The following is a 144,179-nucleotide window of genomic DNA, read 5'->3' as shown; positions in this document are numbered from 1 at the left end:
AGTTCTTGTGTGGACCTCGATTGAATTTGTTTTTCTCTAAAATCATGTACTAATCTAGAAGCAAGTTTTGAGTCTACAAATCACCCCTTCCATAAAGTATTTTGCATTTATTTCACGAAGTATATAGTGACCTATCATTAGGCATCATTTTTAATGATTTATCACCAGTAACTTAATTTGTTTCTCCTTTAATTATGTTTAGAGCAAAAAGTAAGAAACCACTTGAGTTATACCCTTAATTTGAGTCATTGTGGTTGTAAGCCTCTGAAATTTTGGAAAATTTTTACTATGGAGTTTGTACACTCTAGTTTGCAAATTTAAAGAAAAAGTTAATTGAAGCAATGCCATATGCTCAAATTTCAGTGTTTTATTCAAATACTGAAGGTTTGTATTTAAAAAAAAAAAAAAGACCTGATGTGACTGATGCAGAAATTGCAACACAGATGAGGAATATTATCAACACAGAAATCCAACACATTGGCTTAGAGGCCCCGTGATGGGTGACAAGGAAACTGATATTAAACATGGAAAGGAAGCGATTCAGTTTATTCAATGGTGAAATAATTATTAACAGGTCCCCCGTCATAAGTTAGAAGGCAGATTATGTTGATGTAGGGGAGGAGGCTGGAAAATAGAATGTTAGTAGCATGTGCTATGTGTTACGGGATAGACTCTATAAGACCTTAAAAGAAAGATAATTTCAAGAAGAATAAAACATTTCCAAGTTAAGAGAAGAAAGTGGAGTTAAAAAAACCCAACAATATCCCCATGCCAAACACTGAGCTATAAAATTGAAAATTTTACAAAATTCTGCTTGGAGACAAGAACCAAAACACCGTTTGCCCTTTTATTCATTTCTTAAACTCTTTGAATGGCGTATAGCCATTTGGACAAAATGGCTCTGGAGAAAGAGAAAAAGGCTATGCCTCTCCCATGAAAGCTTCACAGACCAAAGCACCTGTAATTATTTTCAGAGCGTGAGAGTAAGAGCTGTGGGGATGGTGAAGGAGAGAATGTAGGGAAATAGAACAAATTTAAGAAGTATATCCATAAAAGAACAGAATGTAGCTGTTGGCACATGAAGCTGACTGGAATCAAATAGATGAGAAGCCAAGTGTTTTAGGGAGTCATTCTGCCAAAAGGAGCACCAGCCTAAACTAAAAGATTGTGACTTTCCTGGAAAAAAGCCAGTGTCAGGTCTTCAATTTTTTTACAGGCAGAAACCAGTTCAGTTCTCAAGGAAGATCTAGTCCATAATATTCAACTCTTTTATTTAAGAACTCTTTATTTTGGGGCGCCTGGGTGGCTCAGTCGGTTGAACGTCCGGCTTCAGCTCAGGTCATGATCTCACGGTATGTGGGTTCGAGCCCCGCGTCGGGCTCTGTTGCTGACAGCTCAGAGCCTGGAGGCTGCTTTCCGATTCTGTGTCTCCCTCTCTTTCTGCCCCTCCCCTGCTCATGCTCTGTCTCTCTGCCTCTCTTTCAAAAATAAATAAAAACATTAAAAAAAAGAACTCTTTATTTAAAGAACATAAGAAAGGAAAACCCTCCTGAAACAATGAACTGAGGGCCACTCTTTCTAGGGAACAGAATTGAGCTTCATCAAAAAAGCACTTCTATTCCCCAAAGTGTGAGGCCCTCACCAATGTCTGCTGAAAAGGATATTGGAATTGACATTACTATTACATGTCTCCCACTCTTTTTTCTGTGTGTGAGTGCTTATTGTGACCACCTTGAACCGTTTATCCATTGTAAATTGTGTCTTTGAGATAGATCACTTGTCTTCTTGTTTATTATTCTCAAGAGAATCCTCACAGGGAACAATCCAGAGATTACCATTCATCATCCTTAACAAAGGGATATTAAGAGATCCTGGACATTAAACTTGATGCTATGGCTAGTTGAAACTTTTAGATTGTCTTTCCTGGACAAAAGTGAGAGGAATTTTTGCTTGGAAGTTAGAGTGAACTGAATATCTGGTCAACAAAAGAGGAAACCCTGGTGGTTATTAATACTGCACACAGATACCCTACCTTCCTCACCTCGCCACACAGCAGGATTGAAATTCCAGGCAGTTAAAACTAATCGTTTACAAAGATGCGATCAATTCCCATCTGTGTATACCTGGTTTCAGATTTTTTTTTAAACGCTCATATGTAATAATGCCTTCTGTGATAAAGCCTGTTTCTGTGAGTCACCTTTTTACTTTCCTTCAAATGGTGAAACCTTCAGGGTTCATCTGTGACCCTAAACTCAAGCTACCTGCTCTCTGAGTGATCTTTTTTAATTTTGTGGCCTCAGCTATCAACTGCACTTTGGATGAATATTAAATTCCAGTCTAGATTTCTCTACTGAATTTAAAGCTCAAATACCCAATACCTAATAGGTCATTATTGCTACAAATTGAATTGATGGTTTCTATCACTGAAAATATAGTTGTCTTCTTAAATTTATCTTCTCACAGATAGTCACCGAAAGTCAAAAACTATGGAATATTCCTAGATTTTTTTCTCTGTATCTAATTGCTTACCAAATCATGCTATTACAGAATAGATACTTTAGTATCTCCAGTTAATGTGTAAAGTATGAGTCCTATCCTATTCCAGTTGAACTGTTTGGGTTAATATCACTTTTTAATTTTCATTCTGACTGAATGCATTAAAGTGTTATCTTAAGGGAAAGCCACGCCTGCCTTAAACTGAACTGAAGAGATATGTCTTCTCTGTTTCTGCCATTACTTACTTCACTACCTCATGGCCTTGACATCCACTGAAGTCTCAGACCCAAAGAATTCAGAATATTATTTGAGAGAGAAAAGGAACATCGGTGATTATGATAAATATAATAATTCTGTAACAGAGGTTTACACCAAGTAATACTGGAAAAAGATATTTGGAAACCACCCCACTTGGGGAAATCAGGAAACCCTTTTAAGACTATTGTATTATGCTACTTTTCATTCATTTTACAGATATTTATGATGTGACTCCTCAATGACAACTCAGGCAACTCTGCTGTAGACTGGAATATAACTATGGAAAGGATCATACAGCACCCCTTTTGAATTCACTGAAGCAATAGGTGGGAAATAATGGTGTAGGGTACAATGTTGGAAAAAAAAAACACCATCATTCTCTAGAAGAGTAACAAGACTGAATTGCAAGGTACCTATTGGAAACTGTGGAACATAAATCTGGAAGCATAAATGTTAGACTAGCTTGTAAAAGACCTTTTATACTTTGCCATACTTTTGGACCCTTCTCCTTGTAACAACAGAAACCCTAGGAAAGACAACCACCTTCCAGAGAAGGTGTTACCTGAGTTGGTAACTGAATCTCCCCTGTGTTCCAACCCTCAGGAGCAAACAAGTGTCTTTGGTTCAGTTTAGATCGCAGTGGCTTTCCCTTAAGATAATATTTTAATGTGAAAATTAAACAGTGAAATTAACCCAAAAACTCAACTAAAATAAGGCAGGAGTCAGACTTTACACAGATCAAATTGTGCCTTAGTCAGGAGTGCTCAGAACATAGAAATAAGTAGAAAATGGGAAGGAATCAAGAGAGTAGAGCAAGAAAACATAACACTGTTTTAATGTTGGATTTTTTTATAGATAGAATAATCCTTTTATAATTTTTTACATGTCAGTTTTCCCAAATGCACATGTATTATTTTTTAATCAGGAGTAATAAAGATACTAATGAATGTGTTAGTGACCCTCAATGGGCTTTCTGGGAAAACAAGATGAAAAAGAAATCATTTCTTTGTATTTTACATATCTTAGGAAACAAATAGTCATATTAGAGAAAAATATATGTGCTTGTGGCCTTTAGCCCTCTCTATTGAATCATGAATTACTCACTGGAATAATGCCAGTGGTTGTTCAAATATTCAAATATGATGGGCTATTTGTCATGTTTCACTATTTTTTGTTAAATTAGGAGACTTCTAACAACCAATGGGCAGAGAAAGTTGAAATGAAGAAACAAGCCAAGAAAATGCTAATATTGAATCCACATGATCTTTTAAAAATTGAGAATGTAACAAAACATTTCTCTTCAAGTCGCTTTTGTTAGGAAAGAAGAAAAAGAAAGGAAGAAAGAAAGAAAGAAAGGAAGGAAGGAAGGAAGGAAGAAAGAAAGAAAAGAAAGAAAGAAAAAGAAAAGGAAAGAAAAGAAGGAGAGGGAGGGAGAAAGGGAGAGATAAAGAGAAAGAGAGAAGAGCTTATAACTATTCAGTAAATATAGTGAGTCTATACATACACTTTAAATAAATAATCACTATTCTTTGGCAATCATTTCCCTTGTACAGACAAAAGGAAAATTATAAAAGTTTAAATGTACAGATATTTTAAGTCATTCAAATTGGCTGTTTGCTATAACAAAGCCAAGCTAATTGGCTGATTTTTTGATACTTCAATTTTAACTGTATTCCAAAATACAGTTTTTGTAACACAAAAACCTGCACTTGGCTGGTTATAGCAGCTTTAATTATAATTGCGATTATAATATAATATAATAATGTGAATAGACAAATAAATTGTGATACACCCAGACATTGGAATATTATTCAGTGCTAAAGGTATACGAGCTATCAAGCCATGACAAGACATAGAGAACACCTAAATGCATATTACTACGTGAAAGAAGCCAACCTGAAAATAGTTACATAGTGTATGACTTCAACTATATGACATTCTGGAAAAGGCAAAACTATGGACACAGTGAGAGGATACAGGTTGCCAGTAGCTGGGAAGGAGGAGGATGGACAGGAAGAGCACAGATGATTTGTAGGGTGAAATACTCCATAGGACAACATAATGATGGTCACGTGTCATTATACATTTGTCAAAACCCATTGAAAGTGCAACACCAAAAGTGAGCTGCAATTTAAACTTATGGACTTTGGTGATGATGATATGTCAGTGTAGGTTCATCAGTTGCAAAAAAATGTACCATCTGGTGGTGGATAGTGGTGGTGGAGAGGATCTACCCATGTGGGGGCAGGGAGTGTATGGGGTATCTTTGCACCTCCCCCTCACTTTTGCTGTGAACCTAAAACCTCTTAAAAAATAAGTTTTAATTAAAAACCTGTAACTGCATTGGGGCACCTGGGTGGTTCAGTCGGTTAAGCCTCCAACTCTTGGTTTCGGTTCAAGTCATGCTCTCACGGTTCATGGATTCAGCTCCATATTGGGCTCTGTGCTGACAACAGAGTGCCTGCTTGGGCTTCTCTCTCTTCCTCTCTCTCTTTCTCTCTCTGCCCCTCCCATGTGTGCTCTTTCTCTCCCCACTCCTCTCTCTCAAAAATAAAATTTAATTTTTTTAAATAGAAAAATAAAAACATAAAGAGCTTCAACTACATTGAGCTCAAGTACTTTTTCTGAAGTCTTTTAATGCATTCTCATGTTAGTAGTACAAATAAAATACTCAACAACATCTCAAAGTCTTTAAATATATTTTAAAATTTTATTTTTTTTGAGGATGAATAAAATTTGGATCACTTCTTATTGAAGATTATTTTATACCCTAGACCTGGAAAAAAAAACACAACAGAAAGCAAAATAAAACTTGAGGTATACTTTAATCATACCTGTGATACCTTAATGAATATGAGACAATAGTAAGCTGTAAGTCATAGACCTCCTTGCAAGTACTGCACAGGTCCTTAGCATCTAGGAGAGCAAAGCAAAATTTAGCACAGTTACAGATTTCAAGCTCAGCATTATGTTTAAGAATTATCCTTTTTTGACACTAGGCTGAAGAAACTAGGTAGAGAAAGTCTCCAAGGAACAGCCCTTATTCAGCCTGTGACAAGCAGGGAGAAAAACGTTATATATGTATGTTTGTATTTGCCCACACTTTGTAGTTCAGATCTAATTTTACCTGATGTGCCCCAAGATGTAAAAGCAAGCAAACAAAATACACACACACACACACATGCCTGTGCGTGTGCGCGCACGCACACACACACAGACACAAAAATAAGAGAGAAAAGAGCCAAAGGATAGCATATCATGCAATCCTTCATATGTTTGTTCTTTACATTCTTTGTTTTCACTTACACCCTGGTGTCTTTTCAATTTTCCAGATAACAAAATAAGGCTTTTAAATTCTTCTTTTGTAAAGTATAAATGTTCTGTTTCTATTGCTTCCTTTTGCCTCTGTCTCAAGAGACAGCCACAGAGATAGAAATATGAGTTTTTCATCTTTGACTCTTCCTTCCTTCCAAAGAAAATGTTCACGAAGAAAACGTAAGATGAAAAATTCTCCTTATCCATAGTAGCACTGAATAATGATCTCCTGCTAACTCACTGTAGAATAATATGCTAAACTTTATTTTATATATCTATGTAATACATTTATTCATTTATCTTTTATATGTGATGTGTATTTTTAAAATGTGATTAGCAATAATTACTCATATCTAGATTAATCACAAAAGCAATTATGAAACCAATATTCCTGTGAGCACATACACACACACACACACACACATTTGTTTGTTTGGAGCTTCAACTATGAGCACAGTGGCTATCATTCCTGATGACCATGTCTTCCTTCCTTATCTGATTGAAAAGGGAACAGCAAGGATTTGCCTAATTTGTTGGCATCCGTGGTATCCTAGTTGCTAAAGGTGAAAACATTCAGTAAATTCATTATTTTGTTTCTGATTTGTTTTTACTTTTGTTTTTTATTTCACTGACCATAGTGATTTAATCAAATAAATTTGAAACTCACTGCTTATATCGCTAGCATGTTAATCAATAAAATTGGATAACTGATAAAAAATGCCAACAAATGTTGCCTGCTGCTTCTCACTGAGATATGTGTTGCCATGTCACTGTAACCTTCATTTCATTGCCTCTTGTTCCCCACTTACTGCAGGACCTAACCTGCTATGTCCAGCATCTGGGGATTTAACAAAGTCTTAAATTCACTCCTAAGAAAGTACATTTACTTGTCACCTGTTCACAGAGTGCTCTCTCTCATACATGTGCATCCTCCTGGTTTCAGTTTTGTTCGGTTATTATTCTGAGGAGAGGGGAACACTTTCTTTTTCATCTGGTCTGCCCAGGATTCTGAAAGCTATGCTGCTTTCCTCTACACTATTTCTAAATTCCAGTGACAACTGTTTTCTCAGGTCTTACTGGTGGATTCAACTGTGGGTTCAGAGACAAATCTGAGTGCTAGATAAACTATATTATATTTAAAATTACTCCTTTTTGGGCACCGATGTGGCTCAGTCGGTTGAGAGCATCCACCTCTTGATTTCGGCTCTGATCATGATCTCATAGCTCAGGAGATCGAGCCTGCGTTGGGCTTTGTGCTGAGTGTGGAAGTTGCTTAAGGGTCTGTCTCTCTCCCTCTGCCCCTCCCCTGCTGCATATGAACTCTCTCTCTCTCTCTCTCTCTGTCTCTCTCTCTCTCTCTCAAATGAAATGAAATAAAATAAAACAATATAATAAAATAATTTTTTAAAAAGTAGAAAAAAATAAAAATAAAATAATTACTCCTCTTTGATGAACCTACTTCTGCTATTCTGCTAGGTTTTCTAACTTACCTCTTTCTCTTAGGAAGACTTTTCTTTCAGGGAGAGAAATACCAAAATACTTCTAGTTAGTTTATTCCATAAATTCTCAAGATATGAATACATACTTTGAATTTGCTTTGGTGGACACAGATGGGATTCTCTACTACATACAGCTGAGGTGTGAGATTTCTTAAATAAGGATGATGGTCATTTTTTCAAATAAATATATGGTAATTTACTCTCTTCACGTATGTACTCTTTCCTTTGGGAAATGTAGCCTCCCTCCTGAGTATAACCAGAATTGACTGGCTTTGCCTTATTATGTTCTACCTGCATTTTGTCTTTATTTACGTTATCTCACTTATATTTAACTTATTTTCTCTGATAGCATTGTATATAATTTAAAGCTTTAAATATAATCCTAGCAAATAAACAGAAGAATGACGAAACAAAATCCTTAATTAATTTAGATAAGTCACATAATAAATAGCTCAATTTACAAACAGACAGTGTGTTGTTATTAATAAGTAGAATATAATTAAAATATGACAATATTATTGTTTGGGATATAAACTTCAATATATAAACATCTCTCATTATATGATTAAGTTTAGCAGCAATGTGTCAGTAAATGTTTAATAACTGAATTTTAACAGGATAAAAAGCCCTGGTTTATAACATTTGCCTATTTCCATGGTGTAAATACTTCCGCAGTGACTAATTTCAAACTTCCAGTAGGAAGCCACTGAACATGAAGTTGGGACAAAATGTACCAAATCAACTCTCTCACTAGCTGGTACAAGCTGGCGTGAGCCTGATGCAGAACACTGTTGTTTGTTTTTTACATATCCTATAGTACAATTTCTGTTTCTAGGCTAATGTATTTTTAATTTTGAAGTAAAATGCTGTATATTTATGGACTAGTGTTATATAATAGCCTTAAAATGTCAATCATTAGGAGCCTGCAGCTGCAGATAATAACAATCCTCTATCCTGGACATCAAAGATAAATATTTCTGTAAGAATAATAAGGAAAAATAATGGGAAGAAAACCTCTGTGAGTACCATAATGCATATCATGATGGAAACACATGGGCAGGGAGATTCTTTAGAAATCCAAATATTTTTCTTAACACATTTAAGAATGGCCTAGATAAAAATTACATTCCTTGGAAAGAATTTAATACTGAACTCAGTTCACTTTACAAGAAAAAATATTTACACTATGTTTGCTAAAATATTAAAAACTTCATTGTTCATCAAATTCTGGCTTTGACTTTTGAAAAATATACATATTTCAATTTTATGATTCAAGTGCAATCTTTCAAATATTTCTGTCAGAAAATCTATAATATATGAGATAAAACAATAAACTATAAACTTTTGTTTCATAGCCCACTCACACTTGCTTCCCTCAAAGAGTCTATTGTATAAGATATACTTGCATGGGATGTAAGGAATCAAAGAAAGACACCCCCAAAATAATGCTGATTCTGTGGCTCCATGATAGGATCATAGTTTCTCAGGCTTAGAAAAGGTCTCAAATTTAATTTATTATATCTCTTCATTCATATTTAAATAAGTTTAACAAAATATCCCTAGTTTAAAACCCTTTGTTGACTGGCAACTTATTCTGTCTTTGGACAATTTTGAATGTCATAAATGTCTCACATACAATAAATAAAATAGGTTTCCATGTATTGTCTTCTTTTTGTTGTGAAGTTTATCCAATGGAGCGACATAAAACAGTGTTCTTCGTCTACATCCTCCAAATACTGACAATAGCTTAATGTTTAGTCTCACCTCATCCATCCAAACCTCCTTCTTCAGCCATTGGTCACAAAAGATAGATTTGTATTCGTTCGATATCCTGATTACTTTTCTCTGAGTACTTTTCAATTTTTCATATTATTTTTATTTTTATTTTTTAAAGTTTATTTATTTATTTTTGAGAGAAAGAGAGAGTGAGAGCAAGCAGGAAGGGGCAGAGAGAGACGGAGAGAGACAGAATCCCAAGCAGGCTCCACGTTACTAGTGCAGAGCCCAACAGGGTCTCGAACCCATGAGCTGTGAGAGCATGACCAGAGCCAAAATAAAGAGTCAGATGCTTAACCAACAGAGCCACCCTGGCCCCCCTTTGGTATTATTTTTAATAACTTATTCCCAGACAGAAAGTAATTTTCCAGATGTAATCCTGCCACTATAGATTTGAAAAGGACATATATATATATATATATATATATATATATATATTTATTATGACAAGTTCTAGCGATTCTACTTCAGGAAACTAATAGTGTGCAAAGCATATTTTAAGCCCTCATCATGCAAATACACACACAAACACACACCACATAGAAATTTATATTTGTGTTTCTTTGTGTCTAGGATAGCATGCACACCACACTCTTTTCTCTTGCAATTGAGACTTTCTAACAATAAAAATGGCCATAGTATCAAACCAAAGAGACAGTGGAAACTAGATACAGGGGAAAAAAAAAAAGAAGAATAAAGGGTTCTTTCCCTTGGATTACTCTGTTTTTTCAATAATACTTTCTCAAATTTGAATCTTCCAAGAGCCTTCCAAAGAAGGCCAAACATTTTAAGTGGTTACTATTATACTCATAATTTCCTTTATGCAAGAAAGTAAACAAGTTGATGACTTCACCTCCTCTATCCTAGTTAGCAATTCTTCTGCTTGCTGCTTATTTGGATATATGAAACTATTTTTGAGGGGCTGTCTGTAGTTAGAGATTGTAAAACAGACGTACACAAAATTCTGGCCATTGGTGTCACAGCATATAATATATTTCAAAAAACAGAATAATGTTATCGCCCTCTTTCCCTCTTTTTCTTCCCTCTCCATGGCTCTGATCCTGAGAGGTCAGCTAGGTGATGTGTGATCAAAGGGGCAAAGTCCTGCTTCTCTCTCTTTCCTGCATTTCTCCCGTGGGATCTTTACCATTACACCCTTGCTCTCCATATTTCTGTATTCTGTTTTCTCTTTAGCCAAGAGTATATCACCTCTACATATCCAGCTTCAACACAATTTAAGTCAGACAAATACTATAATATTTCTCTTACGTGTGGGTGTGAGTGTGCTTAAGAAAATATGGCTGTCCCGTTAATAAGGTTATGTGGGAGATAATTTAAGAACCTTTGAAGGTAACAGTTGGGAATAACCTATATACTTTCTTCTACTTGACGATTTCTGCTTAATATATGGGCAATATAAGGGTGAGTTTTTCAGTAGGTAAATTAATAATACATGGCGATACCTAAATTGCAGGATTTGCTAATTATTGCTATAAGATCTCAAATTTCCAACACAAATTCCAGTGGCTTTGATTACATTACAAACCCAGGATTTCCTGATTGAAAAGTGACCCTATGTCATTGACCTATTACTTGTAGCTAAAAGAAAGAGGTCATGGACTATAACTTTTCCTTCCACACATCCTGGAAATGTTTGCTTGTTCTTCCTGCCAATTCTCAGACAAAATTTCACCAAAATATTCCTACACAATTTATACCATGATTTTTAAAATCGTACAAGAGTTGACTGTAGTGTTATTCAATATATTGGTGACACTCTATATAATGATGGAAATAAAGATGTAAAGGTCAAAGTATATTTTGATCTGTGTTTCTGGCACAATTAATAGTGCCAACTTTTTTTTAGTTTAAAAATTTTAAATCTAGAATTTTTCTTCATATTCTATTACTCTGTTGCAGTCCTGGTCAGCCAGTTCTCTGCACTGACCCTGGATAGATATCCTTTGAAAACTGGGAGGTTCAAAGAGAGGGTCAAAGACTAGAATTTCAAAAGGACGTCAGAGAAATGGCATGCTTCTAAGTAGTGTTGAATCTCACGCTTGCATTTCTCCCGACCCTTTATGCCAGTTTTTTATTCCTTGACTATTGATCCAGTCTCCTTTCTTTCTTCTCTATTTCTCTTACCTACTATCCAGCCATATTGATTACAAGTGTAAGTTTCAATCCATTTCTTTTCCACATTTCTGGGGTTGACATTTCTCACTGTGTTCCATGCTAAGCTTCCTACTGCCTGTATTTTCTGCCACAGGACACTTCTCTCATCTGCACAAAAGCCAGTCATCTGTTCTTATTTAAGGGGGCCCAGAAGGGAATACTTGGGAATGACCGCAGAAAGGAGCAGAAAACGTCCTGTGACTATCCTGCATATTGTTGTGACACACAGTCATAATATACATCTTGCTCATGTTTTGACTTTGTTCTTATTTCAACATCTTTACAAAAATGTTAAGATCAATTAAAAGCAAGAGGGAAGAAGTGAGACCATTAGGATAAATCCTATGTGACAGTAATCTTCAACTTTGAATTATTTTATAGGTAAAAATTCAACAACAATCATTGAAAGAATACCTAGAATGTCAGTTGAGTGTTTCACTGTACGGTGTTGTTTGGGGACTTTATATCATTTAATATATATGAGCCTAAACAGCCTTTGGCTAGAAAAGAAATTAAGAGTGAAAAATGGTATTTGTAAACTGAAAAAAAAAGAATATCCCTTCTTTATTTTCAGGGAAACACTGGGAAAAAATGTGTACTATGGATTACTCTCTGCTTAATATTTTTTTCTAACATGATCTTTTACCTCAGTTATATAATGTGGTAATTTTTGCTAAAGTGATTCAACTGTTGAAATGTGCAGTCTGGGGGCTTGTTTTTCTTTAAACAGCCTTATGTAGGCAATAGAATTACCTTTACCATCTCCTTACTAGTTTGAAACCTTAAAAAAAAAAAGGAAAGGAAAAGAAAAGAAATTTTAAGCCATAATGGTAAAATGTGGTAAGGAAACCAAAGCAAAAAGCCAAATGAGGTGTAACATGTGCCGAAAATATAATATTCATTGAGCCAATGCAACTCAAGCAGACCATAATAACCTGTTGGGGTTAGAAAAGTTCATGCCAAAAACGGATGATTTCCCTAGAGCCAATCAAAATGATGGAAACATTGGTGCAAAATCACAGCTGAGCAGGTTTAGTCCTCTCTTCACTAGCTACAGATGGCATGTAATTTAGGAATGCCCATTTGGTGAAATTTACCAGTTCCTCTAGAGATCACACATATGGGTTTGCATTTAAAAAGCAATTGCACCACGAATAGCTTTTTAAACAACAGATGTAAGTATTGACAGTAAAAGGATGTCCAAAAAGCAAAGTATGTCCACATAAGAAAAAAAGAGAGCTTATGTTATACTTTACAGCACTTTAAACTTTAGTTTGGAAAAACTGAAAGTGGCCTTTTAACATAAAAAAAAAGCACAGAAAATAATTATGAAATCAATGCATACAATGTTTGCCAAGCCATGAATTAGATATGAGATTCTGTCTTGACACTATGTTACTTTATGGTGCTTTACTTTTTTTCCTCCTTCATATATTACAATCCACTCTTAAATCCCCAAAGATTGCACAAGTACCTTAGAGGAATTTGAAATCTGAGTCAATCTGAGCTCTCTGCTCTCCCCACACTATTTTATTGTTGCTGTTGTATGTTTGTTCGTTTGCTTGTTTTACAGGAAGTTTACAAAGAATCTGTGAAAACTCATTGTCATTTAAATGAATTCATTTATAATATAAATATAAATGAATTTAAAATAAATGAAGGAACGAACGTGTGTAAGCATACAAAAAGGAGGATATTTGCATTTGCAGATGTGTGCACCAGTTAGTAAAGGATGTTAGTTATAAGTTGTAAGGTTTCCAATTGCCTGTCCTTTATTGCTTCCTTTATTTTTTTTTTTTTTTTTTTTTTTTTTTTTTTTACGTTTATTTATTTTTGGGACAGAGAGAGACAGAGCATGAACGGGGGAGGGGCAGAGAGAGAGGGAGACACAGAATCGGAAGCAGGCTCCAGGCTCTGAGCCATCAGCTCAGAGTCTGACGCGGGGCTCGAACTCACGGACCGCGAGATCGTGACCTGGCTGAAGTCGGACGCCTAACCGACTGCGCCACCCAGGCGCCCCTTATTGCTTCCTTTAAAGAAAGAAATTAATTGTGTGAAATTGCCTTGCTGGTAAAGTGATACCAGATTGCAATAGCAGCATTGACCTAATCTAGCAGCAAAACAGGCAATCACATCCTCAGTGAACACTCATAGAAATATTTGATTTCCGGAGTGTGCAGGACCAAAGTTTCCCTGGAGAAACACTCACATAATTTCCATTCTTGTATTCAAAGGTGGTTCTGTGGTGGATTTCTCCTGTATACTGCAAGCTTTCTTTGTTTTTATTGAAGGATAAGCCTTTGTACCTCACAGTACAATCCCATATGGAAGGGAGCTATAATTAAAAGGTTAGGTTTGGACATCAGGCTTTTGACACTGATTGTTTCTTGATTGAATAAAATATGATGTTACTCCTTCTCTCATTCTCTCATGCAATGATGCACTGGAATACTAATAGCTATGCAGATGATGACATTAACAGGGAGATTTCATTTTTCGGGCTGCTTCATGACTCGCTTTAGGTGAAAAATTGCAGAAGATTGGATTGGTTTGTTTGGAGGTGCAAAGATGGGCGATTGGTACTATCCCAGCAAGCAAAGGAAAATGAAATTGATTGTACAAAGGGATGAAGGATTCAGAGTAGTACTCAATTATTTATGACACCCTCAAATGGGTGTAGTGAGGATGCTGAATGGGTCCATAAAGTACATATGCAAATAAGAGAACTGTCGTCATCATGCCTTCATATTCAAGTTCATCTTCAGTAGTGAACACTTACAAAGAAACCACAACATTACCTAAACTGTATTAAATATGCATATTAAATTAATTCAAGTGTTTTCTTATTTGGCAAAACAGACTATGTTAGAAGTATAAATGCTTGTATATATTATACACATGACCATCAACTAATTATTATATTCCCACAGTGTGCTAACTGCTACTGTGTAATTAGATAACAATTCTGATTTTAGAAATTTACAATCTGGAAAAAACAAAGAAACTAAAGGAGACTTTCACTTTAAATTTTTTTTCATGTTTATTTATTTTTGGGAGAGAGAGAGACAGAGCATGAGCGAGGGAGGGGCAGAGAGAGAGGGAGACACAGGATCGGAAGCAGGCTCCAAGCTCTGAGCTGTCTCAGATGCAGGGCTAGAACTAAGGAGCTGTGAGATCATGGCCCGGGCCAAAGTCTGGCGCTAAACAGACTGAGCAACCCAGTCGCCCCAGGAGACTTTCACTTTAAATGCAAAATCATCCATTGCTTTCATTAGATGTGAAATAGTTCATGCACAATGTCCTGCACAGATGAATGTACATTAAAATCAGTTTTGAAGGAAGAAAGACAAACTGATAATTCCAGGTATATAAAAAGCTCCAAAGGTAAAACACAGCAACTAATGGCCTGAATAATTGGAGAGAGGAAGAATCCAGGGCATAGGTATAATAGAGTTGTTATATTGTGCTGGAAAGGGCATTGTGGAATATTTGAAGATCGGATTTTTCCCGTGCTTCTGATTACTCTGGGTTCTATCCATTGCTTAGAGGCAGGCTGTCAAGGTAGACCATATACATTTTCTGACTTTAGACTTAAAAAATTGCACTTCAGATGTAGAAAAAGAGTAGGAAAGAGGCAGAACAAATATTTGCTACCGATCCTCTACCCCTTCCCACACACACGTAAGACACATCTAGGCCATTTGAAAATCATTTCAAATAAAAGAGAATTTGAAGGGAAAGTAAAATCACATAGGCAGGTGCTGGGGAGTGTCCCTGAGAAGAGATCATGTCACCACCCACGCGTGGAGAAGGGACACCCATGGCACAGGAGGATACAGTGGGCGCAGCACAGCCTCATGGGATCTCCCTGCTCCTTGATGGGGAACAAGAAGAGCCCTCTCTTTTGTGGCTGAATGTTTCCTAAACTAGCAGACTGTCCTTTTGGCTGAGATAAAGAAACCATCAAGTGCCCAGACATCTACTCCTCAGGTCAGATACATATCCCAGAATGGAGACCACTTCCTAGAGACAGGCTCAGAAGGTGCGGGGCTGTTGTTGATCAAATTCATCCTGAAACAACTCGAGAAACTCTCAAGCAGTTGAAATTATCCTGAATGAGTGACATTAATTTTTTTCATTACCAGATGTAATGGCTAACTATAAAAATTTACTTGAGTTGGAGGGAAAAAAGATTTTTGCACATCTAAGTGCACGAATGGAGAATTTATACATACTGTATAAATTAATCAGTAAATGAGGATTTTAAGAAAGAGCTGCGATTCCTATTTAAGATTTTTTGTGGAGATAAAATGTACATAAGACAATTAGTGAGAACAATCGATGGGGGTAGAGAAGTAGGTACTGAAGTGATACAATCCACTAGTTCTGTGGCCACCTGGAGGAGAGAATATTAGTGAATATCGGAGAGGTCACAAATGACTTCCTGGAAATTCTGAAAATATGGATCTAATCTGAGAGACTATTTGAGGACAGAAGAGACAGAAAAAAAATAACAGAGAAATTAAATTATAATCACCACGAGGAAAAGAGCCCTGCCTTCTCGTTGTAAACGAGAGTACTGTCGATACTCATCTGAGATGTAGTAGACACTCAATATGGAATTACTGATTGATGATAAATATGATCATTTTAAATTTCTAAATACATGAGATTGACCCAGGGTTTCTCAGTGTGTGTGCTATGGACATTTTGGACCAGATAATTATTTGTTGTGTGCAGATGTCCTGGGTATTGTAGCATATTTAGCATTATCTCTGGCTTCTAGCCACTAGATGCAAGTAACAACCCCTTTCCTCACATCACCACAATCCAAAAATGTTATTACCAAGTGTCCCTTGAGAGGCAAAATTGTCCCCCATTGAGAACTGCGACATTGGCCTGACCATGCCCAGACAAGGAAATGAGGAAATGAGGTATGATAAGTAGGGTAACTGAATGTATTTTCATAGATACAGGCTTACATGTTTTATTTGACTGGGTCACTGCTTTGTGTTCTTCATGTTGCACCATACATTGAGTTCATTGTCTCGTTGAACATTGTATTAAGTACTGTATAGTAATTATTTAAGCTCTGAAATAGATATCACTAACTTTATTTTGTAGACAATGAATTGCCAAAAGTCACACAGTTAAGGCTCGAACCCAAATCTTTCTGACTCAAAAGCCATATTCACATTAGGCTATACTATTTTTCCACGGTCCTATATGCCTTTGGTATAGTCAGATTCTTAGATAATATATTTATACACATAAGTATGGACATCTATAGAGAGATAGGTGATACAGACATTCATATATACATACATAAATATATTTGCTCCCCATGTCTTATGATATAGAAAACACTGATTACTTTGAAAAGGAGATTATCTGGAATGAGATGTGTATTTCAATTATTACCTGAGCCGTATTAATCTTGCTTTATTCAATTTGAGTACAGTGTTGACTAACATTTCAATTAGTTCCAGTTTGCTTGATTTCACACCCCATAAAAGTTAATGCTGGCTGTGTCTACACAGGCAAAGTGGAGATGAAGTGATTATTGCAAAACGGTAAGTGGTAAACACACATTCTGTTATTGAAAAAAGGTAGCCTGATAATCCTGAGCTCTTCAGATTTGCTTTCTACATTCCGGACATAATATTAAAAGACAGAGAAATGTTAATGGACCATATACAAACTTTATTACGTATTATACTTATTTCAGCGAAAGAAAAGAGGATAAACTGAAGAGTATTTCCGATCGTACCTACTTCCCGAGTATTTCTGACCCTACTTTACTACTAATTTTAAAGGACCACCACAGCTCTGAATCTCAATTTCAAATGCAAAATACAGTGATTGCAAGGAATAAAAATTTTTGGAAGTCTCCCCTGAACTGTGAACTCCTGTTATCCAAAATCTCCATGAAGCAAGGTGGCTACCAACTCCTCTGGTTACTTTAGAGACTGCCACCAAGGTCCTCAGGACTCCAAGGTCTGACAGATTTAATCTTCTGATGAGGAGTGACAACAATCTCCTCTTTTGTGTATATGACACACTGGTCCATCACAGTAGAAAGTAGCAAAATGGCACTGGCCATGGCAACTCTCCAACTTGAGTTCAGAGGGCTCAGTTATGCTGCCTGTGGGTTCTTCTCAATTCTCCACTTTTGTTCCTTCAAGCAGAGAATCTGATCGGAGTCTGTTCCAAATCCAAACGTGGCCATCTTATTTATCATTTCTCCTTTTTGTGGCCTGTTAGTCTAACCTGGTTATCATAAAGCTAATCCTTTATTGCCTCTCCTTCCATAAAGGTGCTAAAACAGTGGTTCAGAATGTGACGTCCTCAGTTTCACTGGTTAGATTCAAATTGTGCTTTCACCCTTACTATTTATATATCCTTGAGCAAGTTATAGAAGCTCTAAACTATTTTAAAGCTTATTTTATTCGTATCATTTTATTCATTGATGCAGTTAAGGTAATAATCATACATAACTACATAGGAATATTATAAGGAATAAATAGCTGAAAAATCATAAAGCACTTAAAACAGTGCCCAATACACGGTAAACCTTTACTTAGCATTTACTGTTTTATATCATAATATTAGAGAAATAGAATGTTTAGAAAAGAGATGCAGGACAGCTAGAGGGTTAGGAGGACAAACATTCTTATTACAAGAATATTAGGCCTTAAGCACATGCATCACATGTCTATTCTTCCTATTCCAACAAATATGTTTGTGCAAAACCATTTTATAAACTTTAAATGCTATACAAGTTTATTCAAAAATACCAATTATTTTCAATTCCCTGGAAAGCGTTAACACCTAATGTTCATTTTTAAGTCACCACTTTAGTGGCATAAATAGACCCCCTTCATAGTGTTCCAAATTCCTTTAAAAGATCTATATTTTTTAGGGAAAGTGAATAATATAGGTATTTTGTTAATCATAAACTGTTTTTATTTACCAGGTTGTTGTCTTACTCAATGCACTGTTTCGCTAAGATCCAGTTTTGAAGGAGAAATTACAGCCCTTTTTGCCTTTGTCTGAAAGTTCCCAAGGTTACTGGTTTCTATAAAGAAAAAGGAGAAATGTTGTTTATTCATGAAATAAATACAAGAGGAACCTTCATAATGCATGGGAATTCAGGTACTGTGTTGGTAACTCCAAGTCATGGCTCGCTGATATTGTTTGATGACCCTTGTTTCTCATCTCCAGCCTCAATGTCTCCTCTTTTTCCTCCCACTTCAAATCCTAAAATTTTTGAAATAGAAAAAATTTCAAATAATAGTATATGAAACACCACGTCCTTATATTTACTGATTAACTTTTTACATTGTTTCACTAATATCTATCTATCTATCTACTATCTATCATCCCTATCTTGAATCTTTCAAAAATAGTCAACATCTTAACATTTAATTCTAAATATACATGAAATCCAAAACATAATCACATTGAATTTGATTATTATGTCTTTTTGGCCTCTCTGTGACAGAAATCCTCACTAAAATTTTTTTTGCAGGGTATTGAATTTTAAAAAGACCAAGCCAGTTACCTTTAAATATCCCACATGCTGAATTTATCTATTTTTTTTTTATGGCTTCATTGAATCTGTTTTTATATCCCTGGCATTTTCTGTAAAGTGAGTGTTAGTCTTGAGATCTTATTTTAAATCCAAATAAAGAATTCGGGTAAGAATATATCATACATAATTCTGGACTCTTTATATTATATTTATCAGGAGGCACATGACATCAGATTGTTTCACTAAGTGATGTTAAGTTTGATCACTTCTTTAAGGTTGTGACCAGAGGATCACTATTGAGAAGATATTTTTCTCCTTTGCAAGTAGCAACTAATCTGAAAGATGGCGTTTTTCATTGTAGAAATATATTTTATTTTTATTGTTTAAATTAAAGTTTGTATTTATTTTGAGAGACAAGAGAGTGCAAGCACAGGGAGGGGCAGAGAGAGAGGGAGAATCCCAAGCAGTCTCTGTGTGGTCAGCACAGAGCTCAATGCAAGGCTCAAACCCACAAAACAGTGAGATCGTGACCTGAGCCAAAATCAAGAGTCAGATGCTTAACCAACTGAGCTACCCAGGTGCCCCGTAGAAGTATCTTTTAATGATTCTTGCTTGAATAAATCATTTCATTGCAAATTGTAGAATTCCTTTAACTTTATCATTTCTTCTCTATCTGTTGGTGTTCTTCTGTAGATACATGTTTCCCTGATACCTTGGGGGTAAACTAGTTACTCATTAAAATTAAAAAAAAAATTAAAAATATGGGAATGGGTAAATGCTTAATTCTTTTAACATAATTACTGATTTTCAAAGCTAGTGTGATAGTTACACCTCTAATAGTAGCTATTTTTTTCTTTCTCTTTCTTTTTTTTTTTTTTTTTTTCGTATCACTATGGTCTCATGGACTTCATTTACGCAATATGTTACACTAATTACTGGAATCCATGATTCTTTTCAAAAGTTAAATTGTCCTGAAGTTGGTCAAGAGGAACGACTTCACATGGATCTAAATCCTTCATCAAGAAGCCCTGATTCCTTCAGGTAGGAATGGTTTTTTGAAACTAAGATCTAGGATCTAGCGATCTCAGTGCATCAAGTATAGCATAGCATCCAAACTCTTTCAGTTCTTAGAGTTAAGAAAAAAAATTTTTTTCCATTTGGACTATAGAATTAATGGCTTACATGTTAAAAAAAATTGTAAAAGCATTGGTATTGCATTAAATTTAGTATTAACTTGGTAGAATGGAAATTTTTGTGAAACTGAGTTGCCCCATCAAAGAACATGGTATATTCTTTCCAGTTGGTTCAAGTCTTCTTTTATGTCTTTCAAAAGTATTTCTAGTACTCCAAGTATTTTTATATCTTTTAGAAATATTATAAGTATTCCAAGTATTTTTTCCTCCTAGAGTTTTCCTACATTTCTTAGTTTATTTTGAAGTATTCTATCCTTTTTTTTACATTTACAAATGAGTTCTCCTGTTATGTCTCCCAATTTTCATTTATTTTATGCATATTTACTAAATGATTTTATTTTGTATATTAATTTTGTTTTTGTTTTTGTTTTAATTTTTTAAAAGTTTATTCATTTTTGAAAGACAGAGAGAGACAGAGCACAAATGGGGGGGGGGTGGGGGGGGGGGGCACAGAATCTGAAGCAGGCTCCAGGCTCTGAGCTGTCCAGGCTCTGAGCCCCGACGTGGGGCTCAAACTCACAAACCAGGAGATCATGACCTGAACCGAAGTTGGACTCTCAACCGATAGAGCCACCCAGGCTCCCCCTGTTTTTGTTTTTTTAATGTTTTCTTTTATCTTTTAGTATCTCTAGGTTAGGTATTATGCCCTCTGCAAACACAAACAATTTACCTTTTCCCTTGTAATTCTTATATGTCTAGACGATTATTTTTATGATTGCATTTGATCATACATCAAATATAATTTTAAGTAGGAATGGACATACCGGGTTTCTGTTTTGTTGACTTTAGTAGGAAAACTCCCATGGCTCAATTTTAGATTATTAAGTATTCTCCATCCATCATATGAACGTTTTAAAAGTAGGAATGGATACTAAATTTTGTTGAATATATTTGCAGTTCTTAAGGAGTTGATACTGCTTATTCTCCTGTATCCATTATGAAAGTAGATTATATTGTGAGGTGCCTGGATGGCTCAGTCGGTTAAGTGTCGGACTCTCGATTTTGGCTCAGGTCATGATCTCATGGTCTTGAGATCGAGCCCCGCGTCTGGCTCCATGCTGAGTGTAGAGCCTGCTTGGGGTTCTCTCTCCTCTGCAACTCTCTTGCTTGCATGTGTGTACACGTGGTCTCTCTCCCAAAATAAATAAGGAAACATTTTAAACAAAAAAAGATTATATTACAGGATCTCCTAATGTTGAATCATCCTCACAATCCTTGAATAAAAACCACTTTAGTGTTTTTTAGTCATTACATCTTATCTTATTGCTTCTCAAGATTTTCTTTGGAATTTCTTTATATGGATATTTATGAGTAAAACTGTAGCCATTTGGGGGTGGGGATTTAGTGATAGGTTTTAATTAGATACTTTTTCAATGTTTCAGAAAATGTTAAATAGCATTCAGAAGTGTAAAGTTTTGTATAATTTAAATAGCAATGGGAAATTTGATGTTATTTTTCCATCTAAATCTGCTGCTATTTTGGGGATGGTGGCACTCTGATAACATTCTCTACTTCATTATTGAAAATTGGTCTGTTTAAACTGTCTCTACTGGGCTAAATTTAATAATTCAACATGGAATTCAAAAGTAACATGTTGAAAACTCTTCCTACCCATGACCTAATCCTGTCTCTCTTTATTTTCCCCACTGTAGAAAATACAGCAGTCTACTGTTATTCACTAAAAACCTGAAAATTATCTTTGAATCTTTTTGTCTTCTTTGTTTCATGATTTTCTCTTCCTTTCACCCACCTGCCAATCAGTTATATGTTCATAATAGATTTCAAATCTGTCTATGTCTCTCAGTCTATCCAACATTCCTCTAATCTGGGTTATGATCACTTCTCTCATGGATCTCCAGTAGCCTATAGAGCAATGTCTCTATTTATATTCTCAATGCCAAATAAATCATTCACCTCATAAAAGAATGATCTTTTTATAATTTTAATTAAATTAAATTAAAATCATTTTTTAGAATTTGGTCTGGTTACTGTTTCGAAGACTATGTCTTTTATTAGTTGCCTCCTTGCTCACTAACTTCCATTCATTAATTTATTTTTTCTAACTTAGCCAATCTTGTTCTCACCTCAAAAGAAACATTCTTGTCCTGGATTATGTGTTAGCTTTTCTTTCTCTTTCCTTTGATTATAGCTCAAATACTGCCTTCTCTGAGAGGCCTGACTTCATCAGTTGTCTAATATAGTAACCCCATCCCCCAAATTACTCTTCATTACATCACCCATTTTATTATCTTCATGGCCTATATCACCATCTGAAAGTATCTTCACTGTTTACTTGATTATTTAACCTGGGGCATGTTACAATGTAAACTGCATAAAGAAGGGTTTTGTCTGTGTTGTTCACAGTTTTATCCCAGAGACTTAAAACAGTGTCTGACAATTAGTAGGTTTAATGTAAACAGTGATGGAATAAATGCATGACCTTCTGAATGAAGAAATCTCCACAATTGTATAAAGAGTTGAAAAACTGAAATGAGGAAGGGCCAAAACAGGGGCCTACAAGAAACAAGAGTAGAGCACAATTGTTCCTCAGAATTTTCTGCCTAATTAGTATTTTAATTGTAGGCAAGTGAACCCTGAGACTCTTTATGAATTATGTCATATTCTCTCTGTGAGTTTGTTTAGTTTTTAAAAATTAAGAAAAATAATATTATTACATAGTGAATCTCAAATATATTGGTTCTGCTTGTTTGTTTTTAGTCCAAATGATGGGCCTGGTGAAATAAATACAGAGAGTTATTCATGTTGTTCAATATATACATAAATAATTCAAACTCAATATTTTTAAACTAACTCTGTAAAAGAGAAACAAAATTTTAAACGTGTAAGACAAAGAGAGAGCAAGGCAACATCTAAAATTCTGTCTCATAATTGAGATCTAAAGGCACCAAGCCAAAAATGACAAAGGTTATCATTTTGATAGCACACAAATATTTGGTAGAAACCCTCACGCAATGTAACACAATGCACTAGTTTGGTATAAATATTTTTTTTTCCCTAAAATATTCCCTTAGGGACGACCAGATCTGTTGTTCAAACACTGCCACCCACATCCATATGTATCATCTTTCCTGCCAATGTTTTTCAGTTAGTTTGCTTTGTTTTGTTGTTTTGCTTTTGGCCACCATGTAGACCCTAAACAACCAATGTATGTACATACATATATATCATGAGATATATATATGGCACATGTGATAGAACTTCAGAAAACGTATTTGCAATCAAAGTATATTATCAAATGCTTGCCATACTCAGAACATTTGAATTCATTGCTGGTTACAAAGTTTCTTAGCGATGTGAAATAAGACCTTCTAGAATCTAGATAATTAATACAAATAACACATTTGGAAACATACCAAATTATCACTTCCTTTTGAAGGCAATCGCTGATTTTCCTTGGGAAAAATATCTGTCTTCTTGGAATAACTCTTTTACTCTGGTTTTAGCACATTGTTTTGGCAGTTTATTAAAACTCCAAGTGGGAGTCGTACAGATTAGTCTAAATATCTTTTTTGCTTTAACACCAGATTTCTGTTAAAAAAGAACCGATCATTACATTTATTCTTCATCATTTGATTGTGAGGCTGCTGTAAGCCAAAAATAGTCATCACTTGTATAATATATAGTAATTGAGAGCAACAGTAAATTACATTTTAAGGGCTCATCAAGGTGAGAATGAGACACTTCAATGCCACTTCTTGCTTCCTTGTTAGGAACTTTGCCAAAATGGAGAAATTTAAAGATTTGTTAAGCAATGCCTTATCTCATTGACCTTTTTCATTTGGGAGACTATCGTGTCACCGAAACTCATTGCCATGTGGTGGAAATTCCCTGGATGGCAATGGTTAGCTTTTTACAAATGAGTTGTGTATAAGGGCATAAACTCTACTTCCATTTATAAAATCAATTACTAATGTTGGACCATGTGTTTCATTATGTTTCTATGGCACATCCTTTTGCCATTTCAAAATCGAATGCATATATTCTGGAGGAAAAAAAAAATATGAGGCCCAAGATAAGGAGAACAAAAAGAATTTGGACTAAAAAGTCTTAGGATAATAAATAAGCACAGTAAAAAAATCTTTCTATAGTAGAAGTTTCTCTTAATCAGGGCCCATATGTTCTCTGCGATATGCAGATATATCCTTGAGTGTCAGAATATTCTCTACCAGAGCTTTCAAAGTGTATGTTTTCATTTCTTAAATCATAAAAATTTTAGTCATTTAGTTAAGACCTATACCACACTATATTGCAGTAAGCTAAAGAGAAACGAATAGAGACAATTAATAGGTAAATAAAGCATTCATTGCAAAAGACATCAGGGCATGTGTACTAATGAATGTTTTACAATAGTTCTAGAAGAGGAAAGTGGTAGGAGATTTGTGTCGTTATAAGATGCACAGTAGTTTAGCAATGCCTAACTTGAAACCCCCTGCAGTCAGTCCCTAAACAGAGCATTGTGTCATATTCTTATTCACGTTTCAAATGGCAGTTTAGTTTCAACGAAACACAATCATTCACCGTCTTAAATTAATTGTGGTTAACTTGAGTTTTATTTGATTTGCACTCCTGTTTGGATATAATTTCTAGATTTGCTCTTTTTTATTCAGTCAAGAACTTTCAACGTATGAAATTCATACCTAGTTTTGCGTTGATTCTTGGACACAATTAACTAACGCAATGATGCAAATAATTTGTTGACAACTGACGACTTTTAGGTATGTTCTACTTTAAGGAAGTAGAGATATTGCAAGGAAATATTGAGAAAACTTCCTCTACAATGTACTTGCCAAAAACTCATTCAATAGGCTGGTACGTTTTGACAGCATTCAATCATTATAGTGTAAAGTTTCCTACTAATATAATTTTGTAACCAAGTCACAATCTTTCAGTCATCCTGGTTTCGTATGTACTCCTTCCCTTTTCGAGAATTCCCTTCTTAACACCAATTTCTCTATCCCTCCATTTATTTACTGACTTCTACTTAAATTTTAAAACAGCTAGGTAGTTACTTTCCGTGGCAACTCTTTCGATGAAGACGTTTGGGAGAATCAACTTGTACATGCCTTGGACACAAAATTAACTCAGATTACATTTCCTAGTCTGGTCCTCAACTGTCCCAAACCTAACTACTAGTAAACAAATTGGTCCTGAGCATTGATAATATTGTGGTACAACATTTGCATTAGTTGGCATTCACTAGCGAACAAATGGGACAGAGACAGATGATGGAGAGATGATAGATACATAGCTATCACATGGAATTTACACATAAAATTGAATATCGCACCCCTTCGTACATCATTCAAAATAAAAATATTATGAACACAAAACGTATTTGTGAGGAGATCCAATAATTATTTTATTCTCCTCATAATCAATTTCACCCTTTAAAAAATATCAAACATAAAAATCACTTTAAAACTTTACTTTTAAACCCCTTTTTACTGTGTTCTTAACATAATCTAGTTACTGGGAGATCCAGCATCGAATGGACCATTCACACCTTCAACTGATCTCCCAAATGTGGATTCAGTATATTCTCAGGAATTTAATATTAAATTATGAACTGCATGTCAAATTTAGTTATTATTTCCTGAGATCTCTGAAAGATGAAAGAGTGATGAAAACTGAACAGGGATAGTTTCCCGAGAAAAAGCTTAAGCCAAGAAACTGAAATGGGATAAAGAAGACAACAAAAGTCTAACTTTTAATGAGATTATAGTATATGAGCTTTCTAGTAAATGACCCTGACGTTACCAAAGTATTCAGTAGAGTTTATTGGTGATATTTAAATGTGCAATAACACACAGTCTGTTTTTGTCAGGTAAGGTGTGGGAGCTCTGATAATTACTTGTGACACAACCCCTTCTTCCCCTCTCCCAGGGTTCAGCAAGGTTTTTCTGTTGGCAGAGATAAGAGCGTTGTAAGAATTAAAGGGGAATCTTTCCAGGGGATTAGTTTTCTCAGGTGGTCATTTTTAAATTTTTTAAACTTGAGATTCGCCTTACAGGCATATATACATTGAGGCATTTATTTTTTTAAGAATAATTTGATCTTAAATTAAAAGAACTATTTTTATTGAGTAGAAGTATTATTAAAATATGTGTATCTCTTAAACCTAAATATTTTACATTTTCAGAAGATTTTTTTACACTTGATATCCTTTACAAAGTACTATTGAAAGTGCATGGTGATAGTCAGGTTCCGTTTGGATTAAGGAATCTTCCACCAACTTTTCATTTTTATTTCAAGTGAGTCAGATATAAATTGTTTCAATGTGGTCTATTACCAAGATTTCTTCTTGTGGAATCCTAAGAGTTCAGGTATATCAAAAATAAGAAATTTCTCATGGAAGTTTTGCTGTTTCTGGATAAGACTGTAAGAATATTTGACTTTTCTTTGAAAAACAATGGGATAAGGCATTAGGTTTCAGGATTTGGGGAAAATCAGAAATTAAATTGCTTTTTCCAGATGAGATACTGATATATTTTTTTTTAAATAATGTTGACTTTGCCAGTGGAAATTTAACTTGATCCTATGTCGTTGCTTTATTAGGCATTTATTTTTTTAAAAAATTAATGTTTATTTATTTTTGAGAGAGAGAGACAGAGTGCAGAGGGAGAGGCAGAGAGAGAGGGAGACGCAGAATCCGAAGCAGGCTCCAGGCTCTGATCTGTCAGCACAGAGCTCAATGCAGAGCTTGAACCCAGGAACTTTCAGATTAGACACAAGCCCAAGTAGGAGGCTCCACCGGCTGAGCCACCCAGGCGCCCCTTATTAGGCATTTAAAACTCTTTTAATGAGCTTTGAGAGAAGAGGAAGCTAAACACTTGCAATTCGTTTCTTTGAGTTTTCTCTCCCTTAGCATTATTTCTACCTATTTAAAAATTACCGTATTGGCCTCTGAGAAAAGTTATGAAGCTCTTTCTTTAGAGTTATTAAAAAAAAAAAAAAACTAAAGAATGATTCCTTTTTCTTCTGTTAAATCGCCTCTTCCTTAAGTGTTTTTACCCTCCCCCTTTTCAATTCAAAGCAAGCCTTTTCAAGTTCCTCTCACATTTGCCACCTCATTCAGTTGTGATCCCCTTGGAATTCTCAGGTGCTAGGTTTCCTGGGTCGCAGTATGCTACGCAAAGCTGAAATCCCGTAGAATCAAATATTCACATCGTACTTTCACTGGAACACACCCATAAAATGATTTGGGGAATAATCTGAGAAAAGGTCAATTCATTATTTTGAATCAGAAATAGCTGCAGTGGTGATACATATTTTTTCTGAAATTTCAATCAAATATTTTCTGCCTGTCGATTTAACAACACGACAACAACCACCACCACTGCAGAGTTTTTAACAACCATCTGAGTTACATAACAAGCCTCAATCACACCAGGTGGTATTGACTGATGTATTTAATAATGTAATGAAGATGCCAACCATGACAGAATTGGTTAGTTTGATATTAGGGCAAAATGCCATTTCTTCCACAAAGTTGTCTAATAAAAAATATTGCTTACAATGTGATGAGACCTGTCAAGGAAATTTATGGTATGCAAAATTCATAAGCTCTCAAGTATTTCTTTGGAGTTTGGCAGTGCGGGCAGTCTGTAGTGTGCTCTCTGTTTGTGTAAGAAACAAACAAATTGAACGCAGGGTGAGCTGGCTAGTAAGCTGTCCACATTACAGTTGATTAATTGGAAATATTTCATGTTCTGTATCCATCTTTTATCTAGAATGTTCTTCGTTGGAGAGTTCTATATTTCACATTCAATTTTTATGTTCACTTGCAAGTTTCTCCCATCCCACAATTCAAAGAGAGTCTGTTGAAGGGGAAATTAGAGGCTGTGATTCAGAATTCAGTGAGTCTAGTCTCTGCAGAAACTTGGCAGAGGATAGAATCAGTTCTTGGGATGCCAAATTTAGTGGCCCTGGGCCAGGTGCTAATTTTGAATGCATGGCACACATCACTTTGTGTCTCGATTAAGCCATGTCTGTGAATCCCATGCAAGCCCAGCAACAGATTTTACGCAACGCATGTATTAACGTTCAGCACATCTTAGATTTAATTCTGGCTTTAAACATGTGGCAGAAATGACTTCTTTTACATTATAAATTCCACCTCTTTGAAAACAATTAATAAAGAATGTTAATTGACTTTTTTGTCCACGATTATTTTAAATTTAATAATATCAGTTTTGGTCATTTCTTATAAGGGCGTGTTCAGGAAGAAAAAGCGAATCATACATAAATACAAAAATATGGTAGCAATAGCATAGGATTATCTTCTCTCTCCACTTACTTGCTTCTTCAGTATATATTAGATCATGAATTTGGATTTGTTCGTTAAGCTCATTCAGAAGTCTTAGAGAAGACTAATAAAAATTATGGCGCAAAGAAAACTAAATGTCAATGTATAAAACTAGATTCAAAGCTTTTATTTTATTATCAATATTTTTACTTTATTTGAATCACACCGCTATTTTATCACCTGGCTACCTGACCAGAATGTTTCCCTTTGTTTTCTACACAGGGAAGCTAAAACTTTCAGTGTAGGTGAACCTGCAGAAACACCATCCTTTGCATAAAAGTTTGTCTGGTATTGTTCTCCTCTGAAATCATTGTAAGTGTATGTAAATATATATGAATGCTGTCTATATAACATGTATACATATGTATATATGAACATATATGTTATATGTACAACATTCATATATATGTTTTTAAAATCAAACATTTTTTTAATTTTTTAATCTTTATTTATTTAAAATTTTTTTTAACGTTTATTTATTTTTGAGACAGAGAGAGACAGAGCATGAACAGGGTAGGGGCAAAGAGAGAGGGAGACACAGAATCTGAAACAGGCTCCAGGCTCTGAGCTGTCAGCACAGAGCCCGACGCGGGGCTCGAACTCACGGACCGTGATATCATGACCTGGGCTGAAGTCGGACGCACAACAGACCAAGCCACCCAGGCGCCCCTAATCTTTATTTATTTTAAAGAGACACGTGGGAAGGGGCTGAGAGAGAGAAGGATAGAGACACCGAAGTGGGCTCCCGTCCACATCCATGCTGTTAGCACAGAGCCTGGTGAGGCGCTGGAACTCACAAACCCGGAGATCATGACCTGAGCCAAGTCAGATGCTTAACTGACTGAGCCACCCAGGCATCCCAAACATTTTTTTTTTTTTACAGTTACTAACGTAGGTGTTTTTTTCATGGGTGTTGGAGCACTGATAGAGGATAGATGCACTGTCTTAATGTGCTGACCTTGAACTGTGCCAACTTGCTCTGTTTTCAGCCCAGATTAAAAAGACCAGGATGAATCAGATACAGCTGGCTCTGTGACGTAGAATAAAACGTAAAGTTCTTGTAAATCTATTGTGTGAGAGATGTACACAAGATGTACACATCTATACTAATATATATATATATATATATATATATATTTTATGTCACTCAATATATGAGAAATCCCTACCTTTTGTTCTGGAGTTGGTGGGGGGGAGGAATCCATTAGTTAAATGATGGATTGTGTTCTTTTTTTTTTTTCTCTACTGCGTTTGATTTTGTTTCTGTGCTCCTTTTTAGTGTGTTTTATGCAACTCTGCGTCTTTAGTCACCATTGGATACTTAGAAGAGAAAGGAGAGGAAAAGGCAAGGACTAAATTAGAAACTCCTTTTGAATTGTTGGCTTTTATTCTAGCCATCTTCTTCTGAGTCAGAAAGAATGTTACTTTTTTTTTGGAATTAAGAGGGAAAAAAAAGATCTCAATGTAAATTATAACGTTATTTTACAACACGCTTGCATTAGCCTAAGGGAAACACAAATTGAAACAGAAGAAACTTTTGAAGCACAGTATGAAAAAAACAAATCTTATTTCCATCCCACACTGGTTTGACTGGGAGTGGATCTGGTCTAAATTGTGGGTACCATGGTCATATATAATGGAGATGAGATTGGGGCGTCCTGACATGTCTTAATTTATTTATTCTACCAGTGTAATGCTAGCCACCTCCTGTTTTTATTATACCAATTTAATGCCAGCCATTTCCTGTTTTCATTAGACCATTGTAATGCTAGCCTCCCACTGTTCTCATTAGTGCAGGACTGTGTAATGGCAGCCACCTCATGTTTTCATTATAAGAGAGCTGTATGGTGCCAGCTGCCACTTGTTTAACTTTACTGAGAAGCATTTGACCATGGACTACATACTTCTGAAAGCTCATAGCAAACAAGGTAAAGGAGTCCAGGGTTCTGGTGGAGTAGTGGTGAGTGGTTAAGTGGCTTGTTTGCTATTCATGTGCGAGAAATATGGTCGCCTGTAATGGCGGGGAAACTACAATAAACAGGAAACCCTTGAACTGCTTTGTTATTGCTGTTGTTGTGTTTTGTTTTAGAATGATTCGTCTGACAAAGACCTTCAGGAAGATTTTCAGACTCTATTGTGGTTATGCGTGGGTGGACTTATAGTACCAGGAAGAGTCCATTGCAACAATGGGCGGCATTCATTGAGAGTTTATTTACTATGTGTCCAAAGTGCTTCTAAGCTTTCTATGTAACATCTCATTTATTTCTTTACAATTGTATCATTGATTCCCATTTTACAGATGGAGAAACTGAAATATATAGTGGTTACATAATTCAGGCACTGGCAAATACCCTCTGGAAAGGGCCAGAGAGTAAAGATTTTCTGTTTTGTGGGACATACAGTGTATTCCTAACCACACAACTCTGCTGTTGTACTGCAAAACAGCCATAGACGATACGGAAATGAATTAGTGTGCCTGGCTTCCAATAAATCTTTATTTACAAAACTAAGCTGGAGGGATGGATTTGGCTCAAAGGCTATTGTTTGCCCACTCCTGATATAAGGTCACGTAGCTAGAGTCATGGAAGAGAGTTATGGCTCTAATTGAGGCAGTTCACCTGCTCAGCCTTTGACTTTAACTACCATCCTCTATTCCTTTCTGTACATTTGTAACTGGAAATAGTTCCATTTTCACTCATCTGGGAACCTTTATTATGCAATGATTAAAGTTTTCAAAGAGAAAAACGACTTTGCTTAATTACATGCTTTAAAATCTTTTTTTTTTCTGTTTTATTCTTCATATGTTCATTGTTTTCTCCCTAACGCTTTTATTTATGAAGCTCTTAAGGATTCTTCTGAATAATAACATCAATATGAAATTTATTATGGAAAATAAAAGGAGTCTTTTCCTACAGATTAAAAAAATAAGCTATTGAATATATTTTGGCCTACATTTTTCTCTTTATGTAAAAATGTTATGGAATAATTTCTTTTTTAAACCCGGCACTTTGTCACCCTCAGATTGCTGTATTATTAACGTTACCAAATAGGGTAATTGACAGATGTGTATAGTTTGCTGAAATGATTAAAAGCTGTTGAGAATTGTAACCTGTCAGTGTTCCCTGGGAAACAAAGTCCTATCCATCTGTTAGGGGACTCTCTAAATGACTGTAATGAGTCACCTTTAAAATGGCAGCTGTCACCCTAGGATATGAACCTTGAAGCATGAAAAAAAGAATATATTTATATACATAAAGATGCGTGTGCTTCAATGAGGAAAGGAAAATATATTCCCAAATTTCAGGCTCTGGATCACAGAAGGGGGTCAGAAGGCAGTGCTTTGTTATATTAGGCTGTGGTGTAAGTTTGCATCCCCTGTGTGTCTGAGGCCAATATAAGTCAAACAACCAGGAGCATTGTCGAAGTGTGGAAAGACATTCCACGTCTGCATGTAACTCCTCACTTGTCTTTAACATTTCTCAAAATGAATATAGCCTCACAATGAACTCTGTATGGTTCAGTGTCACCTGTGGAAATTACCTTTATTGAACTGCAGCAGCAAAGACCCAGAGAGAGAAGACTGAAACAGAAAGCCAGTACACTAGCTGTGAGGTTAGAAAATATCAGGATTTCTCATGTCCTCTTCTGGCTGCTGGGTTCAGTGTTGCCAAGCAAGGGTGGATGAGTGAGACGGTTCTTATATTCATTCTCTCCTTTAACTGTTTCTATTTTATCTCTTGGTTTTGGTGTTTTATCTAAAATAGGGCAGGTGGAGTTATAACATTTGCTGTGAAATAAAATGCAAATTCCACTATGCAAATAGACCATTAGGAAGTAAATTAGCTTGAACAGTAGTGGTATTTCAGCAATTATATTGCTTTTTAATATGGAGAGATTCCAGCATAAATAAAACACAGCAAGTTTGTATATGAGCTGAGTCGGTGACTGAGTCTCCACTGGAAGGAAGTCTCCTGGGTGGTGGGGGGCGGGGGGTGTGGTTGTGGTTTTCTGTTCTGTCTTTCGAGTGGTTTCCAGCACGTTCCTGGTCCATTGGTAGCGCCAGCATTCACTACAGTGTATAATAACTGTATTTTTTTTAATTTTAATGTTTATTTATTTATATTGAGGGAGAGAGAGAGTGAGGGAGAGGCAGAGAGAGAGAGAGAGAGAGAGAGAATCCTAAGTAGGCTTTGGGCTGTCAGAGCAGAGCTGGATGCAGGGCTCAATCTCACAAACCTTGAGGTCATGACCTGAGCTGAAATCAAGAGTTGGACGCTTAACCAACTGAGACACCCAGACACCCCAATAACCTTATTTTTCAACACACGTAAGGCACATCTAGGCAAGTTATACCAAATAATATCTCAAATGTGGATTGGCTATGGTAATTACTATTTACATTAATTGGCCTGTCAATGTGCAGACTTTCAACTTTGCCACTGGAGTTCCTGTCACCCTTTCAACACATTATCATTATTATTTTTAAACCAGAGTCATTTCAAGTTCAAATTCATAAAATGTGCATTGGAACCGCCCACCTTGCATTACAGATGGGTAAAACAGAATGTGTCAAGAGAAATAAAACTTTTAAGGAACCATTTGCTCTAACCTTCCCCTCACCTCATTTAGAAAGTCAGTCTGACATTTTTTGGCATTCCGCATATTACTTTGAAAGAATTAAAATCAGTATTTATGGTAGGAAGATGCCTAAGAGATCAATAGAGACATTCATTCTACAGCATCCAAGCATATTTATGGTCACCCAGCTTCTAGAACCCTGCCATCCCTTGATCTGCCACCCCCTCCCATCATCACCTTTTCTAGTACCAGGCTCCCCCAAACTCCCAGTGCCGTGATAGAAGATTCTACATACACATTAAGGACAGGTGACTTGAGGCTAGAGGATACGTTGATCATGCCAATGGACCTGTAAGGCAACAGTAGACTAGACCCTCAAGATGGTCCCAGAGGCAGACTCTTTCTCTCCCTTCCCAGCTAGGGGATTTTGTTTTGCCTGTCCTTCTTAGGAAATCAGCTTCAGGCTGCTTCAGGAGGAGTAAAGTAAACAGCTATCCCAAGAAACACCTTTCCTTTCACTCCATGGAAATTCTCCCAATATATGTGTTATTGGTATTGATTAGAATCTGAGATCATTCTTTCTTCTGCAAAAAGACACCACCGCTGCCACCCTCCAGAGCAGACTAGACCCGCAAAAAGTTGAACGTAAGTGCTTATGCTAAGTAATTCAGAAGGCTTTCTAGGATTTTCCTTAAAACTATGGGAGAAGACTTGTCAATCCATTTAGTTTTCAGTACCCATTATCCAAAGCCTAATGTTGTTCACTCCTCTTTTCTTAACTGCATCCTTTCTCTCTAAGGCAGGAGTTCTCAACCTGGGCATTACTGTCATTTTTTATGGGGTAAATCTTTGCTGTGGAAGTCTGTAATGTGCAAAACAGGATATTGGTGGCTGGTAAGCAACCATAGCAACCCTACTCCCTTACCTCCTGACAACCCAAACCGTATCTAGATATTGCCAAATGTCCATGGGAGACAAAACTGCCCCCCGTTGGGAAGCACTAATCTAAGTCATGATTTCCTATTTCAGTGTCTAAATAATCAATAATTATAAACTCCTCTACTGATATGCATAGAACATTATGGAAGCAATAAGATAGGATACTTAGATCAGCCCTGGGGGTTCCTGGGACAACAGACGTAGACAAAAATTCTTAGGAATAGAATTATTCTGCCTCACAGCATTCATACTGCAGATAACCAGGAGATGCCTGGAGAATTTGGACATGTGAAAAAAACACTTTTCCGGGGGATGATATCACCCATGCTCTTAATCTTCGTCTTTCTCTTCTGACTCTTTTTGCCTCCCAAACCTTCAAACATGATTACAGATTTCAAAGGAAGAATTATTTCTGGGAAGTTGGAAATATACACATAAATACTCTGCTGAGGGCTTGAAGCTGAGAATTGCAAGATTCAGCAAAGTTGGCATTGCCGCTAAATAGTTGGATGTGCCCCAAGAACAAGGTGCTATTAGGCAGCATCTTATAAAGAATGGATCACCAGGCAGCAGCAAGCTGTCCCAGTGTTATTTTCCTAAATTCGCTTTCTACTTGGCAGGCCTTTCACAGAACTCTCCCAGCTGGTGAACCTAATTCAGGTGGCTTCGAGCCTCTTCTTCCTTGGACTAGGCATTCACGTGGCATCTCCTAAACTCAGCATTCACTACAATTCTCAGTGCGACCTAACCCACCTTCCCAACACTTCTAACTTTCTAATCAGAAAATCCAGACTTTATTTATGTGTGTTTTTGCACACACTGCAACGAATGGATTTTCCTGTACACCTCCACTGCCAAAAGCCGTTCCCACCTTAAATGCTCAATTCAGAGTTTGCATTTTTTTAAATTTTTTTAATGTTTATTTATTTTTGAGAGAGAGAGAGAGAGAGAGAGAGAGAGAGAGAGGAGCAGAGAGAGACAGAGTTACAGAATCTGAAGCAAGCCCCAGGCTTTGAGCTGTCAGCAGAGAGCCCATCACGGGGCTTGAACTCACGAGATCATGACCTGAGCTGAAGTCGGATGTGCAACCAACTGAGCCACCCAGGTGCCCCTTAAATGCTCAATTCAAATGCTGTTCTCTCCAAGAAGCTTCTCCGATTCCTTCCCCTGACCTCACTCGTTTACCAACTAAAATCTGTATTTGTGTAAATATCTTCATTTCTTAGTATATCTTAAATTCCATAGAGACAGAGACTATCCTTTGTTAATATCTGTATGCTTGATTGTATTCGAAAACACAATACGTGCTCCGCAAATCAGTGTTGAATTGAATTGGGATGTCACATTCTAAGGCAGAAAATCACCAGAGAAGCCACATTTGACCAATTCATTTATTTCCTTTCCTCCTCTTGGACATTGAACAGAAAGTAAATTCTAGTACTTATCCAAAATGAAAGAAATGATGAAATATGTATAATAGTTAAATATCAGAGGTAAGTGGGGAATAAATGTAGATTGAGAAATCATAGGCATATAATCTCAGAGGTAACGGTCTTTTCTTATCTTCAGTCAAAGCCAAACATTTCACATGAGATGTTAAAATGAGGATTTCATAACGTATAGGAATTAATAATAATAGCATAAGATTATTCACTTTCTATCTCTTTTTCAACCTTTCAATGAAATAGCTTGGCAGTCTTGCATAAAGATTTTAAGTAAGATTCTGCATCCTGTTCATACTTCTGTTATATTTTAGTATGCATTTTGCATTTTGTCAATTTTAACATTCCATGTAGGTTACACCTAAAAAATATTATCAGTTTTCTTATAGGTTAATAAAAGCAGCTTGGACACATTCTACTTGAAGTAGTTATTGGGGGAGACATCACTACCTCCATAATTGGTCCATAGCCATGGAGATGTATATATATACATTTAATGGAAAACAGATGAAAAAGACTAAATAATAGATTGAGAGAAAATTACGAAATTATGATGAAAATAAGCGAACAATCACATGTAAGACAGCAGATTAATATTGAATGTTTGATACTACAAATATAGACAAAAATCTAATTTTAAAAAGGAGAGGATGAAAGCTTAACAATGTTATCTCAAAGCAAACTATTACCTTAAAGATGTAGTCTCTCAACTGCAATGCAAGAAAGAATAGTATGAAATGTGTTTTAATAATGCTAAAGAGGTAATACCGAGATATTCAGCAGATCAATAAAACCAATGAATATTACATCCCATGTATTTGAATTTAGATTTTCAAAACGTAAAATAGCTGATTAGAGGTAAAGGGAAGTTAAAATTTATTTCTCTAGGCATGTGGGTGGCTCAGTCGGTTGAGCATCTGACTTCAGCTCAGGTCATGATCTCATGGCTCCTGAGTTTGAGCCCCACATTGGGCTCTCTGCTCTCAACAGTCTGTTTTGGATCTTCTGTCCCTCTCTTTCTCTCCCCTTCCCCTGCTTTCTCTCTCTCTTTCTCTCTCTCAAATAATAAACATTAAAAAATAAAATAAATAAAATAAGAATTTATTTCTGGACCTCTTGAGAATAAAGTTGGTTTTCTGTAAATTGTAAAGAGAGATATGAAACATTTTGATAAGATAATCCAGGCAGAATCAGAACAACTTCACTTTCGATTAACCAGCCTGAAAATGACTCCTTTAGGAATTGCCATCTCACTTTTTCATCTGGTCATTGAAGAAACCAATGATACAATATTCTATCGAATGTGGATGCGGCAAGTCATAAATAAAAAAAAATATGTGTCCATCGCTTTGCCATATTGTTACCGCTTAAATTCCTTCTCACCTTTGTTTTGTGATACTGGCTTTTGAAGTTAGTTGACTCTGATACCTTCATATATGCATATTAATCCATATTCGTGGGTGTTGTATTAAAAATGTCACATCAAGATTACTAGTTTATGGAATTATTTATAAGAAACCAATAAGTAATCTTATTGGCTTAACATATACAAAACTTCATGATACAAAGGAATGCAGTAAAGCCTCTATGATTGTTTCTAGGTGAGACTACCAAGTTCGAGAAAAATTAATATTGCATATTTCTCCAGAATATTTTGGAGAACATACCACCAATGTTATGAAACCTTTTTACAGACAGTAACAAAAACTTGAGAGCAATATTAAGAGAGGCATGATTTCTATGATATCTTTTTGGTTTTTTTGGAGACTATAATCCCTATTCCCTACTTTTCAAATTATTTAATACTATTATGAACTATTAACATAGACACTATCTAAATTATATGACTGCCAATTTAAAGGAGAAGGCATATTGCCGGCATAATTTAATCTTTTCAGACAATAACCTTAAGATACTAAAGAGGAAAGATGTTAGATAGGGCAGGATTGCAGCATGCACAAAATCTGGAACAGCAGAATTGTACTTTTGGTTTCAGTGTGGGTTTAAGCCTCTGAGCGAATTGCCATTGGATAAGTCCTTTTACCATTCTGAGTTACAGAATCCTTAGTTCCTTAATGTCCTATAGATTTGTGAAAGTGCTCTGTGAATTGGAAACAGAATTTTTCAGTATTAATTTAGGCTTGTGTAATTATTCTTTTATTTGCCTTGCCCGATCCTGTAAACCCTTAGGAAAGCGAGTGTGATTTTCACATAAGTAGTGCTGAATACCAATATTTTAAACAAAATATAATGATAATCTGTATAAGGTAAACAATGAGAGTTCCAAACTTGGTTTTGTTTGTTTTTAGCAATCTTTGAAAATATTATGGAATAATTTGACTGAGTAACATAACTTCAGGAAGTGGATTTTAAAATATAAGTCATAATCACAATTTAGTTGATAAAAATGCTATAGGTAATGTAATATGTATAAGAAAAAAAAGGGAGCGAATGTTTGAGGAAGGAAAGTTTGAGGGAAACATTCCTCTCAAAGTGAAATCTTTTACTTGTAAGACAAAAAGGGGAATACATATCTTGACCGAATGAGTGAGAAGTCAACTTCTATGATACGAAATTTGTAAAACGTCACTGAAATCTTCCCTTTTTTAATTAGTCCTTGTAAGATACTTATTACCACTTAAAGTAGTTTTAATAAATGAAGTTTTTTTTCAAATGTTATTTATTTATTTTGAGAGAGAGAGAGGGAGCAGAAGGGGCAAAGAGAGAGTGAGAGAGAATCCCAAGCAGCCTCTGCACTCAGCACAGAGCCCAATGTGGGGCTTGAACCCACAAACTGCGAGATCATGACCAGAGCCAAAACCAAGAGTAGGATGCTTAACTGTCTGAGCCACCCAGGCGCCCCTAAAGTTACTTTTTGATAACTCTCTGAAGTATTTGATTATTCTCTCTGAAACAGTAAAAGAAGCTGCACCCTCTTTTGAGAATACTGAGAATATAATCCCTAATGTCCAATGGGATATTCAGTACTATTCGTGTCTAAAATTAACAGAAAAGAATTGGTGAACCATGTGCAAGCATCTCCCAAAGCATGTAATAAAGAGTTTGAGGATGGTCCATTAACTCGCTGATCAATTTCTGTGTGCTATATTGATGCTATAGTGACCTTTAAGAATTCATTCTCTTTATATCCTACAAAGCATTGTTCTCAACAATTGTCAAATAATTGTATTTTGTGGGCACATTTACTTTAAAAAGCATAACAGTTTGAGGACTTGACACTTTAGCGGCATGGAAGAAGCCTATAATATGTGCCCCATTCCTGACTCTCTTCTAATTGCGGCATATAGCCAGACGGGATTCTTCATCTGAATGACTCTGGTCCCTCAACCCTGGTTAGATTGGTGAGTCAATTGACAGGTTGCTCTCCGCTCACACTTGAAAGCAACGAACGGCATGGTAGGCGTAGGGATTCTGTTATTTGTTAAAAGAGAAATGATTGTCATTATGAAAAGGTAATGTCAAGGCAACATAAGGTCAATTCCTATGGTAGTCTATGCCACTTAGGCACAAAGTACAAGTACCCTGAAGGCAACATATTGTAATTGGCTTCGTTCTTTGTAACTTAGGGTCCTTGTATAACACTTCAGTGGTGCTCAATGAAAGAAACAGAGAATTCAACAAATAAATGAGCAAAGGAAAGAATAGGTAAGCCATTTAGTCTATCCCAATAAGCCTAAAACCATACAGATCTGAGATGTGGACAAGCTGTGCACCCTTCTTGATATGTATTATGCTGTCAGAAGAAAATTAAAAGAAAAATCCAATTGGGCAGATTATTGTGTTTTTCTTTTTAATTTAGGAGATGTCATTCACGGAGAATGAGACGGTAGAAATAAGGGATATGTGGAGAAACTAGGGAGAAATGCAAACAACTACATCCAAGTTATAAAGAGCAAGGTGCATTAGAACTTACCCATCTGTTTTAACTCACAAGACTGTGACCCAGGGGCCACTCCTTCGTTTACTGTCTGCTTCTGGGGCATAGTAGCCCAGCGCAGACACACTGTAGGAACTCAGTCGATGTTTGTTGAATGAGTAGAAAGAGAGGCTTCTTATTTTACAATGCCATGGTAAGTATATATTGGCTTTAAAATGCTATTTATAAGTATGTGTTTTCACCCATCATGTGAGATTATGAGATGGTTTTTAAAAGGGACTTTTTCCGAAATCCTTTCGGTTCTTGCCCCAAATTAATTTCAAACCAACTGTAAAAATTAGAAGCCACAAGCATCTAGGCTATGACTCTGTGGTAACCATCTGACTAGCCAAAGTAGCAAAGTTATCTGAAAGACGGTTAACCCATTCCTGTTGAGAACCCAGTGAGATTACTGTCAAAGAGATTGTTCAAAAATCTTATTTTACCGGCAAATAACTGGCAAAAACAGTTGTGATACCACAGTTGCTTTCCAAAATAATCACGATCAGTGTCCCTGTGGTACACAGTGTATAACACATCACCTCTGTGTTAATGAATTCAAGGGAAGGCAACATCGCTATTAGTAATAGCTTTTTATTCGGAGTCCTCATTTTCCAGATAGGTCACATTAAACACAGCCATTAAACAATAGCGTTGAGATAAATCCATACAATGTATGCTGCTTTTGTTGTTGTTGTCCTTGTTCACCAATCGCTTGGTGCAGCTAAGAACCTTATGGAGTGATGGGGCTGATGAATGGGAATAGCCAACCTGCAAAACACTGGGGCCAGGAAAGTCAGACTTTAATCAGGTCTCATTCAATTATGTTTCAAATCAACACATCTTGATAGCCAAAACTCTCATTTGAATTAATGCTGTGATAAATGCTGTCTGTTGTCAAAAGAATATAATTAGACAATAATGAGTGGGCATATATTATGCCAGACCTCAGTCTACTTGTTGACCTCAGCAACTTCTACTCCATTAGGCAACAAACAGCTTTTAACCTAGTTCTAATAAAGCATACTGCTCTATTACTACATGACTTTTTTTCTGGTGTCATTTTTTAAATTGAGCACTGCCTAAATCCTTTAAAGGGAAGTCATGTTTTACAAAATCTCAGGAAAATGAAACAGAGTCAATTTCCCAACTAGGAATTCAATTAATTCATGGAGTAGTGAGCCAATCTTTGTATATTGACTGCAATAAGGATAAGTATGTAAGGTTAAGAAGTAATATGAAAGCATTCTTTAAAATTGCATGATATGTCTCTTTAATGTTTACTTTGGTATAGGTATAACTAACACTGATTCTCACTACTTTGAACTTTGATGAAAAGATCTTTTATCATTAACATTTAATGAAAAGGTTGTTTCGTTACTGATTTTTTTTAGTTCATCGGTAAACAATTTTTAGAACTTTTTGACTTTCTTACAAAAATTTCTATAAATTCTTAGTCTGTGCTTCACTTCAGTTATTTAAGGACCTAAAAGACAAAGTATTATCAAATTATTCTTTTTGTATGTGTGGGATTTTTTTGAGGGGTTGGTATTTGGAGGATGTGAATTAAGACAATTTTTCCACATTCTGAATTATGCTGAAACCCCTTGAAACATCACTGTTGGATCATGCATCACCCCTTAAAGCAAGTGGCTCTATAGCGGGGTGATTTTGGCATCTCATTGACTTCCTTGGAAGCCGAGCACCAGAGGTCTGTGATAAAGGCAGCCGCCAGCCAAATGAATAAAGGTGAGATTCCCTCAACTCAACTATAAGAGCTTAGAGTCCTGACTGCTGAAATTACCACCAACTTGTAAATAAATAATCACTACTAAATACAGATAATGTGTTAAACAGCTAACACTAGTAAATCACTGGTGACAGAGAGCCTAAAGGTAAATCCCTCACACATTGGCACAACCAATTCTTAAAATCTTATAGTGTTTTAATGTCTTCAGACATATAATAAATTGAACAACTGGTTACTCAGCGTTAAGAATGTTTTAAAAATAAACCCTACTCTCTTGGTTGATCTCATTTACATACTGCCTTAGATTGAACTACGCGGCTATCTGTCTAGTAAGAGAGAAGCGACACTTGGTAAGACTAAATGGAAATTAGTTTTCCATCAAATTTCAGCTATCAAGCTAAATCAACCTGTAGTCTCCTGGCAAAAAATAACATCATATAACAGAGACAACACATTTCAGATACATAAATTGTCCAAAATATAGAGAGTCGATTAGGTTTCACATGTACAAGATCCCTTCTTTGCTAATTTAAACATTTATGAATAATAAAAACCAAGAGTAGAGCTTTGGAAAGGCTGTTACTAGGAACCAAATCCAGTTCTCGAGAGAATAAGGCTGATGGGAGTTGTCCGCTCTTCCCTTTCACAGCGGCTTTGCAAACGAGGTACAGTCTAAAATCTTGACGGCATTTGATGGAAATATTTTCAGTTGAATTTTTTGAGGTTTAAAATTACAAAACTTAATTCAGTTCATTGTTTTTGCTTTTGTTTTTGTTTTTAATATAATGGTTTTATGACATTTATGCTGTTTCTACACTGGCTTGGTGGCCAGAAAAGAAGGCACAGAATTCTCCACCAGTTTGCAAATAATGCATTTTTCTGCTCCAGTGCACAAACAGCCTTTATTTAACTCAGCACCACATTTTGTAAGGTATGGGCTGGAAACTGTTTGTCATGAAGCTGTAAAATGCCAAAAATTTTCGACGCTGAAGGAAAATGTCAATCAAGGCATTTTCCCATCTGCTGCTACTTCTGCAAGTGCTAATTTTGTTTTTCCCAATTCCTGAAATTTGAGGTTTCCTAGCCTCATATGGAAGTAAGTTTGAAACTTGCTAAATGTCACAAGAAAAGGTGTAACCAAAGGAAGGAATAGAAGGTGTATTGTTCTCGAAGGACGCCAATAAAAGGAGGCAGAAAAGTACTGAGAAAAAGGAAAAAACCATTTTGCTAAGACCCAGACCTCTTGAAAAACACTACACAATGCAAGTAACCTTTGCTGGTACCACACATGCATTAAAGCATTTTTCATGGTTTTGAAGTATAGTGGGAACACACATCTTGAACCACGTAAGATACTTTTGAGAACCAATCAACGTTATGATATCTACATAGGCAGAAGCTGTATGTTATTGGAAAAACGTGAACAAGTTTCAGGTATTGGTACACATGTAATTCTTGTGACTTAGCGGGACTTTAATAAAAGCTTCTACAAGGACTTGCACGTAACCATGACTGACGGATGTAGTTTTTGACCTTTCAGTTAGCTCCATCAGCTCACTCAAACACATTTTGAACAGATTATGTACTGTAGTACTTGGTAGACTATACATTAAACAAGAGACTTTGCTCTGAGGCACTGCTTCCCACATTCCATGGGGAAAAGGAAGCAGGAAAAAACAAAACTCATAGAGTTCGACAGCTACCGAGGCAACACTTGCCATTTACAATATAAGCCCAAATATTTTTGCAACACAACTATATATTAATTTAATAAAATACACAATATAGCTCTTATACACTCAACAATTTGGCTCATATGCACTGAATCTGCAATAAATCAATAAAAATATGTCATTTGATGTAAACACATTGAATCTTCTTACATTTGCACATTTAAATGGTCATGTGATTTGTGATGTCTAAGACATTTTCACTTTCCTGAGCTATTTTAGTGTCCAGAAACGAATGAAATATATTGATCGTGTTCATTTCCTCCGAATATTATCATTCAATATTAACTATTCTTCAGGTCAAATTTAAAACATATCCATCATTATTTATATGTTTGTTGGACACTAAAATGCTGAAGAGGCATTTTAAGCTTTTAAAAAATTTCTTCTCCTTTAATGACGTGAATTAGTCTATGTGTGTGCAGGACAAAATGGACTATATCTTTTTACATTTAACTTTTATACGACATGAAGTGTCTTACAAATGACCAAGTTTTTTTTTTTTTTTAAATTTTTTTTGACTGAAGATATGGAATGTCCTTTGTGTTTATATGTGTGGCAGGTAACTTTGTACAGAAATGTTTACCACAAATATGTGTTAATGTTTGGGGTAGCTTGGACTACTGCAAGGTCTTTTCGGGACTTTAAGTAGAAGCCTGTGATGACGGCTAGAAATCCACCACAGATCACAAATTATGACCCTGCTTTGTATGGGGTTTATAGGTAAACAGTTAAGTCAGCATAAATCACGGAGGACAGTCTCAGAGTGATCAGAAATACTTCAACTCTCACGCTGCATACCTTCCTAACAGATTGTCAAAAGGTAACTCGCCTCCTCATCCTCCTTTGTCTTCTTTCCTTTTTCTTCTCTCATTTTCTTTTCTCTTTCGGCATCATTAATTCCGTCCTAATATAAGTTTGGTCAAAACAAAACCATTGTTATCTCTGAAAAAGAAACAGCAGTGAAAAGAACATACTTGTGGGCACTTCAGATGTTCACTAAAAGCCTTAAAGCAGCATTGGTCTTTCTTCGTCCCTGTGAAATGGGTTGTCACCAGGAGGGATCATTTTTAAATTAACAGAAGACACAAGAAAATGCCAATGCTTTTTTTTTCTTTTTTCCCTCACTTTCTCACAGCCACAGGGTCATTTCCCCGGCAGTCCTGCAAAAGCTTATCAATCTCTCTCACGACTTCCTCTGCATCCACCGATTCTCTGCCCAGATCCCTGTTGGGGTGGTCAAGCTGTTCAAGAACAGCACCCATCTCGCTGGAATCCCGGCTGGCTCTAGAATGCACATCTGCAAAGACCCTTGCCATCTGATCGGGAGCCATGAATGGAGGGTCTCTCGGTTGCTTACTGGGTGACAGATACTGACTGTCAGTGGGCAAGTACTGGCTGCTTGCTTCGGCCAGGCCTCCTGGTTTCGCTTCGCAACCATCCAGAGAGCCTTTTGTTGAGGTGCAAGGCTCGATGCATGCCTTCGTTGGGCTGCTTGATGCTGAGGGGACCTCTTGGAGGAGAGGGCTCAGGGCACGTTTGGCTTTTAAATAAGGTTTAACATTGGCAATGAGAATAGTGTGCTCTCGCTTGTCTTTTCCAAATGTACAAAAAGTCTTTTTCCCGGTGGGATTCACAGTTTCGTAAGTCTCAGTCTCAACATTAGCTTCAACTGTGGGTACAAAGAGATTTGTGCGGTAATCTGCATTTTCAGCCTGATTGGCTGCAGGGAACTGTGGCATCCAACACCTGTCAGAATGACCAAGCACTCGGCATTCATCTGTGCAATTAACGCACTCTTCTGGTTCTGCAAAACAAAAGAGAAAACAGCAAATCCAATCATTAGGGTTGCTTTTAAATTTCTACTGAGGCTGCGATCAGCTCTCAGTGGGCTTGTTTGACCTCTGGTCTCTTAATTAAAAAGGAAAAGAAAACAATAATTAAAACATTTCAGGATGGTTGCATAAACCTGCTGGTTGAGACAATGGTTTTATTTAAGTCTATTCTCTAGATATTAATGAATTCCCATAGCCTGGGAAGAAGTAAAAAGTGGCCATTGGAGAATCATTCTCAGTGGAATAGAACATCACTGTAAACTAACCTCCTGGAGATATCAGTTAGTCTTTGTTCTGTATAACCCATCCTGGAAACAGTGAACTTCAAAAAGGATTACCAGGATTAATTTTTCAAATCAAATAATGGGGCAAAAACTAGATCACATACTTCCATAACAAGCCCTAAGCTGCTTTTTTTTTTCATGTTTTATCCCTATTTTGCTTGTAATTGTTATTTTGGTGACAGTCATGAAATAAAAGGTTTCCTTTAAAAGCCTACCTTTCCTACTGAGAGGAGCAAATGGAATTTTCTATCAGAATATGTTATGAATAAACTTGTCAAAAAGTGCACATTCCTATTTTATTAGATATGGGTATGGATCATGCAATCAGTTTTCTTCACTTCAGCTTTTTTTTTTTTTTTTTTTTTTTTGGTGTAAGTAGGTGAAAATGGGTTTAGTCAACAGAGTTCAGATGAATGACAACTCATGATTTCCTGTTTTCCACAATAATGTCTTCTGTGAAAATGTTTGCTTCTCTCTTTTGCCAATAGGCATACAGAGAATCTAAATAAAGCAGTCTTTAATGATCTCTCTTTCAAAGATGCTGAACAGAAAATATGAAAGAAAATTCCTTCATAATGACGATAGCTGCATAATTCCACTGCCCCAATATTTTGAACTATAACTGAACTACCTCTTCCCAGTTGTCACTTTCATCTACAAATGATTGTTTCCCCTTATATTTAATGGTTCTTTTTAAATCAAGGACCTTTTTTTTTTTTTTCCAGGAGAGGATATTTACACTTCACCTCTGTGTGATGGGACTAGAATTCCCCACACATTTAGCAACCCTTGGGGCAGCCATTTAATTGATGTGAGAGGATCTCTACAAATTCATAGTGTCCTGTGCAAGGGAAAAAAGGCCACATGGAAGATACTTAAAATAGAAAGCACCATATTTAATAGCCCTGATACATTTATACAGTTACTGTTCAAAGTCATATGTAAAATCTGGGTTCATATTTAAAACATATAAATAATTCCTTATCTAAAAAAGAAAACATAAACTACAACTTGATTTATCTCAAAAGGTTTTAGGATAAAATAATTTCTTATGAGATTATTTTTTTTCTCGAAAGAAGTTAGAATAGTGTCTTGAGAGAATGAAAATATTGTGGTTTTTCATAACATGTGTCATTCATATTGGTGAAATGTTAAAAATGTATTCAGGTAGCTTGCCTGTATTTTAATTTTGTCGTGTTTTCAAAAATATATTTCCATATGAATGAATGAAATATATTAATTTTATTATGTAATGCAGGCAAGAATAGTGAACTCAAGTACTCATACCTATAGACTCAAATACTATCTGTTTCTTGGAAGATTGTTAGACGGACACAAACAGCAGCAGAAAAATCTAGCATTATACATTTTCTAGGAAGCCTTCCTGTATGGATTTAAAGTCAAACAGAAATTTGAAAACAAATGGATATTAGAAAATTTTCATATCAGGTATCTGTTTTCTCTACCTATTCTGCATGGGAATCATAAAAATCACCTCTACATCTGTGTCTGTCTGTGTTAGAAAGAAAATACGTATGACTTCATTCAACCAATTTTGTCCTCCACAAATATAGTAGAATACTGTCTATTTCATTAGATAATATTTTTGTAGCTTTTAGAGCCATGACTTCTAAAAAATTCATTTACAACCAATGCACTCTCTTCGAAATATGCTAACATAGTTTTATATTCCAATATTGACTGGCCTTCAATATCAGCAATTTGGATGGCCTAGCACTGAATAAATTCAATATGAATTTAAAAAGGGAGTAAAAGAGAATAATGCAGATGTATGAAAGTATAAATCGACCTTGAATTTGAAACCATCAACATGAAATGATTGTTTGCACTTCACAGCTGAAAAATCTGCAGCTTTTTACTTCACTCCTTCATGTCCCAACCTAAGGAGCAAATTCTAAGTATTGATCATGATACATTATAAGCTGTTCACCTTCTGATTAGACTGTAATTTTGATCACAGCGGTTCCCAGACAGTGAAGAAAATCTAATGGACACTTTTGTACAAGCAGCAGAAACCATGAGCAAAAAGTGAACTATAATTGCCAAGGGTCAAATAAGAAAGAATTTATGAGAAAGTGAAATTATTTCTGAAGGAACATAAATAAATAGATGAATAGGTAGGTACAAAGAAAGAGACACAGGTAGTATATAACGAATGACCACATAGACATAGAAAGTAGACAAAATGAAAAACAAAGAAGAAAAAAGGAGAGAAGAAGGAAAGAAAGCTAAGTGGAGGGAGAGAGATGGGAGGGAAGAGGAGCTGTACGGGAGGATTCCGGTCATGTATACCTTCTCCTATGTATTTTTAAGATCCCCTCAGTACACTAAGTATTCTTATTATAAAATAATAGTGTGGGGCATTTTCTCAAGACCTAGAGCTACAAAGGTAAATAATGAAACTTCTGCCTGTACCATAGGGAAAATGGAACCCAGAATAGATATGTCAAATTATATACAACAGAACTGAAAAAGAAGCAAATTATATAGACAGCCACTATTTGCATAGATTAGATATTTGTATCAGAAACCAAACTCAGAGACCCTGGGTAGAAGTAAAAGTAATTGATCCTAGTCCAAGATTCACTTTTTTTCTTTTGGACTCATGTGAGATTACAAAGAAATTATTTACCCTCATTTAATGATTTCCTCAATATAACATGATTACCCTTTCACAAATGCACCGTTGGCCAAGAAAGATATCATAATCCAAATGGTGTGCAGATGAGAAACTGACAGATAAGCATGCTTATATTACAAACAGAAAACTATTCTGAAGTCCAACAGCTGGAACTCTGGGCAATTCTGCCTGCAGGGAAGGTTTACAGTGTCACATTTTTAAAATGTATGATTCCTTGAAGGATCATGTGACAACCTGATAAATTTAAGCACTTGTTTAGTATTAAGAATTATTTTCTACGCTCTTATAGACACATCTGAGTATTACACAAGCTCTCAAAAAGAGGAATCTAAACATAGTCATCTTAATTATTTTAATTTTCCATCTTAATTTATATATTTTTGCAAAAGATATAAAGTCACACAAATGATTATAGTACTTGCAATGCAGCTGCACAACAAGCCACACACACACACACACACACACACACGTAGAGATCTTTGTGTGTGTGTGTGTGTGTGTTAAATTTGACCTTTCTCCAGGATATAGTCCAAACAAAATTTTTTTTTTTAATTTTTTTTTTTCTTCAACGTTTTTATTTATTTTTGGGACAGACAGAGACAGAGCATGAACGGGGGAGGGGCAGAGAGAGAGGGAGACACAGAATCGGAAACAGGCTCCAGGCTCCGAGCCGTCAGCCCAGAGCCCGACGCGGGGCTCGAACTCGCGGACCGCGAGATCGTGACCTGGCCGAAGTCGGACGCTTAACCGACTGCGCCACCCAGGCGCCCCTAAACAAAATTTTAAAACGGAAATGTATAGCCAATGTATTTCTGAAAATTTACTAGCAGTTATTGCCATAAGAGAAATACAGATGAAAAAATGAAATGCACAGAAATGTTCCATATTCATAATTTAGGAGATAACATACATACATATAAAACACACATATATATGTACACATTTTTATATAAAGCATTACATGTATAATGTACATAGGTAGGTATAAATCAATCTCCAATAACATTTTAATCTTTCCCTTGGCCTACAACTATTGGTGCAAAATCCGTGATTGGATCAACAACTTGACTACCTCTGATTTTAGAACTTTATATAATTCAAATTGATTTAGACATAAAGATGTCTGAAATCTGCATATTCATATTGGCTGACATGTCTGAAAGCTTTCTTTTTAACCTAGACTAAGCAGTTTAATAACTTAATCTTAGCGATAGTAGGCAAGCAACCGTTTGGTGCGAAAATACACCTTCAAAGGAGCTGTCATTGTGGAAGTTACATCCTGCAAGGAAAAAAAAAATATTTAGGTAAAACATCAAACTACCTGCCCTTAAATTATTGGGTTTTAGCTGCCTTCCATAAAGCTTTCCATAACTTCATGTTTACAACGTGATTTAAACATTGTGATGTCACTTTATCAATAGGGGTGCAGAGCCATCTCAAGGATAGGTAAAAGGTACCAAACATTACTATGTATAAGATTATAATTTGAAGCCAAAGCACTATTTAAACCAGTAGGAACTAATAAAGATTAAGGGCGCATTCGCTAAACATGATTATTTTGGGAAGAGTCAGGGGAAACCAATCCTTGCGTATCATGACTTGGTGGTGTTCATTACTAAGGGAACGTGTCAAGAAGCCAGCCCCCATAAAATTTCCTACTCCGGAGTACATCTACCCCTTTATTCTAGTCTCTCTCACTCTCAGGCCGGAATTTATCAGAAACCAGAATCAAGCTTACCTTCCCTGTCTTCAAAGCACTATATCACACTACCCAAAGAGAGGTGCTTGGCAACTGATTTGTAACTACTTAGGGAAATATTAGAAAACATAAAAGGATTTCCTCCCCTCAGTTTCCATGTGACTGCTGCCTCCAGAGCCCAAATACTTGTATGAAAACATGCATATAATTTCTAGCATAAGAATTTCAGATATGCTTCAGATTTAATTTTTTTTTTTAGATTTAATTTTTTGTAATGAAGAAATAAAGGTGTCACAGAAATCCGAAAACCAAACTCCACAAGTCAGGGAGTCGATGAGGAAGTTCTAAAATGCTGTGGCCATGGGGGAAGGGCATGTGAGAGAGTTTTCTCTGCTTTTTGACTGTCAATAAAAGGGCTTTATTTCTGCTTTGTAAACAGCTTTAAATAGGAATAGCTTTCTTCCCTTAGAGTGGTGGTTTCTAGCAGCATCTTAAAATTAGAGTTGTTTCCAAGTAGACAACTCTATAAATGGAAGTCCATTTTTTATTTGTTCTCGTTTTTCTTTTTTATTTCTAATTTACCTTCTTTCACCAACGTAAGCTTTCATAACACCTAATTAGCTGTCTGGAAAAGCAGAGAGCAGGGACCCATCTCTATTTATGGCTGGCACTGGTGTTTGGGAGATTAACTCTACGGAATCTAGGAAGCCATCACAGATTATCTACCAGGAAACAATGACAAACCAAGACCTTTGACTGGCAGTTTCTGTGTATCAGTTTCCTACTGAAAGGTTTTGCTGTTATGAGAACAGCTTGTTTTCGCTGTCTTTTTCTGTTCTTCAGCACACACACTCAATTTCGCACATGCACACACACTTCCTTATGAGTGCAACAAATTCCAATTTAATCCAAATATATTCTAACGTATCAGATAAAAAGTATCAATGCTAAAATAGAAAGCTCATCAGAATACAGTCCAACAAATCTGTGATTAAATTTTCCTTTCAGTGAGTTGACATAATTCACAAGATCCTGTGAACTGACACTTTGCTAACATAAACAATTCTTTCTTTTTTTGGCGGTTGATGATTATTCACTTACTTTCCTTTACCATCCTATAAACCCCTTACACTTGTTATCATGATGGGGTGAATCATTCTGTATAAATGGCACCTTATCTATATCCATTCAAATTATTTCCATTTATGATTTCTATGTCCCATTAACTAGCCGATTAATTAAAAATAAACCTTCTGATTTCAGTCTATCTGACTACGAGAGGGGTAAAATTTCACTCTCGATATTATTGCTAGAGACAGTGTTGGAAACTTGTCTCAAAACTTTTTTTTTCTGTGTCAGGTAAGAAAGAAAAAGAATATATTACAATTTTATCACACACTTTTTTTTTCTGCCAGTGTTCACATGACTGCCAGGCTTAATTTTAGCACAATTTTTTAATAAGGTTGGTACATTCTTGTGCAGGGAAGACAAGGAAGGAGTTAGGGAAAATGTGGCATCAGAGAACCAACCACTAAGATCACTGAGTGATCTTTCATCTACCGCATTGTATTTGCTGTGTTTCTTGTGCACGGGGATCTAATGTTTTACTGATCAAGGAACTAACACACAAATACACCTGTGGGATGTGCTGTTGCTTCTTTTTTTTGTTTTGTCTTGTTTTTATTTTTTTTAACATCTATGTATGATTTTGAGACAGAGAGAGGCAGCTTCTTTTGTTTTGTTCATGTCAACAGGACCATGAATCGTGTTATGTACGCTGATATGCTCATTTCGTGAGGATGTCTGTTTACACATTGGCAGTGACACCATGAATAAACTGCAGGTTACAAGTCCAGAAACTTGCATTTTGTCCTAACAACTGGCCATCAGGAAGCAGAATTTGGACACACAGTTCACGTAATAAAAACACTGAGAGAGAAACGCATATATTTTTAGGTTGATCCACTGCCAATCAGGCTTCCAGGTTTTCCTTCAGTTGTGAAATGCCATTCTAGCTGCTTTTGATAGGTGGAAAGCACATTTTGAAGTGGAAGTTATTATAATACTATCAAGTAGTCAAACCATGGCAGCTTTGAAGCAGCAATCCTCCAGCGTGCACCTGCATTGCACAATGCTTCCGAATGTACTGCCACGGCTGCATTCAGACACCAGAAACCACTGGCCTATATCATAGTCAACCGAATCCAATTGCAGCTGGGTATGTGGGGCACTGGGAGCATTTGCACATACTATTCAGTGCACCTGCATGCCTTCAGGGATGGTTTTAAGTGTTTGTGACCCTTTGGACAGAACAATATATCTACCAGAGTGAATTTTCTGGCATATATATTGACCACATATAGTAATGCTCTAAGATGAAGAAAACTTAAATTAAACGGAAACTTAAAGAATGAGAGCCAAAGGATATAAGGAAATCTGATATGGAAGTAGCAAGAATATCTTATAAGTGAGAATCTAAACCATGCATTGGGAACCTATAGCACAAATATAATTGTGTCCCATAGTGCACTGCCCTGAGATTAACGTTCATATTTTAGCTGTCCCCCGCCCCTCCCCAATCTGTAGTGCAGCCATCATCACCTGGGGCAGCAGCAGATGCTTAAAGTGAAGGCACAGATAAATGGGGCCATCTCTTTCTTTCTTTGCTCCTTTTCTTTTTTATTTTTTTTTCAACGTTTATTTATTTTTGGGACAGAGAGAGACAGAGCATGAACGGGGGAGGGGCAGAGAGAGAGAGGGAGACACAGAATTGGAAACAGGCTCCAGGCTCTGAGCCATCAGCCCAGAGCCTGACGCGGGGCTCGAACTCCCGGACCGCGAGATCGTGACCTGGCTGAAGTCGGATGCTTAACCGACTGCGCCACCCAGGCGCCCTGTCTTTGCTCCTTTTCTTAATGTTTATTTATTTTTAAGAGAGAGAGAGAGCACAAATGGGGGAGGGACAGAGAGAGAGGGAGACAGAGGATCCCAAGCAGCCTCTGCACTGACAGCAAAGAGCCCAACATGGGGCATGAACTCACGAACTCTGAGGTCATGACCTGAGCCGAAGCCCCAAAAGTTTGCACGCTTAACCCACTGAGCCACTCAGACGCCCCAGGCCATCTCTTTCTTAACTGGTATGTTGATAAGAACTGGCTCTGAAACTTGATACTATACTAATGAAACAAAGTTTGCATTTTGTGTGTGTGTGTGTGTGTGTGTGTGTGAGTGAGGGACTCTGACAGAGCTACTCAAAGAGAAACAATACAACTCAAATGCACCATGAGAGTAATAACAGCTCAAATTCAGTGACAGCATTAGATATGTACAGTTCGGTGGTTAGTTTGAAGAAGCTATACTCAAGAATTCACAAGGTAAGAACGAATCAAACACAAACTTTGTGCTTAGGCATTGGAGGTTTTCAAGCAAAGTCATCTTGAATAGAATGTTGTAGAACAGTAATGTATCAAGTAAAAGTTTGTCATAAACAAACCTATGTGTATCCACTTCTAAAATTCTCCAGTCTGTAAGAATTTATCTCTTCACTAAGGCATTTCCACTCTGACTGGAAACTAGAAACTAGGTTTAAAATCAGGTAGGGCAAATAACTCCTGATCAATGACATTTTGAACTATGTTACATGAGTGTCAAGCAACAGAAATACAGAGAAAAGTGTTGACTACAATATTGTGAAAGGCTTTGTACTAGTCATAGTGCATGATCTAAAATTCAAAGGATGATGAGTTTCAACAAAAAGTAGAGAGCAGGAAGAGGATGATCCGGGTGAAAGGGTTAGAAAGTGAAACAGTAACCACACAGGACTGTGCATTTCACAAGATAGTAAAAGACCACTTTAGGAGTCAAAGTACATATGTGGCAATACCAAAAAATAAATTATTAATGTACAGAACATTGACTAGGATTTAAAAGAGAATAGAAAGGCTCTGAATAATAATAATAATAAATAATGAAGCAGACAATGAGACCTCAAATTATAGGTATTTGAATGTCCTATGTCTCAGAAGATTTTTAAAATATGTGCTTGATCAAAAAGGTATTAGACAGCACTTATTAACATACAAAACTGAGATGAGCCACAGGGCAAGCAGCATTCAAATCAGCATTATTTCTGGAAACAGATATATAGAGTTTTGGTCCCCACCAGGATATCTCCAGCAGAGCACAATAGGACATGACATGATTCACTGGCATAGTCATTCAGACCCCATTGTGACCCCATTCTGCTAACATCTCATCCTACTCCTTATAAACTAGAGAAAGTCTTAATGCATGTTGACTCAACTGGTATTTTATATTAATAGGATAAATCCTGTATTTTATAATTCTGCATTAGAAAAATATTTCTTCGTCTTACATCTAGATTATCCGTCTTCACTCTTTCTCTAATTTGCTATTATTATTACCCAACCATAAGATTGCATATGAGCACATCTGAAAGATTAAAGGATTCTTTGAGAACGCCAGAAGAGGAAAGGTTTGGAAGAAAGAAGATCTGTTTGGTGTCTAGGAGAGAGGTAATAAATAATTTTACAAGGTAAGGAGAATGGCCACAAATAAGGTAGATGAGGAATCTCACAAACTTTTCAAAGTTGGTTCCGGATATGAAGAATAAATTTCTACAGGAAATTCCTGAAAATGTCCAAGATAAGCATTCCTGTTTAGGATGAAGATAATGCCACATTTTTCCACTGAATTATATATACCAGCATTGCTTCATAACTCATTATTTTTTAATCCATTTGCCTCAATGAGATCCTTACACACCTTGAGGATCAAGGTACCGATACTGTGTTCCATTCTTTCATTCTTTCATGCTCTATTCCTTGAGCACGCAGAACACATTCAATATTTACACCTGAAAGCTGCCATTGATGTAAAAGAAGAGTAAATTAAAAAGGCATCTAATACTATTGGTAATCTACAATAGAAGAGACTATTCCTTATAATTTACTTATTTCAAAATCATTCAAACTAGAATTTAAATAAAAAATTGAAACAAACAAACAAACAAAAAACCTCCTCATTAATTTATGAGGTTGTGAGGTTAGCTTTCAGAATGATCCCAGGACCTAAACAATGTTATGCAAAATGGCTCTCTTTCACTGTGAATTATACAGGATTTAAAGTTCCATGAGATCTGGGGCACCTGGCTGGCTCAGTCAGTGGAGAACGTGACTCTTGATCTCAGGGTCATGACTTCAAGCCTCACTTTGGCCCTAGAGCTTACTTAAAAAAAATGAAGTAACATCATATCTGTCTGTTAGATACCATGCTTATATAAAAATCTAAAGTTCTCTATTTATTATTGATAACCTATAGAGTTCCATATTATTATTTATTTATTATAATTTAAAATAAGATAAATAAATCTGCCTGGGATATATATGTAAACACAGAGGTCAGAATATTTCCCCTTAGGGTTTTTTTTAGATCAGTGACACCTTTATTGAAATTAAAGTCTAGATTTAAATAATCACCTCTTTATACTTTTAAATTAAAGAAAACAGCAAGTATCCTGAAAATCCACACCTCAGCATCTATAGTTTTTTTTTTTTTCCTTCACTCCTGGGTTTCTCCTTTTGTCCTTTTTTGATTCTACTTCATTGTTGTGTAAAACGTGCCAGTTTCTCTGTTTTAGTTTAAGTTAGCTGCGTCTATATCTTGTACTTTATCTGATGCTATCATCACATGTGAATTCATTAATAAGTCCCTGTAATTTTAGAGTCTTGAAAGGGTTAATGCAACTTCCAAAAAGAACCTGATTTATATACGGTGATAAACCTAGCTCTGGCATGAAATAGTGAAAGACGTTTGGTTTACAAGGACAAATTTAAAATTATAACAACTTAAACACTACTCCGAATTTCAGGCCCAAGACTATTTAAATATGCTACTATTCTTCATCTTTAAAGAGGATGTTTTCTTATGCTTTTATTGCCTCTGTTAGCTAACCCCATCTCACATAATGACACCATTTTTGATGACATGGATGAATACATCCAAAATTCAAGGCATCCTCCCAGCAAAGTGCTAATCCTGTAAGGAAGGTCAATGAAAACATGCCTGTTAAGCTGAACTCCTTGCAAGAAGCAAGGAAGATAGTCTCATGAGCATTTTTCTCTCAGGCTTGCTATCTGATTTCTATTGGGATATATATCTGTGTACCAGTTCAAATCCCGTTGTTCATCTCATTTCTAGCGCTTTGTTTTCAATTGCTAGAGACAAGTACACAGAGCTGGGTGTCATTTTTAACATTCTCAGAAAACAGAGTTAATTCAGATGCAACTAATCCTCTCTAGCTTATTATTTAGTGATCAACACCTGCCAACAGGATTTGGGAGTCCCAAAAGATAAATTTTTTAAGAAAGATTTTTGTGTTTTCATATTTTCAATAACATTCTAGTCTCTGAAATCTTTTCATAAAATTCATAGGGCTCTACTCCAGAGATAGATCCAAAGTTTCGATTCACTTACCTTAAATTAGTTGGACACGGTTCCAAAAGAGCAGATCAGTTCAGGACTTTTTAAAAACATAATGTTTTTAAAGAAAGACGCAATACAAAATGTATTTATGGACATATATGAATGGGAAATATATGTGAAACTATACTTCTCTATAAATGATTCCTACAAATATTGCTTATATTACAACTTAAAAGTGAACCAAAGGTAAATGTTCTTGATGTGCATGCATACACACACACATATGATAATAAATATGTATTTTTCAGCAAAAATGCCTTCTGTGAAATGAAGTTTGTCGGAAAGTACTATTCAGATTGATAGTGTCCCAAAGGTAACTTTAGATTAATACACCGAGGGGCGCCTGGGTGGCTCAGTTGGATTAGCATCTGACTCTTGGTTTCAGCTCAGGTCATGATCTTGCGGTTAGTGAACTCAAGTCCCTCATGCTCCGTGCTGACAGTGCAGAGCCTGCTTGGGATTCTCTCTCTCTCTCTCTCTCTCTGTCTGCCCCGCCCCTGCTCATGCTCTTTCTCAAAAATAAATAAAATTAAAAAATTAAAAAAAAAGAGTAATATAACAATAGTTTGAACCGAAACAATTTGGCCTTGATTTTATTAAAACAACTCCTACTACCAAGCTGCTCATGTTACCACAATTATTGCTACTATATTATAGATAGTTTTAAAATACATAAAGAGTAGGAAAGGAAAGAGAACTAACAATTTAAATAAAGCCTGTTCTTGGAATTACTTCTCTGAAACCATTCTGTTCTTATTACCTTTAGTGTGCTGTAAGTTTATTGGAAGCTGATGTTTTTTTATCCTGTATGATTGGGTCATCCCAAGAATGAAAATTTAAGCAAAATCAATACACTCAATACTATGTTCTAGAGTAAATATACAAAAGTGTTTCTTGTAATGGATTTTACCGGCAATGACAAGCCATTTTTCTGTAACAGCTTTAATATTTTGTAATCATTAAAGCACACTGAAGCAATGGAGAAATTGGGAAAAGAGGTCTGGAAATTCATATATTGTAAGATAGGAGATGTGTCCCTCTATATCACCCTGCTATGTAATCAAACCGAGAGTCAAAAGCTATTGGAGAAGGCTATCCTTGAATCACAGCAAAGATAAAAATGTATTTTTAAAGGATATGAAGGCTTATCCATCCATAATGCAGTATTAACATCAAAAGGTGTCTACAGTGATGTTTTAAATACTTTCTTATCTTGGAGAGTACTTTCTATGATTTAATTGATAATTAGTCATACCTGGAGCAAAGAACAGATGATAAAAGTGAAGTGTAGTCCCCATGAGTAATATTAACGGGGAAATAAATATAAATATATGAAAACTTATTTTATTTTCAGACTTGCAATCTAAATCTAATCTAATTGGAAATTCATATTGATATCACAAGGAGAATTCATTGAATTCATTGAGACAGTCTTTTTTAAATTCAGGCATGCTATATTTGATTTCCCCCCCTAAGAATATGTATGCTCAATTTCAGAAGAAGTGATCCTTTGTGTAGCCAAAGCTATTTTTGAGAAGCTGCCTAACAACTTCCATGGTCATTCCTGAAAAAGGTTATACAGTCGTCCTCCCTTTCCCATACAGATACGGTCCGAGACCCCCAGTGGATGCCACGAATAGCACCAAGTCCTATATACACTATGTTATTTCCTATACATTCATACCTACAATAAAGTTTATTTTTAAAAAGGTTTATTTTATAAATTAGGTACACTAAGAGATTAACAATATCTAATAGTAATATAATGCAATTATAACAATATACTGTAATAAAAATTGTATTGAATGTACCCTTCTTGCAATAATGTGAAGTGATAGAATACCTATATGATTAGATGAAGTGAGGTGAATGATGTAGGCACTATGACATGACATAGGCTACTATTGACCATCTGATGAGATGTCAGAGGAGGGTCATCTGTTTCTGGACCATGAGGTTCACTTCAGGTAACTGAAACCATGGAAAATAAAACTATGGATAAGGGGACTGCTATAATCTGAACTACTCAGCCTCGTGTTCAAAACCCTCTGTAATCTGCCCCAAATAAATTATTTAGGCAGTTCTGTCATTAAAAAAACAAAAAACAAAAACAATAAACTTAGATTCTAACAAGTAGAATTTGTATACTTTCTGTTCCAGCAAATATTTCCGTAATCTTTAGGAAAATGGTAGCAATCATCTAACTGAACCCTAAAATTCCTTTAGAAGGCTGTAATTATTACCTAGGTCAATTGGAGGATGTGGAACGTGCTAGTGGACATATACTTGGGATCACAATGTGTCTGCTCAAAAGAGAGAACAACTTGAATTTGAGAAAGTGTCACTTTAACCTTAAATTTTTAGGTGACTTGATGGTTATGTTCCTTGATCTAAAATTATCTAATATTAAAACCCAAGGTGTAATGCAAAATGGAATGAAATATAACTATTTGATCTGGCAAATTTCTAATAAAATATGTATTTGTGTTTCTTCATTGAATGGATAAAAAACATGCATGATCACAACAGAAAATTACCTAGTTAATTATTATTGTAAATAAGGTCACTGTGGTAAGTATTGCAAAATAGAAAACTTATTAAGTTAGAAGTACTTGGCAAATGAAACTTCTTATCTATTGGGAATGATGCTTTTACGATTAAAAACATATATATCTGCACATAATTCTGCATAAAATTCCAATATAAATGATTCATTGTAAGATTAACCATTTATTTTAAAAGGTCATAGCCTAACATATATAACTCATTGATCTACTTATTATCCATAAACATAAAGGTTGTATCTATACGAACCATATAGTTGAGAGATAACAGTGATTTCAACAAAAAGCTAAAGTTATTATGATTATTTTACAACACACGCATGCATGAAATTATTATATTACATATACTCATTCTAGTACTTTAAAAATCAAAGAAATATATATGTACAAAAATAAGAAAATATTATATTCAATGAGCTCCAGTAACAGAGTTTTAAATTGAAGACTTTTATTGTAGCATATATGTTGATGGAAAATATTCATAAGCTTCACTATCTTAATATTTTAAGTGAAGGCAATATACGTTTCAAAATGACAGCTTCCAATACATCAGGTAACTATCAACAAAGGAATACAACTAAAAAGGCATGCATTCATTTCCTTATATAAGCACCCTTTGTACACATGATGAAAAAATACATTCCCATACAAAATGGAAATGAATGGAAGGAGCCTTGCCTAAGGACAAAAATCCTCTGGAACTATTTAATGGAAATAAAATAAAGACCCAACCCGCCTTACAACAGCTTTTGGGTTTCCTGATGCTCAGTGATAGCTCCCAGAGGGCCCAGTGTTTCAAGTTAATAGACAGTCATGGTGAAGCACAGATGTGCACATGCACACACATGTACATTCACCAGAAGCATGCATGTGCACATGAGCAGAGTGTCAGTGTCAGATTAAGAGAGAGATTTTTAGGGACACATAAAATAATGTGCAGACATTTACATTCTAAAGGCCAAAATGCTTTTTTTTTTTGCTATAAATTTTACCCTTAAATTTAATTCTTCCATTGAAGTTGAAAATAAGAATTGATAAATAAAACTCTTTTTCCCAATCGATTATAATTTAGTAAGTGTGAAATCACAACTATTTAAGGATGACAAGGATGATTTTATATAGATGTGTCAGTATATGTGTATGTACATGCACTCATGCTGTCAAACTTTCCACCTTACTCCCCCAAATTGGAAATAAGTAAAAATTTCCTCACTGCAACACTGTTTGAGGCCTTTTCTTGTATTTTCTCTCCAATTTCCATTCATTTCCATCTAGAAATAATGCAACCTCTTCTCTTTTCTTGGCTTGAGTAAAGCAACACAAATAAATATAACAGTAATAGATTACTGTAACATACATGTGTATTTTTCAACCACAGCCACAACTTGATATATTAATTTTCTCCACTGGCTTGTTTCCCTCGTGTAGAGATTAAACTACTGAGAAACCAATGAAATCTCTCAAAAGCATTCAAATGACTCAGACTTGGACTATATACAACCCAGAGTTAGAAGAATATCATGAAATGAGCTAAAATTTCACCTGAGATATATACTTCTTTCTGTCTTTCACTTAATCCATCCAGTTATTTCAAATTTCAATGTGTTTTCCTAGATTGTGTGAGTCACATGTAGAGCATACTTCCAAATTAAAACATATTGACAAAATTTATCGAGTTTAGGGGATTTTAATTTTGAGCTTCACTAGCTGTTGCAATTGACATGAACTTGGTTCCGCCCTGCCTTTAGGAATCTGTATTAGGGTGATGTGTACCGATTTTACAAAGTAATGTGTAAAGAAGCCTTTAATATATTTCCATAAAATAACACATCTAATTTGGAATGTAATTGCCTGTCCAAAGTGAAAGAAGAATTTGTGGACCCAATTTCTCAGGTGAAACAGTTTCTTCTTCAGAACTCAACAGTGATGTACCTTGCTCTATACCAACAACTAACATTCAAGGAAAATAACCAATCCCCTTCTCCTATATCAGCCCTCTATTCCACCAATTTCTTCCTTAGCATTTCCATTTCCCTAGCACTAACTCTGAAGTGAAATTTGTACAAGTGGTGATTTTTTACATTAAGCAATTAAGAATTGGACCACTTACACTCATTTAAGAACTATAAATGTGAAAAAAAAACCAAACCCTGATATAAATGAATATGTAGATTCTCTTTTCAACCCTTAACCTTACACAGCTTTTCCTGAAATATTGGAAGTAGCGATGCAAATAAAATAGAATAAATTACTTATTTACTATTCTATTTTCCTTTAAAGGAATAAAGTCTACACATTCTGAATTTATGTGTGGATAGTCTTATGAGTGTCATCATGTAACAAGTAAAATTCGGATCACAGAGAAGAAAGCCAGCAGATGAAGAAATTGCTCACCTGGAGGAAGTAGGTCAACAGACTGAAGTCTAGTTGTGATGGTGTGTAGGGTGAGGATAGCAAAGGAAAGCAAAGTCGGGAATGCTTGAAAAATAAAATATTTTTAGTTAACAAATAGAAAAACCAAATGGGAAAAAAGGGCCAATTGAATCATGAATCCTTCTCTATTGATTGAAATTTCTATATTAAAATCCTTTAGATTGATCATTCCCTAACAGATACGGTCATTTGTATTTCCCCAGGTGCATAAAACTTAGTGTGACTGGAAGAAAATTACTTTGGGGGCGTATTTCCATTTAGAGGAGATAGAAACAATGCAAAGTAACTATAAGAATGCCTAGGTCAATGGGAAAAATATTCCTGCGATGATGGATTTATTTATCCTAAATAAAATAAAAAACCTTTCTGTAGTAGTGGGTAGAATATGTAAAAAATCAGGCCACCAAAATCAAAGTTGCAGACTGTCTATTCTTTAATATCCCTAGAGAACAAGGCTCTAATAAAAGTTTTCACTGCTAGTGAAATTTTGATGTGTATTGTCTGGAGCTTGAAACAACAAACTATTTGAAACTTAGCTGTTTACTCAATCCCCTAGAAACCGTCAATTGTTAAAAGCGTATTGATTTTAGTAATAAGAAATATATATATTTCTGAAACAATTTCAACTCTTTTTTTATCCAACACATAACCATAAATGTTATTGTTATAAACAAATGATGCATTTTGTTTTTATTTTTGTTTTGCTTTTTAAGCACCTCTAACTTGGGCATATATGGATGTGTATAATTGATCAGTTTCTTAGACAAAAAAAGAATGCTTTGTGTGCATCTAAATGCATAGTGAATATATGAAATCAATTGCTATCTAAAAATCATGCCAAAAAAAAAAAAAAAAGGCCTGTTGGTGAGCAAAGTAGCTTTATTTTTCAAATAGTCTCATTTTCTTATTTTCAACCTTTATTCAACATCTGTTGTTTGCCCCTCCCTGGAATGTAATTATGCAGGATTCCAATGTAAAACAGGTTGAGTAGTTAATAACAGGCAGCTCAAACATTTTTCCACACTGTTTCCCTGCAGATGTTTTCTCTCATTTTTTTTTTTCCTTTTCTCCCCTGGCTTTGTGTTTAATTTGTGTATGTTTCTCTTCTATTCTTCAAGTATATTCCCACAACAGATGGAAACACCTGAAAATAAGTCTGCCTCATGCACATGTTTAAATGATGCCTATTGTGATATTAGCACAGAAAAGAGAATAGAGAATATTGATTTACAGAAAAAAATAATCTGTAAGTCACCTTGTTACTATGTTTCAATTTAAAATTCTGAAGAGATGATCTAGTTTTTGCCAAAGACATTTGCCAAAGTTTATAGTCTACAACCTTCATTTGTTCTTATTTTGTTACCAAGTTCATTTGTCTTTTTTGAATTTGGCACAATTCTCTTAAATTTTCAGTCCTACCAGAAATTGCACTTTTTTCTATCCACTGACCATTTTACTATGTAAAAGGCACTCTACATTCCCTTGATAATAATTCAAACTCAGCAATCACTATCTAACATATTTTAGATATATTCAAAGTATATCATATATTTTTAAATAATATTACCAGAGTCATACAAGGTATAGAATCCTTTTGTTCAGAAAAATATATTTATTTGAAATTGGAGGAAAAAAAAAAGACAGGTATAGGCTGTGCATTGGGTTGGGTATTGACCCCCACATGTCCACTGGGAACATCAGAATATGACCTTATTTGGAAACAGGGTCCTTGCAAATCTAATTAGTTTAGATGAAGTCATACTGGATTAGAGTGGGCCCTGATCCAATGTATGATGTTCTTGTAAGAAAACTGACACAGAGACAGTCGTGTAGGGAAAATGCCATGCGAAGGTGGAAGTAGAGATTGGAGTGTTTTGTCTAGGATTGCTGGCAATGGCCAGAAGTAAAGTAGCTAGAGGCAAGGAAAGATCCTCCTCGAGAGCCATTAGAGAGCACGTTCCTGCTTATACCTTGATTTTGGACTTCTGGCCTTCAGAACTGGGAGAGAATAAATCCCTGTCATTTTAGGCCATCTAGTATGGCTCCTGTTATGGCAGCCCTCTGATACTACTGATTTTGGTATCCAGAAGTGAGTGATACGCTGTTGGAACAAATATGTAAATATGTGGAAGTGACTGTGGAACTGGGTAATGGGAATAAGCTGGAAGAGTTTTAATATGCATGGTTTTTAAAAGCCTGGATTGCCTTGAAGAGACTATTGGAAGAAATACAGACATTAAAAAACTTAATGATTCTCCTCCGAGCTCAGTAAGAAGTAAGGCTAACTATAGAGGAAGTTTCTATCATGTTTGAGGATATACGTGCAGCTTTATCCTCAATAGCAGAATGTAGACAGAAATATGAATGTTAAAGGTGCTTCTCATAAGGTTTCAGGTGGAAATGTTATTGGACACTGGAAGGCAATGCTTGTTATGAAGTGGCAGGAAACTTGGCCAAATTGTTGGGTGAAAAGTAGAACTTGTCCTTGATGAATTTGGATATTTAGCTGAAATGCTTTCCAGCAAAGTGTAGTAGGTGTGAGCTGGTTTCTCCTTTCTGGCTAGAGTAAAATGTGAGAGCAAAGAGATCAACTAAGGAATGAACTTTTAAGCAAAAAGAAACCAACAATTGATTTGGAAAATTCACTATCAAATCGCATGTTCTGGAAACAAGGACAAAGGTGTGGCTGGACAGTCTTGCTGTAGTGATTAGGGTGTTATCCATGACTCCAATCAACCATCATAAGAGAAGTCAGGAGTAGAGATAAGGTTACTGAGGAAAGATCTGTGGAGAACACTCTTGTCTAATGGTGTGGATCCCCTCAACATCCAGAAGTCAAAGTTTTTGAGAATTTTACATCACGCTGCTAACGTGGACTGAAAGAGACAGAGATGAGATAAAATGAAGGAAAAATCACTCTAAAGTACAGCCACAGATACAGGGACCAGGAAGGGTGGGTTACTGCCCCAGAGAGTCAAGAAAGCTTAAAGGAGTGAGCACGCAATTACTTTCAGGCCTTGAAACCTAATGGAATTTGCCCCTATGCGTTGCCAACTTCCTTGACTACTAACCCCTTTGTTCCTTCCATTTTCACCCTCTAAGAATAAGAATGTCTACCCTGTGCTTGTTCCATCATTGTATTTTGGAAACAGGTAATTTCTTTTCTAGTGTGATAGGTCTGTGAAAGAAGAGGAAGGTTGCCCAGGAGGGACCATACCCAGATTCTCCCCTACACCTGATTTAGTTGCTGAGATGTGAAACTTTCTTAGTTGATATTTAGATTTGATTTGGGACTTAGAGTCCTGCTAGAAAGGTTTGAGATGTGTGGATGATAGCGGGAGGAGGTGGATGGATTTTGTAAATGGGATGCATGTGAATTTGGGGGTTCAAAGGATAGACTGGGTTGAATACTGCTCCTCCACAATTCATGTCCTCATGGTAAATCAGAATGTGACCTTATTTGGAAACAGGGTCTTTGTAGACATAGTTACTTAAGATGAAGTCAGGTAAGTTAATATTAGGGTGGGTCTAAATCCCATGACTGCTCTCTTCATAAGAAGAGAAACAAGACACAGAGATGGTCATACAAGGGAGAATACCATATGGCCATGGAAGCAGAAATGGTAGTGACATGTCTAGAACTGCTGGCAACCACCAAAAGCTAGGAACAGGCAAAGAAGAATCCTCACCTAGAGCTAGGACAGCATGGCCTGGCTAATACTTTAATTTTGGACTTCTAGCCTTTAGAACTGTGACAATAAATTCCTGTGTTTTTTGAAGCCACCCAATTAGTAGTGTTTTGTTACAGCAGACCTAGGAAACAAATACAGATTGTCAAAACAAACAAACAAACAAAACAAAACAAAACAAAACAACAACAAAACCCCCCAAAACCCAAAAAACTTCAAAATATAAAATACCCAGATGGCAAAAAATTGCTATGGCGAATGACATGGGGCAAATAAAAAGCAGATTCTAGAAGAGTAAAACAAGATAGATATGAATGAATTAAAATGTTGTGTTCTGTATTATGGTTCATAAATAAACTAAATTTGGTGTAAGAGATGGGTTCATATGCCAGTAAGATTGAGTATAAGACCTAACTGAAATCATCCAAGAAAAAATGTATGTATGCATGTGTGTGTAAGATAATTCAATTGTAGCAAATACTTTGAAATAGAGTATTTTCTTTAAATGCCTGCAAATTAAGAGCTCCTTGTGCTTATTTTCTAATTTTCTAAGTTCACTTAACTACTCTCCTCAGTCTCTACTACTTTGATTTTTATGTCTACTAATCACATCTTCAGTACCGTATGTAATGCAAACTTTGCTTAAAATTTCCATCTATACTAGTGAGCTCTTGAAAAAAAATGTGACTTATAACTTAAACAAAATGCACATATGTACACATACATGCATAAGTGTTGGATTAACAAAAAAAAGATAGTCTCGTATAAGGAGAAAACATCTCCATATATATAAATATGACTTCAAATACATGCATGTTTTCAGTTAGAAACTTACTCAGCATTACCTGAAGGCATGTATTAATAAATGTTTCCATTTTTATTGGAAATGAATGCATAAACATTAAAATAGTCAATTTTTATACTTGTTTTATTTTACTTGATTTTTAATTTAAGTGGAAAAAGTATGGCAGAAATATATTTCCCTTAAGAAACATGTTACTAAGGGTGCCTGGGTGGCTCAGTCAGGTGAACGTCTGACTCCTGATTTTGGCTCAGGTCATGATCCCAGGGTTGTGGGATCCAGCCCTAAATCGGGTTCTGTGCTGAGTGTAGACATTGCTTAGGATTCTCTCTCTCTCTCTCTCTCTCTCTCTCTCTCTCTCTCTTTCTTCAAACACTAAATCTGCAGGTTGCTGGATTTTGGACTTTTTCTCAGCCTCCAGAACTGTAAAAAATAAATTTCTGTTTATAAACATCCAGTCTATCAAAACTTGTTAAAATAGCCCAAAAGGACTAAGGTAAGTATTTACAGAGAAAAGATCATTTAATATTAATATATTGGGACATAAAGTACAAAAGAAACACAATGTGTGTGTGTGTGTGTGTGTGTGTACTAAATTAACTTAAAAAGAAATACTTTTGCTAATGATGCATATAACTATTGTAATATACAGTATATTTTGGTGAAATTTAGTATCACATCATGTTTTTTAATGTTAATTTATTTTTGAGATAGACTGAGAGAGCATGAACAGGGAGGTGCAGAAAGAGAAGGAGACAGAGAATCCCAAGCAGGTTCTGCACTGTCAGTGCAGAGCCCAATGCCGGATTTGATCCCACAAACTGTGAAATCATGACCTGAGCTGAAACCAACAGTCAAGATGCTTAACTGACTGAGCCAACCAGGCGCCCTCACGAATCCCATTCTAAAAGAGCTCTATCTAGCCTTATGCCCTAGTCTTCTCCCAAAATCATCATACTGAAGAATAGGTTTCAGTCTATGAATTTTGAGAGGAAACATTCAGTCCATAGCAGCACTCCACTGCATGAAGGAAACAAATGCTGTAGGAGGAGAGAAGACTACACGTCAAGTAACTCTATGAAAGAAATGCAACCAGATCTCACAACTGGTCTGTTTTGGAACGACCTAAAAATGAAAAAAAAAAGTGATATATATCAGTATATGTTAGTTATTGAGTATTCATGTGCTCTTTGCAAGTGCAAAGCCTAAGAATCGATCCGAGTTACGCACCTCTCGAAGTGATTGCATCTAATGGTGTGTAAAAACTGACATTAGTATCTTACACATAAATGCAAGAAATGTATCTCTTGCTGTTTTGTTATACTGTTCACAGTAGAAAATTTCTTCCATGTTATTTCAGTTTCTTTAAATGAAAAATCAATGCATGCTTTATTGCAGCATAGAAAATTGCTCCCTGTCACTCTGTTCCAAATAATGTCTTCTAAGTACCGTGCCTCCCTCTTAAGTTTCAGTGGGTTCTTGGTAGGGATTTGAGCCACCGAGTTATGCTTTACAATAGCAAAGAGCTATTAAATTAATTTTTCCTTGCTATTTGGCTCTCAATCATTATGCTGACCCAGAAAAAGAATGCAAAATTAAATTTTAAAAACTGATTTATATTATCAGAATTGTAATCAAAAGGAAACGATACTTGATATATTTTGGGTTTTCTACAAAAGTTCAGCTATTATTAGGCTGCTTTAGTGAGCAGATTTTATAATCTGTAATGCTTCCCAAAAAGCCACGAAGGCATTATAGGGCATGTAATCATCATCTTTGACGATAGCTAAAGAGAAGAGGGAAATCATTTAATCCATGTTACTTTGATGTCAAAACAAAATGGCACACTGACAGGTACAGGCCGGGTTATGATTCAATTTCAGAGATTACAAACCTATGTAGCTGAATTCTCATTCATTTTAGTTCTGATATCAGAGGACAGGTATCTAAGAATATTAAAACATCCAACTATGTCAGAAGAAAATCTTATCTGAAAATTTCTCTGTGAATTTCCTTCATTCAACAATAACAATGGCAGTAAAAAGAAAAAGATAAGTCAACATTCTTATTGCGACAGAAAGCAAATATCACTAGAGGGCTATGCAGGCAAAAATACTGAGTTTATATATATTCCACAAGTACAAATGAGTTATATTCTGAAAGTTTATTCCTTGTTCTTACTTTGGAATTCAACGTGTATTTTATTGCATTAAAAGGCCATAGTAAAATAGATTCTTAGTTTAGTTTACAAAAACCTGCTTAACTCGCAGGGTGGCCAACTATAGTACTAAGAATACTAATTCTGGCTTTATTTTGAAGTCCTAGCAACAAGGAACAATAAAACATAAGAGGAAGTGGAGGAGGAAGGAGCTGGTTCCCTTCAGCCCAGACACCGGAGGGAGTCCATGAGGATATATGAGTAAGAGTTTGTTTTCTTCCAATCTCCTTTGTTCTCGCTTCTGTGTCTTTCCTCCATTTAACACTCTTTCTTCCACCCTTCAATTTATCAGACGTCCCTTCTTTTCCCAATTGAGAAATATCACATTGTCTGACTGACTCCCTCAATAAGTTTGCTATGCTCCCAAATTACCTAAAGGCTTTTCTTCCCTCAAGAAAACGCTCTTTCACGCCAAGCAGTTCATATCTGGTGTACGTTGTGCATACAAACATGAAAGCGAGCTGATTAAGTTTATCCAAATTCATGGGACTGAATAAACCCCTAATTCTCCCAAATTTAGAGGAAAACACTGCACGTCTTTTGAACTTTTTAATGGATTTCTTGGCCAAAGTGTCCATGTCCTTGCAAAACTGGTAACATTTACAAAACTAGGTAACGGTCTCATCTGTGAAAACTGATCAAAGTCAACCGGTGACATATCAACACAATTGGGGCGGCACACACAAATGCGCACGGGCACCTGCGTACACACAGATGCACGCACGCTCGTGCAGAGAGACAGAAAGGCCAGTGTCACATGGAGCCTGCCAGCATCCCTAGCCGGCCCTGCTTCTAATAGCTATTTCCTTTTCCCGCTTTCTGAAGGCACAGCTAGCAGCAGGGGTTCAGAATGTGGCAAAGACAATGAGGAAGGGAGAGTGTTCTGCTGTGTATGTGGGTCATTTATAAATCAGACACCGCTTGTCTTGCGACACGCAGCTGCATATCACACTGCAGAGTTCTTTCAGTACTCCAAGGGCGCGGTGCAGGCAATGAGAGGGCAGCCGTGTCCTAGAGTCTTTGACTCTGGCTGTCCGCTCTGGGTGGGCAGTTGAAAATTTCAGTCTTTAAAACTGTATTCCTACAAATGTAAATAATATTTGGCCTACAAATAATAACAATGAAGAAGGCCAGAGAGGGAATTTGGCAAACCCCGTAGCTGGGTCTGACGTCTCACGCTGTCTGTTCTGGGTCAAACCGCTGAACTTCCGCGTTCCGTCACTTCCTCATCTGCAAAATGGGGCTATCCTCATGGGGCTGTTGTGAAGGTTAAATGAGCACATGCATGCAAAGCACTTAGAACAGTTCACAGAAGCCACTCAGGGAATGCTGCCATTAAGTTGCAATGCCAGGGCAGCGCCGGCAAGTCCAAGAAAGTACAATACAACTTGTTCACAGACTGAGTGTGAATGTGGAGCGTGTTGGAAGAGAAAGCCACTCATCTTGGGACTCAGTGGTTTAGCATTCCCCAACAAAACATGCCATTATTGCTGTTGCTTTTATTTTCAATATGCTCAGTAGAATACTTCTCACCCCAAATTCAAGCATAAAATGAGTAACATACGTATCTTTTAGGGGCGGTATAAATAACACACAGTTGCAGTGAAAAAGTCATAAATATATGTTTCTTTTCCTCCAGGGCATTTTTGGAATGAATGAAATCAGAACTCCAGAAACACTGAGGTTCTATCTCTATGCTTGGGTATTCAAGATTCACAAAAATAGACGAGGCACATTTTCCTGAAGGATAAAATGACTAGATGGAAAACAATTTAAATCATTACTTCTGTGTTAAAACAAATATTATAAAACAGAAAGCAAAATTATGGGTATTTTACAATTAGAACATGAGAATCCAATAACTCTAGCAGTTGTGAGAAGACTCCTATGTATGCATTTACTGTCCTCTGCCTTTAGGGATACTTTGGTGGAAAAATCTAGAAATGCCAGAAAGGTAAAGGATTTTTGACTTGGGCCGCACACAAACTAGAAGCAGATTGAAGGTTAGAACTCATATCCCACATCTACCATACAGGTCTTTTTCTACACTCTACTTCTAGAATTTCTTCAACAAAATCAGGGAGTCAAAAGAGATAAATACAGTGACAGGCAATTTGGTAAACTGGGAAAAGTGTTGTGCTTTTGTTTTCCTTTGATTTTTTAAATTAAAAATTATTTTTTCCACCATATCTTAATGGTGGGAGAAAATAATGAGGAAGATTTATTTTTTATTCTTTTTTTTAATATTTTATTTTTAAGTGTTCTCTACATCCATCATGAGGCTTGAACTCACAACCCCAAGATCATGAGTCACATGCTCTAATGCTCTACCAGCTGAGCCAGCCAGGCACCCCATTTGGCCTTCTATTCGTTATTTACATGTGGTTTACTAACATTCAAAGACATGATGACTCAAAAAAATACATCTTCTTTTATTCTTAATTAAACATTGTGGAAAGAACCTCATTTTCAGAATTACTTGGTCTGAACTTTTCCAAGTCAGTTTCAGGTTTCCATGTATATGACTGTCTGCTCACAAATAGAATAATAGCTACATTGATACAGTTATTTTATATTTTTTCCAAAGGTAGTTAGAAAATATCAACATAACTGGAAACAAAAGAAAGCAGTATTTACTCCCACAGTCCCACAATCAGGCCATCTCTTAAATCAAGCATACACTCCAAACTTCTTTCCTTGTAACTATTGTTTATATGCGTACACAGTCTTTGTGTAGTTTAAATCTCAAAGGAAATGTAATTATGTGTGGTAATTTAAGTTTTAGGGATGAGAGGTTTAGAGATCATGCAATAAAATGTCTTTAGTTTCCAGGTAAGAAAACTGAAGTTCAGAAGAGCTAGTAGCAAAAAAATAAATAAATAAATAAATAAATAAATAAATAACTCTACTGATCCTGAGTACAGTTCTTTTCCCACATTCTATGTATCTATATATTTTTCTTTTTATGTTGCTTTTCTGTAGTAGTCACCCATAAATAAAAGGTGACCACATAACATATTGCCCAAGCAAGGGTATTTTTGAAAGTGATAGGGACCACTATTAATGATTATGTCTGGACAACAGGTGTAGACAGAGATTTTTCCTGAGGAAACCATGACAAATGATAGTCTACCCAGAAAGGTCAAGGTTAGCATCCTAGGATTTGTTTCTGAAAAGGTCATTTAAGAAATAAAAGACACACAAATTTTATTTAAGATCAACAAACTTAACATTATTTTTCTAGAAACTAATATGAATTTTAATCCTTTAAAACTGGAAAACGATATATTTATTGACTGGATTAAAAGATGTTTCGTCTGTATACGTAGAAGAATGCAGTAGGAAATCTTTACTGCTTTTGTGACAAAAATCGGCACCACCACAAACAAAACTAAGGGAATGTTAGGGAAATCCATACAGAATATTAACCTAATCAAAAACCTTTAAACCAAATTAAGAGCTATAAAAAGTAGTAATAAAAATATGCTTTGTAAAAAAGCCTAATAAATATAGCAGCTAGTAAAAAAGCAACATACAAAAATAAAAGAAGAATAAAAAGGCATTAGATCCTTTTTATATAGTTGCATTCTACAAGTATATACATTGTCTTGTATATACTTTCATTCTACCCAGCATGAAAATGCAAGTATGCCAAGAGACTGTATGAATTAATCATACAAAACAGAAGGGAGAAATATAATGTGCAAATTTGATGAAGCAAGTCTGGTGGTGCTCACTTGAGTAATCAAAGAATGACAGATCAATAATTAAAATTAGAAAGATAACTGAAAGAATAGTTTCTTTAAAATTCAGGAAATGGATAGAAAGGACACTTGACCTCTTTTTTTAATTTGGGGAAGAAATAAATCAGAGATATGAATTATTTCACACACACACAGACACACACACAAACTTTAAAAACACAAATCAATGTAACATAACTAAATATAGACTCTCTAATATCTCTTTTGACACAACATCAATGCCTACAAGGGAATGCACACGTTCCAATAATACACGCCGAAACCATTCAGATGTACCATGGCTAGTAATTATCTAGGACACTAAAAGATCCTGGCAAAAGTTAATCTAATAAATCTGTCATTATCTTTAATACTTCAAATCTGTGCCTTGAGCTAAACAGTTGTCAAAACGGAGCTCTGTTTACATAGAACTGAATCCGAGTGGGGAAATAAAGATGTCAAGGATTTTCTATTTTTTTTCCTTTCAGTTGTTGACATTAAATGATTAGCTGGTACATTTTATTCTGACTTTCCTCAAAGTGTCAAAGGTCAGTTTTCCCCCTTATAAATATATGCTACATAACGTGAAGGTGACTGCTCATTTGAGTCCTTCACCTCAGAAAACTGGCTTTGGCAGTGTTTAAGTATTTAAGGCCATTCTACAAGGCAACATTTCTGATTATTATATCTCTGTGACCTGAATGACTCAGCTTCAGAGTGAGAGACAATATGTTGGAATATTTTTCTAAAGGGTCACACTATTTAATGATATCTGTAAAACAGGTGAATTCATTTCACCACATAGTACTCAAAATTAGGAATTGCAGTAAATTGTTCAAAACACAACATGGTGCTCTTTGGAGTTTTCAGCTTGCTGTTCCTCTGGAAGATTAAGAGAAAGCAGTATGATATTTATAAAACACCAAAGATCAATGTTAGGACTCCGATTTTCCTTCAAAACTGTGACTGTGCATGTAAATGTTCTGTAACGTCAATTTATCTATCAGGTCACTAAGAAAAGTTTGTCCCTAAGAGTATCTCCCAGTAATGGTAATTAAAATAAGCACATGAATGATCATATGCTATTTAAAGAATAAGCACAACAAACAAACAAATAACTCCAAAACCCCTCTCCTCCTTCTATATGTATCCTTTTATATATTCTTTCCATATATATATATATATATATATACACACACACACAAAAGTGCAATATATTATATATATATATATATATATATATATATATATACTATACACACACACACAAAAGTGCAATCAATTCAGAACATTTTGTAGGTCAATGATGTCACAAAATACAACAGATCAAGATAAAAATCCACCTGCTGAAATCTCTGTGTATACTGTTAACATCAAAATATACATTTTACTGGGGTTCCTGAGAGGCTCAGTCAGTTAAGTGACTGACTCCTGATTTTGGCTCAGGTCATGATCTAGCAGTTTGTGAGTTCAAGTCCCACGTCAGGCTCTGTGCTGACAGTGTGGTGCCTGCTTGGGATTCTCTCTCCTCCCTCTGTCTCTACCTCCCTCCCTGCCCTTCCTCAGTGCCCTCTCTCTCTCTCTCTCTCTTTCAAAAACAAAATAAGCTTTAAATATATATCTATATATACATTTTACTGCTTTATCAAGATTATGGATATTCACTGTCCTAGAATTTATATGCTCCACTGTTATGACTTGATTATCCATGGAAGAAACTGAAGCATATCTGAAATGCTAATGTGTTTTAATATATTTGAAAGATTGATGGTGAGGTAAGTAGAATTATGATTTATTTGTTTTCATGTAACAAAGATAAATTCATTTAATGTGCAATATGCCACACTTATAGTCTTGGTTCCATTTTGTTTCCAACTTTCTTGGTAGCCTTAAAAAAAGCCACTTTTGTTTTGAGCTGTAGGATAAGGATGCTAAACACATAGACTGTGTTTTACTTCATTATTAGTATTCTATGATCTTAAAAAAACATTTTAGAATATTCTAGATAGAATATAGAGAATATATAAAGACAGTCGTTTTTATTCAAGAGGTGTGATTTGGTAACAAGTGCTTCACAGTTCACTTTTGGTAGAAATGTGTTTATAATAAACTTAAATAGCAGATAATATGGTAACAGAGCTATTCATGTTAGATATAGGAGACACTTGGCTTCTTAACAACATTTTCCACATTTCGCTTTTTTTGGCAAAATCTTTGCATTTTTTTCTATATGAGTTGTATATAGTATATGTTATATTAACATAAATCAGATGATAGCTTACAAAACTAATTATCTCATCAGGAATAAAGAAAGTCATCTTAGATTTCTAGCATGAAATACTCATGCAAAAATTTGCTAAATTGCTTTTCTCCAACATGGCTACTCTGCATAAAAAGAATTGTATTTTATGAATAAATAGGAAATACTCTGCATAGCCATGAAAGTCTAGAAAGAGTGGGAAAACAACCTGAATTCACAGGTTTTCAGCTTAATGAAAATAAGCTCAATGGAGAGAGGGGTATTTGAAAATATGAGCAGGTGCCTAAATGAACAGAAGATTGCCTTCATAAAAAATGGATCTTCCACTGTAAAAAAAAAAAAAAAAAAAAAGCAGATGATTGCTCTAATAATGAATAAATAAATAAAGGATAAAAGACCAAAAAAAAAATCCCACAAATGATTCCACTTGATGTAAGTATTTCCTAACGATTTAAGTCTACTTTAAAAAAAATGAGAATTATTTAAAACAAATCAAGTGGGCAATTATCAGTTTGTTGAGAGTATGTCAATCAATTATGGACGTGGGAGGAATTTAAGCAGATGAGAGCACTGCCACCCTTCATATTTGACTCCTTTCTTCTACTAACACACATAAAAACTTCAGCAGTTTCACTGCCATTTAGAAGGAAAATGGTGTTTTCCTCGTGAATTTCAATTTATAATTCTTTTCTAATCTCTATTGTTAATGCTTAAAATGTGTAAAATCTTATACCTTGCTTAAAAAAAAGAACCACTAACTTACCCAATGGAAATGATAAAAATAAATTTAAATCTCACTATTAATGCTTTGAAAAATGTAATATATCTTACTGGATACAGTTTAAGACAGTGCAAAGAACTGATTCTAAGACATTTAAAACAGTCCAATTATTTTCCTTATTTTTTTGTTTGCAAAAAATTATTTCTTTTGTTAAAATAATCTATTTGGAGCAACATTGACATTTTCTAATGATATTCTATTTTAACATGTTCTTCTATTCATATAATATGATATTCTTTCTTAAAGTGTCAGGGCTAAATAAATTAGTTTACGTGAAATTTTAAATCCACTCATAAAAATTAACAAAATAAGAAGGATTTAGCTGTCTAAAACTGAGGATTTAAATAATTTTATACCAAGTGCAGTTTCCTTTTTGTATTCTAGAATGAAATAATATTTTCATAAAATGTTGTCTGTTGAAAGTTAAAAATACCGGTTTAGAAAACCCAGGTAATAGTTACAAATAAATATAATTTTATCAACCATCTCTTCTTATTGCTAATAGAACTGTTACAATATCATATGTATAGAGTTTACAAACTCTATTCACATATATCAATACATTTGAATTTCATCTCTAAAGAAGATAGGTCATTGTTATTTTTTTCAAAAGGGTCCCGAATTTCACAGTTAAAAGAACAAGTGGCAAAACTAAATCAGAATCTAGGTTTTCTTCCCTCCTATTTACTGCTACATGAAACAACATATCCTGAGGAGACTTAAAGTATAAGAATAATTGCAGAGCTATAATCTCTTTTTTAGTAATGTGGAAATAACATCTAAATTACAGAATTACAGGTTGTTGTGTTTTTTTTAATTTTTTTTTTAATGTTTATTTGTTTTTGAGACAGAGAGACAGAGCACGAACGGGGGAGGGTAAGAGAGAGGGAGACACAGAATCTGAAACAGGCTCCAGGCTCTGAGCTGTCAGCACAGAGCCCGACGCGGGGCTCAAACTCACGGACCGAGAGATCATGACCTGAGCCGAAGTCGGACGTTCAACCAACTGAGCCACCCAGGCGCCCCTGTTTGTTTGTTTTTATCTGTGAGGACATCGATGATATATGTAAAGAGTTCAATACAGAGCAGAGATGTGATAACTGGCAAAGAGGTATTCTACTGTATCGGTCCATAATTCTTAAATTTTGCCCAATTTTCCTATCCAAAATTAACTTTACTTCAGAAAAGCATAGTTTGAGGGAAAGGAATGATAATCAGCAGGCCATAACTTAAAAATGGGTTGTTTTTTAGTACAATGTTTGGAGTAAATACAACTCCCCCTTAAAGACATAATTTATCTTTAGAAACCAGTCATTTCCCTTCCTTCTTGCTCTCCCTCTTTCCTCCCTCCTTCCTTCCTTCCCTTTTCCTTCCTTCCTTGCTTCCTTGCTTCCTTCCTTCCTCTTCACCCTTTCTTTCTTTTCTTTCCCTTCCTCATTCTCTTTCTTTCTTTCTTTCTTTCTTCTTTTTCATTTGTAATCTTACCTTTATCTTGTATGTTCGTTATATGACAAACTTATTTCTAGCATCATCCCCAAAACAAGTTGTTAAGCTAGCACTGATAGTAAGACTCAAAAACTTACAAACTAAACATGATCATGCCCCTTCTTTTTGAGAATTACTTGATTTTTTAAGATGAAATTATCAACATACTTGGAGCCATCGTTTTATACCAGATACCCCACAACACAGAAAAGGCAACTCAACGTTCTCTTTTCCATACATGCAATTTTAACTTATTTAGAACAGAAAAACATAGTTAATTTCATTTCTTGCAGGCATTAAGAGACTGCCTTAAAAATTATATTCAATTGGACAATTGAGGCTTTCACTTCCTGGAACAAAAGTGTGTCCTACTTAGCAGGTATGCTGAGCAGCAATCAACTGGTTAATAACATACAAAACGCTAAAGTCTATATAGCACAAAGGCCAATATCTTTCTACTCCTCATCAGGGAATTATAGAAACATCCTGACCCAGCTCTCTGGACACACAGGAGTTGCCATCCTGATTCGGATCCTTGATTAATATACTCTAGAATGATACATCTGGCAATGGCCTACATAGGATCTCTCTGAGGACTAGGGAAAAAATAGACTCTATTAAAATGGAACAATTATACTACCCTATACTGTGACTGTGTTTCAGTTCACAGCAAAACAAAATGAAAACAAAAAGGTTAAAAATTTTTAAATAATCAAACGATGATCTCAGGAGACTTTAGGATAACATAAAAAGAAGATAAATTTTACCTCCGTATGGTTTATTTTAGAGACTAAAACTACTGCTTAGCGTGTTTATTCAACAATAAATAAATTCACACAGACTTCATTTTGAAGGTTAAAAATTTGCTTCTAACTTCTGAATTAGCTAATGCTTCATGACACTTTTCTTAATACAGCATATTCAGTTCCACAGGACGTCCCTGCATGTAAGATGAAGACTGACACCAGGATAGTCCTTCATTCTCCTAGAAACCTTGTCATATTCATCATTTTTTGGACTCTAACAATTGCTTTCTATGATGGTAAGTATGTAAGGCTTGCTGACATAATTTTACAGATAAAAAAAATAGTAGCTATTATACTGTAGGAGTTACATTGTGCTCCACAAATATTGTGGAGAGAACCCTTCTCCAAGAGGCATTTTTCTTTTTTCTTTTTTTAATTTTTTTTAACAGTTATTTGTTTTTGAGAGACAGAGATAGAGTGCGAGTGGGGGAGGGGCAGAAAGCTAGGGAGACACAGAATCCAAAGCAGGCTCCAGGCTCTGAGCTGTCAGCACAGAGCCTGACACGGGGCTCAAACCCACAAACCAGGAGATCATGACCTGAGCTTAAATCGGACTCTTAACCGACTGAGCCACCCAGGAGCCCCTCCAGCAGGCATTGTTAACAATGAACACCTTTGGCTGAGAAAATTATAACATAAAGAGTCATACACTTTGACTGGTTTACCTAATTCTAGCTTTTACAAAGCTAATAACCGAGTCAAGATTCAACTTTTGAAACATCAAGGCAGGATTGATTTCACTTTCACCTAACTTGACCCAGAAAATAAATACATAAAACTTGACAATGAAATATCCAAGATGTGTTGTTATCAATTATCTGGACCTGATATGCCATTTTTTATGTAGATCGACTAAAAAATATACTTCACTTTATGAAGCTACAGTTTATAAATTGGAAGATTCTTACAAACTACTTTGACTTTAATTGGTCTCTGAAGACAGAGCTTAAATTGATATAAATGAATATAGAATATGAAACTGTAAAAACAATTTTAATAGGTTTTTAGAATTCCTTCTTAAATCAGGGATTTATAAAACCATGTTCTTCTTTATTTTGCAATATGTATACCATCCAGAGACGATAGAAGATCATAAAATGAGAGAAAAGTAGCATAAAAAGCCTTATAAAATTAAGAAAACAATTATTTGACATATGTGAAGTGCTGTGTAATAATTTAATCCTTCTTATAAAAGATATTTCTGAGTAGTTCAAAATTAAAAATTAAACAATAATCAATGTTAAATTACTTTATCACCACCATACTATTTGAAATAATAAGATCCAAATGATTTTGCACAATTTAATTCACCACTGCCAAATAAAATATATAGGGTCCACCTCTCCTCTGATCAAACCACAATTCCTCTAATAAGGTCAAACTTAAAATACGAAAGAACAACGTAAATTTTTTAGTAGGCCTGAATTTGAAACTTAGAGTATTATTTGAGAAAATATATTCTGTGTCCTAAATGCTTGATAGGCTTAATGAAAGTGAACATATTAGGTTCCAGAAAAAATTTTTTTTTCCTTAAGTGCTATTTTAATTCACAATGAGTTTATCACATTGAAGCAGAAAAAAGTGTCGATCTGTGAGTGTTCACTTGCTCCTTACTTAACAGCAGGAGCTTCCCTGGAATTTGAAAATTGTGGAAATACCTTAAAGAGGAAGTACGGACAACAGTCACATCCCTCGAAATGAAGAGTTAGGAGCGATGACCTCCAATCCAAGCTATGTCATGGGTTTCTTTTTGGCTACGGGAAAGCTGAGAAATTCCATTGCCTCTATTTCTTTAACTGAAAAAATCTTTAAACCTCTTAAGAGTTTATTTATTAGAGAAATGGACATGGAATGCTTTGATTATAAAACAAGTTCAAGTAAATATAAATCAGATATTATATCATATAAATCATCTTACTGCTGAGTATGAACATTCCTACATACATGTTTGTTTTTCTTAATTGGAATGGTAATTTGGAAAATGAGATTTACTTTTATAAAATGAGCTGGAAAAATTAAACAAGCACTTTTTTCCTCTCCTTTGAAAGGGGCAGCATGAACAGGAGATAAAGAGAAACAAAGAAACGAGAAAAGTACTAATCTAGAATAAGTGAATGTGAAAATACAAGTTAATTTGTGTTCTTCCCTTCTGCTCCAGATTATATTAGTTCATCGAGCATTGCCACTTTTAGAGCTGCATTCCTATAAGTGGATATGAAATGCATACAGCATTTTAGAATTCCCAGATGTAACTCTTTTATATTAAATAAAATATTTAAATTCCTATAGAAGAAACCAGCTGAACTAGTTTATAGCACATCTTAACTCATTTTAATAAAAGGCTTTCAAAGTTTTATTTCATTGTAAATAAGATTGCCAAATATCAGCCGGGTTAACTTCAAAACCTATTACAAAAGTAAAAGTAAACTAATCCAGATAAAATTAAAATTGATAAATGAAGAAAGTAGCTAGTTAAAGTAACAGTCAATCCTTGTATAGAAATGAAAGCTGGCAGTATGCTTCCTGGGCATGGCTGAGAAATGGAGAATTTCTCATTTATTTATCCATAAAATTGCAGACAATTTAATAATAAGCATAGAACTGTTATTCAAAGCATGAAAATGCTAAATATCAATGTCTGGATACCAGAAAATAGAGGATGAAAAGAAATAGTAACAGAAATTTTTATCAGTCTGCACCATGAAATATTATCAAGTTGAAATTATCTTCCCGAATTTTATAAGCCTTTTAACTTCCTGTTCTCACTGGCATTTATTAAACCATAAGTCACCTTAAATTGGTTTACTTGTATTAAAATTTAATAAGCTCCAGTATACATTCAAAATAGAAAGCCATAGTCTGATATGCCTTTAATTTCAAAATAAATACCTTTGTTGGTTGGCATAATATTAATATGTTCATTGATTTAGGGGAAGGTAAAATATGTAAGGACAATACACTTTCCCTTTGGTAGCAACTAAAATTATTCTAGATAAGCTGCTTTACCTATGAATTAAATTTTAAATGATTTTCTTTCTCATGGATTCTCTTTCAAACTAAACATTTCCACTTGTAAGTACATAAGGGAGATGAGTAAAGTGATTTGTAAAGTTATTAAACTTTTAATTGATACGTGTACACACTACATCTATGAGAAACAAAAATAGCTTGCATTCTTTTTAAAAATTAAAATGCAAATGTTAAAACCCTTAACATTAAAAAATAATCACACAGGAGCCAAGTAGACCAATATTAATTTTTATGTTTCACTTTTGAATCTCTCCATTGTTCTTATATTTCAGTTTTCCTGCACAATCACTGTTTATCTTATTATATTAAAAACTTCTATATAGTAAGAGAACCACAGGCTGATTTGCCTCAAAGAAAATATTAAAAGTGTCCCTTTCACTCTAAAATACGAGCCATTTTGTATAATAAATCATATGGTCATCCTACTAAATTCTGTAAGTGGTGTTAAGGTGGTTATGAGTCAATGAGTGAATGAAGTTAAAATAAGCAAAATGCTTGTTTCGGTTCTCTATTTTTTTATTTAATAGAATTTTGGCTAACATAATTAAATGTTTATCTATAATTTCTTCATAATCAATTTTGGGAAACACTTTTGACTAATGAATTGGTAAACAGTTACCAAAGAATTAGTAACTTATTATTGAACAAGTGCAATTATTATTTGAACAAGTGCAAATAAAAAAAAAAAACTATATTGCAGACATTTTTCAGAAGATATAATTTTTAACTCAAATGCATGTAACTTAAAAGGCTGCAAAGTGATTCTGCCAAAATGTTGATGCTGCATTTAAAAATCACAAGGGATACCATTTTCAAAGGTTATATAGTTATACTGTCAAATGAAGGGCATACAATATAGCTAGTTAGAGTAATGCAATTAGTGAACATGCTGTGGTTAGATTATTTTGAAAATTGTACCTGGCACAAAGTAAAGACTACACAATTTACACATCACACATCATCAAACATAAATGATACTATAAAGGATTTGTAATATGGCTCATGCATTGAATTGTTTCTTTTTTACCCATGAGAATTTTCAGTTTTATTCAGAAGTCATATTCTCTGATCCTAGCTACATACAAAATATATTATTTCACTTACTAAAAATTCATGATTTTGCTCATTTCTGTCTTTTCCATTCAGTTTATGTTGCATAATTTGATAAAACAAGGTATATTTCTGAGTGAGTTATTATGGTAATAATTTTAGGTTTTCTAAACCACTGTATCTAAAACCTGAACTCTCTTACTTTGTTACACGATATCTTTACATTCTAATTGAATAAAAAATCTTTGAGCACAATCTTGTAAAACTTTATTGCATTAAACTGATATTATAGTATTTCTTAAAACTATTTGTGAAAACATTTTTGCACAAATAATGGCAATAATATAATAAAAACCAAGAATGAATATGGTTAGGGTGCTGGTCTGAAGATTAGAATTATTTTTCATATATGATTTCTGAAACCTAATTAAGTATGAAACATGCAAAACTAATTATATTTCCCTTTTAAGAATATTCCCTTTATGGATAGTTTATGGCTAGTTTTCTATGTGAAAAATTTAAGGAATATATAGCCTGTCAATTTTTTAAAATTCCTATGGGATCTGTATGTCTTCTTTGAAAAAAAAAATGTCTATTTGCAACAACGTGGATGGAGCTAGAGAGTATTATGCTAAGCGAAGTAAGTCAGAGAAAGACAAATACCATATTATTTCACTCATATGTGGAATTTAGAAAATAAAACAAATGAGCAAATTGGAAAAAAGAGAGAAACCAAGAAATAGACTCTTTTTAAGTAAGCTCTACACCCAGTGTGGGGCTTGAACTCATGACCCTGAGATCAAGAGTCGCAAGTTCTACCAACTGAGCTAACAAGGCACCCCCCAAGAAACAGACTTTTAACCACAGAGAACAAACTGATGGTTACCAGAGGGGAGGAGGGTATGGGGATGGGCTAAATAGGTGATGGGGATTAAGGAGTGCACTTGTGATGAGCACCGGGTATTGTATGAAGAGTTGAATCACTATATTGTACACCTGAAACTAACATTACACTGTATGTTAACTAACTGGAATTTAAATAAAAGCTTCAAAAAATAAAATTCTTATGGAAGTTTAGTTTTTATGAGGAACTTTCAAAAAATGCTCTTTGAAACATTAGTAATTCTGCTTCTAGGATAAATTCTTAGAGATATAATAAGATATATTATTGTAAATTTAAAAGTACATTATTTGTAAGAGTAATTAAAATAGCCCATTATTTAGAAAAGTAATTTTGAAGTGTATGTATATGTGTAGTATAGTTAATTTTCCCCAAACAGAGGCTTGCTTCAATAAAGAATTGCTCAACCACAGTTTTGAATACTGAGTTGAATGCAACTAATGGTTTTGAAGATTTAGGGATCAGGGATTTGCTCAAGATATAATGCTAAGTGTCAAGGGAAATGCACAAATTATATATTTGGGATGAATCCAATTGAGATACATATGTGTGCATACACACATGTAGGTACACACACACATACACACACAATACATTCAAAGACACTAAAGAAACACAAATATGTTTACAAAGGTTGTCTTCAGGGAAGTTTGATTATAATTTAGAATTCCCACAAAGTTGGATATTTTAATGTAAGAGATCCCAATTTAAATGATTCTTTGAGTAAACAGACCATAAGCATCATCAGTAAGATAATTAACTAGAAATTGTGTCCTTTCCATCTTCTATGACTATATGGTGCTATACTATTTATCTACCCCTTCTCTCTTCTTTAACACCTCCTTCTACCTCAAACTCACTTCCAATCTTGATTTTGTGCTTTTTATTCAATATGCCAGATAAGCAGGGACTGTACTGGTGGTTCACTGCTTACAACTCTCTTCCCCATAGAGCAATCAGTCTGTACTTCCTCACTAGCTTCATGGCTCTCCTCCCTCATGACTTTTATATGTTGACTAGAATGCGTGTTCTTGATGAATGCTCCTGTCTTCCCTTTCTACAATATATCTGGCTTAGTGTAGATATTTCACGAAAAATTATTAAGTGAATGAACGTTATTGCCCAGAAATATTATTAATTATTAATAGATCATCATCATCATCCTTATTATTAGCCACAACAGGACTGCTGATAATTCGGGACTTCACAAATGAATTCTCTTTCAATGAAATCTTAGTTATTGATATTACATATATAGAATGAATCATATTTCTATACTGAGAAAATAATTGATGGAATTTGAATAGAGGCTACAAAATCAATCTTACAATGTCGAAACTTTTCAGTCTATCTATCTATCTATCTATCTATCATCTATGTATCTTATCTCTACAGCATTATAAAGTGCTAAGGCATGTTAGAGATAATCTAGTTTGGTCCTTTCATATACAGGTAAGGCATTAAAAACACCCACCAAGTTAAAGTCATAGTAAAAGACAAAGGTATGCAACCAGTATTATTATAACTGAGTCAATACCACAAATGAATGTACTAATTCCAGATCTAACATTCATTACAATGATATAAAAAATTTCAAGTCTTCTGTGTATTTGATGCTACATTAAAGCAACTGTATATAATATATAGCATTTCTACAAATATTCATGCAACCATGGCTGAAACTTAAATGTCAGTAGGCGTTTGTGAAAAATCAAAGACAAAAACAAATCTTGTATTAAAGGGAGAGATCAGTTTCAGATATAATAATCACTAACCTTGTTTTTTTCTGGCCAAAAAATAAAACACCATACAAACTGTATTAGTATGTGCTGATTAGTATAAAATAGAAATTGTGTTATACTTGCTATACAGAAGCCCAATTTTTCCTAAAGAATGTTTAAATGCAGTATCTAACGATCCAAAGAGAAAAGCCTATGACCTCTAAAGACTTCAGAGAAAATGGATTGGAGATACAGGGATTATTGTATTCAGCTTTTTTCAGCAGAGAAAAAAATTCCAGAGATGTTTGTACCTCATTGCAGTAAGGGTAATCTCAATGAACGGTCACCCTCTCCACGCCTTATCCTGACCAAAATACTCTCACAGGATTCTAACCATGCTGAAAATATTGTACGTCCTGGGAAAAAAAATAAATCTATCATGTTCCAGGACTTCACTCCCTTAAGGAAGCTTCCTCCTCCTGTCAGCCTTAGACAACAATGACAGTGGAATATGAGAGAACAGTTCATCACAGGAGAGTTTGTGGTATCTGTCCTGGAGTCTGACAAAAATTCCAATATCATTTTCTGGTATCCATGGTCAACTTGGTGGTCAAATATATATACATCTTCATTTTAATCACAAAAATATAGACCACACTTTACTGAATCCAATGAAAGCACTGTACGGATCAACAATAAATGTGAGTTCCCTCTCCCTGACCCAGAGAACTATTTCAAACTATTCTTTTGATGATGCAATGTTAGATTTTTTTTTTAATGAAAAAATGGTTTCTTTAATAAGAATGACCCTAAAGAGCCGGTCACAAGTATAAAATGAAAATTTGAGTCCAATTGAGATTGTGTTTAATCTAATAGTTATTTCTAATTTGAACACTTCAAATTGCCTATAAAAACATTCTTAGGAACCTCCATTGACTTCCAGGGTAACTGTTCCACACAATGGGAACAAATTCAGTTCTATTTCTCTCATTACTAGTGTTTTGTGGGTCACTTTCAAATTTGATAATTTCAACCATTTACCCTTCTTTAAAAGTTTCAGAAGTAATTTATTTTGCACTTGTGAGATATGGAACATAAAATTACTTTTAATAATCAAGAGTAGAAATGTAAATGAGAATAAAATAAAAGTTAACTACCTAAAATTTCATTTTATCAAGTGAATTTGGAATTGTAGCCATGTGCCATTTTTAGACTTCTATTAAAACCATTAATTAATATTCTGAATACATATTAGAGATTACTGATTAAGTGATAGCCTGGCAGCTAGAAATTTTCCCATTTTACTCCTGATTCTTAGTTTGTGCATTGAGAGTATGACTCACTGGGCACTTAATTTCAAATAAGAATACAATCATCATAACAAAAATTGTGAAACAGACCACAGTGACATTCTAGGCTCAAAAATTCCAAACATTCCTTGTTCACTAGTCAAAGAGGCTTCAAATTATTTAAACACAGGACATTCCTGGAAGAAATGATTAAACTTTCATTAAGCTTTCAAACTCAAATGTACCTTCTTTTACCCTGCCTAATACCATCAGCAACCAGTTTCTAAGTCTAAAATTATGTTACTTTCCTATCCTATATCCAGTTTATTATGCTATAAATCTCTTTTCTGAATCACCCACATTGCATTTCTCTAATAGACTTCATATCCAATAAATTGCCAAATACTGTTACTTTATTTGTACTGTGTCAAACTGTATGTTTCTATTCACACCGACCACCATCATTTCTGGTCTTTACCACTTTGTATGAAAGTTAGTGAACCAGATTGGTCTCCTTGAAGCCACCTTTCCCTCTCTACAATCTGTGCTGTCGCACAGAAAGTTTCCCTAAGTAGCTGTATTACTTTGGTTATGCTCCTACCCACACATTTTTAATGGTTTCTACTGATCGTTAAAAATGTCCAATTCTTATGTTAACATCAAATGTTCTGCACCATTTTGTCTCATTTTTTTCTACCACATTTAATAATGTTTTAGATAAACTTTTACATTTTAGAATAATTTTGTTTTTTTAATGTTTATTTATTTAGAGAGAGGATGCACGGTATGCATGTGCAAGTGGGGGAGGGGTGGAGAGAGAGAGAGAGAGAGAGAGAGAGAGAGAGAGAGAGAGACAGAATCCCAAGCAGGCTCCGTGCTGTCAGAGTAGAGCCTGAGGCAGAGCTTGAACTCACGAACCATGAGTTCATGACCTGAGCTGAAATCAAGAGTTGGACACTTAACTATCTGAGCCATTCAGGTGCCTGAGAATAATTTTAAATTTACAGAAAAATTGATACTACAGAGAGCTCCATGAATCTCACACCCAACTGGCCCTATTGTTAACATCTAATATTCATATAGTACATTTGTCACAATTAATGAACCATTATTTAGACATTATTGTTAACTAAAGTTCATACTATATTCGAATCGCCTTAGTTTTCGCTGTATGTCCTTATTCTGTTCAAGAATTCCATGCAGGATATAGTTCGTCAATAATTTTATCTATAGGAGAGGGATGAAAATTCCATCCTACAACTTTCACAGCTGCAGATAAGATAAATTTTACTCTACCCAATTTTTAAAGTCAACTCTCATGTATATGCTGATTTCAAATGGTAGATCTAAGGTGTGTTTTTCAGACTGATATGCTTCAATAACAAAAAATCAAAATGGATGTTGTTCCAAGAGTTTTGAATGATACAAATACTTACTGGGGTAAACTACTAGAGATCAGGACTTACATTTATTTTGTGCATAATTTTACTCCTTAGTGCCTTATACAGTGTCTGGCACAAGTAAATGCTGAGTCATCTATTGCAACTATATTTGAGAAGATAAAAGAGAATGTGTGTCACTGCGAAACATCAGTAATACTTTATACATCAGTATAATTATTATTAAGCAGATTTTTTTACCTTTTGCAATATTTTTAACAGATATTGCACATTAAGAGCACAAACATAATTATAAGGGGATACTTATAGTATCAAGGGAACAAACTACTTTTAGTCTCCCTCAAATAAATTAGAAGCAAATTATAGATAACATACTAATTTCTATCTATCATATCTATTCATCATTGAAGGTTTCAATAAGGATTTTTATGGCGATATACTATAGGCTCAATTTGAATTTTAGTTGTCTTTGAATCAAACGAAAATAGAAATCTGACTTCTTTTTAAAGTAATTTATGATGCAGATAGGTTCCCCCAGAGAGAATTAATGACTATGTTGTATTATTAATGTGAATTTGAGCAGTTTAACATCATTGAACTGATATCAGGGAAAGACTATTTACATCTGAAGAAAATGATAGTATATCACTCAAACATTGATAGTGTTAATAAATGTATCAGAGTGTTTAAATGAGCTGATGGCATGTAAGTAATACATATACTGAAATGAATGTACGTATTTATATTTATAACACCATGGTTGCAAAAGACAGGTTAGACAAAATGTGTAACCTCTACTGATAAAACGTTATTACTCATAACGTAAAACAACTAATTTTCCTCAGAGCTTTTACAAAGCTGTTTCTTTCACTTCTGAACAACTGTTCCACTGTTTCGTTTTCAACATTCAAAAAATTAAAAAAAAGTTTTTTTAATGTTTTATTTATTTTTCAGAGAGAGACAGAGCATGAACAGGGGAGGGGCAGAAAGAGAGGGAGACACAGAATCTGAAGCAGGCTCCAGGCTCTGAGCTGTCAGCACAGAGCCCGACGCGGGGCTCGAGCTCACAAACCGCTAGATCATGACCTGAGCCAAAGTCAGACGCCTAACCAACGGAGCCACCCAGGCGCCCCAACATTCAAAAAAATTTTAAATGTCGTTTAATAAAATACTGTCATGTGAACATGGAAATAATTAAACTGTTAATGGGTATTGAATACTCTTGTGCTAATAAATCTGTGTGAAAATGCATTATTATGTATTATTTAAACATTTTGTAATTTCTTTTTTTTTTTAATTTTTTTTAACGTTTTTATTTATTTTTGAGATAGAGAGAGACAGAGCATGAACGGGGGAGGGTCAGAGAGAGAGGGAGACACAGAATCATAAGCAGGCTCCAGGCTCTGAGCCATCAGCCCAGAGCCTGACGCGGGGCTCGAACTCACGGACCGCGAGATGGTGACCTGGCTGAAGTCGGACGCTTAACCGACTGCGCCACTCAGGCGCCCCAAACATTTTGTAATTTCAAGGACAAGTGTCTAGTAACCTGGTAGCATTTCCAGGCAACGTTACAATACACGTCAGAAGTTAGTGATATTCTGATGGGTGTACTCTAAGTGTAATTAAATATATATTTTTAATGCTTTTGCCATTCAAATTTTGGAGATAAATGTATGTATATATGTAAACTCATATATGTTTTCATACATATATGTATGGGCATAAAACAGAAAATAAGTTTAGTAATCACATAGAAAGTCAAAGTTGGGGTACCTTGGTGGCTCAGTTGGTTGAGCAACCAACTCTTGATTTTGGCTCAGGTCATGATCCCAGGTTTGTGGGATCAAGCCCCACATCAGCCTTTGTGCTGAGCATGGAGCCTGCTTAAGATTCTCTGTCTCTGTCTCTGTCTCTGTCTCTGTCTCTCTCTCCCTCTGCCCATCCCCCACGCATGCATGCGCACTCACACGTGCACCCCCTCTCTTTCTCTCAAATAAAACAATTCTTTAAAGAAAATCAAAATTAAATTTAATTAAAACAAATCTAGAAGGAAATGTATTTTATAAATTCTGGAGTTTGATGTAGCCTAGGCTTTTAACATTTTCAGTGTTTTATAGAAGGAAAGAAGGAGTAGAAACAGTATTTGTATCCTCAGTAAAATGCAAGGAAGAAATCTGGAAAACCTTGGCCTCTAGAGGGTTGTTTCTCTAATTTTTAATATTTGAAATATATATTCTTTTTAAAGTATAAACTCAAGAGGATTTCACATCATGCTCTGAAGAGGTACACTTACCCTTCTCTTTCAAAACTCTTCTATATTTGAGTACCTTACTGCTCTTCTTTTTCCTAGTGTTGTCTGTTATTCCTTCTGACAAATCTTTCATTTTCACCACTCTGCTTTCACTCTAAATAGACTTATCTAATTATTGATGGCTTTTTAAATCAGTTACATGGATATGGCCAACTTTATCAGTATTTCATACAAAGAAATGAACACCACTTTTCTGTGTATTCAAATATAATGATTTCATTGCAAATATAGCTTCTCAGCCTAGTAGTAAGAAGGATCACTTCTGAGCTTTGTGGAATCTTTACCTGCCTCATCTAAGGTTCAAGATAAGCTTTCATTTTCCTAAGTTGTCTCCTGTGTTTCATAGTGGCAATTTGCTTTACTTTTTTCCTGAATATGTCAGTTTATCCACTCACTCAAATTTTTATATATACTTTATAGTCCAATATTAGTAATGGACACTCAAAAGATAACCCAAATGTATCCATCTTTCCCTCAATATTATAGAATGATCTGAAAATCTGCAGTCAGATTTTATTGCAGTAACAATATTGTTACAACCTGATGGAAGTTTCTAATTTTGAAAACTTGATGGCCCTTTCTTACTCTCTACCAAGATATTAAGGCTTTTAGTCTCCAAATATTGGCACCCCCAAGACTCGCTCTTATTTTCAATATCACCTAGACTAGTGAGAACTTCATTACTTCTCACATGGGCAATTGCCACCGTGACATGATGAACAGACCCATGATAACCAAAATTTTGGTTCAGCCATATGAAAGCTTGAGGACCTTAGGTTGGTTATCTCCTCTATTCAAAATGGAAATGGCAATTATATCTTATTAAATTATCTTATAACTACCTTATATAATTATTCAAAATTGTGTATGGTAGATGAGATAATTTAAGTAAATGTACATAATTCTGTTCTTTGAAGTCATTAAATGTTTGTTTGATCTATTTCTAACTGTAACAAAACTGGCTCTTTTAAAGATTAATTCAATATCATATCATTTACCAGATCAAGATCTTTTAATATTTATCCTGTGACTTCAAGTTCCTTAAGATCTTCTTCATGATCTGTATTTTTAATCTTTGATAACTTTTTGTTTTCTTTTTCTTTTTTCTTTCTTTCCTTTCTTTTCTTTCTTTCTTTCTTTCTTTCTTTTTTTTTTTTTTTTTTTTTTTTGGTAAATAAATACTGGGAATATATTGAGAATACAGGGAGTGTAAGAGAAGTATCTCCTTCACAACATGTCGCTTGCAGACTACTGGGGGAGACAAATTAGTGCAAAAAAGTTCTATTCACCAGGAGCCTTTTTCTTGAAATAGGGAAGAAGACACTGAAAGAATACCTCCCTGGCTGGGGTACAGTAAACTAGCAGGAGACTGGCACAAGGGCAAGGCTTATAGACCAAGGTTAAAAGTGCAGATCACCCCCCCTCCCCCCAGAACTCTGTGAAAATCACTGAATGTTTATACTTGGAGGAGTGAAATGATCAAATTTATCTCTCAAGGGGATCACTGTTCTGCTAATGGATGGTAGTTAACTAACAGGGCATTGAGGGAAGCAGGTGGGCACCTGCCTAGGAGGTGTTCTGAGAAAGGGAGGCAGCCTGGACAGGGGAAATAAACTGGAACTAAGTGAACTGAAGACATTTCAAGACGAATTGGGTCGTGTAACAACAGGACTTAATAACACATACTGTGATGCTGAAGAGATAGAAAAGGAGTTCCTTTGCTGGTTTCTGATTAGAGTGACTGGGGAGGTAGATGGTGATGCCACTTACTGGGATGAGAATAGAGCTGGCTGGGAAGAGCTTGTGAAAGTAGAGAGAAAATATTGGCAGGGTTGGGATGGAGGGGGAACCGAGGTAAATGAAATTTTCAAGCTATTTTGCTGTTTTTTAATTGTTCAAAACCTTTGATCAAATACCTAGAGAACTGTGAAATGTCTTAAGAATACATATGGACTACAATGTCTTACAAATTGTAGATCATCAGTAAAGTGGGATTAAATTTGTTTATATCACTTCAATATCTCTGAGCAGTCTATCATAGTTCTAAAAGTGACACTGATACTAGCACTTAATTCATACAACATAACTGGATTGGGATTTATTCTTTGCACATAATTATTGAAGACTGTAAATAAGCAGAAGGGACAAGAGTGCAAAGAGCACAGACATGACATCAGACAGACAACTGCTACACAGTTAAGGGTCTCATCTGTGGGCAAGATCCTTCAGTTTTCTGATGCATGGGGTTTTCATTTATTACAGGAGATAACAGTATCTCACTGGCTTGCCATTAGGACAAATTTATTTAAAAGTGCTTGGTGCAGGGTCCTCTGGGTGGCTCAGTTTGTTAAGCTTGGTTTCATCTCAGGTCATAATCTCACAGATCATGAGTTCAAGCCCCGCATCAGGCTCTGTGCTGAAGGTGCAGAGCCTGCTTGGGATTCTCTCTTTTCCTCTCTTTCAAAATAAATACATAAATTAAAAACACAAAAGTGTTTGGGGCAGTGCTTGTCACGTAATAGATGTTCAGTAAATTTGTGTGTGTGTGTTTTTTTTTAATTCCTTATTACTAGTAGCTGATCTTTTGTTATCTGAATAAATTCACACAGTTTGTCAAGTATCTATGATCTTTTAATGGCTTCACTATGATTTATATTTAAGATAGGGTTGCTAGCTCTGCTGTAAAATAAAAGGGAAAGGAAAAAAATCAACTTTGCTTATTAACAAATATAAATAGCAGTACTTTGAATTGAGTAATGTGTCTTTTGAATTAATCGTATTTAATGCTCAGAATGATTTCAATAAAATTTCTTGGGTATATGCAATTAAAGTGCATGACATGTTATATAAAAATGAAAGAAATATTAAACATACTTCTCCCTTTTTGAATTTTGGTGATGGATTGGTTTGGCCATTGTTTTTTTTTTCATTCCCAACTCTCCCCTGGTCTATTATTAATTGATCACTCTAAAAGAAAAATGTGACCAGTTAACGCCACTCAAAAGAGTTTTCAATTGCCTGTAGAATATGGTTCAAAGTCGTTGGTATGGAATTCGAGGTTTTTCATAATCTGACCCTAACCCATTCATCTGGTTCAATTTGTCTCCATTATAATTTTATATCCCATATTCAAATACAAATATTTCTACTTTTTTTTGCCATTCTTGTATTATACTGTTCAGTTGCCACATCTCTAAATCTTTGATCATGTATTATCCAAGTTTCAAATACTTAATTCACCCTGTATCTTACAGTCTTAGTCCACTTTCAAGTCCAACATTTAAATGCTCCAAGATTACTCTTTAGCTTCCTAAAGTAAATATTTATCACATTAAAACTATTACAGGGATGATAGACTATTTTTTTCTACATTTGAAGCAAGACCCCAACTACATATTTCTATAATGGTTTCATAGAAGACAGGATTAAATAATTTCTTATGGTGGTACATAATAATTTTTTCATTATGTTACCACTTGAATCATCATTATGTTACCACTTGACAATCAGTATAACTGGTTGTCAAGAATTTAAGGAAGCAAAGCCCCAACATGCAAATTAAGTACAAGTCTATATAATTCCTTGCCCATAATTTTGAAACCCAAAAATATTTCAGATCTGGAAATTGTTTTATTACTCATCTAGTGGTAAAAAATGACTTGAACTAACATAAGCTATTTATAGTATTCATTTAGTCCATTTACTGCAAATATTCAGGGTTTTTTTCTACAAAATTTAATGTGTTTGATTGTGTGTATTGCCAGATTCCAGTGAGGATTTTATATAATATATGATATACGTATTATATCACCTTTGTAAAATCTGAAAAATCCTTAATTCTGGAAAATATCTTGTTCTAAGAATTATAAGCATACATATCAAAACATCAACTTTCAAAAATTTATTCAAGCTATGAAATTGGAAAGTACCAGGGGAGCAAATTTGAATGTTAATATATTTGGTTAAATATAAATATATATATATTTAGTTTGCTATATAACATGTCCCTATTTCTTTTTTTTTTAACAAATATAAATATAAAATAACAGCCATCCATATTGGTTTTTGACAGATGTGCACTTTGGAGTAGAATATTTTGGTAATTTCATGATGTCCCTGGTTTTTCACAAATCTGAGGTCATTTATATACTCTAAAGGCTTATGTGAAATAATGAGATTGATGTCTTTTGCCTTGCACTTTATAGAGAAGATTGGACCCCCCCTATAATGAACTCTCTATAAGTATTTTCATTTCACCTTTACATTGATCTTTTTAATTTATTTCTCCTTTCTTTCCTTTACAGAAAATGAGTTATCTTTACTTTAAGGCTAGCATCTCCATTACACTCCCATGCATATCCTCTATCCAGTCCTGTCCTTCAATATTTCCTTCTAATTGGATCCTCTGCCTCAGTATATTAATAATTAGTTATCTTAAATGATTAAAGCATTTTCCATTCATAATACCATCTTCCTTAGTTACTATTTTCCCTGTCTTTCCCTTATTCCATTATTCGCCAGTCTTGAAATAAGAGAAATTGCTATCTCCAATTCCTGACCTTACTTCATAGTCTATCTTTCTGAAATCCCTTTTCTTTTTTCATTACTCCATTATAACTCCTCTCATGAAAATCAAGAGTGGTCTGTCAGTTATCAGATTGTATAGCTGTTCCTTGAGCCTCATTTTCTTGGATTTCTCTAAAGAATCAAAATGTTTGTTCTTATCCATCTCTGGCTACCATGACTCTATGGCTTTCCTACTTCCTCCCTTCCTTACTGATCACCTTTTTTCTGTTTTCTTCAGCATTTTTTCCTTCTGTCCCTCCTCTGGACACATTGAACTATTCATTATCCCCCAAATATTAAATCCACTTTCCATATCCCATGATTGTATTTATGTATTTGTTGTGCTTCTTCTCTCAAAGTAAAAACCTTGTTCATCCCTTAAGTCTTAGCTAAAATTTCATCTCTAGTATGAAGTCTTCATTGAATAATTATCAATATTCTATCCTCTTTTTGAAACTCTCAGACCCTTTCATTTACACCTAATCAACAGCACATTATTTTCTACATTTTATTATATTTAGTACATGTTTCACTTCCTTTACTAGACTACCAGTTCTGTGAAAATGGATTTTGTGAGTCTTGAGAGAGTTCACTTGACTATTTCATCATCATTTGAATGTAAGCTCAGTGTGAAGGAATGTTTGTTTTTCTTACTATTCAATCCTCAACACCTGGGGGAGCGCTTGGCACATACCAGAAACCCAAGGAATATTTGTTGAGTAAATATACAACATAGCAATTAAGATAGTGCCATATACACAATGATACTATAGAAAGTGTTACTGAATTACATGAAAAATTCAGAACGTTTGATTCCAAGTGAATGTTCCTTCTTTCAAAGCAAGTGAGCTCCAGAAGTTATACATTTATCCCAGTAGTGCCAGGTCACCTGTTTGGGACTTTACTCTGAGCTTGTTTGTTGACTCATAAAACAACTTTTGCAGTATCATCCTGTTTTTAACAAAAACAGTATTATCTAACTTTACTTAATGTATTGATTTAATTTGGCTCTCAATGATCTTTGGTTGGAAATGAAGTCTAAAAACTCTAGGTTTTGGTCATAAAACTCATCCATGACGTCTCCAGATTTTGGATTGTCACAAACATACTGAACATGTTTCTTGGCAGATTGAACCATTATTGAACTTTCTCCCCTCCCAACTTCTAAATGCTGCAGGATTCTGTCCTGGATCCTTTTTTCCCAATAATCCTGGATTCTAGTCTCCCGGATTCTTTTCTCCCAATGACGTATTTCATCAATGTACATACTTCATGCATGATCCTATGTCCATAGGATTGTCCAAGTTTATACCTCCAAATTTCTATTCTGATTGCCAAATTATATTTTCCAGTTGCCTGTTCTGATATTCACCTTAAACTCTTTTTCACTTCCCAAATATTTTCCCCGTGGTGACCTCACCCTGTCTTTTCCACTTTAGTAAACTGAACTTAGTCACCCAAGTCATGATTCTCAGACTCATTATGATACCACGTTCTACACTGCCTCTCCATTTTCTAAAAATTCTCTGGTTAGCTGAAGTTTTTTTGTTTCATTTCTGTTTAGTCCTAGGATCTTTATTATTTTTTTCTATCATCTTTAAATTGTGAAGTTTTTTTAGTAAGTTGATTTCAGCATACAAATCAGTATTGTCAATTTAGAGAAAATGCTGAAACTTTCAAATATTTGTGTGTTATTTAATATATATGGTATAAATTACACAAAAAGAGACTTAAATAATTCAAGGTATAGTCCATTTATTTGGGTATTAAATGATTTTTTTTCTTTTAGAAACCATTATCTCAAAATCAATTTCAAGTGAATAATAAGCAATTTTTTTATAATCATAAAAGTACTGTCATATTCTAAAAAGTTTTTAATCTTTCACTTAATTCCATTCCTGCTACCTGTTTACTCCTCAGCTTCCTAAGTGTATCCCTGTCTCCCCAGGCATTGACAGAAAATAATCTCTTTAAAATGAGACTTTGGGAGGGCTTGGGTGGCTCAGTCGGTTGGGCCTCTGACTTTTGATTTTGGCTCAGGTCATAATCTCAGGGTCGTGGATTGAGCCCTACATCCAGCTCTGTGCCAAGGATGGAGCCTGCTTCTTTCTCTCTTTTCCTCTGCCCCTGTTCCCTGCTTGTGCTCTCTCTCTTTCTAAATAAATAAAAAATAATATAAAAATAAAATGAGACTTTGCACTGTTGCCACCTGAACCTCCAATGGCTCCTTGTCAGTTGTCTCATCACTGGGCTTCTCACAACCTCTCGGTCTCATTTGCCCCATTTTTCATCTCACACCTTCCTACTCACATGCATCCAACAGCAACTTGCCATACATTACTTCATCTGTGTTTCTTAGAGTGCCCTCTTATCCTCCCTCCCCAAACAGGTAAACATTTTCTGAATGAACCAGTCAACTCAAATGTCTCCTTCCCCAGGAGTTTTCTTTGATTCCCTTAAATCTCAGCTGGGTTTTCTTTCTCATGACTCCATGCATACTCAGGGCATGACTCTCACTACACCAACCTCAGAGCTTATACGTCCAATTCTCTTACTAGAGTGTGAGCTCCTGCAGAACCCAGCCTGTGCATTACTTTGTCTTTGCATCCCTGGCACAGTTGTTCATTAAAAGAAAAAAAAAGTGATTAAATAAATCTCTCCTTGGAACCATCATCCCTCGGTGCACTGAGACAATATCAGGGACTCACAATTACAAGTGTAGATATTGTGCCTAGATGAGAAATATATACACCCTTATGCTTGGTGACAAATAACACAATAGTGTCACTGTCTACATCTGGTATGATACATCTTTTTGACTTTTTGGAGCTTCTATTCAATACATTTATTCAATGTATATGTAATATATATTTATATACTTATATGTTAAATATTTATTCAATATACATGAAAGAATCGAAAATTAAGCTCTCAGGCATAACTGCCTACATCTTCAGATTTATAAAAAAATGAAGTGTTTTGACAAATCTGAAGTACCTGCTTGGAGACGCTGAAGTCTCTCTATCATGAATTACAGGAATGGCATGAAGGATACAAAGAACTCAAGACCAGCAAACGATAAACCTAGAACTAGCACTATCTCTGCCTCTAACTTTAAGACTCATTGAATCTGTTTTCTTACTTATAAAACAGGGGAATTATGCTTCAAGGATTCAAGGAATCTTCCTACCCTAACGTTTCCTCATATGGTTTTCAAAAGAACGGAGAACCTGCAATACTGGAACATGGGTTTAAAGTGAAATAATGGAAAATTTCTTGAAGAAGCTTAAGACCTATCAACATTAGTTTTTCATAATTCTTAATTAACAGATGAACTAATAACCATGCTTGATTGTCATAGTTTATCGTTTATGTCATACTCTTATTTTCATAGAAATGTACATAATATTAATATACAATTTTATTTGTAAAAATGAAAAAAAAGTCCTTATTAAAAAACCACACAAAAACCAAAATCCTCTAGGTGTATCCCAGTGTTTGAAAGAAACAATAATTCTAAGGCTGGGAAGGGTTCCCCTGCCCCAAGGCAAAATGAGATTCTAAAAGTTTGGGAACTACTGTCCCAACATTCCCCATTTGGAGTGTTTTAGCAAAAGTCATTACTAAAAGCAAGATAACCTAAAAATTACATTGAATCTATAGTAAATCATGCAACACTTGTTAGGGAGGCTTTACGATGAGAACAAATGTGAGGGTGATAAAATCTCTCTATTTTCATGATACCAGCTGCTGGATTCTAGAAACAGATGTTTGCACATGAGAAAGAGATGTCATTGAAACTTTTAAAGTTAGGTGAACTATGGGACATTTGCAAAGTTTGGTTATCAAAAATGAACTTAAGCTGCTCATAGTTTGGGGAATATTTTATCCAGTAAAATCTAAAGCCAGATGAATTCTGAAAGTCCTAAGACAGCACAAGAGGGGGAAAAAGTTGACATTAAGGTGCTCTTAAATGCAGCCGAATTCAAACTTAGATGGCTTGGTAGAATAAGAATTCTTGGCAAATAATACAATTTCTTAAAGGCCACACATTTGAATCATAAAAGCAGCAGTGCCTTTAAAAATTCGTAAGCGATTTCTTCCTGGTATTAAATAGTCAACTGTTCTTTTGCTTTCCCCACTCCCCATCCCTCTATATAGCAGTGATTTTCCATTTCCTTCATAAGACAAATTGATATTAATAAGTTTACAGCAGCATTTCTTTTTAAAAGTATTTTCAGAGATTGCGAGGATGGACGTCGTCATCACCTCTGTGTCCTTACTTGTGTAGAAGCAATTTGCTGATGCGTGTTATGGGAAGGTCTGGGAAGAGACATCGACTGATTGGAAGGGTCACAGCTGCAGTAACCATAGGTGCAGAATAGAAAGCAGAACGGAAGCTTGAGAATATTAAAGTACTATCCAAGTACGGTCCTATCGCTAGTCAGTTCTAGGGGCAATTGCAAAGTAGGTCAAGTTTGCGTTCAGTGTCCTAATCCTTTCTCAATAACTCCTTTCCAAACCCTGTATGTATGGCTCCACCCCTACTCTGGTGGACAAGAGCCTCACCTTGTGTTCTCCCATTTCCCTATTATTTCTTCCTTAAGTTGCTCCTCCGTGGTAAAGTATAGGTTGTAGAAACCTTAAACTGTTTCCTTTCCAGACATAATTAGAAATATGGTGAAATTGCAGTCATTATGCAGTAAATTAGGGAGGGCGATGTTGAAAGAGTAGGGTTCAGAGCCTCGCCAAACTCTGAAATCACATAAAAAATACTGCAGTCTTTAAACTAGCCTAATCCTGTTTTAAATATGGGGCCCACAAGCAAAATTCAAACAGTGACTTGAAAAAAACAAAACAAATAAACAAAAAAATCCATTAGCTTTAGTTTTTGTAGTTTTCCAGAATGTCCTCTGGGAAGAGGGAAGGCAACCCTTAAGAATGTAATTTAGTTTTAAAACTGAATTCACTGGAGCAAACCTAGCTTATTTTGTCTTTCTATTATTCTCAACTTTCTATTGATTTTATTTTTATTAGATTTTAATCAGGGATTCTATTCTGAAATGTTTTGAACCCAGAATGTAATTTAAGAAGTCAGATTTTCTAGCAGAAGAGAGAGGACAGAGGAGGCACAGGATTGAATAGGAAAAAAAGAAAGAAAGAAAGAAAGAAAGAAAGAAAGAAAGAAAGAAAGAAATTATAAGGCAATTAAATAAAAGGAGAAATGAGAAAGAACTTGAATGAAGCAACTTCTAAGGATCAGAAAAGTCCTGGAATCCAGTTACAGAGGAAGGGATGGACAGTTGGCCACCTAACAGGGCATTAGCTTCCCTCACGGTGATGCTTCTACTGCTGTCCCTAGCAAAGGTTGTCAACACTTACAGGGTGCAATGCTATTCCACTAGCTTCTGGCTTAAATTCACGAACTTGGTTTCAGTCAACTATAAAGATAGCAGAAGACTGATTACCCTTGAAAACTTGAGAACAGTCACTGAGTTATCAATAAAGAGCTCAAAGAAATCACCAGACAGCATTTATGAAAACTGCACATTTATTATTTGGGAATCAAGAGAGACTACTGAATTTTAGGGAAAGTTTACTAAATGCTGTTAAAGAAGAAAAAGTTATTGCTCACAATCAAAATACTTTACCAGACTTCTGTAATGGACAGAAACTCCAAAGTACAGATGTTTTCTGAAAGAAGTCAAAGTGGATTGCTTTATCTACCTACCTATCTACATAGGTAGATACCTACCTACCTACCTACCTATAATATTGGACAAAGAGAGTATGGAGAGAATCTAAGTGACAAATAGACTGGCAGGGCACAAAGATGCAATCAAATAGAAAGAAACTAAGTACATTCTTTGAGAATTTTTTTTAGTCCCACTAGAGAAACTAAAACCACTTCTTTCTATTAGAGGATTTAACATAAAATCCTTAAGGCTATTCCCCAGCTGTTGTGCTATCCATCACGCCTTCAATTAACTACTGGACTCTTTCAAATATTTTTGCTAAAATAATGAGCAACACATACTACTGCTGTGTATTTGGGACGACTAAACCGATGGTAGCAATAAACATATTATCAGGAATAGAACAAATGGAAAAAGTCTGCACAAAAGAGAAGAAAAAGTAATATTTGAACTAATAATAGAAGATCTCAAAGGCCTAAATCATTTGCAAAGGAAAACCATTATTAGTAGAAAGTTCCATTGAAAACGTGAAGATTATTTTTGGAATTAATTCTAATTTCTAAGCTAAAGAAATATTTTGAGTTAGAAATAGAACATCATTTTTCTTAATAGAGAAAATTTAAACAAGGAAAGAAATCAAATAAGCTAATACAAAAACTATAAAATATAATATGCTATTGATTGTTTTAACTGAAATGTGTTAAGGCACTACTACAAATTTTTAGAAAGAAAAAAAGACTCATAAATGGATTTCTTTCTGTTTAGTGTTTGGTTTCTTTCTCCTAAGATAAAATTTACTTTTGATTCTTAGGAGATTTTTGAAGGTATTAAAGATTAGGGTTTAATATTTGAAATCTGACATGAGATAATTGCTTAAATACGGCTGTCATCATCTTTCATCTGTAAAGAAAATTATTCTTTATGGGTGTGCATTGAATTAATTTGGCATTGCCTCTCTTGACGCTTTTCAAATAAATTAACAGAGTACATTGACCAAGACAATGGCTGATGGCTTCTTCAAACATTTTAAAATTATTTCTGAGTAAACTGTTCATTATGTGAATAGTATAAAGCATTGGGTAAGAGGGTGGGCTCTGAAGGCATGTCATTTTATTTCTAATGTTGACTTCACTGCTTATAACTGCAGAACACTGAGAACATTTCTTAATATCTGTTAAATGTGAGAGTAGCAGTACTTCCTTATCTATAAATGCAATGAAAACTAAATAGGATAATAAGTTTTAAGTACTGCATAATTCATTCAATGCATATGAGCTATTCTTATATTCTCCCGTAAGGTTTGCATACATGAACTCAGGTTTTAACTTATTCTTCAATGTTTATTTGATATCTAGTCATAGCAGTGAATCAGAATGTCTGAGCAAATTCTCACATTTGGAGACAAAGTTGTGTAGAAAAGACACAAGTTTTAGCTATATCTAGATGTAGCATAAAATTCCAACCTGCTGAGCAGATTAATATAGTTTCTATATGTTCAGTTTTCTTGTAAGTGAGACAAAAATGATTAAGCATTTTAGAGTTTTCAGGTTAAATAAGCTAACAATGAAATGGAGCTAACACAGTTTATAGTAAATGGTAAGAACTCAGTAAATGCTAGTCTCCTTCTCTGAATCTATATAGCTAGATAGATAAGTATAAACATGGATAGATGGAAGAAGAAAGAAAGAAAGAATGGAAGGAAGGAAGGAAGGAAGGAAGGAAGGAAGGAAGGAAGGAAGGAAGAAAACAAAAAAAAGATGATATAGATGATGGAAAGAAATAGGGAGACTGAAGATGAAAAATGGAGACAGATGAGAGAGACAGAGAGGGAGAGCTTCCCCATCTCTACTAGTTACATACAGTTTCTTGAAGGCAGGCTCCAAGTCAAATTTATTTTTGATGTTCCTGAAGAAACTAACTTTCCTCAAGTATTGAAAGGATTTAATAGATATTTATTAAATACATGAACTAATACATTAATCAGTCAATCAGTCAATGAAATATTATTTTATCTAATCCTCCAAAATCATGTTTTAAAGTAGAGGTCTGTATTTCTTCTATAATTCATAGATTCATAATAACTTTCCCATATTTACTAAGAAAGATGTGTGGAAACTAGTTGTTTTCCAGGACACATTTGTATTAGCATTCTCACTCTTACACTAGCAATTATTTTATGTAGAATGTTATTTACAATATATACGAAATATATGCTCTTCTAAGAATGGCCTACTTTTTTAAGGTATTATCTTCTAATATCAAAATTGAAAAAACAGATTTTCAGTATAAATTACATCTTTAGGCATAAATAAAACCACTTCCATTTTCTATAGGGGCCTTTGCTCTTTCCCGTCAAATATATTGCTCAGTTGGATGAAAATAATTTAAAGAGTTAATGTGAACAGCATATAAACTTTTCTTTGATTAACAAAGTTTCTCATGAAATATGATAATAAATGCAAACTCTTTACTTACTCTATGCAGCTTTGCAAAAAGTAGCCAATGTATTATCCATCAATCACTTTATTACACACAAAGATGAGTCTATGTTAGGTTCTGTATTCACATATCAAGATGCAACAACCCACTACTTAAAATTTGTCTAAAAAATTCACATATTATAATATGACATAGTTAAAACCCATCAAGATCATTTAAGTCACTTTAAGTAAACATTCAAATTTGTAGGAACTATGAATATTCTATAAATATTCAATTCAATATTCAATTGTAATTCAATTGAATTACAATTCAATTACTATAAAACACAATATTGCATTGTTGGACAAAAAGTTGCTATGGTGTATATGGCAGTTATGACTTATCAAAAAAGGCTTTTTTGGAGGCCAATCTTAAAATAAATTCAGGATGTTGTATTCAGTGCAGAAATATAAATTATATTTTATTGAACATATGTATTTATTTCTGTATTGCATATATATTATTATGAACCTATGTATTTATTTCTGTATTGAATTCACATATGTGTGAATGTGTTTGTATTAAAATGAATTTTAATTTTAGATTAGAGAAATTAATAATATCTATTGACACATATGTAATATGTCAGGCTTCACTACAGGCAAAAGGTTACTTTCTATGAATTGACAATCAATAACTGAATTAGAAGAATAAATGACTATGTTCACAAAGTTTAACTGTAGTTTCTCCCTAAAAAACTGAAATAATAAATATTAGATATATTTAAATACTATTATACTTTGAAAACTAGTATTAACTAATATAATACGTACTTGCAATTCTGAAACCCGATTTATACAACAGTTTTTTTCATTTTTTATAATTAGACATAAAAACCTATTCACAGTGCCTAAGTCTTATATGTCAGAGTAGCTTAATTCTCTGGGTGAATCATTAGCAAATATTTCATTGTGCTTGAAACAATAAAAGCATCAAAACTAATAAAAAGGCATATCAAATGGATAAATTGAAGATAGACTTTTAGAAAACATTTGTATTATTAGGAAGTATTTCTTTTTTATCTCTATCAGGGTAAACAAGTACATATTTATTTGACACTCATGTACATTTAGATGTAAATCAAAAAAGGAGCCAAAATTCTGGCTTGCTGTCATTTAACTCTTGAAAAACTACTTTGAGGCTAAAATACGCGTTAAAAATAAACTCTGCTAAGAGCTATAAAATTCCAACCAGGTTTTCATTTTACCTAAACGTGGTGAATTTACTAAATTTGATCTTGTAAGTTAGTATATTAGAATGTGCATATCTAGCCAACATATGCCCTGCTTTCTTTGCTAATGAAACACAAAATGGGACAGGTTGGGGAATGTCTGTAAAGATAAGAACAATCTGGTGACTTTGGTCAAGTTGTCATTTTAAGATGGTTACAGACTAATATCCATGGCCTTCCTTTTTCTGTTGTTCCTGAGGTGTTGAATAGTTGCTTTCTGTCTGGGACAAGCTCGGGATCTGCTGTTTCTTTTGATATATTATCAATGGTCCGTTCCACCGTGATAAACTGTGACTCTAGTACTAATAGGTTTATAATGATTGCTTAAGCTTTACACGTCGTAAGCATTGGAAGGCTTCACTCACCTTGTTCAAGTGGTTGGCTTTTAGTTGAAGTAGTTTTCATCTTGAGTGCCTCCCTAACAGACATGTCACAGCAGGAGCCTTTGTTAGTGTCTTGGTCACTGTCAGCCTGATCACTGTCCCCGTGCCCACTGTCTCTCAGGCTGGCTCTTTCTGGGTCCTTAAACGTGGAGCTACTGAAATACATATAAAGAAAAAGAAGAGAAAGTGTTGTCTCTACGAGTTTGAATCTGAAGTGTAGTCTCTTGCAAAGCAATTTTGACACGAATGCAAATGGGGAAGCCGAGAAAGTTATTTAATAGGCCTTACCTTTGAACAAACTGCTGCCTGCTGCCCATGTAATTGGGCTCTGCGGGAAAATTGTCTGTCTGCGAAAGAGAAGGAAAAAAATACGTATAGTTGTACACTGGACAAATCTCCTGCAGAGCAACAAGATTTCCTAGTGGAAAAATGATTAATAATTCAAAAATTCCCTTAATCTTCAGATTTGTAAATTTTAATTAAATTGGAAATTGCTGACATGTAATTATGTACTCAGAACAATTAAATGATTCCGGTCCACAAATTACCTGTTAAAGTAAACAATGAGCCTGTCATAACTGGCATTCTCTGTTCCTACCAGGATGGATAACACTGTCTGCGTTGTTTCATTACCTAGATATTAAGATTGAACATTTGTGGGAGGAGTGAAAAAATGACCTAATTTCTCCATATTAAAAGTGTGAATTATTTAATAATACTCATTTTTAAACATAATTGCATCATCTGCTGGGATTCTGTGCCCTCCATGTAGCATCACTTAAAGTCATCCACTCCTCAATTAAGAGATGCAGGGCCTTTCCTTCAAATTTTGCCAATAACAATTACAAGCACGGAACATATGGTTGAACTCCTCTCTATAATTCATTCTCATCTACATTCCTATTATGGCATTGAACTCAAACGATACAGTGGAAAGGGGTATTACCGCTGGTTATCGAAAACAAAGTGAAATAAAAATAAGAAATAAAATGTCACTTAAAATATTGAGAGTAAAGACGTTGAGAAACCAGGCTTGTTTTTGTGGTTGTTTTTACTGCTTCCAAACTGATGTGGAGGTCTGCCAAAAAGAACTGAATTCTCCTTGTATCATGGAACAGAGTCTTTTGGGAGAAAGAGACTAGATCTTTCATAGATCTCCCTATACTGTACATTCATACACATCACTTCTTCTTGCAGCTGACTCAGTGACAAAGGTTCTCCTGTTTTCAGCATCACTTCATATCACACCATTGTGCCCTGAAGCAGCTATGGATTCATACAAGATCATCCAGCATGTAAGTATCAGTGACACAGGAGCATGCGATTCATGAAGAAGAGGGCCCAAGGTAAGGCTTAACGTAGTGCAATATGTGTTTCCGTATAAATAAAGCTAAATTAAACTAACAGTACTCTTTTTTCTTCCCATGAAATAATTTTAATTATGTGGCTTTTGGGAACTATTTATTATTGGGGGGAAAAGGACATGTTAAGAGTACTAGCTTAAGATACTAAGTTTCACTGTCTGTTAAAAGCTTGGGGACAGGAAATAGCCTCATAAATTTCTGAATCTATAATCTTTTGTCGGTGCTCAGATGACCTTTATCAAAATGCAAAGATGAAGGTAAACAAGGTCAATGCATTTCTCACTTCTAATCTGCTTTAACTAGCATTTGGTAGCAGACATTTTTCATTAACATGTTTTATTAGCGTTTAGGTTCTGTGAAGCACATTAATTTTTGTTTCCATAATGGCAAACTATCAGTTTTTAAGGGTGACAATCTTCTAGTAAAAATAATAGCGGAAAACAACACTGGGGCAAAAATGTTTGCAACAGAATTTTGCTAATTTTTAAAACTATAATTATTTAGAAACTCCACATTTTAGCTTAATAAAATCAAGTTCCTCTTTTGAATTGGTCAAAAACATGTATGCAACCTATTATTATCAGTTACAGACTAGGCCATGAGTATCTTAGAACACTTCAGAAAAACAGAATCCTGAGTATTACAGAGAGAGTAAAATATAAATCAAAGTAGAAACTCTAGTTAGAAAACATAAGTGCTATTATAAGTAACTTCGTGATTGTAATGGCTTTAGTTAGGTGGAGCATCACAGGATAGGATCCCTATTCAGTTAAACACAGGGAAACAGATAAGGAAACTTTCCTCCCACTGTTCTACTAGGGAGAGTATCTAAAAATGTTTGCCTATTGTTAAAGTTCTAAACAGCTCTAATAAAATAAAAGACTTGAACTAAGAAATAGAATACGTTTTCCCACCGAATGAAGAGCTATTTTTAAATTACGTGTGCGTGCACGTGCACATGTGCATATGTATGTTTGTACGATGTCTGTTTGCATGGATGCATCAGAGTGTTTGATGACCACTGAGCGATGGTGTTGCTACCAAATGTTATTTTGATGAAAATCGAAAAACGAGACGAAGTCATAAGAGAAGGGATTTTAGAAGGGGAAGAAAGAGGAGAAAAATATAATTACAGAGAAAGGCAAGAGAAAAGTAGAGAGGAGAAAGAGAGAAACAAAATGATACGTATACGCAGGAGGAGGAATGACGTGGAGAGAGGTAAAAAGGAATGTAAAAAAGAAAGAAAAAGAAAGAAAGAAAGAAAGAAAGAAAGAAAGAAAGAAAGAAAGAAAGAAAGATTGGTTTATCGTTATAGAATTTCACAAAATAGAATTGTTAAAAATCTGCAGCTTAATCAGTAGCAGAGTATCAGAAGTTTACTAATAGTGCCTGCATTTATCCATTAAATACGTAGAAGCCTGAAAGATTGTGTGTGTGTTTATGATTACCATAATGAAATAGCCATTTGGCCTTTAACAAACATATAACTAACTCACTATAAAAACCACACCGGTTTTAATATAGAAAATAACATTTTCATTATCCAGGCTCCAAGGGTGTCAGAAAACTCATTTAAAATAATCTGAATATAAAATAACTGTATTTGCATAGGAAAATGAAAATAGACCCAAAACAAAAGCCATATGTACCACAGCATCATTTAATTTAGAAATGGAAGGGTTTTAAGATATTTCCCGATAATGTACTCCAAAAAATTCGTTTTACCTTGCATATCTATAAATCTTAACTTTTAAGTCTAAGAAGAAGGTAAAACTTGAGGTCAGACACTTGTAGTTTTTTAGGACTCATCAGAGTTATTAAACATGAATATTTATCTTTGAAAATTTTATCCTCTTCCATACAAACTAATCATATACACTAATGTTTTCCCTTCAAATTCAACTGGAACACAGTGACTTTTAACTATTACTTTTAAACATATAATTTGTTTATTTTTTTGTAAAAGTACTCGGAATTGGTGGGTAGTTACAGAAAACTTCCAAGATAGACACTTTAAAAACTTTAGAATGTGATCATCTTTTTAATCTAGTTCAGTCTGGAATAAAAGACAGAAGTTTGGCCATTTTTTACTGATTATTTGCTCGTAAGAAAACAGATCTGAACTACCTTATAAATCTGAGTCCATTCTCCTAGTTTCATTTTTTTGTTCATTTCTTGTTTTTTTGTTTGATGAACATGAAAACTTAGTATTCATTACTTTACTTTGTACTGAAAACACAAATAAGCAAGTAATCAATTAAACTAACATACAAAGTGGATAAGTCTGCATGATATGAAGGGTTTCTTTGATTACTTGCCTTTATGCATTTCTCCAGGAGTACTCAGCAAATTGTAGTCAATTTATAAATGACATTCAAAATCAGAATTTTTATCAGGAGTACTCAATAATAAGCTATTTCTCAGGTATATCCGAAGATATATTTACATACTCTACAATTTGCTTCTTCTGTTATAACTCTAGAAAACAAATCATGATTTAAAAAAGCATCTATGAGAAAGACCTAAAGAAGGCACCTACTGAAACTAAACCACGTTGGCTCAAATTGGGTAACTTCTTTATTTGTTGAAGTAGATTAATTTGATATGACCACTTACATATGCCTAAAGAAGTTGAATTGAAAGTGGATAGTAAAAGGAGTCAAATAGATTATTTTTTACTAGTAAATAGTAAAAATAGCAATTCTTAAAATGTATCAAGCATTTGACATAAGTCAACATCTATGAATGATAAAAATTCTCAGCAAAGGCAGAAAGAGAGGGAAACTTCTTCAACTGTATAAAAAGCATCTACCAAAAAACAAACAAACAAACAAAAAACATGTATAACTAATATTATATTTACCAGTGAAAGACTGAAAGTTTTCACCCTTCCTTTCACCACTTTTATTCACCATTGTGCTAAAAGACCCATTAAGTTCAACAAGCAAGAAAAATAAATAAAAGATAAATTAAAAAGGAAGGGGAAATTTCGCAGTTACTATACTCACAGATAATATTACTGTTTAGGCAGGAAATAAAAAGGAATTAAAAAAAAAACAAATTGGAAACAAAACTTCTTAGAACCAATAAATAAGGTTGCCGTATCAAGGTCATCACACAAAAATCAATTATATTTCAATATTCTAGCAACGAACTATTGAAAACCGAACTTGCAAAAGCAATCCATTTATCATAGTTCCCTACCAGTCAAATGCTTAGAAAAAAATATTTTCAATAACAAGTACAGAATCTGTGCCCTCAAAATTACAAAAGTTGATGAAATAAATCAAAGAAGATCTAAATAAATGAAGAAATATATTGCATTTATGGAGTGGAAGACTCAGCAAGGTAAAGCTGTCAATGTTCCTCAAATAATCTATACATGTAATATAACAACATTCAGATTTACAGCATGATTCACTGTAAATACAGACAAGGATTCTAAAATTCATAATGGAAAGCAAAGTGACTATAATAGCCAAAAAATTTTTGAAAAAGAAGAATAAAGTTGAGGGAATCACACTATCTATTTTAAGAGTTATTATGAAGCTGCACTAATCAAGACAGTGTAGTACTGTAGACAGAAAAGACACATAGATCAATAGAACAGAGAAGACTGTCCATAAGTAGCCCACAGAAATACGGCCAATTGATTTTTGACACAGTTTCAAAAGGCAATTCGATAGATAATTCAATAGAAATGAACCTTAAACTACACCTCTCTCCCTCTCTTTCTGTGTGTGTGTGTGTGTGTGTGTGTGTGTGTGTGTTATACATATGTATGGATGTATACATATATATAATGTATGTATGTATCAAATGTATGTATCAAAATGGACCACACCTCTAAATATAAATGTAAACCGGTACATTTAAGAAAACCTAGCAGAAAACCTTTGTGACTTGGCAATATGCAGAGTTCTTAGACATGATACCAAAAGCATAATCCATAGCCAAAAAAAAAAAAAAAAAAACAAAAACAACATCCAGACTGATGCAGCCATTTGGGATTTACTTTAAAGCAATGTAAACTATGTTCACACAAAGATTTCAAAGATTTGTACATAAATATTTACAGGAGCCCTCTTTGTCAAAACTGGAATCAGCCCATATATCTTTCAATAGGTGAATAGATAAACAGACTGTGGTACATGCATACATTGGACAACTATTTAGCAATAAAAAAAAAAAAAAAAACTAGTGATGCAACAATTTAGATGCACCTCGAAAGCATTTTGGTGATTGAAGGAAGCCACTCACAGAAAATTTCACACTGTATAATTCCATTTATAAAACTTTTCAAAAAACCAAAAACTATGATGACATAGAACAGATCAGTGGATGGCAAGTTTTAAAACTGCCTAAGGGAGATACAGCATGAAGATTTTCAACTCCTGAACTGTTTACTATCCTGATTGTGGTGGTGGTTTAATGAAGCTTTTATATGTACATGATTAAAAATACATGGAACTCTACATTCAAAACAAGTTCATTACTATATGCTCAAAAAGGTAATTCGAAAATTAAATCTAAGGCGCTATTTGCCTGTTATATATGCTGAAGATCCTTCTGCCTCACAGAGAATTATAAATCTATAAGCTCTTTTATTAAGTTTCTTCAATAAGGAGTGTTTCTGAACTTTTAAAAAATTATACAAAGCCAACTTATAAAACCTATGTAGAAATTCTGTATTCATTTGGACAGACTACAAATGGATTCAGGATATAGAGATCTATTCAGCCACACTAGCAAACCCAAGCAACAGCTCTATAAGACAGTCACCTTAATATGAATTATTTAGCTAAATTTTCATTTCTTTCAAAGATGTTTTCCTTGTGTGCAGTTCCTGTTTACCCAACCATAACATAAATACTTCAAACGAAGTTTGCAGACACAATTTATTGCAAAGGGATGGCTTTTCTTTCTGTAAAAATAGGTCCCACACCCAACCTGGAGCTTGAACTCATGACCTTGAGGTCAAGAGTTGCATGCTTTACCGAATAAGCCAGCTAGACTCCCCAACAAAGGAATGGCTTTTTATTTCAATGCAGGAAACAAACATGGCTAGATTGCGAAGAATGGGGATCCATCCTCAGAAACGGTGAGTTGTTTTTGTTTTTTTCTTTAAAGGAAATACCTTGTGTATTGATTCTACATTTGAGAGTGAACAGAATATATTTGTAAAGAGTGTAAACACATTGAATATGAAATGATTAGCATCTAAGATATACCAAAGTGTATTAAAATACCTTCAAAATAATTTTACAACTTTGGTGGTAAAATTAGGATATACTATTTAAAATATGTTGTTTTATACTTTATATAATATATGAAAATTTCTTAGTTATCTAATACAATTCCATTAAAACTTTTACATTTTTTTAAGTCCTGCATGCAGCACTGTAATAATCATGAAATAATGATAACTGGAGGAAAGTCTTAGCAATTTTAAAACAATATTTGGATTTCTAGGAAATGAGACAATTATGGATAAGAAAATTAAAGACATCATCATTTTGAATCTCATTTCTAATTAATTTCTAAGAAAGAAAACATCAGAAAACTATTTTCAAAGGTATCCCTGCAGAAGGAAGAGAAAAAAAAATAGTTCAATCATTAAGAAAGTGGATTGTATGGTTTAGTCTTTCTCATCACAGATGCTATTTCAGTAAATTCTGGAATTCAATCTGTGATTAATCCAATCACTATGTGATAAATATGTCCACAATACCTTGGTGCTAATTTGCCAGTGTTCTCTTATATTTCCCATTACAGACTCATGGGGCAGTCAGGAAATTTCCTATGGAGAGAACAATTTTTGACAAAACAAACAGCTCTCGCATTTCCAGAATCATTGGTGTGGAAATGTAGGAGGCAGTGCTTTATAAACTGCTGGCATCCTTGCTATCCTTTTACCTTTCTATGTCTGTTTCTTTACCAGAAAGGAGACCTTTGAGACAGAGGCTCAGTGGGTAAATTCATTCCACAAACATACGTTTAGCTCAGACCTGAGGCAATATAAAAATTCCAGCATTCAACAATATAAAATTCACAATAGTTGAGACCCAATCAAGAATTATAAGGTCTGCAACAAGTTAAGAAAATATAACCCATGGCTGGGAGAAAAATCAATCGATGAAAACAGATCCTGGCATGAAAGAGATGATGGAATTAACCAACAAGAATCTTAAATATTAAAATATTAAAAATATGGTCAAGAACGTAAAAGCCTGGCTTTGAGAGCAAGTGTCTTCTTAAAATTTGAGCCCTAAGTACCTCCCTTGTATCATTTTCGTTTTGGGCCCGAAGGAGAGAAGTAGATGATATAGAAAAGACCCAAATGGAACTTATAAAAATGAAAACTACAACATTTGAAATTAAAAATACACTGAATAGGACCGACAGCAGATTAGACACTGAGAAGGAAAAGACACAGCATTTTGTACCAGGTTCTAAAAGCGTATTTGCCTCAGTGTCTTGATAAACTTGTAATATATTTGTGTCGAATACAAGAAGACTCTCCCAAAGGTTGCGATACAAATATGAAGAAAGGTTTCATTCTAGAGGTATTGATTTAGCATAGGAATTATTAAAGAGAAATGAAAGTATGTCTTTGACATACTTCGACTCTTTAAAGTCATTATTATGAGAAAACTGGCTTCTCACACACGAATTTGGGATTGGATGTGTAGTTATGGTGTTAAATCATATCATTACAGCTTCAGCTATACTAAGATGATCAGTGTTTTCCTCATCCAGGGGCACAGGGGAGTGGAATTTTGAAAATTCTTTTGAATTACGGACATAAGGTTGACTGCACATATTGATGCCATTGGGGTGAAAACAAAGCCAAACAAGTTGAACTTTTCCCTTAATTCAAAGGCACTGCTTTTCACATTGATAGTAAGCATTCTCTTTGCAGCAGACTGAACACAAGGGAGTGTTAAGAGGTGAATAATTCACTTTAAGCCTTTTCATACCGACATCGCTTCTGATAGCTTTGCCTTCAACAGAATATATGGTGTGGTTCTTTCTACATTGCTGAAGTAGGCAACAGCACTTTAAGCCACCACTTATAAAGTTATCTGACAGCACCTATGGCTCTGGAATTTTCAAAGTGCATGAGGTATGGCAATAACTGTATTTATCAAAGATTTTCAAAATAATACATTTTATACAAGTATAGTGTGGTCGACATTTGTGTTTTGCTACTAAAGGCATAATAAAAACATGAGAAATTCTTACCACATTTAGCAAAAGCTAGCATTACTTTAAATTAGAAATGAGAGAGCAAGAACAGCCACATCCTGTAAGCAAGCATTTTAAGTCTACAGCTCAATTAGGATGACTTAGGTGATTTTGTTCTGGAAGTAATGAGTCTGTATATTAAAACCTTTTGCAAATGTTAACTCTTTCATAAACAACACTGATAATTTTAATAATAACTTGTATGCTGGAGTTTAATCATTTAATTTATGAATCGTAAAGAAAATAAGCTTTGAGAAGAAAGAAGAATGTTGAAATAATCAAAAGGTAAGAGGAGTGCTGTTTGTTATCTAGAAAAGCACACAAAGTAGAGAATGCTGTATATTCTCTTTTTTATTTTTGCTGAAGTTTGGAGTCCATAGGCCACCAAGGTGCCCCTGAATGCTAGATGTGCTTTCTCTCTGGCAATGGCATAAAGTTATGCCATAAGTTGATGTCTTAGGGAAAAAAATTCAAACTTTGAGTGGCTGACTTTAATACCTGCAATTAGTCCATTCTCTTTAGTAAGGTCAGTCTCTATCTCAACCCTAGCTTATACCCAGTCTTTTTGTTTTCTTCCAGTGGTGGTAGTGGGGGGGAGAGTTGGGAGTTCTATTCTTTTCTGTTTGGTTGTTTGTTTGCTTGTTTGGTTGGTTGGTTGGTTGGTCGGTTGGTTGGTTTTGGCTATCTCTCAGCCAGATATATTGTCTTAGAAGATTCTTCTCTGCTTTCCTCCTATAGTGCTCTTTTTCTCTATCAAGAATATGGAAGATTTATCCCACCAGAGGGACTACCTACAACTGGATTCTCTGCAATCAGGCCTCCAAACTAAGAACCCAAAGGTAAATGTAGCCAATGAAAATTCATTAGAAGTCTGAACTTCTAGAACTCCGACATATGAAGAGAAAGAGAGAAAAGGGAGGGAGACAAATTGGTGACTCACCATTTTATTTATTGTCACTGTGAATGCAAGATACAGTTCTTAAACTCTTATTTCATTAATGTTAAAAACTTGCTAATAAGTGAAAGAAAAATTTGATAAATTAATTTATTTAGATTCAAGCCAGTTCAGTCTAATTTATTTAGCTAATATGGACATGTTTTGAAACTATACTGCACTGAATCTAAATTTATGGAAACAGAGTCATTGTGTACTTTCTATGTTAGGAGGTTTGGAGTGTGCTGTTCCATTTTAGTATCCACACAACAGTATTATTGATATTTATTACTCATTCTCCTCAATTGCCCTAGGACACATAGTAATGTTACTGTCTACATTTTTTTTAACAGAGAAATGACATTTAAGAGAAATGACAGCTAACTAACTTTCATAAAGTTACCCTTCATATACCCAATTCATTGCAGAACAACGTACTTGCCGGGAACCACCAGGACCAGTCAGTATCTGTGCTACCTCTCTGGCAAATAGAGAAAAATCAGGATCCGTCCCAACATTTTCAGAACTAAGTTAATGAGAAATGAATGTAACTTGACTTGAAATGCTTTTAAAAATTACGTTACACACCAAGCAAAAATAGTACTGCCATCCCCCGTACTAATAAGACAACTCACTGAAAGAGTATGCGCTTTTACCTTTCCATGCTTGCACATTAAATTATTTGAATATGCTGAGCATTGCATATAACTCCAATAACTAGATTTTCTTCCTTTGGTCATAACATAAAAAGGTAATAATGGCCGTGTATTATCAAACAGTCTAATGCAAGCAGTGGGCTTAACTGTATGATTACTTACCATCATGACAGTCATATAAATTGTCAAAATAGGCACTTCTGAACACTTACCTTTTAAAGTGCAAAAGAAATTCAAAGTATTACATTTAGCCAATCATTACAGAAAATTCCCCAAAAATAACTAATTTAAAAGATATAAATAACTAATTTAAGTAACTAATTTAAAAACCAAACTGTCTGTCTGTCACATATCATCAGTTTGTTTTTTTTCCAAAATACACTAAAATTTAAAACATTACAGATACAATGATTTTGGTACACACAGTTCACCAGTCTTCCTCCTCCAAATAACATTGTTGATCAGAAGATAAAGTCTATTATTATTTAAATAATCGGTTAAATTTTGCAAATAAAAGAAAAAAAAATCAGCAAGATCAGGTTCCTGTCTTTTTTTGCATCTGCCTTTCAACTCATCACCTGTATAGGTGCATTCCAGTTCCTAATAGTAAAAATAAATAGAAGGAATTCAAGGTGGAATTGAAGGATGAAATACCTTTCTTACTTTTTCCTTCCTCTAAAATTTAATTTTTTTTTTTTATTGTTTATTTTTGAGAGAGACAGAGACAGGATGCGAGTGGGTTAGGGGCAGAGAGAGAGAGGGAGACACAGAATCCGAAGCAGGCTCCAGGCTCTGTGCTGTCAGCACAGAGCCCAACGCGGGGCTCAAACTCATGAACTGTGAGATCATGCCCTGAGCCAAAGTCGGACGCTCAACTGACTGAGCCACCCAGGTGCCCCTCCTCTAGCACATTAATAAAGAATTTTTAACTCTTTATAAAAGGAAGTTGTTTTTTTTTTCAAATTTATTTATTTACTTTTGAGAGAGAGAGAGAGAGCAAGCGCACAAGCAGTGGAGGGGCAAAAAGAGAGGCAGAACACAAGCAGGGAAGGGGCAGAGAGACAGAGGGAGACACAGAATCCAAAATAGGCTCCAGGCCCTGAACTGTCAGCACAGAGCCCAACGCAGGGCTCTAATTCACAAACTGTGAGATCATGACCTGAGCCAAAGTCTGATGTAATCAACTGAGCCACCCAGGTACCCTGAGAATTTTTAACTTTATAAGCAACAAATCATGCAAGCAGCCAACCAATCAATTTATTTTACAATAATTAGTAAATAATTATTTATTTTAAATAGTTACTTTGGGGGAATTTTGTGGTCCTGGTCTTTTGCATGGGTTTCAAAGATAAGTTACTAACCCCTTCCAAAACAACAAAAAATATATACAAATTTAAATTTTCAGGGGCACCTGGGTGTCTCAGTTAAGTGTCTGACTCTTGATTTCGACTCAGGTCATGATCTCACGATTTGGGAGACTGAGACCTGTGTCAACAGGAGCCTGCTTGGGATTCTCTCAGTCTCTCTCTCTCTCTCTCCTTCTCTCTCTCAAAATAAATAAATAAACTTTAAATTTTCCAGAAAAAAATATCCATTGTATTTGAAAAACAAAATGAGTAATGTAAGAGTACAATTACAAAAACTTAGGAGATAATATACAGGGAATTTGGAAGATCTGCCCTGAGATATGACTTTAACAAAGTAAAGGCATTCCTAAGTTTGAAGAAGAAATTAATTATTAATCAAATTTATGAGTATTAGATTACTAGAATATTTATCATTTTTCCCTCTGAAATACAGGAATAAGTATCACATTCAAAATGTATGATTCAATGGAAAGAGTCTATTTTAGGTTGGTATTCATACCTGAAATTAAAATAAAGCTAAGTGTCTTTACTAATGCTAACAGATTTTTAATTAAACATTAGCACAAAATGAAATGAAATATCTCTAGTCTTTATCAGACTGACACTTAATACCTAATTCAAGTATCCCCAGCTTTCTTTGCTTGGACACTTCAGTGCTAAGAATTTTTCTCCTCTGGAAAAAGCAGCAGGCTTACCCAGACAATCATTTCATGAGATAATAGGCCTGCATTCTTCCATATCTAGTTTGAAACAACAGACAAATATCTTGATCTTGTTAGAGGTTATTTGTAATTTACATGGTACAGGTTTTTTGGTTTTGTTTTTTTTTTTTTATAAATACACAAACGGAAAGAAATTAAGAAATGTTAACAGTTAATCATACCTTACAAAAATGGTGTAAGGCCCACTATCTGTTTTTGAAAATCAAGTTTTATTGGAACTCAGCCATGCCCTTTCATTTACATGTTGTCGATGGCTGTTTTCATGCTTCAATGGCAGAGATGAATAGTTTTGATGGAAACTATATGGCCCACAAACCCTAAATATTTACTATTTGATCCTTAATAGGAAAAGTTGCAGGCTCTTGGCTTAGAAAAACTAAGTCTCAGTTCTTAATGTTATAATTAAAATTTTTAGTCTACTCACTCCTGTAGATAAAATACTAATGAGGCATTTTCACATATACACTATGTTTAATTAGGTCATAGTTAAAAAAAACAAGAAAACACACAAGTTATTTTCATCTTCTGTGGGACCCAGACTTCTCTCCCAGAGTATGCATTTGGAAGCTGCCTGATTGAAAAATTGTTCATATTTTTTAAGTGGATTTCAGTGTTAGGTGATTTGTAGCATGTTTATATTCAATTCCAAACTACTTAAAACTGTGCAAACAGTACCATCATGGGAACACCTGAAAACAAAATGTACTTAGGCACATTAAGTTTCCTGAAGTGTATTACAAGTTCCTCTAGAGTGTACTTAGAATAAGAGTAAGTAACCTGTTCTTTCCCAGAGAAAAGAACTCTTCCGTTCTCGGTCCTTTGTTTCCTGTGCTTCCTTACATATTTTACAGGATGATTTTGTCAGTGTTTCTCAACCTCTCCAAATCTAAACTTCCTTTCAACTTCACCAAGTGGAACCATTATAATTATTTCTATTTTATGGGTGGAGAAACTGAGGCCTATGGAATTCATGAAAGACTAGTTGGAGGTCCCTTTATGAGTAAGTAATAAGAATAAGTTTCTTTTGACTCAAAATCTCACACTCTTTCAAATAAAATCCTGCAAGTCCTGTATGGCCCATCTCCCTTTTGTGAGTATTGTGCTTTGCTTTCTAGACTATTTATCACTGTCTGATGTATTTTACAGATTTATTACTTTCATTCTAATAATGCTTGTTAATCAATGCTCCCTACAGAGTTCTGATACCAGGTCACACCCCCCCCCCCCGAATGGCTTTGTTCCTGCAATTGTTCAGCTCTGAATCATAATAAACACAGAGGAAAGCAATGAGGTCTACTGGATAGCTTTGGTTCAAATACAAGAATCAAAGCCAGTTCTATGATCAAATCTGAGAATCTGAGAATCTGCTTCTGGAGTCTCCAAAATCTGGAAATATTTTCACTCTATGGGACCAACTTACAGAACCTCTTGAAACTACTTGCTGGCTATCAATTTGAAAGATCTTGTGGCAATGTGTCGTACGTACATAGGTCCCAGCAGAGATGTGAAGCTTAATATATGAAGGCCTTAAAGAATCCTTTTCCAAATTGACCTGCCTTCTAGGAACTAAGTTTCACTACTCAAAGTAGCAATTATTCATGCTGTAGGATGTTTTCATACTCCATCAATACCTCCATAGGAATGCAGGCCAAACATGATATCCCAACTGGTATAGAAACAAAAGCCCTAAACTCTGAGTCACATGACATTAATTTTCTATTTCTAGCTAGCTGTATATATGTGAGTAATATTTCTGTGCTTCAGTTTTCTCACATGAAAAGAAGTGTAAATGAAATCAGATGTTATCATATGTCTCTAACTCTCTGGTATTCATTGCTCTACAACAGTTCTTTTGTGGAAACTTCTCTTCAGTTTCTACCTGGGGTGAGCTTTACTTACCACAAGTTCTTTCTGCATAAAAAGCACTGTTCTGAAGGAAGACTTAACATCTTTCCACTTCAGAGTTCACTTTGGTGGTTTGAGAAGTTTAAAATATCTGCAAATTATTTTTTTTGCAAGACGGTCTATCAAAAATTGATCACTTTTTTAAATGTCTATTTAGCATTTAAAACAAGGGTGTCTCGGTGGCTCAGTCAGTTAGGTGTCTGACTCTTGATTTCAGCTCAGATCATGATCTCACAGCTGGTAAGTTCGAGCCCCAAATCAGACTCCACGCTATTAGTGCAGAGCCTGGTTGGGATTCGCTCTCTCTCCCTCTCTTTCTGCCTCTCCCCTGCTCTCTTTCTGTCTCAAAATAAATAAATAACCTTTAAGAAAAAAAGCATTTAGAACAAAGTAACCAATCCTGGTTTAAAGAGGTATAAACTGAAATTTGGAATAAAATAAATTAGCATTCGGGGCGCCTGGGTGGCTCAGTCTGTTAAGAGTCCGACTTCGGCTCAGGTCACGTTCTCACGGTCCATGAATTTGAGCCCCGCGTGAGGCTCTGTGCTGACCTTTGGGAGCCTGAAGCCTGCTTCGGATTCTGTGTCTGACCCTCCCCCTTTCATGCTCTGTCTCTCTCTGTCTCAAAATAAATAAAAAATGTTAAAAAAATAAAAATAAATATTAAATATTAAATAAATATTAAATATTAAAAAATAAAGATAAATAAATTAGCATTCTAATAAAATTACTTTTTTATAATCGTAAGTATTCTGGTTTAAAATTGTACTCTTGCATAATTGCTAACATGAAATATTATTTTTATGGAGAATATGTCTGCATATCAGTTACCTGCTTCCATGTGTTACGTCATTTACTGCTAACAATAATAATCGTATGTGTTAATATTCATTCAAAATTTAGTATTGATCATATCCTTTATATGCATAATCATATTTCATCTTTAATTCTTATGACAATTTTATGAGGAACAAATATTATTACACCTAATAAGAAACCAGAAAAAAAAAATAAGGTTAAGCATCTTACTCTGGACAGAAAAGCTAATTTTTTTTTTTTTTAGACCAAGAACCTTGGGAATTGAATCTCAGTGTAAAGAATCAAACCATCAATCAGGGAGGAACTGACTAAATGAATTATCCATTAATTGGCCCAGAATTCCATTATTGTTCAGATAATATGAAACCACATTGTTGACATGGAATAGTGTCTATGTATGAGACATTTATATTTTTAGGCAAAACTCTAGTCGTGTGTCCTGCATGTGTTTGCACATTACAGCATGGGAAGATAGACAGGTTTATAATCCCTTATTCAAAATCCTTGCACTCAGACATGTTTTGTAATCCTTAAGTCTTCCATATCTCCGAATGACATTTTGTTGTACATGTCATGTATGGCCTATCCCAGCAGAGACTGATACAATACCTCAAATTTAAACATATTAGTATTTCTTCAGTAAAAAAAAAAAAAAAATGTTGACATTAACACTAAGTGGGACAAGTAAAGATTAAAAATAATCTTAAATCAGTTCAGATCTAAGTTCTTTGGATTTTTATTTAGAGAAGGGATTGTGGGTCTGAACAACAAAAGATTAGCAATAACTACCTCTGAGTACTAAATTATAAGCAATTATAACTTTTTAAATGCAACTTTCTCTATTTTCAGTCCACAAACATGTAATGAGTTCTTACTATACACCAGGTGCTGTTTTAGGCATGGTTTTTTAGTGGAAGTTTTGCAGTAAAAATTCCTCTTAAAATTAGGAAAAAAATATAGTCATTTAACTTTGGGAAAAACAAGAAAGAGAGAAACTCAAAGACACACATACTGGACCGAAAACCTGAAGTTATTTTAAATGCAAAAACGTGGATCTTCTTGCATAGAAGAGTTTTGGAATAGTTGCTGTTATTCCTGAGAGTAAAATCTCTTCTAGGGAAACTATTGACTTGGTAAAAATCAAATAGGAAAGGAGTAAGTGGCCCTGCAGTCAAATGTAGCCAATTCATCCCTGGAGGCTGACTACAAACTCCCAGTTCAATGTTAGAGTAGTTGAAATCCAAAAGGCAATACACTAGCGGTGCCTGACTCTCAACTACATAGGTCCAGAGGCACAGTCTCAATAGGGTAGCTTCATCTTTAGGATATCTGTCACGGAGCCAAAAATTCAAGGGCCCCCAAATCTCATATATTTACATTTCAATTGTCCTTGAAAAACTATTCTTTGAGGGTCACTTAATCCTAGGTTTAAAGAAATATTATGTCTTCTTCTTTTACGTGCACTAGACATATTATGTATAAATATGAAACACAAAGTAGATAATTTGTCCCCCAAAGAAGTGAAAAAGTGGAAGAATTCTTCTCTTTGCTGAGGGTCTACATTCTCCTTCCTTCTTCTGAAAATGGAATCAGGCTGTCATACATAGTTTGAAAAATAGGTTTTTCCTGTCTCTGAAGGAGCATGAGTTTATTCAAGCAGAGTGAGGTAGTTTATAAAAGCTATACACTTAATATAAAAAAGACAAAGTATAAAACTCTTCCTGTAGTCTAATTTGATTTAAGGTTCCTGATACCTCTTTTCTTGAGAGGACAGAACATAACAATATGAAATGGTGCACCTACTAGCACTGTGCATAAATAGCTCAAGTTGAATGTGTAACAATAAGGTCTCCGTCTATTATTGCAGAACCAATAAATAAGCATAATGAAAATCATGACATACTATTACATTACTCCGTGTTGCCTCTATTCATTAAAAAAAAGATGAGCGCATTTAAAATAATTTCACACGTCGAATGACAGTAAGCCTTCCAATCGAGATGATGTTGAAGGGAATATTTGTAAAGGGCAGATGCACGGTCTTATGTGGCTTATATCAACATTACAATAGAAGCATGAAGAATCTGGTAAATAACTACTTCATCCCAAATGATAGCAGCATAGTAGCCCAGTTACATCATTCGCCTGTGCTACGTGTGTTCTGTTATTATGAAGTCAATAAAAAACACATTAAAAAGCTTTAGAAAAGACTTCCCTGTCAATTAGCCCTTGGATGGATTCTACTCTTTCTGTTTCTCTGTTGATTTAATATACTAGATCATATTAGCAGCATTGGCTTGTAAACAAGGAAGATCTGAATCCTATTAATGGAGATACGTTGCCAGAATAATCAGCTTCATACTTAACAAGTTTCCAAGTATTTGGAAAAGCTGTGAAATGGGATTATAAGGTTAATCTGTGTACATCTGGCTCGCCACCATATAAATATTTCAGAAACTTGATCTCATAGGCTGAAGAAACACCTGTCTAATCATGACTCTTTTCCAAGTTACATGAACTTCAGTGAGCAGAGCAGTACACAAACGCTGACAAGAAATGATGGTCAATTTACATAATGTATCTCTCGTGTTATGCATATAATTTTATCATGTAACTCTTCTGAATGAGGACGTAGGCAATATTCGGGGAAGATTCTGTGCTGTCATACTTATGTTGCCAAGAGGGAGTGAGGGGGAGGAAAATTTTTTTAAATTCAGGATAACCACCTGAAATACTATATATTGCTTTTTTTTAATACCATGGTATGTAATTTTAGCATAATTGGATGTTGTAAGTATAAATGTAGTATAATATGGACCCAGAGAATAATTAATGAGAAGCAGGAGTTCGTGCATAAAATAACAGTAAAAAGTTCAGCAGTCCCTCTAGTTAATTGAAACCTTAATGAATTTGAACATCAGTTATTTTAACTAGATCCAGGATTAAATAACTATGCTGACTCTTTGTCATATATACACCAACACATTAAGCCTGATTTTTTTTTCTAAATTTTGTTCAAAAACATAATTGGGTTAAAAATGTACCGAATATGGCTCTTATCAAATTAACTTCAAATGTCCAACTTGAAAACATAGATTTTGAAACTGTGGTCCAAAATGGCAGCTAAAGGTCAATGAATCGAATTTCCAATTATATTTCCTGGGAGCAGATGGGTGCAATGAAACCTAATGATTGAATTTTAAATGCTTTCTTGCACCTTTTATCTGTTTCCCAACATGTTGATTCTACCTTAATGCTCTAACAAGATAATAGGTTTATTACAATTAACCAACTGAAATGATATCTCCATTTTCCAATTATTCATATCATATTACCTGGGGATATTGAATCAGAGCTCCTTTCCTCTCCCACCCCTAGTGCCTTTCCATCACAATCCTACACTTACACCAAACAAAATCCAAACTCTAATATCATTAAATAACAGATGTGTCCTGGAGATTTGATTTCTCCAGTTAAATGATAAGTACTTAAAATGAAGCCCAAGTCCACTGAGGCTCAACGGGAAATTTGTAATGAAAATAATTATAAGGTATTTGTTGGGTAAGATTAACTATAAATTTCTTTTCCTTATGCTATAAACAGATACATTAGTCTATTTCTCTGACCTGCATAAGCATAAATAAATATAGAGGGAAGTTTTATCAAGAGGACAAAAAATGAAATGGTCTAGGGGTACCTGCCTGGCTCAGTTGGTAAAGCATTCAACTCTTGATATTGGGGTCATGAGTTCAAGTCCTAATCAGGCAGAGAGTTTACTTAAAAAAAAAAAAATTAAATGTTCTGTTTTCAGGAATTGTAGATGGAGGATTTTATCTCTACTATATCTCAATAGAGCACATTTTTGCATGAAGAACAAAAAGAAGGAATTATGGAAAGGTTTATTTAATTACTTTTATAAAAAAGAAAACCAATATTTCATCTTTTTAAAATATTTTTTCCTGTTTATTTATTTATTTTGTGTGTGAGAGAGAGAGATAGAGAGTGAATGGGGAGGAGAGAGAGAAAGGGAGAGAGAGAATTCCAAGCAGGCTCCGTGCTTCCAGCAAAGATCAACATGGGGCTCAAATCCACAAACCATGAGATCACGACCTGAGCTGAAATCAAGAGTCCAGTGCTCCACCCACTGAGCCACCCAGGTGCCCCCAATATTTTATGTTTTTAAATCTAGAACAAAGGAGGGGGGCCTGGGTGGCTCAGTCGGTTGGGTGTCCGACTTCGGCCCAGGTCACAATCTCGCAGTTCACAATTTCGAGCCCAGCATTGAGCTCTGTGCTGACCACTCAGATCCTGGAGCCTGCTTCAGATTCTGTGCCTCCCTCTCTCTCTGTGCCTCCACAACTCGTGCTCTATCTCTCAAAAATAAATAAAAACATTTATAAAAAAGAAATATAGAAGAAAGGGAATCCAAGAAGCTTTTTATTTTAACTAACCAACAAAAGTTTCTCATTTATTAAATGCATTTTAATAATGTTAAACATAATATTGTTGAATCCAACCCATTTTAATCCAACCCATTCCTATATTGCTCCACTATAGGAATCAACTCTAGGCACCTCAGGTCTGAATATATATATCTGAGTTCTTTAAAAATATTTACATTCGATGTAAATATACAAGGTTCCTAAGGTATCCCTGTAAAAATATATTTTCAGAATGGATATCACAGAAAAGAGACCAGATGGCAAGAATAAGAAGAAAAGAATCAGAACAAGTCATGTGAGTAAGGCATATGTAACAATTCCTTTTCTTTTGTTTCAAATTATATGTTTTGATGATACTTTCCAAATATTCAAACAACTTTTTGGAATTTTTAAACAAATGATATGTGTTTTCAGATCATATGGTTTCATGTGAAGACTAACAAAAATGCATGAAACCTGGTGAACCTGTAGGACGTTCCCATTTTACCAGTATTGTTTAGAAGTCACATTTCTAGTAGATTTCTAAACTGTATTCCTTAAAAGAAAGCATGTGTGATAGTTCAAGAAAAAATACAAAGAAATGAGTGAAATTCAGAGAGATTATGGAACATTACAGGCCCAGTTTCCCATTTACTGATCTGCTCCTGGTTCTCAGACTTCTCTTAGTAACAGGACAGCAAGACCCAGACTGGCATCCCGTCGGGAGAAAGCAGCACCCACTGTCGCTACGCCTTCTTTCCCCAACATGCCAAATATTCCAGAGTAAATTTACAGATGGGATCAAACTATAATGTTTGGGTAATTGTAGATATAAATGTCCCCTTTGAAAACTTATTATCCGTTGGTGTATCTTATATGATATTTAACACTATAATCTCTCAGAAAGTTTTCTCCTCTTTTCGAATGGTAATTGACAATGAATCCTAAACTTTTTAAATGTCATTTCTCTGCTCCTTCCTATTATTTTTTTCTTTAATTTTGTATCCCAACTATCTGGCTTGTGGAGATAATTAAATTTTTAATATGGTTTGAAAGCTCATTCTGCTTGAAGGCTTTATTCTATCAAACCTTCTTATTGTTTGATAAAGATTTTGCAGTTAAAGTTTAAAATGCAGATAAAATAGTAAATAAGTCCTAAAACAGCTTAAAAGTAGTAAATTATTTTAATTAAGAGCTTTTTAATTATTTTTTATTTATTAATTGAATTGATAATTATATATTGAACAGCTCTGCAGGTTACATATTTTAAATAACAATAATGAAATGGGTAGCATACTGTTTACATGAATGCTTAGCTTATGCTTCCTCAGTATATGCATAGAAATTTCATACCACCTACATGAAATAGATTCTGAGATTTTGAGAAAAATTTTGTAGTTGGGTTATTATTATTATTATACACATTGATAATTGCCCATGGTGATTTTCTTCTTGCAATATCAGATGGCAACTGGTTGGTACCAAAGTGATCAAATCATGAAATTATATATTAACAAATACAAATAAATGTAATCCCCACATTACTATTTATGGCTTATAATTTCATTTCATTAAAAATGTCATATAGAAAAACGGATCACATTAGTTACTTAATAATTTGCTAGAGCTGTGTGATTCTTAAAGCCTTAACAAAGAGACATAATATTTGAATTGTGTGGTTTTAATACGGTATAAAGCACTTCAAGGAATAGGACAAAAGATAAAAGATATGCTCTTACCAACAGCATTTGTTTTTGATATACATCTATATACTATATATCTATATACTGTATATCTATATACTGTATATATGTATACCATATACTGTATATCAAGAACAAATATATTAATGCACTTATATATACACATATATATGTGTGTGTTATATATATATTTCGAGAGAGAGAGAGAGAGAGAGATACAAACAAATTCAGAACTTATGTCACTATCAATAGAATTGTATAGGAATTTTCATTGTAGTTATTACAAAGGTAAAAATTATACATAAAATTATCAAAACATGCCACCTTCAAATAAATTGTTTACCAGCATGTTTATATGAATAATATCTTCAACTTTGGCCTCCCTCATTGCTAGGTTTGAATATAAACTCCAGCTCATGACTGATTAATGATTATAGGATTACCAAGAATCCATATTTTTTAAGTGCTTTCTATGTATTAGAAACCATCTTAGGTTCTCCCAACTACAGAAACAAGCAAACGTATATGGTCTCTGTCTTCCAATATTCTGCTATTTAAGTTGCTTTGTGATAAATTAGCTTTGCTAAGAGAGAGTTATAACACTGAACCAGAGTTTTAAAACTGTTTAGACTTACTAATATTCATTTTGTGTGTAGATCAATTAGATCTTTATAGAAACAAAGTTTACATAAAAAAAAAAAAAAACAAAGAAGGAATGAATGAAAATAGGTAGGGTGTGAAATCTGTTAGTCTTCCAGTTTCTCTTATGCATTAAGTAGCTTTAGGATCAAGCATAGAAGAAAAATATTTTCGTTGACTTCTGCTGATTACATAGTATTTTATAGTTCAAAGAAGGTGCTTTTCTTTTTACCTCCCGACCTGTCCTGCTTTCTCCGACACTGCCAAATGGTCTTACTACCATTTACTTCAAACTTAACCAGCCAACAGAGGAGTGTGATGGGAAATATTTTCTACCCCTTCGCTAAAACGTTACATGTCAACTTTTCACCTAAGGCAAAATTTAATGGCTGACTTGTGGATCTTTATTTCTAGAGATTTACTATGGAAACACTGACATAACCTTTAACCAGAGCAAACAGAGCCGCTCTAATAAGCAGGTAACACCAAACCTAAAAATGCAGGAGGAACAGAAAGATCCTGGCAGGAATTAATCTGCCATTTTCACACATCTGCCCGAGGGAGGTATTGTAATTGCAAAAATTTACTCTAAGACTGCTGAGACTCATAGTAATTATGTTTCTTTCTTTTTTTTAATAGAAATAGCCACAGGTGGTAACAAATTGGGTTTTGAGATGGGGAACTAGGCATGCATTCTAACCCAAATTACTATGTAATTGTCTTGATTATAAAAAAAAAAAATCGTAAAAAGTCTATTGCTCAAAATCAGAAAAAAAAAATTCTTAAATGCATTCACTGTCTTTTAGTTCTTTTAGTTTCTCTCCACTTAGGCATATAGCCTCATTTGTTGTTACTGGCACATCTGATCAGGGCCACACTGTAGGGTAGGCTTTTGCCAATAACCCTTACAAATTCCTCCGACTGGGATTTAATAGGATAGTTCACTTATTTCCTGTCTTATTATCATCTAGAGATAAATACTAGCTTTCCTAGAAGGTCAGGATCTGGAAACGTAGCTAATAATTACAATTATCAATGCATCTGCCAATACTAAAAGTGCAAAGTTATAGACTTTTTATTTCAATCTATGTGTTGTATTAAAATGATATTTTTCATACACACAGGCACACACGCACACACACACACACACACACACACTCGATAATCTTCTTACTCTACAACAATTCATGCATTAGTACCAACATATTATCTTTTTTTTTTTTAAATTGCAAACCAGGCATACCGTGCCAAGTAAGAGTCAATTGTCAAGTGTATCGCCAAACTTTCTTAATCAGAAAATTCTTATTAAATCAACTAAGATTAAAATAAGAGATTAGGCACTGGCTTAAAACAAAACACAAATTCATTAATGTAACAGCAGGTCACACAAAGCTTAAAATAATAATAAAAATAAAGCAATCAAGTATCTTGCCTTGAAATTATATAAATTATAGATTTTATAGAAGTTATATAAATGCTATGTAACCTTTAATTCTATTTTAATGATAATGATAATAAAGATAAATGATTGATTACTTGCTTATTTTTCATGACTTATAGATCCTCTTATTCACCTTCTTAATGCAATAAGTTGATTTGGGATAAACTACTTTAAAATAGATGCAAAACTGCAAAAGTGAAATAGAAAGCAAGACTTTGTGCCCCAAGAAGACACCACAATAGAATTCACCAATATTTAGACAATATCCTGGATTTTGCTGAGGAACCATGGAAATCAAATTATTTTTAAGGTTGTTTGGAAAGTTTCTACGACAAATATTTCTATAAAGATGTATCATTAAGTAATAATCAGGCTTGAGCTGGAAAATATCCCCTTTTGGAGCTAACTCCCTTTTTCCTCCAAATACTAAAAGAAAAAATGTTTTGTTCTTAGTAAATTTTGCTGAGATTTTAAGTATATTATGTCTCAAACATTCTATTTCCTTATCATGATCTCATCTACTGAAATGGAGATATTGGCAAAAAGCACATGCTGGCCACTTTACACTCTGGTAACATAATGCTTCGCATGGTAATCACAGGTGAATTTCTTGTATAAGTATCAGTTTTGCATATGGAATTGCTCTGGTGAAATAGCAAAAAAATCTATTGAATGTTCAATCACAAAACAATCTCAGTATACTCTGATAAAATATGCTGTGTGAAAAATAAAATAAACAGCTTTAAGCAAGGCATTTATACTGGGGTCGGTGAATTGAAAAGTAACATATCTTGAGGGCAAAAACTATCATTTCAAAACTGATGCAAGTGTTCATACTGCAAATAAATATTTAAGAATTTATCTAAGACATTGATAGTGTAAAATTGGGCTATAGAAATAAGAAAGACATTTAAACCACTGTGACCATTTCTGCCTACAATAAAATACCTGTTGCATTTCTGCTTTATAAAAGTAAGCCATTGGCATTTAGGAAATATGTGTACATTTCAACTTGGGTTTTATTGAATGTGAGGGCATGGAAAGTCTAGGTATAATTGTAATCTAATCATTGCTCAGCAATGATTATTAAAGATTCAGGAAGAAATACTGGAAAGAGGTATACCAATTGATGACTTATGTGTAAATCACATTTTTTAAAAGTCATCGCCAAGAAGAAAGACTATATCTTTCTGAAGAAAATTAATCTAACGAACCATACTTGTTAGAAAGAACTTATTTAAGGATACTTGGGTGGCTCAGTTGGTTAAGCATCTGACTCTTGACTTTGGCTAAGGTCATGATCTTATGGTTGGGTTCATGATACTGAACAGCACAGGGCCTGCTTGAGATTCTCTCTCTCTCCCTCTCTTTCTACCCCTCCCCCACTCGTTCTTTCTCTCTCTCAAAATAAATAAATAAAAACTTTTTAAAAAGTCACATTGTAAGTTTAATCTGTTATTTAATATATATATATATGAACTTTTCTGACTATAAACTCATTATCTACACTATGTATTAATATAATTTACAAACATGTAACCAATGTCTCTTAAAAACAGTATATATTTACAAAACACGAAGGCATAGCTTTGAAAACTTTAGAGTTTTAATGCTCTCACTATCAAATTCTACAAAGGCTGCTTTTAACTGATAAAGAGAGTAAATAAGAAATTGTCCTTTATATAGTCCCTTTAATGTGTTCCACTAATTAAAAATCAATCAGAAACATTACATGTTTAAAAAATATTAAATATTGTTCATACAGGCTTACATGATTACTTTTATCTGCATCTTGCTCATTTTGCATCTAACATAACTATGGTTCTTGACTATATTATTGAATAGAAACATAAAGAAAAGAACACAAGTGTTTAAATATTTCAAAATGGCTTAAAAATGCATTTTAATACCATTAAATTATTTTAATATATTCTATTCCTCTAATCAAACCAAAGTCTATTTATGTAGATTAGTTACATCTAAAGTCTCATTTATCCAACCTGTATTTATCCTTTGATCACAAAGCTTGTTAACTTAAATGGTCTTTTATTGTTATGATTCATTTTCCCATAATTATGCTGTTTAACTGCCTTATTTTTTGAATAAATATATGCAAACGCGCCAATCATATTCAGCACAGTTATGCTAGATGTTCAATGAACTGTAAGAGCCATTTCACTACAATAAAACTGCCTGGAATAGATCCAGGGGAAGGCCGACAAATACTAGTAATCAGAATGTCAGTAGGACCAGAACAGATAGAAGTGTGTCACATGTATATCAATAGATTCTCTCAAACACTATCTGAAACCAATTTTACAGTCTATCACTGGAAGAACTTTGTGCATACAAGTGAAAGAGGCCACCCACACAGTCACAGTTTTGCATCTGTATTTTTGTCCTTTTTTTTCCTTTACCTTAAAAATATTGAACTTGTACTTCTGCAGTAGCAAGGAAGCACAAGCAAACTTCTGCTTAGTCACAGCAGGGAAAGTTGATGTCATTAAGGACTTCTTTATTATAGATAATTTATTTCAGGAGACCAAAGGATAGCAATATATCACTGTCAAAGCTAGTGGTGAAAGCTATGACTAACTGTAAAATACCGTGTGCCACTGAAGGAAATTCTTGTCAACGTCTCCTTTACTAAAATAGGTTGACAATAGATTAGTGTAGGTCTGATGAACTTTGAAAGTGTTTTGTAGGTGGGTGGCAGAAGTCACAGTGTCTTCAAATTGATGGGTAAAATGAACTTCACGCCATTCTCTAACAAGCATGCAGTCATTGGTTAAAGGAATTTGGTACAAAAAAAATAAATAACTAAAACCTTCCCTAATGACTTTGCTAAAATAGGACTTTAAGATAATGCCCTGTGGGATTTATTAAACAGAAGTATCACTGAGGGGAATACATTCTGGAGCAATGACTAATATCATAATTAGCAGGTGCATTTGTAAGAATTTACCCATTATTGAGTGTATTGCAAGACACCTCAGCATAAGGGAGTTAAGTTTTACTTCCTAACTGGCATGAACCCATTTAAGTGGCTTCATCTTCCTCCTGTGGTTGTTTCATTATCAGAGCTCAAGGTGTATATTTTCACAATGCCTCCAGCCATCCCACTATCCTCCTGGAAGACTCAGAACCTAGATGAATTTTTTTTTCTCTTAATCTACATAAACTCCAACCTATTGTCCATGGAAGACCAGTAGTTCCTCAACTTCTCCTCTGTTCTAGAATGCCTGGCTCTAATGAACTTCAAAATGTTTGAAGTTTGAAAACGGTACAATCAAGTTTACATATATTTTCAAAGACAAAATAAAGGTTTGTGCTCATCCTTAAAAAGAGGAGAGCTGCCTTTGAATTAAAAAATATATAACATGGGCTAATATTTGTGCTTGACTATTTATATATATTATTTGGGAAATATAAAGACATATATACATGGATACACATAAATTTTGCCAAGAAGTTTTATTGTTCACATTTTCATAAATATAGCCAGAGCCAACCTTCACTGTAATAAGTACATGTAAACCTTTATTAATCTTAACATAAAATAGTTTCTTAATTTATACCTTTTATTTTTATAGGTATATTTCTATTGCATTGTATTACATAAGCAGCACTAACTAAGTGCTGCTTAATAAGTAAAAAACTTGAAACCTGACAGTGGTAGTGAAACATAAGAAAATATAAATATTATATTTGTAAATAGTATTAAATAATTATCTGGAGATTTTCAAAGTTTTTTTTATTTTAAAATATGTATATTTCTTAAGTCCCTTAGGAGAGATATTTGAGATTATTTAAAGGGTAACCAATTTATTTTAACCACATATATACATCTATATGCACTGTAAAAAGCGAATAATGTATAACTTCAACTTTATTAAGAAAAGTTTCTAGAAATTACCTTCGTATTTATTTATTTTAATTTTTTTATGTGGCTTGAACAGTGTAGTCATAGGTGACAATGTTTTAAAAACTGGAAATTTTTTGTGTGTGACTAAAAAATATGATCAAGCAATTGAGATTGGAGTTTTAGGACATACTCTTTTATGCTCTGATAACTTTCATGATCACACACAGCCTTAAATAATATTAAGATGCCAAGAATAAAATTCCAAAATCTTCCATGTAGGCTTGAATATGATAATATTTATTGAAATTATAAAACTCAGTCACAGAACTTAAGTAAAATTATAAACTCACTCATACACTCAATTATCTTACTCCTACATTTTAAAAAGACTGATGAATAATCATCTCAGTGTAAAAATGATGAAGTATTTTACCTGGCTGGAATTTTGGAAATTTTATTGAAAACTAAAAACTAATGGATGAAGAAGTTATTACGCATGAGTAGTTATATCAACCAATAGTAAAACTAAGATTATCAGGTTCCTAGCTCACATAGTTAAAAAACTTTTGTGTTTTCATTTATTATAAAATAAAGAAATGTACTCAAATTTACAATGGAGCTGAGATTTTCATGGGTGCACACAAAACTTACATGAAAACTAACAATATATTAAAAATGATAAAAATAATTTGAATTCTAAACTCTTCTGCAAAGAAACTCAAATCACCTTGATGGCTGATTTTCTTAATCAAGTATTTTTGTACTTTATACTATTTTAATAGATGGTAGCATAGAAAAAATGTTTTATGATTGTGTACTCATGTTAATTTAAAGTAGAAATTTAAAGCTATCATCTATAAATTACAAAAAGAAAGACAAGTGGACAAGATACTCTTGGAGACATGCAGTAGGACAGAGACATCCCCTTCCTATCCAGCCCACCATTACCCTTATAAATAGAGATGTATATAATGTTTATGGAAATGAATGCATGTAACTAATCAAACTGTGTCCTCTTAGAACAACACTGTGGACAAATATCCTCAGAATTTTAAATGAAGAAAGAAATTGCTCACACTTTTCATGTTTGTTATTGAAATCACTGACATACTAGAATATGAAATTTTAGGATCATGGTCTTGGGAGCTCATTGGAGTTCCTATAGTCAAGAATCTCTTGTATTAGAGAAGTGGGACTAAAGGCAGACAACGGATAATGTTACTAGTAAAGATATACTTTTTCTTTCACCTTTTCATTCTAAAATACTGAGTTTATTGTCTATGCTTTGCTACTTTAGTCCTGGATGCTGCAATCTCATTTTTGTATATTTGGATTGACTATATTCACCATGTGTTTAATTCCTTTTTATTGAAAAGGCCATGCATATATATCAAAAGGATTTTCTCTTTCTAGCACAAAGAGCCTAAGGTCAATCCTAATGTGAATCTTTTGAAATTGAACTGTAAAACACCACGTGAGAATGTAGAATGCATTATTTTTTAAAATGCATTTTAGTAGATCTTATTCTGCTGGCTCAATATATTTTCTTTGAGATCATATTGAAATGCTTTCAGTAGTGCCATAGAAAAATCTGAAAACACAGATGTTCAAACAAAACTGGAAATTCTCCCAATAGTGAAGAAATCCCCAGTCTCTTCTCAGCCAGGCCTTCTTTGAAAACACCTGTTGAGAAGTTACCCTGAGACTGAACAAATAATTCTTGATAAGCCTCGATATGTAGTTACTCGTGACAATTAGCAATGATCTCTACTTGATTTTAGATTCTCATATTAACATATGAAATAATTCACATGGAAATTACTCCTATGAAAAGCACATTTATAAATTTGTATAACAATCTATTTGCCTTACCTCCCACAAAATCTGTGCTATTTTTTGAAATCTGTGTTATAGCTTTAAAATGAGTAAAATATTTCATTACAAGAATGTTGTATTATGATTCACATTATTGAGGCTATTTTAATCTCTAGTCTGTTATTTAAAACTTCATAGACTGACTTTACTTCACCTGAAAAACTTGGAGAAAACCTGAAATAAAACCCCTTTTCACAAACCACTGTTTCTACATATGGTTACATGTGTAACCAGCTTACTGGATTGTTTTGCATTCATTTTTAATAAAAATACTCTCATGCTCAAGAACCTACAGATCTCATCCTTAAAATTTTAGACCCTGAGACTCACACAATACCATTCGATACTTAAATGAATCTTACTTTAAGCTGTAATATGAGTCTTTTACATCTTGAAATTTTTAAATTTCGTAAGGCCCATCTTTACCAGTGTATTGCAAAACAATTACAAAATACTTTCATTCCATCAATGAAAATACCCGGCGTGCCTTCTAAACAGCACGAAATTGCTGGGAAGTAAAGGTAAACGAGACCTAGCAGCTGTTCGTCCAAGTGCATTCTGTGGATTAAAATACTACCTTCAGAAATACGCGTGAGATTAGCAGTGTGCTTCCTTAGCAGGCTGTGTTAAATGCACACACTAATAAATACACTCTGAAACAAGATTATGGATACCTGAACACTTCAATTTAAGCATGTCACTTCAGCACAAAGTGTTTGCAGTGCACTAGTTTAAAAAGAAAGAAAAAAAGGAGGGTCACTATAGTTAATTTACTCTGTTCTCTATAATAGGCATTGAGGAAAGCCTGATATATTTAGGAGGAAGTTAACATATTAGGAACTTACAAAGCGTTCTTTATAAGACTGTAAAAACTCAGCAGAAAAAAAGAGAAAGAGAGACTGCCTGTTTTAACAGTTTATAGCAAGGATATTTCTAGGGCGGAAACAATATGGGAAATCGAGTCACCTTGGAAAAAAATGTCAAGAACTTAAAACTGAAACTTTTTCTGTGTTTTCATGGCATGGATTAAAATTCTAGAAAAAGGGAATGGCAAGAAGTGTGCCCTTTGTTTTACTTTTAAATTATCTGTCTCTTTCCCTGCATGTACGAGATTTTCTTTGGCTTAAGTTTTACTGCTAGGAGGAATCATCACCATCATCCATTCCTCAAGCAATGAACATCTTAAAGAACAGCATGGTGTAAATACAGTATAGGCACCCCTGTTCTTCAAAACCTTCTGGATACTTCCATCCAAATTCGTTTCTCACTAATCTGACCAAGGAATCAGGCTTGCTGATAATTCTACTGTACCAACTTCATTGTTACTGGAACCTAAATAAGAATTCAACTACCAGCACTTGGAATGGAAGATTAAGCATTAACCCTCTGTGATAACTTTATAATTGTCAATGATAAGAATATAAGAAAGGTATATAACGTGTGTATACATAAAATGATTGCAGAGGATGTATGAATATGTATTTTAACATACCTCCCTAAGGAGATTATCATAAATAAGTTTTACACAGTCACGGGAGACTTTCATAGAAACCACAATATTTTTCAAGTGGGATATTTTTTGTTCAGTCTTATATAGACATCAAAAAATCATAATAAATGGTAATATAGTAGACACTGTAAAAAGTGGGATTTAATACTACAATCAATACTTTAGTATTCAGTAGCATCAATTACAAGAGTCTGCTTTACAAGGACATTAACTATCATAAGAAAATATATTTTGCCAACTTTTAGCATTTGTCACACTTATCATGTTAGAAAAGATAAGGTTGTGATATTTTACTATTCACTTTAGTAATAAAAACATTACTGAGTCAAGTGTCATTAAAGGGTATTTGCTTTTCAAAGCATAAAATTATGAACAAATTAACTTCATTTGCCCCAAACTAATCTTCCTCCCAAAGTGTCACTTTTAGTTAAACTCAATTTTGAATTTCAAGTAGTGCCCATCCAGAGTAATTTGTGGCAACATGCGTTTATAATCAAGAATTAAGTTTTTCCTGTGACACAACTTAATAGTTGATAAAAGAAGTTAGGCAAAGTACAGTTACCTGCTATTGTTAGAATCTATGATGGGTCCGTCATTTAGGGTTTTTAAAAAATACATCAGTAACTTTGGATTATACAATCTAAAATATATTAAAGATCACTTAAAAATACTCAAAATATACAGTATGCAGACTACATGCATTTTTGGTGCATCAAGTGCCTTTAATGCCAACTTTGCCTCCTGTTTTCAACCGTGTAAAATGAGTCTGTGACTCTTGGGTATACTCTGTTGCTTTCTCAATGAAATAGATCGGGGAAACTCCAGGACAAAATAATTATAAACTTTTCATCGACAGTTACTGGTCATGATCCAGAGCCTACCTCAACTCAAATTTTTGAAAGAGCTTCAGAGCAAAATTGACATATTAAAAGTTTAAAGCATACTAAGGCGTTATGCTGCAGTTTCCGCTGAAGAAAAAAGTATGACTCATGTTCTTTAAAACACTTTTTAATATGTAAAACTGACTTTTGGGGGGGGGGAGGAGTGAAAACTTAGCTCAGATTCAGGCTCTGGAATTCTGAGCGGTTGCTATTTCGTACTTGAAGAAGTTAACTTCTGAATATTGGAGCGTACATTTCTCTCATTGTTGGTGTCCGATTTTTAAATAGAATTCAAAAGCAAATTTAACTAAAACATGTTTTTTTACTCTAGGAATCCTTTGTTACTGAGAGAAATGTAGAGCAGCGAATAAAAAATAAACTCTAAATCCTGAACACTGCTAACATTTTTAAACCTATAAAAATAATCTTTAAAATACAACCGAAGTAAGACATTCACATCTTTGAGATTTTAGACTATGAACATGGGAGGGGCTATGTATAGGGTATGTCGTGCACGGAGTGGCAAAAGCGGGAGGCATCTTCATTTAAAAATTTCCCCCTCACTGCTGCTGGTAGTGCGGCTTGTCCTGTTCCAAAGGTTTCAGGACAGCTCCAAAATCAGCAATAAAGTCAAGTCCGAGTTATGCTAACAGCCTCTTACCTGAATTATGGACATCCGAGTGGCAGGGGTCTCGCTTGCATTAGTTCCTTGTCCCGTGAAGCTGGTGTGGCAGCCCGCGTGCCCCTGAGGAACAGTCAGGTTGTTGGAGGCCGGTTTGAGATACATCACCTCCGACCGGGGCGAGCTGAGGGGCAGGCGGGTCTGGTAGTCGAAGTACATAGGGGAGGTGGCCAGGGAGGGGCTGCTCACCACGTTCATGACGTTCATGGCGTTCCTCTCTTCCACCTCGCTCTGCACCAGCATGATATCATTTTTGTTGATCTTCTTCTTCTTGCCCTTGCCCCCGCCCAGCTGCGGGTGGCTGTACTCGGCGATACGGCAGTTGTAAGTGCGAATCTCCTTGTTCTCGCGCTTGCACTTGACGGCAATGGTGATCATGGCCGCTAGGAGAATGATGGAGATAGTGCTCAGAGTCACGATGAGCGGCAGCGACATGTCCCAGTGGTGCTGCTCGCCGTTGACCCGAGGAACCCCTTCGGGCAAGGAGCCGCTCACCGAGCGGATGATAAGCTTGGCCACCGCGGACAGGGTGGGCTTCCCGTGGTCCGTCACCTTCACTACCAGCTCCACCACTGGCGTCACGTCCTCCCAGAAGGGGTGCAGCGTGCGGATCTCGCCGCTGGAGGGATCGATTTCAAACAGGTGGTCGTCGTTACCATCTACGATCTCGTAGGTGAGGCGCCCACTCTCGCCGAAGTCGCTGTCAAGGGCGCGCACGGTGCTCACCAGGTAGCCCAGGCCGGCGTTGCGCGGCACCTGCAGCTCAGCGGTGTCGTTCTGCAGCGTGGGCAGCACGATCACCGGCGCGTTGTCGTTCACGTCTAGCACGGTCACCCTCACCGTTGCGTTGCTCTCCAAGTGCGCGGGCGCCCCCGAGTCCTTCGCGAGCACCTTGAACTCAAAAGCCTTGGTCTGCTCGTAGTTAAAAGAGCGCAGGGCGTAGATGGCCCCGTTGGTGGGGTTCACAGACACATAGGTGTAGATGGACACGTCGCCGATGTGCGAGGGCAGGATGGAGTAGGACACTGTGCCGTTTTGGCCCAGGTCGGGGTCCTGCGCAAGCACTGAGCCCAGGTACTCTCCTGGGATGTTGTTTTCGTGCACCTGCAGCACATACAGTCCCTTGGTGAAACGAGGAGGGTTGTCGTTCTCGTCCAGAATCTTGACAGCAAACGACTTGGTGGAGTTGAGTGGAGGCGAGCCCCCGTCCCGCGCCACGATTGTCACGTTGTACTCGTCCTGTGTCTCGCGGTCCAGCGGGCGGTCGGTCACCACCGTGTAGAAGTTGTCGTAGTTCTCCTCAAGCTTGAAGGGCACCGAACCTCCGGGCCCGCCCAGGCCGCCGCCGCCGCCCGTCCCGCCTCCGCCCAGTACCCTGCACTGCAGCTGCCCGTTCTTGCCCGAGTCCCGGTCAGTGACCCGCACTAGGGCGATGACGGTGCCGGGCGGGGCGGCCTCGCTCAGCGCCCCCTGGCGCACGGAGACGAAACCGATGGACGGCGCGTTGTCGTTGCGGTCGATGAGCTTGACAGTGACCTTGCAGTGGGCTGGGATGGGGTTGGGCCCCAAGTCTCGGGCCTGCACGTCGATCTCCAGCATCCCATTCTCCTCATAGTCCAGGTTACCCTTGACACGGATCAGGCCGGTCTTAGGATCGATGGAGAAAAGCTCTCTCACGCGGTCAGGCACATAGCTGCTGAAGGAGTAGAGCACTTCGCCATTGGGACCCTCGTCGGCGTCGGTGGCGTTCAGATCAATGACCACGGTGCCCAGCGGGGCATTCTCTGGCAGCTCCACCAGGTAGGAAGGCGCCTCGAAGACCGGGCTGTTGTCGTTAGAGTCGATCACCTTCACGTTGATTTGCACGGTGGCGGATCTCGGCGGCTCGCCGCCGTCCAGGGCGGTCAGCACAAGCGTGTGGTGGTTCTGCTGCTCGCGGTCCAGCGCCTTCTGGATAACCAGCTCAGGGAACTTGGTACCGTCGCCGCGGGACTTGACGTCCAGCGCGAAGAGCCCGTGGTCGTCGCGCGTGAGCAGATAGGTGCGGAGCCCGTTCTCGCCGGCGTCGGGGTCATGTGCACTGGTGAGAGGGAAGCGGGTGCCGGGGGCAGCGTTCTCCGAGATGTCCATCTCGATCTGGTCCGAGGGGAAGGAGGGGGCATTGTCGTTGATGTCCTGGATCTCCACCTTGATCATGCAGATCTCCTTGTCGTTGGCGAACACCTCGAGGGAGAGCTGGCACTTGGCATTGTGGCGGCACAGGGACTCACGGTCGATGCGCTGCTTGGTGTAGAGGAGCCCGCTGTCAGCGTCCACGTCCAGCAGGTGCGGCGCTGAGTTCTCCAGCACCCGGTAGCTACCCGACTTGCTTCGCCCGCCGCCGCCGCCGCCGCCGCCGCCGCCGCCGCCGCCGCGCTCTGCGGGCGGAAGCCCTGGCTGCAGTCGAGCATCCTTGCCGATGTTGCCGATCACCGTGCCGGCCCCTTGCTCCTCCGGCACCGAGTAGTTGAGGTTTTTGAGCGTCAGGGCAGGGGCCCACAGGAGGAAACAGCAACAGATGGAAAGGTACATCCCAGACCGGTGGGGTGGGGGCAGGAGCAGCCGAACTGGAGGGGCGAGCGAGTGGGTGCGCGCCAGCCTGGGGCTCCGGCGCGGCGTGCGCGCGCGACACGAGCCACAAGTCTGTGGGTCCTGCCTTCCCTCTGCTCCGGGTCTGCGGCACCGGGCGGTCTCCTTATTCCGTTCAAGTTCCCCGAACCTGTTGATCTACAGCATCCGCACCGGGCGAGAAGCGGCGGCGCAGCCAAGCTGCAGGGGCGCGGAGCAAGGCGGCGGCTCCCTGCGGCTGGGGGGCGAGCCCGGGGCTTTGTCTGTTCCGCCGGGACTTGGGGCCACTCGAAGTTGAGCGATGAGGCCGGCGATAAGACGGAAATCGCGTTTAGAAGGGGTGGTCGAGAATCCCTAGCTTTTGCTGGCTCCCGCTAGGGCGCTGCAAATCCACTCCCGCGGCAGCCGCCGGAATACTCTTCACCTCGGGTGGGGGAGGAAGCGGGGAGGTGTGTCTTCAGGCAGATGGGAAAGTGAAATCCTTACTTGTTTCTCGTCTCCTGTGATGAAACTGGTGGGGACGCGGAGCCACGGAGACAGAGTCAGATAGATTTTGAAGCTTCGCCGGAGCCCTGTGAAATGTCTGCTGGCTTCGCGGGCTGTTGGGTTTTCAGGCAGTGTTTTGCTGCATTTAGAGATCTAATCTTGCATTGCTGGCGGAGGCAGAGGCGGCGGCGGACTGCATCTCCCAGCCAAGCGTATTTTCTCTCTCTCTCTCTCTCTCTCTCTCTCTCTCTCTCTGTCTCCTTTCCGAGCAGCCAAAGGGAGGGGAGGAAATGCAACGCAAAGAACTAGTGTCCCGATTTGTAGTTTCCTCCCTCCACCACGCTCCTCCCTCTCTTCCTCGGAAAAGGCTCTCCCCGGAAAGCCACAGCCTGATCGGCGTTTGCAGTGTGAGTCTGTTGGGAGGGGGGTGGGGGGCGGATATATAGCTCTATCTCCGCCTCTGTTCGTGGAACACACACTCTGTGGTTTCTCTACGCCGAGCCAGGAGCCGCCGCTACCATCCCATTCTCTCCCCGAGAGCGAGGACTTGTCTCGATGCAGTTTAATTCCAGTTTGCTTTTCTTCCCAGGCGAGAGGAAATCAACAGGCAACTCATGGTTGGATGTGCCGATCTGGAGGGGGAGGGGGAGGCGGAATAAAAAGGAAGGGGGAGCCACCCTCCCAGGGCTCGCACACACACTCTCCCTGTCTCTCTCGCTAGAAGGGAAACAGTCTCTGCATTCACAGGGCTGGGCTGTCAAGTGCCTCTCTTTTCTTTCTATTCAGCATCTCCTTCCAATGGCCCTGCCTCCCAGTCCTCTTCATCTAGAAAGGAAAACCTTGGCGAGGAATAAAAGTGGTGGATATTCGAAGCGAATAAAGTGCGGGTTTTGTTTTTTTTTTTTTTCTTCCCGTCAATTTTTTTTTTTTTTTTTTTTTAATAGTAGGAGTGGGCTGGATGAAAGAGCCACATCAAGGTTTGGCGTGATGCGTTCTGCAGTCTCGCTCTCACAGTCTCTCTGGGCGGCTCGAGGAGGGCAGGGAGGGGGCGAGGCGCTGCGGCCGCGGCGGTCCAGCCAGGGGCGCCCACCGCCTCCCCCGAGAGCTCCCTCTCTCCGAGGGGATGTTAGGCACGGGTCTGTCTACACATCATCTCGGGTTCTCGAGGCGCCTCGACGCACGGGAATGACACATCCAGAAATGCAGGTGTTGCGATCTGCCCGATGAGTCACAAGCAGTGGAACGAATCGTATTCACTCTCGCCTCATGGTCCTCCCTTCACAGACATTAGTTGCGGCTTCTTCCTCCCGCTTTCTCTGACTCACTCTATGGAAAGAAAAGCCAGATCCACGTTTTGGAGGAAAAGGAAAAAAAAAAAAAAAAAAAGGCGAGAGAGAAGGGAGGGAGGGAAGGAGGAAGGTGTAGCTGAATCCAGCAGCACTTTTACTCTACCTCTTTCTGCCGGGGTCCGAGGCTCTGGAAAACAAGACGTCTGTTTTGCTAGGTGTATTTACTTATTTATTAAAAAAAAAAAAACCAAAAAACCAAAAAACCAAAAAACCTTTCCTTTTGGTTAGGCGTGAGGAACCCCCAAATCTTTCAGAGTCTTGGGGGGAAAAAAAAAAAGAAAAAAAATCAGGATTCCAGGGACTGTTCACAGCTTAGCCCCGCATCATAGTTCACGGTTTTCCTCTCAATGTTCTCTATTCACAAAGTCCAGCACCGGTGTGCATAGTTAATTGTGCAGTCCGTTGTGGAGGGCTTTCTTTTTTTTTTTTTTTTTTTTTTCCTCCTTTTCTGTCACGGGTGGTCTCGTTTAATCTGGTGCCTGTCAGGATCAGCTCATAGAGCCTGCGAAAGACGTGCGGGTTTCAAAGCAAATAAATCCATTTCCGCAAGCAAGGCATCGGAGGAAATGAAAGGTGAAAATTCAACAGTTGGAGTAGCGTCTCCCCAGCCGCCCTCCGCCGCTGCCGCATCCGCCGGGCTCGCAGTCCCAGCTCTCTCCCCAGCGCCTCTTGCTGACTGACTCTATTCACCTCACGCCGCCGCTTAAACATTGATACTGATTCCCTGCCAGCCAATCAGCGTGAGGAACAAGGCCCTGCCTCCTCGGCCCACGCCCAATAGAAGGCGGAGAAGAGACAGGCGGGGGCGGAGCCAGGAGCCCCAGCTCTTCAGAGTCATTGATTAGATCAGTTAGATGGGAGACCAGCTGGGCTACCCGAGCCCCGCGCTCGGTCTGGGCAGCGGCGCCCAGGGCCTCGCCGCCGGGTCTCCCGAGTCCTTAACTACTGAGAGAAGCTCTTCCACCGTCTTCCTTTAGGAAAAGGCGAATTAAAAGAAAAAAAGTTTGACAGCGATTTATTTATTTATTTATTTTTTGTTTGTTTTTTGTTCCATGTACACAGGAACCGGAATCGCAGCGTGCTTGCAGAATAAGGTAGCTGCGGTCTTCCTGATGGGTTTCTGTACACACACACACACACACACACACACACACTGGTACCAAACACACACCTATGCCAAGAGGTGCAGATCTGACTGCGTGTGGATCCTTCTGATTGCAAGTGCAGAGGGGTGTGTGTGTGTGTGTGTGTGTGTGTGTGTGTGGTGTAAGTGTGTGTGTGTGTGTGTGTGTGTGTGTGCGTGCGTGTTTCTGGGGTGTGTGAGGTGTACTTAAGCGAGTGTGTGTGAATGCGAGGGCGCTCGCGCTCCCGCTTCTGCAGGAGCTGGTGCAAACACACGGGGAGCAACAGCAATCAATATGTAACTTTCTTTATCCTCAGAGAAAAAATCAGCTGTCCCCAGGCACCCATGCAAGGAAAGTCACTTGATTATGAAAGTGTTTCAGAAGAAAAGCAAAAGCCCAGTGAAAGAGAGGCCGTGTCTCCCCAGAGGAAAAAACTCCTCTCCTTTAAGGAGAAAGGCTCACTGTCAATTCAAGCTTCGTAGTTTGTTAAAGCTTAAGTCTGACTAAATAACACTTAGGACTCTACCTTTTTCTGTCTCCTGCAGCTCAGTCCAGATTTAAAGTAAAGGGGACATTTCCCTCTCCCCCCCCCACAATACTTTCCCTGTTTTGTTACTCTACTCCATCTTGTTATTGAAGTTCTATATGGCAATCTGAATTTCATCTCAATACAAAATAAATGTTGATAACCACATTTGCTAAAGCTCCAATGCATGAAAGCTGAACCATAAGACAGATCAGTGGGAGATCCGTTAAGATTCATGTTTAGTAACATTACCACCACCACTATCACCATCGCACAAACACACACACACACACACACACACACACACACACACACACACACGCACACCCATACACAGAGACTCCTGATTCATTTACTTCATCAACTTCAGTTTCCAATCTCAGAGGTTCTTTCTTCCCAAACTATTAACATAAATATCCACAAGTGAAGACTGGTTTGCTCGCGATCCTGTGGTTCTGGGAAAGAGTTAAGAAGGAAAAAGAAAATTGAAGTATTGAAATAGAAAAGGTGAGTGTTTTGATTGCTAGAGTATTGATCGCAATTCATAAATACTAAAGTTAAGTTGCCGTTTATAAATTGTGAATGACTAACGTACAAGTCTGTTACATGAATCATTCAGGATTCAAAGAAAATCAAATCCAGACAATTACAGAAAGTTCTGATGATTGTTGTTGGGATAATTGCTTCAAGGTTCAAGTAAAGGAGCTATTTATTTCCTGGAGGATTCAATGAAATAACCTATAGTCTGAGTTTATAATCTAATCTGAATCCAAAATTCATCACTCCCTTAAAGAGATGATCTTTAACAATTTAATAATTTGAAGAGGAGCTATTTACAGCCAGACCTTCAAATCCTAAAGTGTCTTTGTATTTTCTAAATAGGTAGCTTGTGCATGTGCTTTTGCTAGGGAAGCTAAAGCTTTGTAGAAATCTGGGTTGTTTTGCTGAGTGGGTATCTAACCATGCTGCTTTGTGGAACTTCACCTTTACATCTCTTTGGGCTTTGTACCTCTGTCCCAAAACATGTACCTTGGCAGCTAAGGCTTTGATGCTTTAAAAGGAGCAGTTAACTTAAATAAAGAGTAGTAATTACACACTCACTTATTAATCATTACTTTTTTTAATATGACAAATCTATGGCTATTTTGCATCATATACTAATTCAAGGAAATTCATAAAATATCTTTACTTGAGGTTCATGATAAGGCAAAAACAAGAGAATGAAAACATTTCAGGGAAAGAGTAATATGGCTTATTGATTAGCCTTAATTCATTAGAAATGCTGCTACACAAATGAGGGAAGAAAACACAGTGTCTAAGGAGAAACCAGTGATAGGAAATACATCTCCACAGACAGTTTGCCTACCACCCTCCCAGAGTAACTATGTCACACTTCCCCCTAGTGTATAGAAAGAGAACTACCATGCCACAGGGCATCTGTGAAAGGGAGTAAAATGAAAATTTATCAGGTATCTTACTTACATTTTATTTAAGTTGTAGTATTGAGTTCAGTTATTAAATACTGACATGTACCCAAACTAATTAATGTTTATCCTTATGTCTCATCCCTACTTTATTTTTAAAGGAAATTGAATCAACTGATATTTTCAATTCTTTTGCTTCCTCTTAACCAGACACAATTTTTAAAACTATAATCACTACTATTTGCTTTTGCCATCTCATAAGTTTTATTTTTAATCCCCAATATGTTTGCTCGGTATATAGTTATTAAGTATTTACTTTTAACTATGCTTATATTAAGCTCATTTTAAAAATCAATACACATATGGTTAAATAGTTCAAAGATTCTGTTGGATTTTATACCATAGTAGGCTATGAACATATGTACTGGGGTTGAAGAATCTAGAAGAATGTAGTATTATGCATAACGAACAGTACCTACAATCTCAGATTTCTCAAGAAGAGATTGGTTGATAATCATAATTTATAATTACAGATGGTAGTCTCAACCTTAAACCAAAACTGTATTATTCTTTCTTTACTAAACATATATTGAACATCCAAAGATTTCATGGATTTAATCAACATATGATGTGTGTGCACACTTACTGAGAAAAAGTACTTGGAAAAAGACTTATACTATAAATATAAAATCATTTAATTAACAAGATATGCTGGTCTTAGTGAGTTTTAAAATAAATGGATTGTTATGTTAGAATAGCTTCGAACAGAGGCATTATGGTCTATTTTATAGATGAATAAAGGCTGATTAATGCTTCTATATTAAATCAATAATTTAATATTATTAATAAATAATCTTAAGGATACTTTTTAAGTAAATCTCATGTTATTTAAGTTATTTACTTTTGTCTCTGACTCTTTGTATTTCATTACTTACTAGTTGTAGCTATAGTTCTGAGAATTTGTGCAGGCAGACATAAAGGCAGCACTTAACATTTTCAAAAACTTGTCCTGTTTGCTGTATTCTTGAGTTCAAGGAAATACAGTTCTGAAAAGAAATTTTAATGCTGATGTTTTCAACACAACCACTGTTTATATGAATGAAAAATATCCTCTCTACTATTTCCTTCTCCATCACTTTTATCATGATCTCATTTTTATTTGTTTATAGAAAATCTTCAAAAATAATTTTAATGATTAAACTGTTGTACATCTAATAAGTTTCAAAAGTTTCAATATCACATTTAAACCCTAAAATGAATAACAGTATTTCATTAACGGCTACTTCTCCTAATTCCCATTGCCTTTTAGAGATGTTTGTGGCTTCCCTCTAACACACAGCAATTGGCCAATTGCTGACTTTTAACCAAAGCTTTCTCTTTTAAGGAATGACACATTGATGCCACTAATCGGATAATCACTAAAACATATCTTTCTCTGTTATGATAAATGTGAATAATAATGAAAATGCAAAGTAACTATAATTGTTAAGCTTCAGGGGAAATGTTTTATAATTTAAAACGTTTATGAGACCTCAACCTCTCCCACACAACAAAATAAGAAAAAATATAAGATATCTTCATAAATAAACAGTATTTTAAATTGAATGCTATTTTTTTGAATTTTTATTAAAATTATGAAATCTTGCTATTAGAAAAATATGTTAGGAAATAATATATTTTACTCTTATTCTCTATTATATGTTATGTTATGATATAATAATATAAATGTATACATGTGCCCTCCCTCCACACATACAAAGTGTGTTCCTATTATTGAACATCAAAAATAAAGTTACTAGCCCTACAAAAACATAAAAGATTTATTAATTTGAAATTCACACAAGAAATGAGCTCAATTT

At 35.5% G+C, this 144,179-nt stretch overlaps 1 protein-coding gene across 2 annotated transcripts; it reads right to left on the bottom strand.

Moving 5' to 3' along the window:
• Window positions 1-40,046: 40,046 nt before the first annotated feature.
• On the bottom strand, window positions 40,047-137,575 carry PCDH17 (protocadherin 17). 2 transcript variants are annotated; one of them, XR_003968065.1, is made up of 5 exons: window positions 134,784-137,575; window positions 103,061-103,119; window positions 102,755-102,927; window positions 43,750-44,755; window positions 40,047-40,249 (listed from the first exon to the last, which is right to left on the bottom strand). XR_003968065.1 is itself a non-coding variant. In XM_030311840.1 (4 exons), exons 1-4 carry the CDS (start codon window positions 137,373-137,375, stop codon window positions 44,073-44,075), a joined length of 3,507 nt encoding a protein of 1,168 aa, XP_030167700.1. In that variant the 5' UTR covers window positions 137,376-137,575; the 3' UTR covers window positions 43,458-44,072. The 2 variants fall into 2 exon arrangements, 1 of the variants encoding a protein (XP_030167700.1); XM_030311840.1 differs by lacking the exon at window positions 40,047-40,249 and having other exon boundaries at window positions 43,458-44,755.
• Between the last annotated feature and the right edge of the window lie 6,604 nt (window positions 137,576-144,179).

This window comes from Lynx canadensis, chromosome A1, assembly GCF_007474595.2.
Source record: "Lynx canadensis isolate LIC74 chromosome A1, mLynCan4.pri.v2, whole genome shotgun sequence".
Classification (NCBI taxonomy): domain Eukaryota; kingdom Metazoa; phylum Chordata; class Mammalia; order Carnivora; family Felidae; genus Lynx; species Lynx canadensis.
The sequence above is the reverse complement of the archived record's forward strand: the minus strand, read 5'-3'. Positions and strand labels throughout refer to the sequence as shown.

What these genes read in the sequence shown, in the direction of transcription:
- PCDH17 (XM_030311840.1), bottom strand. Translation starts at nt 137,375, where the DNA reads ATGTACCTTTCCATCTGTTGCTGTTTCCTCCTGTGGGCCCCTGCCCTG. An exon ending in AGGCAGCAGTTTGTTCAAAG is followed by an intron (nt 102,928 to 103,060) that starts GTAAGGCCTATT and finishes TATGTATTTCAG; the next exon opens with TAGCTCCACGTTTAAGGACC. An exon ending in AAGCCAACCACTTGAACAAG is followed by an intron (nt 44,756 to 102,754) that starts GTGAGTGAAGCC and finishes TTTGTTTTGCAG; the next exon opens with AACCAGAAGAGTGCGTTAAT.